The sequence below is a fragment of the Atractosteus spatula genome, chromosome 7, assembly GCF_055471065.1.
Source record: "Atractosteus spatula isolate fAtrSpa1 chromosome 7, fAtrSpa1.hap1, whole genome shotgun sequence".
In the NCBI taxonomy this organism is placed as follows: Eukaryota; Metazoa; Chordata; class Actinopteri; order Semionotiformes; family Lepisosteidae; genus Atractosteus; species Atractosteus spatula.
This window is the reverse complement of record NC_142712.1, coordinates 2,685,119-2,809,509: the sequence shown is the minus strand read 5'-3', so window position 1 is coordinate 2,809,509 and position 124,391 is coordinate 2,685,119. Positions and strand designations below refer to the sequence as shown.

The following is a 124,391-nucleotide window of genomic DNA, read 5'->3' as shown; positions in this document are numbered from 1 at the left end:
TTAGGTGCAATTTTAAAACATCTTCCACGTCTTAAAAAGGTTCCTCTGAGCCAGTTCCTGAGTTCTAAAATTTCTCAATATAACCAGTTTGTAGAAAGATAAAACAGAGCAACTGTTTGAAATATTATCATTCTCACCTGTGGCTGTCAATGATGGATTGATCACTAAAAGATTTTTTATGAAAAATAAAGAAAGCAAATTTTGCAAAATGTTTCTTTGTTTTGCAAATGAAGAAGTTCACATTCTGCGTACTGAAGTTATTTAAAACATAATTTATTCAGGGTATTTTTTAAACCAAGGAGAAAAGTACAGAAAGACATCTAAACAATGAAGCAGATCAATAACATGCATCAATGGTCACCAGTGATTAAGGACCCAGCTGAAAGTACTACAGTGTGAAAGCCTGACAGAATGTTCCGTTTTGGAAAATGTCATCGTACCTAAATTAAGCAAGAATACAGTTAATCCTGGTCTTTTACAAAAAGAAAAAAAAATTCAAATGAAGAAAATAAGAACAAAAATACATAATAAATCATTATTGAGTTTTAAATGCATTTGTTAAAGATGATATAAAAGAAGGTACAGGATTTTGGACTGTTGCAGTTTATTACGATTTTGGAAGGACATCGCTGATATACTGTACTTCTCAGTTTTTATATTATCTCCATGCATTTAAAATAATGTCATTATTTGAAATTATGCTGAATCAGTATATTTCACAGTAATGAGTCAATCACTCCTCCATGTCAGCTGTGTGTCACACTTGACACTTTAACAGAGGTTTGTGCTATTTGTGTTCTTTTAATTAGTTTGAGTATCTGCTCTCTTATCTCTTTTGTTCTGATCCCATAAATTATTGGATTAAAACAGCTGGGAAAAAGTAGATACATTGTACTTATTAGTACACGGACATTGGGAGAGATAGAATTTTTAATCCTGTATGCAAAAAAAGATGTCATAGCACAGAAGTAAGACACACACATGACTATTATGTGGGTAATACAGGTATGAATTGCTTTTCGGGAAGATTTTCCTGATGCTGTTTTAAAGACCAAAATGAAAATTTTGACATAAGAGACAACCATAATCACACAGTCAAGTGTTGTTACACAGAAAATTGTGGTCAACCCCACAATACTATTTACAGCCGTGCTTCCACAGGCCAAACTTACCAGGGCCATGTGTTCACAGAAACAATGATCAATGACATTGGAGGAACAGTAAGAGGGATTACCAGCGAGGATGACAATAACCAGAATGAAAATACCATTTCTGAGAACAGATGCAACAACAAATTTAGCAGAAGAAGAAGGGTTCATGTAGTCATTATAGCGCAGTGGAATGCATATGGCAGCATACCGATCCAGAGCCATCCAGAGGAGAATGGATGATTGAAATGTGCCAAAGAAATGAATGAAAAACATTTGCACCAAACACCCTACTAGAGAAATACCATTCCAGTTAAATAAGAAGCTCAGCAGCATTTTAGGGACAAAAAATACTGGCAGACTCAGGTCTACAAATGCCATGGCTCCTATTAAAACACACATTGGAGAGTGTAAACTCCTTTGTGTTTTGATGACAAATATAAGGAATGAGTTAGCAGCAGTAGACAACATGAACATCAGAAAGAAAGGGAAGAATAGAAGCCATCGCTGTTCTTCAAGTCCGTAAAATCCTATTAAAAGAAATTCAGTGTGGGAAACATTTCCACTTTCGTGTTTCTGCATTTCAATCTCACTGCTGATAATTTCAAATTACCGTTACCTGTAAATGAGAGAACTGCTTTTAATTAATTCTGTTAAGTGTTTCATTTAGTTGAACATGAGCTTCAAAGGGCAGGTGTTAGAGAAAAAATCATGCAACTTTAAAACATGTTTAAACCTCTATAATTATGGCACACTACCACAATATAGCAGTATTGAACAGAATCTATTAAAATATATTCATAAACACAATATAAAGTGTAATAAATGTCATACTACAACAATAATTGTACTAAATTATTAAAGAGAATGTATTAAAGTCTATATTGTACATAAACACAATATAAAGTGTAATAAAACCTTCATGCACGTACTGTATATTCAGACACAAATGAATAGTTTATGTACTGTATACTGTACATATCCCTTTCAATTGAAAGAAAATGTCAAGAAGACATAATTGTAGTTATATTTGTTTCATTTTTTGGGATTATTTATTGTAATCTGAAAACATAATCTAAGGCTGGTACATTTTAAAAATAAAAGTTAAAGAAAAAATCATTACTGTACAACAATTATATTTAAGACCCTTTACATTGCATTTTACAATCACATTTGATTTTCAGCGGTATTGGGAAATAAATATAATCAGCAGCATTAGCAATGACAACTTACAGTTTCAAAAGAAACACTTTCTCCTCTGTCTGGCATCACACATTGATCCAGCTTGCACTGCTCTTAAACCCTTTTGCCATATTCCCCTGATGAGGTTGTAGCTTGTTGTTAGTTGTATTTCCTAGTAATAGTACAGTATATGAGGCTCCATTTCTTAAGGCTCGGGGACAGATGACACAAACCCAGGGCTCCACTCTCAAAATATGCACCAGTTATTCCTACAGGGATTTTATCAGACTTTTCAATGAATATAACATCTCAGCTATACACAGCAGCAATAGTAGTGTAATATGATGAAACCTATTGACACAGAACTCTAATCCATCCATGAGCAATCCACCAAGAAACTATTTATAATAAATGTCTGTTCCATTACTGTAAATGGTCAGCAGCTTAAAACAGGTAAAAGCACAGGTAAAACCACCTACACGATCATTCTAATTTTAAGAGCAAAGTATTATTTTTCATATTGGGACCCCATAAAATAGTTCTAAGATTGTTTATTAAATCTAAAGTTCTTCCTATCAAAGGGGACAAATACATAGAAAGAATCTACACTTGTAATTGAACTGCGGAAGTACCATGTGGGTTGTATCGTTGTGCATGGACCTTGGTTTTCATGCTACCTGCAGTCATGTAAATGAATCAATAGGTAATCTTTACATAAATCTAAAGCAGGTAAAAATATGGACCTTCTCTGGATTTCAGGGTTCCTGAATTAGACTCACATGACAAAAGTCAAATAGGATAAAAAATAGGTCTGGACATTACATTTTCAGCGGACGTCTGCACACAATTTGTTAAGGAATGCAGGAAACGCGATGAGGCTCACGTGCAGAACTATGTTTATTTTTGCTTAGGTTTTGATATTTGTGTTTTTTTGTCCATTTTGAACCATTTTAGGGTACAATATTCATCAGGTATGAGACAGTACTAGCCGCTGGAATGTATAATGAAAATATGAGGTCAGGCCTCTGATCTGCTCTGCTCTGCTTATCCAAAGCAAATACTGGGCACATTCACATTACATACAGAACAGCAGTGTAATAGTAGTGCAGGTCTGGACAGGAGGTGAGCTCTGTTTCAGACTTTGCTTGGCCCGGAAGAAAAAGCCCAGTGTGCTTAATTGAAACACCGAAAAATAAAGATCTTGTTAAAGGTTACCACATCTGAGAAATATAAATTGTTTATTTAGCTCCATCAGAATTTTTCACATGCACTTGTATCAACCCTGTATGATCTTACAAATGATTTATACTCAGAATGCACAGTATTTCTTCCAAAAGCATTCCCCGTAACTCAGTGCATTGTGTTATGTAATTCACTGGCCAAAGACAATCGATAAGTGGCACTTATTGTGCGTTTCTCTCCTGTGTTTCAATACTCTTAATATGGAATATTTATATGGAATTTTCCAAGTAAAGGAAATTTGGATAGGTGAAAATAAGAACTGAAGTATAACATAATTTATACCTAATGTACCATTCATACCTTATATGTATGATTTTACATATCATAGTATTTAAATATTCAATTTCATATAAATCAAATATTAAATATCCAAATATTTGCATGCTACAGTGTCTTAAGATGTGCACAACACAATCTGCAGCATTATTCTGCGTTCATTCTGAATGGCTAATTCTGTACTTCAAATTTTCCAAAACAAAGTAGCTCACTGATGTTTAAATTAAAAACAGAATATTCTGGTATTAAATCAATTAAAATCCAAGCAATTTCACGCATCCTTGAAAAACGTATAAAAATTATTGAAAGTCAATAAAAATGTGTAGATGCTATGGCTATAAAAAGCCTTTAGGCACTGCTAAAGAGCCTTTTTCTGTTGTTAGAAATTGAAAAAAACACTGTAGGTGTAAAAAACTGGAAAAAAATGACCACTGATAAGAATCTGATTGCTTACCACCCGCTGTGTCAATGACTGACAGCTGGATTACAGCTAGAATGCAGTCTGAGGCTCCCAGAGGAAGTCCCATCCCCTAAGGACTATGAATGGCTGAAAATACAATGATTGGCAGTGTTTTCCACCAATCAGACCAGCCTTTTCAAGGAGATCAGTTTCAAAATTCAGTTGCAACAGCCAATAGCTCTCCGTTTTCTTCAAATCTGGCTACGAGGAAGGCTCGCGTCTTGCGGATGCCCCGAACAAGGAAAAAAACTTTTTCAGTATTTTTTTTTGTTTTTGCGGTCATGTTTTGCTGGGTTATTGATTACTTAGCATGTAACTCCGGTTGTCTATTTCCGATTGATATATGTTTTTTGTAAAGATGTTTTGGGTTTTGTTAGTGAGATACTATGAAATGTGATGTTTGTCTTAAGTAAATATTGACTTATGGCATCAAGTGCTCGGCCCCTCGGGCGGTTCCTGGGGTACAGCTAGGGGTTATAAGTGTGACTGTATAGCACTCGCATTGTTAAAGTCTATTGAATGTCTGTTTCCATTTTTATGCCAATAGATTCTAAACTGGAGCCTCTGGCTTCAGCTCCCTACTTTGTAGGATATTTTTGCCATATTGTCAAATGCCATTACAATGCATTTCTATCCAACCATAAAGTATATGCATATCCATTAATTTTGTATTTTTTCTCCTATACACGCTTCAATGATTTCTGGAGCCTCTTCCAGGTTACTTTTAAATGCAGTGACAATAAGTTCTCCGATTGGTTTTACCGATTTATAATCTTTATAATTTATGAACATTGCAGTTTAGAGAAAAACTCAACATTGTACTCGGGCCTAGCAATGTAAAAAAACGAACGTTTCAGGTGACGACTGGCCATTGCAGAGCCTTGAATACACAGCCTTCCAGTTATGAGTCCTGAGCCCTAACCCTCAGCTGTTCCAGCACTAAGGTTTTGTTTGTTGAAATAATTTCCCGCATACCGTTCATGAACCCATAAGCGTCATGCACATTACAATTCGCAGGATGGCAGGCCTGTCTTTGTGAAGAGTTGGTACATATTTTAACACTGTAATTATATAACGAATATTGTACAAATCGTGTCCTCCGCACCCTGTGTTTGTGTATTGAATAAAAAGAGTAATAATAAGTAATAATAATAAGAGTGGCTTATTCAATGGTGTGTAAAATAAAATAGACCTATATAAAATAAAAATATACATAGATTTTTTTAGTTTAAAACATTTTTTTCTTAAGATTATAATATTTTTAATCTTTTAAATGCTAAGATAAATACTACATATAAATTGATCATGTAAGTTTTTTTCTTGTGAAGAATTCTTTTATTACTATATTAAAATCATTATCAATTTATAAAACAGACTACATTCTCACAATTTCCAGATACTGTACATTATGTGACTCCCTGACAGAGGATAGTAAGATTTAAATAGACAATATTTGCTGTGCATTTTTTTTCAGAGAATTACAGTGGGACACTGAAAACATGAGGTGAAGTGTTTTGTTATAGAATAACTATATAACTATAGAATAGCTATATACTGTGACGTTACTGAAGTGCACAAGTCCAAGCTAACTTGACTTGGAAAAACAGGAAGCAATATAAATTACATGACGCCCGCACTTTATTTAAAAGGTATTTTAATAACATTCTTCGTGCATTACCAAATAATATGCCAACACTTTATATTTTATTATAATGGGGAATCATAACATTGCAAATGTGTTAATGTGACTTTTATAAACCTTATTGAAACTTTTCTTGCGTTTAAATATTTTATAAGGAAAAATGTTGTACCTTTTACTATAGGTGTGCATGTTAATGGGTGCAAATTCCCCATCAACAAGCTTCAGGATTTTAGTTTATTTTAATTATAATGTAATTTGAGGTTAGAAAATAGTATTAACTTTGTAGGATGTTTCAAGTGTTGGCACACCCCTTGTTTGAACACTCATGCTTTTTATGAGACTGTAGCTGTGCATTATTAGAGTTGTCTGGATAAATAGACATTCAGTATGATAGCAAGTTATTAAATCAGCTAAAGATTAAAATGAGTTTGAGTGACTAAATTCTGATTAAGCGGGAAGTATTTCTGACACCGAGGACTGAGGGGATACAAACACTTATCCATAAAGAAACTTTAGTCAAGGCATGCACAGCAATTAAGAGCTCAGTTGAGTTGGAAACCAGGAAACCAGGACAACAGTGTTCCTATAAGAACAGAACTGAAGAATCTTGCTTCTCACTTAAACCTTTTTAACTGTTTACCTAAGTTGTTTGCTTCCATCTAGTGGACATAGAAGTTAATCGTGCATTTCTGTGACCGTAGTTGAAGAGGCACTCCCTGTGATCCACAAGCATAAAACTTCAATATCTAAAATATGAAATTTCAGCTTTGCTGCACTTCATGCTTAGTTTTGCACTTTATTACATGTTGTTTTTGTAATTGTGTACAATATTTTAAACATTTTACATACTCCATTGATATGTGGTATTTTAAAATATCTATATTTTAAAGAAATCGCAGTTACTGTATATTTCTGTAAAGGAGAAATGTTAGGAGTTTTGCTTTATGTAAAAATACAATTAAAATAAATATAAAATTAATATATCAGAAAGATTCACGCTACAGCAAATCATTGTCAAGTGTATTTTCTGAGTAATACTTTAAAACAGATTATAAGTCTACTTAGATCATAAATACAATTTTACTATTTGTTTATAACGCATTGTAGTATACTTCCTCATTGATGTGTTTTTGCATTGTGTAATGTTTATAAACTATAAATTATTATAAGATTTGGTTTTTAATATATTACATATATAACAGGTTTCAGTTAATACCTAATAAAGACATTTACAATTTTTAGTCAAAAATCCCTCATATAAATAAATTGAACATTTTAAGCTAATTTTTTATGATGCTTTTATGATGCTTATTACATTTAAATGTCTACTTCTAGTTATGCTATCAGGTGCCATGTGCATTAAACCATATCTTTCTGGAGTTCAGTGTTCTACCTCATTACAGCACGAGATGGCGCTAAAACCTTATAAATGGGGAACAGACAATTCAAAGGCGAAAAGATCACTTTATTAGCCATATACAATTTCTTGCATTAGGAATTCATCTTTTTTTGCATACCACAGCTTGCTCTCCATGAGACATACAGACAGGGAGAGGAGCTTGGGATCAGAGCATAGGGTCAGCCATTGGACAGCACCCCTGAAGGGGCTGGGGTTCAGGGCCTTGCCCAACAGAGTTGGATTCCTCTGCTAGCTGTGGGATTTGAGCCAGCAACCTTCCAGCCACAGGCACAGCTCCTTATCCACAGAGCCACTGCTCTGCCCTGGAGCATCAATATTTTCCAACTGTCCACATGTTTGTTTCGTTCTCATCATGCAGTGTTGCAACAAAACTTAACAATTGTTCTGAATGGAAAAGGTTGATATTTTTTTTTAGAAAAAGAAAAGATAACATGCATCACAGGATTGTTGCAAAACACATTTTTCTTACATGTTTGTTTTCATGGTTTTACTGTATATAATGGATAAAACTTACTGGATGTGGTCTTTCAATAATTTTGATTTGTAAACTGAAAGCAGTACAGTAGATTCTAATTTCCAGGAGCCAAATCAATTAGCATATGTACCCCTTAAGAAATATGAAACATCTCAGTGGGAATTTTATGTTCTTTGATGACACTAAATAAACTGCTGTTTTGTTTGCTTGTGTCTACCAGTAGGTCATTCTGAGTGACACTGAACATTGACTGTCTTGATATGCAGATTTTCAATTTATATAATAAAAATAGCTTATCTGACATTTTGATACTATTAAATTCAAAATAAATTGCATAATCTATATTTTTTTACAGTTCAAAAGCAATTGCTATAATAGCGAGACTCCAATTGTTTCTTTAAGATATCAAAGTGGCCTAAGAGTTTGTGAATGTGTTGATTTATTCAAATGTATTTTTAGAATTTCTGAGCAAAGTCTTGCAACTGTGTGAAGTAGGGGATCAATTAGCAGTTCCTAACTGCACAAATACATTTGTCTTAACCTGGTGGAAGGAGTAACTGGGAATTCAGCAGGGAAACACAGTTACGTGTCCTCCTTCCATAACAGCAAGAAATGCTCTGTACTTGTTGAAATCTGGACAAATGTCACTTCAGTGTCCTCTAACAATTCGTCTCAGTGCAATGAAGAGAAAGATGACTGATGCTCAACTAGGCCTCATGACAAATTAAATTCTGACAATTCCTAAAGTATTGCAACATTTATATTTCTGGAGTTACTGTTACTGCTGTTTTTAGTTTGTTGTTGTATTAGAAAGTCCCAAACGTACTCCTTCTCTTAGTAACCTTCTAAAAGCCTCATACAGTATATGTTCGATGCCTCTCCAAGGACGAACAGAAAAAGAGTCAGCATACAGGGAATGTTATTATTCCCAAAGATATAAAATGTCTATATATTTAACAGCACTTCTGATACCAGTGCCCAAAGCACAGCAATGGTGAAGGTAAGGATCACGTTGAACAGAGGTATCTTTACCGGCTCCATAGGCTACTATGCACTAATTCTTTTTAGATCATCTTTAATGTGTAATGTAAGACTTGTAAACTGTAGTAAGCTATTCACTGTTTTATTGCAATCTAGTACATATATCCTTTAAACATGTTTCTTTAAAGTACTTTAAAATTCAATAGTAAGAATAAAAAATCTTATTAAAATGTATTTGGGTCTATTTTTCTTAACAGGTGTCTCAGTTTAAGGGGAAAATGATAATGCACAATTCTTCCATCCCTTACTACAGCGTGTCTGTGATTTTTACTTCCTATGGCTCGCTCAGCTCCCTCCACCATCTCTATTTCACTCTTGTGCTCGTGGTGTATCTTATCACTCTCGTTGCAAATATTTTCCTGATGGTGGTTATCTACATGGAGCCAAGCCTGCACAAGCCCATGTATATATTTTTGTTTAACCTGGCTCTGAACGGACTGTATGGAAGCTCTGCTTTTTATCCTCAACTCCTGGACAATCTTCTCTCTGAAGTTCAGGGAAGCTCCTATGTAGGCTGTCTAGTCCAGGTCTTCTGCATGAGCAGTTACGCGACCTGTGCGTACGCAATCCTGACTGTCATGGCCTACGACCGCTACGTCTCCATCTGTAAACCACTGCTGTACTATAGAATAATCACGCATGAAAAAGTGAAGAGACTTCTAATGTTTTCTTATTTCTTTCCTGTGTTGGGCACATCTATTAATACAGTGTTGACAGCCAGACTCCCATTGTGTGAGCTGAAAATACACAGGCTGTTTTGTGACAACTGGGCAGTTGTCAAGAACTCTTGCATCAATACCAACTTGAATAATGTCTTCGGACTCCTTCTGATAGTTATTTTTGTCATCCTCCCAATGTTCTTTGTTATTTTTACATACTCTAAAATACTGATGATAACTCTGAAGACTTCAAAGGAAGCACAAAGGAAAGCCCTGAGCACGTGTGCCCCCCATTTAATCACTTTCATCAACTTCTCCATTGCTGTTCTGTTTGCTTTAATATATAATCGCTTTGACGTGCAGCAGGTACCAGCTGGTGTCAATATCATGATATCAGTGCATTTTGTTGTGATACCTCCTCTGTTGCACCCCATTATATACGGGATCAGGACTCAGGAAATCAGGAAATGTATTCGAAAGCTGCTTGGTAAACAGGCAAGTATAACTCAATCCGGGGCTCACTTTAAGAAAGCGTCCTCAATCACTGTACCAATGTGCTAATGAAATCTGACTTTCTAAAGTTTGGCAGGAATTCAATTCACTGAGGAATATAAAAGTGTAAAAAAAAATAATACACTAGTGAAAATGACACAAGTGTACAATAATCAACTCTTAAGTTGTGTAAGTATTTGAGGTTTGCTTTTTAATTGAAACAAAGAAAATCCAAAGGACAGTACAGGAGTTTGTTAATGTTCTCAGGTTTGGCTTGTAGAACATCTGCAATGTTTAGTGTATGATTTTGAACCATCTTGTGAAAACAGCTTTAATGATATGAAATTCCACCTGTTTTAGTATTAAGTGGCCCGTTTGTGATGGGGGGGGGGGTGTGCTGCTGACTTACAGCTCTTGGATCCTTTCTGGCAAGGGGTGCCTTCTTTGTGGAGATGTTCTGTCTGTGCTCTCATAGTTTTTCTCCGGGTACTTTGTTTTCCTCCTACCTCCCATCCTATCCAGGTTAGTTACTTTACATATGTCACTAAATTGCCCATTTTCTAAGTGTTGTGCCCTGTGATGGACTGATCTCCAGTTCAAGATGTAATTCTGCTGTGTTGCTTTCCAGAAATAGGCTTACTGATGCACGATTGAAGGATGAATGTTTTAGTATTTATTAAATGCTTAAAGAGGAAAAAAAATAATTTTCAGTCAACAGCAAGAAAAGAAATATCCTCAACTAACATAAAATAATTATACTGTATTAGTAATGTAGACATTAAACACACAGTATCTTGCTTTATTGAAATGTGAGAACCAGTAGTATGAAAGGGTAAGTGAGAGAAGGGTGTAAATGGCTTTAAAAAAGAAACTTCCTCTCCTGTGATCATTTTACAGACATCCTGGTCTAAGCAGTATCTTGTGTAACACATTTCGTGCTCACAGCAAGCAGCCTGTATGATCTATCTGTTGTCATGAAGGACATTAAACCCTACAATGCAATTTTCTGGATCTGCTCTCATTTCTATTTGATTTATTGGGTTATTTGTAAGAGTTATGTTAATTCTTTTTTAACTTGCCTTGTTTTTCATACTATAAGGCAGGCCAGTCAACCAAAACGTGTAGTGTTCTTCATGACTTTCAAGTAAAAAATGAAACAAATGTATAAATGTTTTCCACTTACTGTATAAACCTTTTTTTCTTAAAGTGGCCACTATGATCATTTTGACATAAACTATGAAACTGTGTTTTTAAGAAATTAAGCTACCATTCTGCCCTGTACTTCCTCCAGGGTATTTGTTGTTTACAGAAAAATGAAACAAAACCATTACAATAGTTAGACTACACTTAAAAGGGCAGACAAGTCCTTTTACCAAAAATACAATTTATGTGAATTGTAACTGATAAAGTCATTCACTCATTCCAGTAACAGAGTAAACAAGGAATTCAGCTCTTCAACATTCCAGTCCAGACATTAGATTAATTACAGATAAATACAATTCATTCTTTATTTTTGTCAGGTCTAATACCATACCAGATCTAATACTGTACCATGTTATGTTTAAAACATAGTTATATTTTTAAATTATCTTTGTTTATGAGACTGCAGTATTTTATTTATTTGTTCTTCTATTAGTAATACAGTACAAATGTATATTATGATAAATGGAGTTTATAACAAAAGTTCTGGAGGGGTGACAACCATGCTTTCAGTAATTAGCAATCGCTCCTGTCATCCTTCCTCCACCAAACGCTATAAATACCAACGTGATTTCCTGCTCTCCCTTGCCTGCGACTTTTGCATCCCACCTCAACCCCAGCTCCACCTCTGCAGCTACCCCTTGGTTGCCCTGCGTGGGGGTCCTGGCCTCCTTGTCCTCTGGCCAGGAGGTCAGCCCTCAGCCAAGCGGGTTAAACCAATATCCGCTCCATAATACTCCATACTCCATACATTTTGTGCTTTGTAGATCAATGCAAAGAAATGTAAATATATTAAGCTAGGACCATTTGTTGCAAAATACTTAACAATTAAGTAAACACTTAGCATAGAAATGCATGAGACTATAATTGATCATTTATTTCAGCAATATGGTTATTTAATTTTTTTTTAAAACACACATTTACAGCAAAGCTGTAAAATGTAATATAGTCTTTTTTTAAGAGGAACTTGACACATTTATTGCAGAGTAGATAAATTGTTGCTCTATATAAACAACAAAAACCTACAGTATGTAAATTTCACTTTGTGAAAATAAGTGAATATAAGTTACTTTTTTGATGTGTTCCAAAACATGCTATATAAAATAAAGGTTATGGAAGATGGCAATGTTGATCATTGTTTATCATGAGATTTTTAATTTTCCAAACAAAAACTATGATCGTAAAATGTAAAAATACATCATATAAACAGAAGGAAACGTATGTACTGTACCATTTTGTATGTGGCAAAAACAGTTCTTTAATACCTCTGCCTTATGTTTTGTTTTTCATATTTTTATGGCCCTCTCATTTTATTCCTTTGGAAGTGGCAAGAACCCTCACCTGGATTTTAACAATACCTCCTGCTCACCTTTGTGCTGACATCTGGTCTCTGCCGTTTTAATGACAATCTGCTGCACCTGGCACTGTTTTTTGTCTCTGCACCCAGTAAGCACTGAACGTGAATGACTAGCTTCTAGATTTAAGCAAAACTGGATTTTGTTTCATGCTTTATTTTTTAAAGCACAGCAGGCTCAGGCTTCTAGATTAAAGTCGGCTCCGGCTCCAGGGACTCGGCACTCTGTTCTGTTCTCTAAATCTAAAACCCTCCATCACAAACAGGGTTTAGATGGGAACTCTTAAATGACGCAGTAATCACATAATTACTGGCCTCAATCAGGTCTCAGTCAGTTTGCATGAGCTGGGGTGGGGAATGATATGGTTTCCTTAGCTTAACAAAAGCAGACAGCAGATGCTGCTGCAATACCATAATTATTGCCCCCAAACCCTGATGAAAACAATCTATAGTCTGTGTTGAGGCATCACTATTCAAAATACTGCATAATGTTTAATGTAGTGGATATATGACCTAGAACTGCACCTGAAACCTGAAAAACTGCAATTGGCAGTATTTTATTCCTTTGCAAAATCGTTTTATCTCTCATTGTATTTACATTAATTGGAGACATTTATATAACATAGTTAACACGATCTGATTTTAGTCAGATTTAGCCCATAGTCATTCATGCAGCAAAGTAATGTGGCGTAGGTAAATGCAGTTCTTGTCACAAACAAAACTGCACCATTTAGATTGACAAGATAATTTTTTACTTAAATAAAAATCTTTTTTATTACTTTTTATACAAGCAGTTCTAAAATAAATTGTTCCTGTTTAATGGGAACAAATGACTGTCTTTCAACCTGCACTAAAGCAGATACTGTATCTTCTTGAAACTAATACAGGTTGAAAATCCTTTATCCGAAATTCCAAAATCCGAAAAACTCCAAAATCCGAAAGTTTTTTGAATGCTGACATGACACGCCACAAATGGAAAATTCTACAAAGTGCGGGATGGTTCCACCACGTACTGTTGTTGTGCGCCACTATGAGTTTTCATTTTATTTACCTGTAATCATATTCAACTGTAACCTTTTAATCAAAACATGACATCGTACTTTAGGTCGTAGGTGGAGACTGATATCTTACCTTTTCAAAGTAAAACCCTCTTTTTGTAGTGTGTAGTGTCAACACATCATAATGAATCTTAACTAGTTTAGTAACAAGACCTATAATTACACTTAGAATTAAGTGATAGTAAAGATTTTTAATAATCTTTCTGTTGCATTGATAAGGCAGTATGGGCCTCTCTAAATGTAGAAGAATGTGCTTATGGGCTCCTTTGATTAGTGACATCATAAAACTGCATCAAAGTTGAACATATAAGGATTACAGTATAGTGCAGATGGACACTATCAAATTGGTAGTCCGTTTTCTTCCCAAAACCACAGGTCCATGGTCACTGTTCATCACCCAAACGAAAATCCACCCATAGGTGATCAGTGAGGAGGGTACCAGAACCAAAGCTGATAGCATCTTGGCCAATCACCAACTTGTGATGCCATACCTTAAAATGAGAACCCAGCTCAACTTACTGGCTCCTTAGCTCTCACCAACTAAACTGGCTATCCAATTTTTCAACCCACATAACTGCAAGCAGTCCCAGTCAGCACTTATTCTCCAATATGCCAGGCTGAGAAAGAGAGTCAGTAAAGTGTACAATTCTTCTTCTGCAAAAGAAGAAATATTGTGCTCCTGAACCCGCTATTATTTTCACCAATTCAACAAAATAAGATAGTTGAATTCATTTGTCAGCATCCTGGATATCTGAGCCTATTCAGAACCAAGCTATAGCTTGGAAAAGGGCTGCCTGAAGCCCACGCAAGCTGCTGAGGCCCAAAATAAGCCAAAGTCCTGACCTTCTTCCTCTCTGTCTACATCCAGAAAAGAACTCTCCCAGCATAGAGCGAGAGGCTGCCAAGTCGGACCATCCAGCTCTGTCTTCTCACAGGGAAGTTTAAGTTATTAAGGACTTTTGGCAAACATCCAATTTAATTATATGAGACAAAGTAGACCGTAACACATGTTATCACTGATGTATTTTAACTCTGTAGTTACTAACTCTTCTCTTTGTAATCCCAGAGTGAATGATCAGCATTTTGTATCACAATAAATTGTTTCATGTATTCCATTACGTTTGTTGTTTGTAATGCATGTTCTGGTGTTATTTCAATAAATCGTGCATTGTATATTCAGAATCCATATATGCAAGACTATAAATTACCTGTACATTATCACATTACCTTTGCTTACTGCCCTGTCTTTCTCACACCTGAAGAAGTGTTTTCTTTCTTCTCTTTTCAGCATGGAATAAGCCTATTACTTGTTCCTGTAAATTATTATGTTTGACTGGTTCCTAAAATTTGTCGAGTACTCTTTTAATTAACCATATAAAATAATAAAAAACATAAAATGAATTAGTAGAATATCTTCTCTTTGTTTTTAGAGTTCAAAATAAAAAATAACAGCCAAGGAAAATAAATACAAATTAAAAAAAAACATTTCTAGTAGTGAAAAATCTGTGTAAAATCTTTTTCTACTTGTCTTTTTTCTCAGTACCTTTAAATTGCTGAAATTCAAGTATAAAGCCAGAGATCTGTGAAACCCAATCTGTTGCCCAGATTTTAACACTCCCCTATGATTTGGTACCTGCATTCTGTCAGACTTCACCTGTTACTGTCTGTTCATTGCAAGTCCTAACTGTATACTTTAGGAAAAAAATAAAAACCTTATGGTTTTACATTAAGTGAAAAGAATGTAGATGCAGATAATGCACCCTTCTTCTAGTGAAGTTCATCATCTCTTGCATTAGCAGTGGTATAAAACTTTAAAAGGAAAGTGAAAAATTCAAACTTGATCTGTGAGCTGAGTGTACTACAGAAGGTAATGCAAACCCAAGAAAAGCCCTACACTAGTAGTGTCCTCATGAGGAAAGCACAATTTTAACATTTTAAATACTGTACCAAACCATGGCACAAAGTATGTTATATGAAAGGCATAATACAATGTATTTTAAGCTTTTTTTCTCCCTTCAGTGCAAAAATAACATAAATAAAAAGTAAAATTAGTAAATAAAATAGAAAAATAAAAAGAACAGCTTTACATATTGTATGTCATGAGCCTACTGATAAACCGTAAATACCTCCAAATTTAGCAGCTAAAAATGGCAAAACTAATAATGAAATATTTGAGACCAAATTTAATGTAAATTGTTAAAGACATTGCCAGCAGTTCCGGTGTATTTCCCCCAGCTCTCTTCCCTACGCACACTAATTAAGCTGCAGTGAAAATGATGAAGGAAAAGCCTTTAACCAGGGAGCAGTGGCCACGTGAGGAGAAAGATATAAAGCTCCGTCCCTAGCCCTCTCTTTACACAGCAGCTAATCAAGGCCTAACAAACGTCACGACAGAGAAGGTAATGGCAGGACATTATCTGCATCAGAAGAGACAATGCTTTTTTTTTTATCAAACACAATACAAGGCTGAAGTTCTAATTTTTTTATCATGCCTTTGTATCTTAGGTGTATGTGTGCTTGTCTTGCTTGTTTTTTCTGCATTTGTGGAACTGAGTTTTAAATGTGCTTTATTTCACAGGTGCTCTCGCTCTGACGTTATGATCAACTCTTCTTCGTCCACCTATGGGACTCTCTTTTTTACATTATACAGCTCTCTTGACAGCCTGCGGTACATGTATTTACTTTTTCCCTTGCTGTTGTACTTTGTGACAGTGTTTGCAAATGTTTTTCTTATGCTAGTGATCTACTTGGAGCCAGGTCTGCACAAGCCCATGTACATTTTTATATTTAACTTGGCATTAAATGGACTGTATGGGAGCTCTGCTTTTTATTTGAAACTAATGGACAACTTACTCTCAGGCGGTCAGGAGAGTTCCTATATATACTGCCTTGTTCAGGTGTTTTGTGTAACCACTTATGGTGCATTTACATTCACAATTCTTGCAGTTATGGCATACGACAGGCATGTCTCCATTTGTCAACCTTTACAATACTACAGCATCATGACTCCCGCAAAAGTAAAGGGCCTTTTGACTGGGGCTTATTTGCTTCCTGTTTCAGGTATGTTGATCCACATTACATTAACAGGAAGGCTTCCCTTATGCAGATTTACCATCCATAAACTTTTCTGTGACAACTGGGCAGTTGTCAAGCTGTCCTGTGTAAATACGAATGCCAACAATGTCTTTGGTTTGTTTCTGACTGTGGTTTTTGCAGCTTTCCCCTTTGTTGTTGTTCTTCACTCTTATGTCCAGATACTGCTTGTGTGTTTCAAAGCTACAAAGGAAGCGCAGAGGAAAGCTTTGAGCACATGCGCGCCTCACTTGATCACTTTCATCAATTTCACCTTGGCTTCTCTTTTCTCTGTCATTTATAATCGTTTTGATTATCAGCTGCCAACCAGCATTAATGTTTTCATGTCAGTGCATTTTATTGTAATTCCTCCTCTTTTACACCCAATAATATATGGAATTAGAACACAAGATATTTGGAAAAGCATTCTAAAAATCTTCAGAAAAACAGCTGTAGATGATAAACCAAGGGTGCCAATTAACAAAATGTCCTTAGCAGCTGTGATGAAAAATTAAAGAGATTCAGGTCTCTATGGACATTTCAAAGTGCCATTAATTACTGAACGTTGAACTGTGTCTCCTTTTGGAGCTTGCTGACTCAGGGGAGACAATGCTAGTGAGTGACGACATTCTCATCCGACGTGGAAAACTACAAGTTGAAAGTATCAACAGCCTACATTTTCAGCACATGATCCTGCATGGACCCTGCTGGTCACATTGAGCTGATGAACTCTTTGCTGGCCATATCCTGTAGCTCAACCAAGGAAAGATAATTCTGCAGTGACACTCAGTATAACTCCACGCTCAGGTGCTTGCCCCATTGTTCTAAGAAATGTTTACCAAATGAGCCATTTGGGAGATTAGAGGTGATACTTAACCTAGACAGCATGTCCTTGAACTATAGAAGGAAAGTGTAGGAGAACAACAAGTGCCCCAGGGCAAAATCAAACCTAAAGAGGTAGGTTGGCAACACTCAACTTTACCACTTTTATTTCGGTAATTTAGATTTCTAGAAACAAAAGCATCAAACACATTTAGTTGGAAAGCACTGAAGCCAATAAATATGTTTTGTGACAACATGGTACTTGCTCTTTATTGCCTTCCTTACAAATATCATGATTTTATATTCTATTCCAGAATTCAGGAATAAAAGTAAGCTTTGGAATGGAGGCATACTGTAGCACAGCTGTTGGCTTTGCCAATAAAGTGTTTAAATAGACTATGTTTAGACTCCTTGTACTTAACAGGTAGTATCAAAATTTAAATAATTAGATGAATGATATTTCCACTCCCACACGATTTATTTTTATGGGGTTAATATTCGAATGAGAGCCATGGAGAAATGTGTACAGCTGTATCACTTTTAAGGAACTTATACGATTGTTTATCTTTTTATTAAAGAATATTGTACCTATATTAAAGGGTATTGTCCCTCATCAATTCCTTCTTATCTGATTATAGATTGCTAATTTTAACAGATCAGCAAATTCCATTACAGCACACTTTACCAGACTATCAATGTTCTTGCTTACATTAAGCTTTGCTACATGGTAACTGTAAAAATAAAGTCATAGAATAAAATCATCAAAAGAACAAGTGTGCAGTCTTTTTTGTTGTTGTATATCACTAGGAAATCAATCCATTGTGATTCAGCGTCTAGGTTTGTGAATTTCTTGTGATGTTAAAAAAAATCTACAAAAGGCCACACAGACAGGAGAGATCCTATTTAATTAACCAAATTACCAAACATTCAATTGATCAATTTTTCCAATTGGGTATTTTTGTTATTTGCATTAGTACCAATAATAAAAGTAATGAAAATTATGACAATAACGTTATTAACTTTAATAATCTACTATCTCCACTTCAGCTCACACCCTCTGCAGCCCCTCACTTGAATTATATTTATTAGGTAGTTAATTTGGAATATATTTGTGATTCTTTTTTCAAGATTACCCTTACTGTTCAACTTCACTCTTCTTCTAATTAAACCCAAATGTACTCTGTAAATGAAATGTTCTCAGAGGGGGTTTTAGAATAGAATCAGACTACAAAACTGTGTCTATACACTGAGGTACAGTACATATAAAACCATGCTCTCTGGCAGTCATTACTCACATCATCCTTAGCAAGGAGATCACAGTCACGGTAATGTAGTAGCAGTAAAATACATTTTTTTAATTCAGATTTTAACTTAAATTTTTTTTTATAGTTTTACCTCCACAATATTGGAATTATTTCAGTGAATATCTTAAGTTTAAACATGTATAAAATGTGGTTGACTGTAAAGCCTATATTGGAAAACAGAAAGTTTTTCAAAATTTCTCTTTTTGTCTACATTTTCTCTCTATGAATGGTGTTTATCTGTCTCAGATTTCTTTTTTTTTTGACAGATTGATTTGGCACAATGAGCAACTCCTCTTCATCCTATTATGGTACTTTAATTTTTACTTCATATGGTTCTTTAGGCAACCTAAGGTACCTGTACATTACTTTTGCTTTATTAACATACCTTCTAACAGTGTTTGCTAATGTTTTTCTCATGCTAGTGATCTACCTGGAATCAAGCCTCCACAAGCCCATGTATATTTTTTTATTTAACCTGGCTCTGAATGGACTGTACGGAAGCTCTGCTTTCTATCCTAAGCTAATGGACAATCTACTCTCGGATGTTCAAGGAAGCTCCTATGTTGGCTGTCTAGTCCAGGTGTTTTGCATCAGTACCTATGGCACTTGTGCATATGCAATTCTAACTGTGATGGCATACGACCGCTACATCTCTATTTGTAAACCTTTGCAGTACTACAACATTATGACTCCTGCAAAAGTAAGGAAACTTTTGGCCTTCTCCTACTTCTTTCCCATTTCTGGCATGTCCGTACATGTGTGGTTGACTTCAAGGCTTCCCCTGTGCAGATTTACCATCCATAAACTGTTTTGTCACAACTTAGCAGTTGTGAACCTGTCCTGTGCAGACACGAGACTGAACAATGCATTTGGCCTGTTGCTCACGACAGGTTTAGTAGTCCTGCCTTTCATTCTTGTGGTGCTCTCCTATCAAAGGATACTTATAGTAAGTGTGAAAGCTTCAAAGGAAGCACAAAGGAAAGCCTGGAGCACGTGTGCCCCCCATCTAATCACTTTTGTCAATTTCTCCATGGCAACTCTTTTCTCTGTTATCTACAATCGATTGGAACTTTACGTGCCGACATATGTAAATCTAATGATGTCATTACATATTGTGGTAATTCCTCCCCTGTTACATCCTGTAATATATGGGTTACGAACACAAGAAATTAGGAAATCTATTTTAAAAATGCTAAGTACAAGAAGACTTTTCACTGTTTCATCTGTTTCATGTCATGTAACTTCCTAGGTATACTGGGTTGATACAATATACATTTGTAGAGACATATAGTATAATTTAATGCTATATAGTAATGTTGAAATCGGGACTATTCACTTTGTGAATTCTTTGACAGAAAAGAGTGTGTTGTAACAAAAAGCATTTTTTTATTCTGAAATATTTATACAACTAGAGGCTTTTTAACTGAGGAAGTGTCCGGCCACTGAAGTGAATGTATGAAATCAAATTCCAATGCCAGTCCGCTCCCTCTATTTCAACAATTCATCTCCCAGCCCAAATACGCCTCATTTAAAACCAAGCAGTGAAGTCTCCTGCTTGTCATCGAAGCAGTAAGGACAGGAAGATACTGAGCTTTTCCAGTCCAGTTATAAAGCTCTAACTGGTCCGTGTCTAATGAATTATACATGACAGAAAATACATTATACCCAGTAGAGAAGACAGGATCCTGTAGCAGGCAAAGAAAATCTATTGCATCACTGAGAAAGCAAGTAAAACTATTCACTCATTTTGCATGTATTACACATACTTAAGAAGAACAAGTAATAGGTTTATTCCCTGCTGAAAAGAAAAGAGAAAAAAAACAACGTTTCGGCCTTCTTCAGGTGTGGAGGTTTTTTTTTTTTTACCTCTGAGGACTGATCCAAGCACAAGTACTGTGTGGCTTGGGAGTTAAAGAAGGGTATAATGATCTTTCTTAGGTTAGTTTTAAAAATTTGAATAGTTTAAAAGTTTTTTTTGTAGCAACGAATCGGAAATGCATAAAAGCGTAATGCTACCAATGTGTTGTTTAATTTTAATTTATTTCTATTAACATTTTTAGTTTGATGTCATACATGCATCCAGGAAAAACAGTTTTGTTGTTCTACAAAAAACTGCATAGCTGGGTTTTACAAAATGTTTTCTGAGGGAGTCTGAAAATTGCTTTCATTGCTTTGTGCCACTGCTACTCTGTCAGTGTCACTGACCCTGATGTTTAGAAGCTTTTAGAGGCCTCTCAAAACCTGTTTACTGTAGGTACTGTAAAGAAATCAGCCTTGAGTTTCACACTTTTATTGTAAATGTTACCAAATAAATTTCCACTTTTAAGAAAAAACTCATGTTTGTGCATTATTGTCATTCATCAACAGTATTAATTCCTGACAGGACGTTTTTATAAAATGAACTTTCAGGCTTAATTCAGATCTTAAAAATCCTTTAAGTAGAATTGTTTCCTAATTGAATCCTAACTGAATTTAAAGCACATTAAAAGTTCCAATGCAAAACAGTGATATGTAAACATATTCCAGTTCCTGTTGAAATTATATAATCAGTTTGTTCTTTATTTTATAATTTTTCAATTAGCACTTTATTTTACATTCATTTTAATTAATGTTCTGGTTCAAGTTTATTGTCATTTTACTCATACACAGGTATATGGTATAACAAAATGCTATTTAGCTAGCTCTCAGATGGTAAGTAGTACAAAAAAAATACAATTGTATAGGAAAGAATGACAGAGACAACAGGTAATGTTTAAAAAATAAACATTAAACCCCGTCTTTAATTGAAAATGAATACAAATTGTTGCAATTGCACATCATACAAGATTGCTTACAAAAACAAATGTTAGAAAACGGAACATCCCATAAGAGATTTATATCATCTCCATCGAGGCTGTCAGAAGCTGAACTCCTACTTGCTGACAGTGTGCTGGACAGCACACATGCAAGGATTCAAATCATGTGGACTCAGAAGAAACTATCAGCTTTTACTGCACAGTGAGAGAGAAAATTGAAATTTTCTTTAATGAAGAGTTAATGCTCTGTTTTAATTCTTCCTGTTACTATTTAAAACCATCTGCCAATATTTATTTAAAGTAATCTCCAGATTTAATGTTTTGTAAATTACACAGAACAATTAGTACTTTATATCATTTTTATTTCCAGCAGTCTCTCAAAAAATGGTTGCAGTAGGTTCAGAAACACTGTCAAAACTGTATCATAAGTCCATACAAAAACTCCTTCTGCAAAGTGAAGCAGTGCAGTAAAAAGAGTCGTTGTGTGTTCACGTGCCAAGTTATAAACTTGAGCCCTGTGAAGTTTGAAAGGCATTCAGATCTGAGCTTAAAAATGTAACATTATCAAGTCACATATGACATGAAAACATTGGTTCATCCTAATTTAACTGAACCAGAGATTTAAGTAATAACTTATTAATTTCTCATGGTTCTTGTTTTGTAGCTGCCAAATTATTCACAAGTAACCTTTTGAATATGTAAAACTAAATATAAAATAATTTGGGAGCTAAAAACAAATACATGGGGGATTAATCATAATTTAGGATTTAGAAATGCTTTTGAAACATCAGCTATGAATTTCAATAAAGAATTAGAATAATATGTCATGATGACATGCTACAGTACATACTGTACTTTCAAATAAAACGTTTCATCACTAATTCGTGTGGCTTCTCCCATTTACTTCTCACAATCTTGAATATTAACTAAAAACCTGGTTTATATTATTTTATTCAAAACAAAAAAAGGTCCAAATCATGACATAACATAATTTCATAGAATCTGTAATAGAATCTGTAAGGATTTTCTCTCTAACTTCACTTACTGTAGCTAACCAAAGATGATGAAAAACTGCTCTGAAGTGCATGATGCCTTTCTTAAATAAAACCATATGTTGGGTACTTGAAAACCAGGGCTTCAGAAGGCCTGCTAAAGGCTTTGAATTTTTTCACAGAGGAACATGACTCTCAAAGCCCAAGTGAATGTTTCAATCCCAGCTCTGTTAAAACCCCCGCAGTGCCTGAAGTTTGCAGATAGTCCTTATTGAAGAAATGCCAAAGGTGTTTATACAGAGTGTGAAAGACACACTACTTTTTGCTCATTTTTCACAGTTCTTTCAATAGCATAATTTTTTCTACTGGAATGAATTTTTAGGATTCTCTTTCTTATCTCCTGCATTTTAATCCCATATATAATTGGATTGAAAAGAGGGGGCAACAGAAGAACATCTATTGACATGACAACACACACTATATTAGGGATATTGCTCAAGTCAAACTGCTTATGAACAAATTCGAAGCAGGTGGCGATGCAATAGTTCATGAAAGTCAGTAAATGAGGGGTGCAAGTTTCTAGAGCTTTAAAGCGAGCTTCCTTTGAAGCTTTCAGACACACTGTCAGGATCCTGATGTAGGAGTAGAAAATCACTAGAAATGGAGGAGCGACAAATACTGTTGAAACAAACAGACCAAATCCATTATTAAAAGAACTGTCCACACATGAAAGCTTGATGACTGAAACATTGTCACAGTACACTTTCTCTATCAGAGATCCACATAGTGGTAACTGAACAATTAAAGCAAAATCTATGCAAAAAATACAAACGGGGTACAAATATACAATCAATAAAAGCTGAGTGACTTTAGATGGGGTCATAATGCTGTTATACCTCAATGGATGGCATATGGACACATATCGGTCATACGCCATCAGGGCCAAAATTGAATATTCAAAGCCAATGTATGTGTGAATGACAAACAACTGAATAAAACAGCCAATCCTAGATATAGATGGGGCTTCTGATAAGAGATTGGTCATGCATTCTGGATAAAATGCAGAGCTACCATATAGTCCATTTAAAGACAAGCAACAAATAAATATGTACATGGGCTCATGGAGTTTCCTTTCTCTGGTAATTACTGTTATAAGAAGCACATTTACAAAGACGATGGAAAGATAAGCTAATAGGGTGGCTGTAAGGTACACATACATATTAGTGCCAGTGGCCTCATAATCGGCAAAAAAGAATATGGTCTCGGGGGTTGAGTTTGACATTGTAACGGTCTTCCAGTTGTCCAGAATGTACCTATAAACAATTAGGGTAGAATTGTATAGTGAAAGCGCAGTTATAAAATTATTAAGAGAACAACAATATTAAGGTTAGGTATAAGAAAACATTTTCATAAATGTCAAACTATTTTACAAAACAACGTGTCCCAAACAGTTCCTCAATTAGTAGGGTAATTTCCAAGCATTATGTTCTTACTACCTCTATGTTACTACCTAACATATCTAGATCATTTATTTATGTTGAATATCTGTCATTCATAAATGTTGTATATCTTTGACAGTTCAACACTATGTATTCATATTTTTTGTAAACATCAGTGGTTCAAAAATACATACTGTAAATGCTGGACTCACCTTTAGAACTGAGGCCCACGGAAATCCTGCTCTGATAACTACACTGTAGCTCCTTCTTCTGTATTTTATACTGTTTTCTCGTGCTGGGGGAATAATGCATGGTTTCTATTCTGAGGATGTCCTAGAGGAAATTAGTTAATTAGTGTTCAGATTAAGGCATTGGGTTTATGTTATTGATGAAAACCAAGACTATTAAAAGATAAAACTTAAATTGCTGAGTCAGTACTAGGAAATGAAAAATAGTCTGTTTTGTGCCTCCATACATCATCATTAAAATAAAACATTTACAAAGGGTCCATTCAGGAATATTGTATACTAAATTTTAGACAAGATGTGGAGAATAAATATTGAAAGCTTGAAATATCATGAATAATCAAAATAATTTTTGCTTTTGCACTTCACCAACACCAAACCAGATTTTAGCTGAAGCCCATCTTCTCCCTCTCATTGCATTAAATTATTACTCTGCTTCCCACTTCCCATTCTTCTCTGCCTTGATCCCTTCCTCTCCTGCTCTTAGCACATCTATTCCCCAGGGCTCTCTAGCCACTTCAGCCTCAGGTGCATTAACACAACTTGTCTTCACGGTGAAACCTCCCCAGCTTCTGCCCAGGCAAGTACACTGCACTACTCCTGCACTCTCTTCAACAATGAAACGCATGATGTGTGCCTGTCTAAAAGTTACTGTTGTTTTGTGCGAGCAATGGAATATTGTTTCTTGCTAATAGTCATGTAAGTCACATTGAGCAAAACAAAACACGGAAAGCTTCAGCACATACTGTATGACTGACAAAGTATATTAAAATAATGAGGACACTGAAACACAAGAAATTACTTTTATTCACATTAAAAGAAAATTCTCAGGTTACAATGAGACCTTTAAAGAGCTTTTACACCAATTTGTCTGCTCTCTTACAACCTCAAAAGTCAGAGAGAATTTAAATAACAAAGAACCTGACAGGATAATATTCACATATCCTTTTAAGAATATTTATGGTATAATTAAACACATTTTCTCTAGACTATGAACCCGACAGCTGACATAAACACATACAGTATACTTAAATGGTAAACAAAAAGATAATTATTTCTTGTGAAATATATAATAAAATACATGAATGTAAATTGGGTCCGGTGGCTCCTGCTAGTTTCCAACTAATTTTCAGACTGTAAATTATAACTTACACTATTAATGTGTCCTGTAAAACCAAAATTATTCCTGGTTTTAAGAGGACTCCCTTAACTTCATTAAACCTTTCAATCCTTTAGAATTAATGTGATCATAGCATATTTTCAATCTTGTGGATAGTGTAAAACAGGACATTATTTCTTATTAAGAACATTAATATGAACACACTGTCTCATATTTTTGTAGGGTTTAGTCAATAAGAGCTTAAGTGCCATCTCTATCACTCACAATACTCCTGAATGAGGATAGTTTGCAAAAGACAGATGACCAACTCATTTATGTATCTTTCCTGTTTTTGATAGGTTGCAGAACTGCTTTGGTTGAAGACAGGTTGGTTATTTTGTGATAAGGTTTTGTAACTCCAACAACAGTCTTAATTCGAATGCAGAAGAACATTTTTATTATCCTCTTTCTTATTTCCCGCAGTTTAATCCCGTATATGATTGGATTGAAAAGAGGGGGTGACACAAAACAATTTATTGATATGATAATATGTAGAACATTGGAAAAAATTCTCAGGTCAAAACGCTGATGAATAACTTCAAAGCAGGTGGCGATACAGTAGTTCATGAAGTTCAGTAAATGAGGGGCGCACGTTTCAAAAGCGTTAGATCAAGCTTCCTTTGAAGCCTTCAGACACAATGTCAGGATCTTGATGTAAGAGTATGAAACCACAAGTATTGAAGGGACCACAGATACTACTGTAACAAACATGCTGAAGATGCTATTAACAGAAACATCAACACATGAAAGTCTGACAATGGACCAGCTGTCACAGTACACTTTATCAATAATAAATCCACATAGAGGTAAACAAATAGTTAAAGAAACATTTACAAAGTTAAAGAAACATTTACAATAAAAATACAAATAGGATACATATACACAAATATTAAAAGCTGAGTCACTTTTGTTGGGGGTCATAATGTTGTTATAGTTCAATGGATGACATATGGACACATATCGGTCGTAAGCCATCGCACCCAGAATTGAATTTTCAAATCCTCCATACTGTATGTGTGGATGGAAAATATCTGTACAGTATATTGCAAGCAATCATAGATATAGATGGGGCGTCTGACAAGAGGCTGTCCATAAATTTCGGATAAAAAGCTGTGCAACCGTAAAGTCCATTTAGAGCCAAAGTACAAATAAATATATACATGGGCTCATGGAGCTTTCTTTCCCTGACAATCACTGTTATAAGAACTACATTTGCAAAGACAATTAAAAGAAAACCTAACAGGGTGACTACAAAATACAAATACCTAATATTCCCATTGACATCATATGCTGTTAAAACAAATGTTGTCACATTGGATGGGTTTTGCATTGTATTTTTAGTTTGGTTGTTCAGACGACTCCTAGAAAATAAATGCAAACATAAATAAGAGATATGAAAATGATCATTTTTCGCAGTTACTGGCATTATACGTGGCTATTTTTTAAAGTATAATAAATCTTAAAATGGTGCATTACTGTACAGTATGTTCCTTTATTCGACTTGACATTTTCATAAAAATATTGTTTTTACATATTATACTTTATTAATGTAATGTGATTTTGACATGAAAGTTAAGCTCTTAAAATGAAGAAGATGGTTATATAAAAAAAAATTCTGAATTGAAGTCCATACAGTGCTACAATATGAAAATGGTAAGAAGAGACAATCTCTGACTCTCAAATGATTTTTAGGGAGATAAAATAAAGCAGCCTGAAATGCTGGAGTTCCATTTTACACAAAAAATATGTTTTCATTCATCAAGATCTTCAGAGGTGAATAATGACTGATGAGTTTCTTAATTAAAAATGTTTTATAGAAATCAACATTATTGTGAATGAAAAACTACAGTAAAAACTATATTGTAATAGATAATTATTTGGCTTATATAATTCAGCACAAAGCTACAGTAATTCCTGTGAAAAAGTAAATATAAAAAAAGTTAAATAAAAAGCTAAAACAAATTAGAGATGGCTGGCCATCTGGAGCATTGGATAGGGCTCACCTTCTGAAGCTTCTTATTTCATTAAAAAATACCAATTTCTCTCCAATGTTTCCTATGATGCCAACAAAGCTGTACACTATGGATGAACTGACAGAAATGTAGAGCCTGTAACTGAATTTTCTACCATCACAAAAAAGTATATGAAGAACTATACCTAATAAATAATCTATGTCAAGAATTTCCATATTACAAATAAATACATTAGAGATGTCTGGATAAGGCTGTTTATTAATTTGCATTGACAGGATACTTACATTACAGACTAAAACACTGCATTCTGATCTTCTAACTTATAAATTCAAAACCACAAAAGCTATTATTCTTCAATATAAGGAATTATGAACCTTTTGTAAGGTCATAAAATATGTAAAATATAATACATGTAATAAAATTACAAACTCATAGCAATCATGAATATCAACTATACCTGTGACTGTAATTGCCTTAGTTACAATACATTCCTTGAAAATCCTTCTCATGCACAGTAGAGTGTTGTGGACCAGCTACCATAACACCTACTGTAGCACCTTCCTTTTGCCTTAAAATCAGTTCTTATGCTTGGGAAAAACCTGAGCATCTATTTTTAGGATTTCCTTGAGGAAATGAACTGGTAGTTAAGTGGTGTTTATCAAGAACCACTATCGTTTTTTTTGTAAAACAAAATACAACCTAAATAAACCTTCGGGATCATTCATGTTATACTGTTGTTATACTATAACAGCTACTGTACCAGTGATGATGGTTTATCATGATTTCAAAAGTGTTGTGTAAATGGAACATTATTTAAAACTGTCTAAAAGCAAGCATACCCCGTTTTTATTCAACTCAAATTTAGAATTTTGTTCTAAAATATTTGTAACTGCTACTAAGCTGCATATTAGGACATTCTTCAGGCAGGTCTAAATTCTGTAAAAGTAGTGATGAATAGTAAGGTGAATAGTAAGGTGGGATTGAGCTGCACATTCAACCAATTTTCAACAGCATTCAGATTTCTAGATTGTGCTCCTTAATCAGCCATGTGCTTCTTGTCTGTGGTACCATCGTGTTAGTAGCTCCTAATATTTTGTCTGATGAGAATTTCCAAGAATATTTGAATTAGTCCTATAGAAAAAGTAAGTACAACCTCTGCTGGCTTATTTTTCTTAAATAAAGGCAAAGCAAATTTTGTGTGTGTTATTTGTCAAATGAGGTCAAGGATTAGGTGATATTCAAATATGTCTAATTTTTTTTCTAAGATTACTTTTTCACCACACCAGCTCACACTAAAATAGAAGAGAAGTACAACTTCAAACATTCTGCAGCTGAGCTGAACATAATTAGTTTTATTTTAATGCTCATTTTTCATTTCTCACCTTGGCAGCAAGGTTGCCGTAAAGATGATGTGAAACCCTAAGCAATGATTGTTTCAGCAAAGCCTAGCTTTTGAGGCTCTTTATATTTATTTGTGTTTTAATTACTTTTCTTATTGCTTTAGTCCTGATTCCATAAATTATAGGATTTAAAAATGGAGGGCATATTAAAAAGTAAACTGAAAGTAGAATCTGTACAGTATTGGGAATATAACTTATATCAAATCTGTTTTGAATCAGTTCAAAAAAACCACCCAGTGCAAAATTCACCAGTATTATAAGGTGAGATGTACATGTATTCAGAGCTTTAGCCTGAGATTTAGAAAATGTCAGACAAATCTTAAGGATTCTTACATATGAATAAACAATAAGAATTATTTGTGGAAATGTAGTATAAATAATGGAAATTATACCATAGATGTTAAAAGCAGATGTATCTTCACAGGCTAGTTTGACTACTGAGTAGTTGACACAATAGACCTTTTCAATGGTTCTTCCACACAACGGCATTCTGATTGTTAGCAAGATTGTCACAGTGAAAGTGCAGAAAGCAAACAACCAGGTGAAGACAATGAGCTGATACACTCTCGAAGGAGACATGATGTTATGGTACCGCAGTGGATGGCAGATGGACACATATCTGTCATAAGCCATCATGGCTAGACATGTGAATTCACAACAGCCATAGGTGTGAAGAATGAAAATCTGTGCAAAACAAAAGACTCGAGAAATGTCATGTGTCCTTGATAAGAAATTAGCGCAGAGAGCGGGGAACAATCCAGTGCTTCCATATAGTCCATTTGCTGCTAAACTGCACAAGAAAAGGTACATGGGCTCCCGAAGACTCTTGTCTCTATAGATTAATGTTATGAGAGCTACATTTAGGACAATTATAATTAGGTACAACAGCAACGAAATCACAAAATACAAATATTTAATCCTTCCTATCTCACCATATGCAGTAAAAGTAAATGAAGTAATCTGAGATGAGTTGTCCATACTCTCCTCTTCAGACCAGTACCTTAGAACAACAAAGCAGACCATTAACATTTTGATGATTTTGATGTCATGATGATGGTGCAGATGTTACTAACTCTGCTGACTTGTTACTTGCATTTCCACATAGATCTGAATAACATTTCACTCTATGCATTTAATTTAAATCATGAAATCTGGGAAGTGCTCTATAATACTCTTCTCTTCTGACCAGTACTCTGTAACAGTAAAGCAGATTGTTAACTTTTCTCTATACCATTTTGATAAGGTGCAGGCAATACTTACTCTATTGACCTCTTGGATTTCCACATAGAATACATCATCATGAAAAAGCACACATTTGCCACATATGATCTTGGCACACCAACGCTTCTTATTTTTCATGAAACTTATAGTCGAAACAGATGCGTGTGTGCTGGCTATCGTATTAAACCTTTTTTTTTCTTCATAATTTTACCATTTTTACAGAAGTATAAAAAGAAAAATATGAATGAATGAAAAACTATACCCTAATGAAATATGTGTATATATATATCTTAGAAAGGAAATATAAGGCTGTATAATGTATATTACAAATCAAAGTTATATTAGTTACATTAGTTCCTCTGAAAAAGTGAAAAGTGAAAAGAAATATACCTTAACAACTGTGCAAAGAGACATAAAATGCTGACCCAAATTAGACAAATTACATTGTCAGTCTGTTACTTTATTTGGAGCTCACATTTGAAAAGCTTCTTAAATTTCATTTAAAAAGCCAGTTTCACTCAATATCTCTTGTGATGCCAAAAAAAAAACTATATACTGAAGCTTGGAAGATTAAATGAAAAATTTAAATGTGATGTCTGTAATCTTTTAAAGTCACAAAAATGATAATGGAAATAAAAACAAACACAAATACTGAATAAACAAATAAACTTTTCTGAGGAATTATGATTGGTTATTGATTTGCATGGACAGGATACTTACTGTAAATAATAAGCTAAAATACTCCATTCAAATCTTCTAAGTTCAAAACCACAAAAGCTGTTATTCTTGTATATGAGAAACAATAAAGATCTTTAAGGTGATATGTAATATGTAATAATACATTTACATTCTAAGTAATCAATATTTAAAATACAGAAAACATTGATATAATTACGTGTTCATAGCAATCATCAATAGCAAAAATACCTTGAAAAGTCTTCTCATGAAGAGAGTGGCGTATGAAGGGTCTGTTACAATAACAGCAAGCGTCTTCCCCCTGCTTTATAGTCTGTTCTTATGCTTGGGGAAAAATCTATATTTAGGATTTCCTTGAGGAAATTAACTGGTAGTTAATTTGTGTTTAAGAACCAGTAGCTATGTTTTTTACAAAACAAAATGTCACTGGAAACTAATCCGTAGGGATCATTAATGAACTTGATTGCTTTTGCTATTGTAATGTGGGTAATAAACACACAGAAGAGTGGTAATGGAAGTGCTATTTTATTAGTCAGAATGGTACAGCTTCACTATCCTTATAAAGACTGTTCTCACCAGCCAATAAGAAGAAAGCTACTGTAAGACACAGTGAAGATGTGGAGTCCTGACTATCCCTGGCCAAGCAAGTCAGGGTGGACACCTGAAACCACAGACCAGGATGGGGAAACATGGGACAGCCACACACCTACTTTCTTTCCTAACACAATAACTTTTATTTCACAAAAAACATTTCACAATAAGTACACGCTCTGACAAATGATCAAACTCACTTCAAATACAAACTTTCTAAATCAGGTGATTGTCCATTCAATCAGGTGATTGTTCAGGTCCCTTGCTTGGGCTGAATTCAAGGCTCCTCCCCCATTTGCTGAGCTGTACTCCTCTTCCAGTTATTTCTGGAGCTGTGCAGCTTCCTTCGTTTCCTTGACCGCCCTCCGTCTGCAGTAGGACAGCGCCAGGGTTCCGGTCATCTCCTTCGCTGCTTCCCACCATTCCACTACCCAACTCTAGCCGCAGTTCATTTCATCCCAGCTCTCGAAGTTTTTCCTGAATAGTGCCTTGAAGCAGTCTTCCTCCAGCGTCTCCCGGTTCAGCTTCCAGTACCCACGGACACAGTCGTGGTCGGAATAGCACACAGGGGACAGAGCTGCGGACTCCAGGGAGCAGGTCATGCGCTCGAAGATGTAGTCCAGGCGACTGCACGCTCCCCTGGAGTTTTTCCAAGTTCTCCAAATTGTCCCCGCGTCGCTTGGCTAAAACCACTGAAGCCGTACACCAGGGAGGATTTCTTGAGCCACGACTCCAGCTCTGCCAAACTTAATAATTTAAGAACTTAATAACTTAATAAAAGTTTAATAATTGTAAACCTGCATTTTTTTGTTAAAGGGATGAAGGTATTTTCAAAATACTTAAATATTTTTATTCAGGACAAAATATATTTATTGATTAATAAATGTTTGAAAAATATATGAGTCACGAGTCATTGTGGAAATAAAACAAGGATAATAAAATAAGATCTCACATTATTATTTTACTTTTCTTTTAAAATACAATAACAATAAACAGAACAATTACAATAAACAACTTCAATAGCTTTTCTAAACATGTACTGTAGTTGCTGACTTGAACACATGAATGAATTTCCTCAATTCTCAAATCTCAAAGTGATTTAAAACGAAAAAAAACATCTTATTTATAGAAATTGTATATACAGAAATGTTTTTCCACACGATGGAAATTTTGTCTTTCACTGGAAGAAAGGTGAATTTCAATATTACCTAACTGATCAAAATACAAATATTGTAAATGGTATTGCTTCCCTGTATTTTAGATATGCGTCTTTGATTATAAGGGACAGGGAAGATGAGTCATCAAACCAAGGCAATTTCAACACAGATTTTTAAAGTTGTATTTTTCTGCTTTCTTCCTCCTTAAGATAGATTGCATTCTAGAATAATTCCAATAAAATTTTGATTTTGTCATCACTGATTGTTTAAATCCTGATATTCTTGTATTTTAATGTCCAGTCGAGGACAGTCTGACCTATCCACAGGGAATTCCACATTTATACTGGACTTCCCCATAGGCACTGCATGCAGTATTTATTTTTGGCCTTTTATTTACAGTATGTACTTAATTAATTAAACTTTCTCCTGTTTTCCATAATCATAAACTTCATTTTCTCCAAATTGAAGAAATAGAGGCACTCACATTCTAGCAAGAAGATATTCACTCATTCTGGGGCTTGCAATCTCTTACGGTACTGTATAGCTACTGTACATTGTGCAGTGTGTGCATAGGAAAATTCAAAAGACTATTGTGACAAAGCATTAAACCATGAAAATCAAAATATCTAAGCATGGATATCAATGAATAATGCTAAAGTTAGAAAATCAAATATTTGGTAAAAATATCTGATCATAGACCCTCATGGCTTAACTTTTTCTTATCTTAGGAACACTTCTAACTCACAGTACATTCTGTCCTGTCAAAGACCACAGTGATCATTAAAGAATTTGTACATTCTTCAATGCAAACATCTCTGCTTATTTGTTCATTTCTGAAAGAAAACCCGACCTACTGAAAAAAGAACATGCTGAAAAATCCAGTATGTTTTAAATTCTGTTTAGTTTTAGTTTTTAGTTTCAAGATTTTGCTCTGGACTTTTAAGGCAATGAAGACAACCTCTTCCATTTACATTTGAGACCAAAAAATAACAGTCTGTCTGTTTCTTTCACAAATGTGACCATAGAACACTTTTAGATATTGGTACATTATCATTGCTAGTTATAATTAAAGTTAATTATTACTATTACAAAATATGTAGCTATTTGTATTACATTCTATTGTATTTTATACAACTTTTCAAATTAAAAATCCATTCATGTAGAGATTAATCAGAATGATGAAGTGGCTAAATCATTCAACATCAAGGCAAGGGCAAGCTATCTGAATTGAACTGTTTAATTTTTGGACTAATATTTCTGATAAGTTCCTTACTATAAGATAGATTTTAAAAAAAGCAACCTTGGAATCACACATCTGCTACAAAATGAATTAATTTTTAATGGAGAATGTTGAACTATATCTTCTCCTTTTAAGATTCCAAAGATTAAAGTTCATATTTAAGTCACATTTGCTCTTTAGCTGTAGTACTCTTTAAGAACATTTAAAAATGAAAAGATAACTTACTCATTAAAATTATCTTCCTGCTTTAGGAAGAGATAAAGGATACCTACTAAGTAATTTATCTAGTAGGTGACAGACTCATTATTTTCAGCCCACTGTCTTGAAATCCTACAACAGAGTTAATTTTAATGCTGTGGAACATTTTTATTATCCTCTTTCTTACCTCCTGCAGTTTAATCCCATATATGATGGGATTTAAAAGAGGTGGAAGCAAGAGGAAATCAATGGAAACAACAACACGTACAACATTAGGAATCTTACTCACGTCAAAACGCTGATAAACCAATTCAAAGCAGGTTATAAGGCTGTAGTTCATGAAGGTCAACAGATGAGGGGTACAGGTCTGCAGAGCTTTAGCTTGAGCCTCTTTTGAAGCTTTCTTGCACACTAGAAGGATTCTGAGGTAAGAGTATGAAACCAGAAGAAATGATGACCCAACAAAAACTGTTGTGGCAAACAAACCATAGCCACTGTTCACAGACACATCCACACACGAATGTCTGACAACTGACCAGTTGTCACAATAAACCTTTTGTATGACTGACCCACACAGTGGGAGCCTAATAGTTAAAGATATAAGTACAGAGAAAATGCAAAGAGACCACATATATATAAACACTAAAAGTTGAGTCACCTTTGATGGAGTCATGATGCTGTTATATCTCAGTGGGTGACATATAGACACATATCGGTCATACGCCATCAGGGCCAAAATTAAATATTCAAAGCCTACATAGAAGTGAATGCAAAATATTTGAATGTAACAAGCAATCCTAGATATGGATGGGGTGTCTGACAGAATGTTAGCCATGCATTTAGGATAAAACGCACAGCTACCATATAGCCCATTCAGAGACAAGCTACAAATAAATATATACATGGGTTCATGGAGTTTCCTTTCCCTGATGATTACTGTTATCAGAATGACATTTGCAAAGAGTATTGAAAGAAAGGCCAATAGAGTAGCTGTGAAATACAAATATCTAATACTCCCGCTGTTGTCATATGCCGTCAGGAAGAATATTGTCACGTAGGAAGTGTTTTGCATTGTAATTGTCCTCTGCTTCTTCATAAGGTACCTAAAAACAGAAATGTGTGAAAACAGAGACCCCATCTAGGAATCAATTTTTTCTTACAAATCAATCATCTCACCATTTTCAGCTTTATCAATTCCCTTATCGTTTTAATAAAATGTATACTTTGAGCTATTTTGAATTATACAAAATTATATCTTTTTTATTATTTCATTCATGTCATTAGCCTTGCATTATTATTAAAGAAAAAAGAGATTATTAAATACCCTACAATTATTATTAGATTATCAAATTCCCTACAATTTCTAGTAAACCATAAGTTTTGGGCCCTAACCAATATACTGTACACATTTTATAATAATAGTGGTAAAAGTAGTTACAGTATAATAATTTATCTAATATGTATAACAAGTCTTTATCGTTTAACATAGTGAGTCACATTTAACATTATTAATCACATACCTTAAAAATCTTCTCATGAGCTGGGGCTCACAGTGGACCTGCAGTGTTAACAAGCAGCACCTTCTTCCCTGTTTTATACTGGATTCTCCTGCTTGGGGAACATCTTCTGCTGTTGTTTTCCTTGTGGAAATCACTTAATTGCTGAAGACCTTACGTCTTTGTCCTTATCTTGTTAATGAAAACAGAAAGACAAAACAAAATAACTCAGTGTAACAGTGAGAAGTGTAAACTGGACAGAGAATACACCATAGAGATCTTCTGTGCACTTCAATTCCTTTGATATTGAGCTCATTTGTAAAGATTAAAAAGTCATGTGCAGGTATGTCCTTAGTGGTTTTATTGATAAAATAATATTACACTTATGAAACATCATCAAACAACATCAATTATACTGTTTAACCAGAATTGAAGTTAGTGAAGTACTGGATATTAGTTCTATGATTTTGTTACCTTACAACTCTTCTTCAGGACAGGGGCACTTTCTCTGCATGGACTTTTATGTTCTTCCCGTGTTCCTGTGTGTTTTACCAGGTGCTCCAGTTTTCACCCATATTCCAAAAATCATGCCAATAATTTTTGATTGGCTACTTCATACTGTTGCTTGTTCTCTGGCATTGTGATAGTCAGAATTTCCCAACAGACTCTGGGCTGCTGCAACTTTCACCGGGAATAGAGGCTTTCTGATAGTGAAAGCATGGTGTATACTTTTGACTTGTTCGGGGCATACATGTTGACCTAGAGCTGAAAACCGTCACATTCAAAACAACAGGGTTGCTATTTAGATCTGTCTACACTAGGTTTTATTCAAACAAGCTAAGTGCCTGTATGTCTTCAAAAACCTGACCTGTTGCCATAATAAAGTTATAAGACGTTTTGAGGATATTACAGGTACGCTGAATTAGAAAAGCTAACAGAGCAAGGAACAAGCAAGTGCTTCCATTAGGCTGATTTGTTGCTTAACACATTTCCATTTTCTCAAGGTTTAGTTTAATAAATAGTTCAAGATAATTACAAAATAGTTCAATACAACAGAAGTAAAATGACAAAATAGAACTATTTAATCCATGTGGATTTCTTATTGGTGGATTTACATTAATTTGTGAACAAGTTGACATGGCCACTAACTGCATTTTTTTGCAATTCATATTTTGCAGATATTTGACAATTTATTTGTCAAACATGTACAGTAATTGCCAGTAGATCCTGTATAGATCAATTCTATATTTCAGACATCCAATGTAATCAAGGAAGCGTCGGGAATTCTCTGTTGCGTCAAAGCTTATTCAAATACAGGAATTAAGTTTGCTGCTCCCTTGCCAGTCCCTCTCTCCTTCATCTCAGTGGTGCTTGATACAGAGAGGCCATTCCATTTGTTTCACAATTAAGGTGTTTTTCTAGCTGATAGAGTGTCTTGATAAGGAACAACTCCCAAAGCTGAGACACATCAGCCACCCTAATGAATAGTCATCTCTGGCGCCTTACTGTCTGAGATTCCAAGGGAGAGTCTTATTCAAAGTTGTTTACAACTCTAAGGTCAGAGGGCATTGTTACTCATCATCAGCCAATCAGGAACTGGTAGGGCAGGTTAACCCCACATGGGTCTCGAATGACCATGAAACTTTCAACCAATGAACAGCCGTAGTTCCTCCAGGTAAAACAGGCAACACAGAGCGCCTCCTCGCGCCTCCTGGACATTCTCAACTCAGCTCCTCCTGGACATCCTCAGACTCAGCTCGGACAATCACATAACGGCCAGTGTGTCCAAGTGTCCTTTGTTCTAAGGGTCGAGAACGGAGGTTGCCAGCGTGTAACCAAAGGATCCACCCGAGGTTAGCCCAGCAGCAAGCCTCGTGAACCCACCGCGAAAGCTCACCTGATCAACAAGTGAACTACAGTCGGAACTGTGGACAGCTGAATCTAAGTATTCAGAACTAGCGCTACATCAGGAACGAACCGGTCTTCTTCCTGTCTAAACAATGTGACCTGCTTGGACCCGCAGTCACTTTTCTCCTGGGCACAACTCTGCTAGTAAGCCAGAACTAACTAGCCAGTCTTCAGAGAGCCCACTGCTAGAGCATTGCAGCAGGAATCTCTCCCACTTCTCGCAAGCCGCAACAGCACTGCCTGGCACCGAGCCAGAGAGCGCCGATTGGACACAGCAACAAGCCTGCTACTGCTTCTTTGTGTCCGCAGGAGATCTGAATCCACACAGATTGGATGGGTATTCAACATTCTGCATTACAGCTCGAGAATTCAATTGTTACCTCAACCTGAGTTGATATCAATTTAATTCCTATGAGTGATGTACAGTACTTGCTTTTGAGTATCTACTGTAGAAGTTGTAACCAAGTTCATTTACGAAGCGGTCTAAATTAATTATATACTGAATATATGTCCCTCTTGGTTTGTAACTTGGTTTGTGATTGAGTATATACCTTTTGTACTCTGCTAACCCTCACTATAAGATCTGTTATGTTTATATGCACATTTTATGCATTAATAAATGTATTCTCGTGTAATAGTATCAGTCTGTGTGCGTTGTTTGAGTTATCCTGCAAGGTTGATTCTATTAGCCATCAAAGAATCATTTTGTGACTTACTGCTACAATTAATAATTGTCCCAGTTAAGCACAAAACCCCTACATTTATTGGTGCCCCATGAGAGGATGCCTACATCTCCATCTCATTTCCAGAGTCAAAATAGTTTAAAAATAGCTATATTTCTGTCTGTGCTAAAAGAAGAGGTGCAGGATATGAAAAATCAAGGGATCATGTTGACATACTTCTGAATTTTATCCAAAGCTGTTAGTCTCTGTTTTGCTGGACATATTACGTGCAGTCATTGTAAAGGGTTCTATTGAGGATTTTAATATTGCTGCTGAATCCCCATTACTGGAAAAACATAAGGGTTCCTCTCTTTGTATGAGCTACCATCCAATTTCACTAATTTATACAAATGCCAAACTATTAGCTTTGATTATTTCATGCTAAGTGAAGTTTGTACATAGGTCCGCGTTAGTTCTCCATAATCAGAAGTGTTTTATGGGTTGTCTGGCTTGTGATAATGTTTATCAATGAAGACTCAACTACTGATATAGTCTCCCCATGTAGCCTTATGTCATTAATAAGAAGACTTTTGATCCTTGTCTGGATTTTTTATGTTATGGATTATAAACAGTATGTGTGGAATTAGGTTTCTTTACTCTAATTAAAATATGTTTCTTAGAATTCAGATTATACTGCAAATTCTATTGTCTTCTATAAACTCTCACAATCTGCACTATGTCTTCTCTTGGATAAATTAAGGAAATGCCTTAATCTAAACTTTTAATTTTTTATTATATCGGCATAACGTACAAGACATTGTGTATGTTGTAACACAAATAAGTTCTGGATCCCGAGATGAAGTTAAACAGATTAGTTTTATTGCATGCAAGGAACAATAAAACTGAAGTATTGTTCAAAGTGCCGGTACAAAACTTCCAGTATATATAGTCCTTATCTGCTGCTTCTGATGCAGCTCATTATAATGGTAATGGGGGGAGGTCACGGTGTTCGGACAGTTCACAGACTTTGGCCAAATGGTCAGTGTTGGGTTTCCTTCCTTGAGAAGGGGGGCATCTGGAATCCTTATCAGTTATCCCCCTTTCCTGCCATAACTCTAAGCCTGGAATGTCTGGTGTCACAAGAAGTCCAGTCCTTGTGCAGAAAGGAATCAGTAAACCCCTTCTACACATCATACATCTTTATTCATGTAGAATAGTTTAAAAATCAGTTAATACACAATAAATATGTTCTTTCTCTGGTAGATGAGCCTCTTGTACAGTATGTAGCAGTTTAATTGTAGCTTGTACAGTAAGTGGCACAGCTGCTTGGCTGTCATTACAGAGGAAACAATCAGAGGACTAGGGGAAGCTTATGTTCTTGTTTTGCTAACTCTAGCTCTTGTGTCACATTAAAAAAAAGCTGGTGTGTTCTCTCCTTGCACTGTTTTTATTTCTGCCTTTCCCTTTGTACCTAAAAGAATTAGGTGTCAAATGACATTAATACCCTGTAATTTAATATCTTCACAACCGGACATTTGTTATAGTTAATAGTTATCGGTAGTTTACGAAAGTCAGTGAATGAGGGGCGCTGGTTTGTAGAGCTTTAGATCGAGTTTCCTTTGAAGCCTTCAGACTCACTGCCAGGGTCCTGATGTAAGAGTAGGAAACAACATGTAATAATTCAATGATGCAACCATAAGACAGAAATCTAAGTAGTACAGTAGTTGCTATGATTGGACAGTAGTATAGGCTTGATTCCAGATGTAATTATTTCATTGTATTAATCAAATCAAATCAAAGTTTATTTATCAAATGCACAACAATACGGCGTGCAGCAGTAGTTGCTAGCAATTAAATGTCTTTTCTGCGAGCTCACAAAAATCAAAAGAAACACAAAAATCACAAGAACACAAAAATCACAAAATTAAGGTTTCATTACAAAATTAATGTTACAGACATTGTAAATGTATTTTAAATTTTGCTTCTTTGGTTATTGAACCAATATGCTTGGGGAATATTTGAAGTTTTATCTTGGATATTGTATGAGTTGTAATCAGAGGTTAAACGTGGACATTGAATCATAAATAACACTTAAACAAAAGGATGGTCAATGATCATGTTATTAAAAAGTTAACGTTCATTACTTGTCAAAAAAGAGATCCAAACATGCATCGTCACGAAATCATTAAAAATTTCCCTTCAGGACAAAAACACTTACCACCGACAGAAAATAACCACTAGAAACTTAATCCATTTGTATTAAATCATAATTTACTGCACATAACACACAAATGCAGGCATACAGGCTGTGCAAAAAAATTCCTGTCCACAGCATGTTCACTGTGCCATATCACTATATTTTTCAGCATGGCAAATTTAGCTTTTCATTGGCCAAGATGATGTGTTGTGGTGTGTTAGATGTTAGTGAAATGGTGGCTTCATTTTAATCTGTTTAAAGGAGGTCATTGAGCTTGACCTCCATTTTGGAGGCAGGGGTGGATATTTATACTACTTGATAAGAAGAGCAGGATTTCCTATAAAAAGTCATAATGACATTTACTATTTACTAAGTCATTTACTTAGTATCAGACTAACTCATTATTTTCTGTTCCCTTTCCATAACTCCTGCAAGAGAGTTAATTTTAATGCTGTGGAACATTTTTATTATCCTCTTTCTTACCTCCTGCAGTTTGATCCCATATATAATGGGATTTAGAAGAGGTGGAAGCAAGAGGAAATCAATGGAAATAATAACATGTACAACATTAGGAATATTACTCAAGTCAAAACGCTGATAAACAAATTCAAAGCAGGTTATAAGGCTGTAGTTCATGAAGGTCAACAGATGAGGGGTACAGGTCTGCAGAGCTTTAGCTTGAGCCTCTTTTGAAGCTTTCTTGCACACTAGAAGGATTCTGAGGTAAGAGTATGAAACCAGAAGAAATGATGACCCAGCAAAAACTGTTGTAACAAACAAACCATAGCCACTGTTCACAGACACATCCACACACGAATGTCTGACAACTGACCAGTTGTCACAATAAACCTTGTGTATGACTGACCCACACAGTGGGAGCCTAATAGTTAAAGATATAAGTACAGAGAAAATGCAAAGGGACCACATATATATAAACACTAAAAGCTGAGTCACCTTTGATGGAGTCATGATGCTGTTATATCTCAGTGGGTGACATATAGACACATATCGGTCATACGCCATCAGGGCCAAAATTAAATATTCGAAGCCTACATAGAAGTGAATGCAAAATATTTGAATGTAACAAGCAATCCTAGATATGGATGGGGTGTCTGACAGAATGTTAGCCATGCATTTAGGATAAAACGCACAACTACCGTATAGCCCATTCAGAGACAAGCTACAAATAAACATATACATGGGTTCATGGAGTTTCCTTTCCCTGATGATTACTGTTATCAGAATGACATTTGCAAAGAGTATTGAAAGAAAGGCCAATAGAGTAGCTGTGAAATACAAATATCTAATACTCCCACTGTTGTCAAATGCCGTCAGGAAGAACATTGTCACATAGGAAGTGTTTTGCATTGTAATTGTCCTCTGCTTCTTCATAAGGTACCTAGAAACAGAAAAGTGTGAAAACAGAGACCCCATCTTGGTATCAATATTTTCTTACAAATCAATCATCTCACCATTTTCAGCTTTATCAATTCCCTTATCGTTTTGATAAAATGTATACTTTGAGCTATTTTCAAGCATGCAAAAATCATATCTGTTTATTATGTTATGCATGTCATTAGCCTTGCATTATTATTGAAGAGAAAAAAGATTATTAAATTCCCTACAATTATTATTAGATTATCAAATTCCCTACAATTTCTAGTAAACCATAAGTTTTGGGCCATATCAGATTATTCAGTAGAATGTCATTTTTTACATTAAATGTCTAGACACACTTGATAAATCACCATTACATTTTATTCATCTATAAAGACCGATTAAACTATACACCTTGAACAACAGATTTTATATATACATACAGTATAAGTATTAATTATGCTGCTTTCTAGGCAATAGGTTAGACATATGAAGTATTTATTTAAGTACACCAAAATATTCCTTATTATTATTAACTAAGAAAGATTAAGACAATATGATTAATAACTATAAGACTGAAATGTGTTGCACATATGAAGTTTGTACTTAAGTAAACCAATATACTGTACACATTTTATTATAATAATAGTGGCAGAAGTAGTTAAATTATTTATCTAATATGTTTAACAAGTCTTTATCGTTTAACATAGCAAGTCACATTTAACATTATTAATCACATACCTTAAAAATCTTCTCATGAGCTGTGGCTCACAGTGGGCCTGCAGAAGCAGCACCTTCTTCCCTGTTTTATACTGGATTCTCCTGCTTGGGGAATATTTGAACATCTTCTGCGCTGTTGTTTTCCTTGTGGAAATCACTTAATTGCTGAAGACCTTACGTCTTTGTCCTTATCTTGTTAATGAAAACAGAAAGACAAAATAAAATAACTCAGTGTAACAGTGAGAAGTGTAAACTGGACAGAGAATGCACCATAGGGATCTTCTGTGCACTGTGCATTGTGATATTGAGCTCATTTGTAAAGATTAAAACGTCTCATGCATGTATGTCCTTAGTGGTTTTAGTGATAAAATAATATTACACTTATGAAACATCATCAAACCACATCAATTATACTATTTAACCAGAATTGAACTTAGTAAAGTACTGGATATTAGTTCTATGATTTTGCTACCTTACAACTCTTCTTCAGGACAGGGGCACTTTCTCTGCATGGACTTTTATGTTCTTTCAGTGTTCCTGTGTGTTTTACCAGGTGCTCCAGTTTTCACCCATATTCCAAAAATCATGCCAATAATATTTGATTGGCTACTTCATACTGTTGCTTGTTCTCTGGCATTGTGATAGTCAGAATTTCCCAACAGACTCTGGGCTGCTGCAACTTTCACCGGGAATAGAGGCTTTCTGATAGTGAAAGCATGGTGTATACTTGTGACCTGTTCAGGGCATACATGTTGACCTAGAGCTGGAAACCGTAACATTCAAAACAACAGGGTTGCTATTTATCTCTGTCTACACTAGGTTTTATTCAATCAAGCTAAGTGCCTGTATGTCTTCAAAAACCTGACCTGTTGCCATAATAAAGTTATAAGAAGTTTTGAGGATATTACAGGTACGGTGAATTAGAAAAGCTAACAGAGCAAGGAACAAGCAAGTGCTTCCATTGGGCTGATTTGTTCCTTAACACATTTCCATTTTCTCAAGGTTTAGTTTAATAAATAGTTCAAGATAATTACAAAATAGTTCAATACAACAGAAGTAAAATGACAAAATAGAACAATTTAATCCATGTGGATTTCTTATTGATGGATTTACATTAACTTGTGAACAAGTTGACATGGCCACTAACTGCATTTTTTTGCAATTCATATTTTGCAGATATATGACAATTCATTTGTCAAACATGTAATTGCCAGTAGATCCTGTGCAGATCAATTCTATAGTTCAGACATCCAATGTAATCAAGGAAGTGTTGGGAATTTTCCATCTCATTTCCAGAGTCAAAATAGTTTAAAAATAGCTATATTTCTGTCTGTGCTAAAAGAAGAGGTGCAGGATATGAAAAATCAAGGGATCATGTTGACATACTTCTGAATTTTATCCAAAGCTGTTAGTCTCTGTTTTGCTGGACATATTACATGCAGTCATTGTAAAGGGTTCTATTTAGGATTTTAATATTGCTGCTGAATCCCCATTACTGGAAAAACATAAGGGTTCCTCTCTTTGTATGAGCTACTATCCAATTTCACTAATTTATACAAATGCCAAACTATTAGCTTTGATTATTTCATGCTAAGTGAAGTTTGTACATAGGTCCGCGTTAGTTCTCCATAATCAGAAGTGTTTTATGGGTTGTCTGGCTTGTGATAATGTTTACCAATGAAGGCTCAACTACTGATATCGTCTCCCCATGTAACCTTATGTCATTAATAAGAAGACTTTTGATCCTTGTCTGGATTTTTTATGTTATGGATTATATATGTGTGAAATTAGGTTTCTGTACTATAATTTAAATTTGTGTTTCTTAGAACTCAGATTACACTGCAAATTGTATTGTCTTCTATAAACTCTCACAATCTGCAGTATGTCTTCTCTTGGATAAGGCTTAGAGGAAATTCCTTAATCTAAACTTTTAACTTTTTGTTATGCTGGCATAATGTACAGTACAAGACATTGTGTCTGTTGTAACAGAAAAATAAGTTCTGGATCCCGAGATGAAGTTAAACAGATTAGTTTTATTGCATGCAAGGAACAATAAAACCAAAGTATTGTTCAAAGTGCCGGTACAAAACTTCCAGTTTATATAGCCCTTTTCTGCTGCTTCTGATGTAGCTCATTATTATGGTAATGGGGGAAGGTCACGGTGTTCGGACAGTTCACAGACTTTGGCCAAATGGTCAGTGTTGGGTTTCCTTCCTTGAGAAGGGGGGCATCTGGAATCCTTATCAGTTATCCCCCTTTCCTGCCATAACTCTAAGCCTGGAATGTCTGGTGTCACAAGAAGTCCACTCCTTGTGCAGAAAGGAATCAGTTAACCCCTTCTTCATATCATATATCTTTATTCATGTAGAATAGTGTAAAATTCAGTTAATACACAATAAATATGTTCCTTCTCTGGTAGATGAGCCTCTTGTATGTAGCAGTTTAATTGTAGCTTATACAGTAAGTGGCACAGCTCCTTGGCTGTCATTACAGAGGAAACAATCAGAGGACTAGCGGAAGCTTACAGTATGTTCTTGTTTTGCTAACTAGCTCTTGTGCTGCATTAGAAATAAAGCTGCTGTGTTCGCTCTTTGCACTGTTTTTATTGCTGCCTTTCCCTTCGTACCTAAAAGAATTAGGCATCAAATGACATTAATACCCTGTAATTTAATATCTTCACAACCAGACATTTACTATAGTAAATAGTTATCGATAATTCATGAAAGTCAGTGAATGAGAGGCGCTGGTTTGTAAAGCTTTAGATCGAGTTTCCTTTGAGGCCTTCAGACTCACTGCCAGGGTCCTGATGTAAGAGTAGGAAACGACATGTAATAATTCAATGATGCAGCCATTATGCAATCATAACCATTTCTTATGATTGGACAGTAGTATAGGCTTGATTCCAGATGTAATTATTTCATTGTATTAATCAAATCAAATCAAAGTTTATTTATCAAATGCACAACAATACAGCGTGAAGCAGTAGTTGCAGGCAATGAAATGTCTTTTCTGCGAGCTCACAAAAATCAAAAGAATCACAAAAATCACAAGAACCCAAAAATCACAAAAATCACAAAATAAGATTTCATCACAAAATTAATGTTACATACATTGTAAAGACATTGTAAATGTATTTTACAATTTGCTTCTTTGGTTATTGAACCAATATGCTTGGGGAATATTTGACGATTTATCTTGGATATTGTATGAGTTTTAATCAGAGGTTAAACGTGAACATTGAATCATAAATAACACTTAAACAAAACGATGGTTAATGATCATGTTTTAAATACAGTTAAGAATAAAAAGTTAACGTTCCAAGCATCCAAGCATGCATCGTCACAAAATCATTAAAAATTTCCCTTCAGGACAAAAACACTTACCACTGATAGAAAATAACCACTAGAAACTTAATCCATTTGTATTAAATCATAATTTACTGCACATAACATACAAATGCAGGCATACAGGCTGTGCAAAAAAATTCCTGTCCACAGCATGTTCACTGTGCCATATCACTGTATTTTTCAGCATGGCAAATTTAGCTTTTCATTGGCCAAGATGATGTGTTGTGGTGTGTTAGATGTTAGTGAAATGGTGGCTTCATTTTAATCTGTTTAAAGGAGGTCATTGAGCTTGACCTCCATTTTGGAGGCAGGGGTGGATATTTATACTACTTGATAAGAAGAGCAGAATTTCCTGTATAAAGTCATAATGACATTTACTATTTACTAAGTCATTTACTTAGTATCAGACAAACTCATTATTTTCTGTTCCCTTTCCATAACTACTGCAAGAGAGTTAATTTTAATGCTGAAGAACATTTTTATTATCCTCTTTCTTACCTCCTGCAGTTTGATCCCATATATGATGGGATTTAGAAGAGGTGGAAGCAAGAGGAAATCAATGGAAATAATAACACGTACAACATGAGGAATATTACTCAAGTCAAAACGCTGGTGAACAAATTCAAAGGAGGTTATAAGGCTGTAGTTCAGGAAGGTCAACAGATGAGGGGTACAGGTCTGCAGAGCTTTAGCTTGAGCCTCTTTTGAAGCTTTCTTGCACACTAGAAGGATTCTGAGGTAAGAGTATGAAACCAGAAGAAATGATGACCCAGTAAAAACTGTTGTAACAAACAAACCATAGTCACTGTTCACAGACACATCCACACACGAATGTCTGACAACTGACCAGTTGTCACAATAAACCTTGTGTATGACTGACCCACACAGTGGGAGCCTAATAGTTAAAGATATAAGTACAGAGAAAATGCAAAGAGACCACATATATATAAACACTAAAAGTTGAGTCACCTTTGATGGAGTCATGATGCTGTTATATCTCAGTGGGTGACATATAGACACATATCGGTCATACGCCATCAGGGCCAAAATTAAATATTCGAAGCCTACATAGAAGTGAATGCAAAATATTTGAATGTAACAAGCAATCCTAGATATGGATGGTGTGTCTGACAGAATGTTAGCCATGCATTTAGGATAAAAAGCACAGCTACCGTATAGCCCATTCAGAGACAAGCTACAAATAAATATATACATGGGTTCATGGAGTTTCCTTTCCCTGATGATTACTGTTATCAGAATGACATTTGCAAAGAGTATTGAAAGAAAGGCCAATAGAGTAGCTGTGAAATACAAATATCTAATAATCCCACTGTTGTCATATGCTGTCAGGAAGAATACTGTCACATAGGAAGTGTTTTGCATTGTAATTGTCCTCTGCTTCTTCATAAGGTACCTAGAAACAGAAAAGTGTGAAAACAGAGACCCCATCTTGGTATCAATTTTTTCTTACAAATCAATCATCTCACCATTTTCAGCTTTAGCAATTCCCTTTTTGTTTTGATAAAATGTATACTTTGAGCTATTTTCAAGCATACAAAAATCATATCTTTTTTATTATTTTATGCATGTCATTAGCCTTGCGTTATTATTAAAGAGAAAAAAAGATTATTAAATTCCCAATAACTATTATTAGATTTTAAATTAGATTATCAAATTCCCTACAATTTCTAGTAAACCATAAGCTTCGGGCCATATCAGATTCTTCAGTTGAATGTCATTCTATTTTTTATATTAAATGTCTAGACACACTGGATAAATCACACCATTAACTTTTATTCATCTATACAGTCCGTTTAAACTATGCACCTTGAACAACAGATTTTATGTATACATACAGTACTAGTATTAATTATGCTGCTTTCTAGGCAATGGGTTAGACATACTGTATGAAGTATTTATTTATGTACACCAAAATATTCCTTATTATTATTAACTAAGAAAGATTAAGACAATATGATTAATAACTATAAGACTGAAATGTGTTGCACATATGAAGTTTGTACTTAAAGAAACCAATATACTGTACACATTTTATAATAATAATAGTGGCAGAAGTAGTTAAATAATTTATCTAATATGTTTAACAAGTCTTTATCGTTTAACATAGCAAGTCACATTTAACATTATTAATCACATACCTTAAAAATCTTCTCATGAGCTGGGGCTCACAGTGGACCTGCAGTGTTAACAAGCAGCACCTTCTTCCCTGTTTTATACTGGATTCTCCTGCTTGGGGAATATTTGAACATCTTCTGCGCTGTTGTTTTCCTTGTGGAAATCACTTAATTGCTGAAGACCTTACGTCTTTGTCCTTATCTTGTTAATGAAAACAGAAAGACAAAACAAAACAACTCAGTGTAACAGTGAGAAGTGTAAACTGGATAGAGAATACACCATAGGGATCTTCTGTGCACTGTGCATTGTGATATTGAGCTCATTTGTAAAGATTAAAACGTCTCACGCATGTATGTCCTTAGTAGTTTTAGTGATAAAATAATATTACACTTATGAAACATCATCAAACCACATCAATTATACTATTTAACCAGAATTGAACTTAGTAAAGTACTGGGTATTAGTTCTATGATTTTGCTACCTTACAACTCTTCTTCAGGACAGGGGCACTTTCTCTGCATGGACTTTTATGTTCTTTCAGTGTTCCTGTGTGTTTTACCAGGTGCTCCAGTTTTCACCCATATTCCAAAAATCATGCCAATAATATTTGATTGGCTACTTCATACTGTTGCTTGTTCTCTGGCATTGTGATAGTCAGAATTTCCCAACAGACTCTGGGCTGCTGCAACTTTCACCGGGAATAGAGGCTTTCTGATAGTGAAAGCATGGTGTATACTTGTGACCTGTTCAGGGCATACATGTTGACCTAGAGCTGGAAACCGTAACATTCAAAACAACAGGGTTGCTATTTATCTCTGTCTACACTAGGTTTTATTCAATCAAGCTAAGTGCCTGTATGTCTTCAAAAACCTGACCTGTTGCCATAATAAAGTTATAAGACGTTTTGAGGATATTACAGGTACGGTGAATTAGAAAAGCTAACAGAGCAAGGAACAAGCAAGTGCTTCCATTGGGCTGATTTGTTCCTTAACACATTTCCATTTTCTCAAGGTTTAGTTTAATAAATAGTTCAAGATAATTACAAAATAGTTCAATACAACAGAAGGAAAATGACAAAATAGAACTATTTAATCCATGTGGATTTCTTATTGATGGATTTACATTAACTTGTGAACAAGTTGACATGGCCACTAACTGCATTTTTTCGCAATTCATATTTTGCAGATATATGACAATTCATTTGTCAAACATGTAATTGCCAGTAGATCCTGTGCAGATCAATTCTATAGTTCAGACATCCAATGTATTCAAGGAAGTGTCGGGAATTCTCCATCTCATTTCCAGAGTCAAAATAGTTAAAAATAGCTGTATTTCTGTCTGAGCTAAAAGAAGAGGTGCAGGATATGAAAAATCAAGGGATCATGTTAATATCCTTCTGAATTTTATCCAAAGCTGTTAGTCTCTGTTTTGCTGGATATATTACATGCAGTCATTGTAAAGGGTTCTATTGAAGATTTTAATATTGCTGCTGAATCCCCATTACTGCAAGAACATAAGGGTTCCTCTCTTTGAATGAGCTACCATCCAATTTCACTAATTTATACAAATACCAAACTATTAGCTTTGATTATTTCATGCTAAGTGAAGTTTGTACATATGTGCACGTTAGTTCTCCATCATCAGAAGGGTTTTATGGGTTGTCTGGCTTGTGATAATGTTTACCAATGAAGGCTCAACTACTGATATAGTCTCCCCATGTAACCTTATGTCATTAATAAGAAGACTTTTGATCCTTGTCTGGATTTTTTATGTTATGGATTGTATATGTGTAGAATTAGGTTTCTGTACTCTAAAATCTGTTTCTTAGATTTCAGATTACACTGCAAATTCTATTGTCTTCTATAAACTCTCACAGTCTGCACTATGTCTTCTCTTCAGTAAGGCTTAGAGGAAATTCCTTAATCTAAACTTTTAACTTTTTATTATTGTGGCATAATGTACAAGAAATTATGGAGAATAGTGTAAAATTCAGTTAATACACAATAAATATGTTCCTTCTCTGGTAGATGAGCCTCTTGTATGTAGCAGTTTAATTGTAGCTTATACAGTAAGTGGCACAGCTGCTTGGCTGTCATTACAGAGGAAACAATCAGAGGACTAGGGGAAGCTTATGTTCTTGTTTTGCTAACTCTAGCTCTTGTGTTGCATTAGAAATAAAGCTGCTGTGTTCTCTCTTTGCACTGTTTTTATTGCTGCCTTTCCCTTTGTACCTAAAAGAATTAGGTGTCAAATGACATTAATACCCTGTAATTTAATATCTTCACAACCGGACATTTGTTATAGTTAATAGTTATCGGTAGTTTACGAAAGTCAGTGAATGAGGGGCGCTGGTTTGTAGAGCTTTAGATCGAGTTTCCTTTGAAGCCTTCAGACTCACTGCCAGGGTCCTGATGTAAGAGTAGGAAACGACATGTAATAATTCAGTGATGCAACCATAAGACAGCAATGTAAGTAGTGCAGTAGTTGCTATGATTGGACAGTAGTATACTGTAGGCTTGATTCCAGATGTAAATATTACATTGTATTAAATGTCTTTTACAATTTGCTTCTTTGGTTATTGTTTTATCTTGGATATTATATGAGTTGTAATCAGAGGTTAAATGTGCACATTGAATCATGAATAACACTTAAACAAAAGGATGGTCAATGATCATGTTTTAAATACAGTTAACATTAAAAAGTTAACGTTCATTACTTGTCAAAAAAGAGATCCAAACGTGCATAGCCACAAAATCATTAAAAATTGCCTTTCAGGACAAAAACACTTACCATTGATAGAAAATAACCACTAGGAACATAGTCCATTCGTGTTAAATCATAATTTACTGCTCATAACATACAAATGCAGCCATTCAGGGTGTGCGTAAAAATTCCTGTCCACAGCATGTTCACTGTGCCATATCACTGTATTTTTCAGCATGGCAAATTTACCTTTTCATTGGCCAAGATGATGTGTTGTGGTGTGTTAGATGTTAGTGAAATGGTGGCTTCATTTAATCTGTTAAAAGGAGGTCATTGACCTTGACCTCCATTTTGGAGGAGAGGGTGGATATTTATACTACTTTATAAGATGAGCAGAATTTCCTATAAAAAGTCATAATGACATTTACTATTTACTAAGTCATTTACTTAGTATAAGACAGACTCATTATTTTCTGCTCCCTTTCCATAACTCCTGCAAGAGAGTTAATTTTAATGCTGAAGAGCATTTTTATTATCCTCTTTCTTACCTCCTGCAGTTTGATCCCATATATGATGGGATTCAAAAGAGGTGGAAGCAAGAGGAAATCAATGGAAATAATAACACGTATGACATGAGGAATATTACTCAAGTCAAACCGCTGATAAACAAATTCAAAGCAGGTAGCAAGGCTGTAGTTCATGAAGGTCAACAGATGAGGGGTACAGGTCTGCAGAGCTTTAGCTTGAGCCTCTTTTGAAGCTTTCTTGCACACTAGAAGGATTCTGACATACGAGTATAAAACTAGAAGGAATGATGGACCAACAACAACTGTTGTGACAAACAAACCATAGCCACTGTTCACAGACACATCCACACACGAATGTCTGACAACAGACCAGTTGTCACAATAAACCTTGTGTATGACCGACCCACACAGTGGGAGCCTAATAGTTAAAGATATAAGAGTAGAAAAAATGCAAAGGGACCACATACAAACAAACACAAAAATTTGTGTCACCTTTGGTGGAGTCATGATGCTGTTATATCTCAGTGGATGACATATGGACAGATAGCGGTCATACGCCATTATGGACAAAATTAAATACTCAAATCCTGCATAGGAATGAACACAAAATATTTGAATATAACAAGCAATCCGAGATATGGATGGAGTGTCTGACAGAAGGTTAGCCAAACATTTAGGATAAAAAGCACAGCCACCATATAGTCCATTCACGGCTAGGCTACAAATAAATATATACATGGGTTCATGGAGTTTCCTTTCCCTGACAATTACTGTTATTAGAAGTACATTTCCAAAGAGTATCAAAAGAAAAGCTAATAGAGTAGCTGAGAAATACAAATATCTAATATTTCCATTGTTGTCATATGCTGTAAATAAGAATATTGTAACATAGGATGTGTTTTGCATTGTAATTGCCGTCTGTCCGATTCTTCACAACACACCTAGAAATAACAAATATAAAAGTGTAAGAGCAAAGATTTCTCTTAGTAGCAATTACTTCTATCAAACCAATAGCCTTATTATTTTCTCCTTGTAATTTTTTAACACATATGTGCTTTAAGCCAATTTAAAGTAGGTGCATACACATTTTTTATATTTTTGTACTTAGATTTATCTGGTTACCGTTTATTATTCTTAAAGAGACAAGAAATCATTCTGTACAATTGTTAGGTTTTTCTGGTAATTTACAGTATATGCCTATGTGACCGTCGCTGTTCTGCGCGGGCTCGTTTCCTCACCACTCCACCCAGCGCAACAGAGAACCAGCCAGCTGAGCTAAAGGAGACCTCCCTCAGGCCAGGCGGCTGAGTTCCCTGCCATGTGCATTAAGGGCACTGCAACCAGCTCCACTACACCTGGAATTTCTAGCAATGATAATAGAGAGCAGGTTTTATACATCAGCATCAAACTGTGAGTTTATAAAAACTTTTTTTTATAAACTTTTTTTAGAGAACAGAGATTTGTAATATTTAGTTCATAAAAACGAAAATGTCAACAACCTGTAGGTCCTAAAAAGACCACAGCTAGTCACACTTCACTTAACTGAATAAATTAATTTAGTAAATGAATAAAAACACACTTAAATTCATACAAATGTATGAATTAAAAGTGATAAATGCTGGTGTATAGCGCCCCCCTGCTTGATCAGCCATTGAATATGTTTTCAGCTAATTGTATGTTTTCACTAGTATTACTGTTGAACTTTAATATAGTAGTACTAGTGTTACTTTAATGTATGGTACTTGATCGAATAGAATTTCTTGTCAGTCATTTTATGCTGTGCACCCAGAACAGCAATTAATATCCTTGCTTTTATTATCAATAAGGAGCAATTTATGTAAAATATTAATAAAAACATTACATACACTGTAGGTGCAATTAATCATTACAATTGTATTGTATGTACACTAAATCCATATAACATATCCATAAAATGCTATTATATTCTAACACTATTTGTATCTTGCTCACTTACCGTAAAAAAATCTTCTCATGAGCTGTTGCTTACAGTGGACATGCTGTAAAAACAAGCAGCACCTTCTTCCCTGTTTTATACTGTGCTCTCATGCTTGGGGAATATTAGAACATTCTTCTCTAATGATATCCTAGTGGATATTAATTGCTAATGACCTTAAGACTTTGTTCTTTTCTTATTAATGGAAACAAAAACACATAACAAAGTAACATAGTGTGACACTGAGAAGTGTAAACTGGACAGAGAATACACCATAGGGATCTTCTGTGCACATTAATTCCTTTAGGATTGTGCACCTTTGTAAAGTATGAAAATCCTGTGCAGGCATGGCTTTAACAGTTTTAAATCAAACAAATGCTCAGGTGTAGCAATACTATTTATTCATAAGTGAATAGTAATGAGAATTTAGTAATGAGTAACTGAAATTAAAATGTGTCTTATTAATCCTGTATTTTTGCTTAACTCAAGATAAAGGGGCCGAGTAATTGTATTTACCAAGGACCAAATCATCCTGAAAAATCATTAAGTCAACCTGTTAGTAGAGAGTATAATTAAAATATAAATGCCAGTACAATATAAAAAGGCTCCACATTTGTAAGGAGCTTGAGAGAAACGAATACATTTTAACGGGTTAAGATAAAGCAACTTCTCTGTGAGCGGTTTCCTCCTTTTTCAGGTTGAACTACAGACATCTTTTACATAAATTGAGCACTGATGTGATCAATCTCAGTTTCTAGAAAAGTTACGGATCTCTTATAGTTGTAATAATATATTTTACTCAATTGTGTCCATTTTTCTCTGTCATTGTAATGGTCAGGATTCAAATCCACATTAGTGGCTTTCTGAAAAAATCATGTGTAGATTATTAATAGGTTTATTCCATGCTGAAAAAAAGAAGAAAGAAAACACAACGTTTCAGCCATGGAGCCTTCTCCAGGTGTGTGAGAAGGCTCCACGGCCAAAACGTTGTGTTTTCTTTCTTCTTTTTTTCAGCATGGAATAAACCTATTACTTGTTTCTTTGCAGCCTATGCATGCTGACGCAGCTACCCACCTGAACATGTGTAGATAATGACTTGTTCAGGTCATACATATAGCATTGACTTAAGAGCTAAAAATCTTCATGTTCACAACAGCGGGGTGATCTGGTACATCTACATTTTCTTTGAACATGCCACATGCCTGTATGTCCTGTTGTCATAATAACATTTTGTGTGCAGAATAAGAAATTATCTAACATAGCAGGGAAAAATCCAATGTTTCCACATGTCTGATTTGCAGAGTTAATTTAAACTAATTATAGAATAATTACAGTGAAATACAACATGAATAAAATCATAAAATAATAATCCATGCAACGAGATTGTATGACAATAAAGCATTGAACTATTTGACCCACCTGGATTTCTTATTCATAGATCTATACTGTATGAAGTTGTGAAGCTGATCAAGCCACAAACTGAGTTTCTTCAATAATGGAAGTTTTGTAGAAATTGTCATTAATTTGGGAAATGTGGAATTTCCAATAGATCATGTGAAGATAATCTACATATTTTGCATTTATTGATGGTAAAACACTACAATTCAGACAATGTGATCAAGGATGTGTGGGGGATTTCTCTATTTCATTTGTAGAGACAAAAGAAGTTAAAAATAGCTATACTGTAGGTCTGTCTGAGCTAAAAGTGGTTCAAGATATGAAAACTCACAGGAATGGTAAATTTTCTGGCATTGTTGGCATTCCTATTGAATTTTAATTGAATATATTTGCTTCTGTTCTGCTAGACATAGTACATGCAGTCATTGAAGAAGGTTCTTAAAGAGTCAGAAGAAGTTTAATATTAATGCTGAATCCCTATCATTGCACATACTGTACACAGTATAAGAGTTCCTCTCTTTGTGTGAGTTATCTATTTCACTAATTTACTCAAATGCCGAGCTATAAGTTTTGATTATATCATGTTGAGTGAAGCTTTGTATTGTATGTCTGCATTAGTTTTTCATAATAAGATGGGCCTTATGGGTAATCTGGCCTGTGATAATGTTTACCACATCCTTGACAAATTCAACTATGGATATTGTCTCTCCCTATACCATCATGCCATTATTAAGAAGACTTTTGATCCTTGAAAGGTTTTCATGTTCTTGATTATATATGTGTTGAATTAGGTTACTTAACTATAGTGCTGGGCGATAATTCGATAACGTTAATTATCGCGATATAATTTTCCTCGATATAATTTTAATAAAAGTTCGATACATGTTCGATATATATGTTTATGCTTTGCACATGATATGCGCATGTGAACAAAATACTGCGCAAGTGTGTGTGCGTGTTGCAGACCGGGCAGCTAACGTGGTGTTGTTTACCCACACGGTGGCAGCTGACAGGATTGTAGTTAGAGTGGAGAAATGAGTGACACTGAAGCAAATGTAGTGCTGCCAATGACCAGCTCGAAGGACGATGACATCGTCGACAGAAAAGGTCATTCAACTTCGGTAATTTGGAGATATTTTGGCTTTTTACGATCAGACATAAAACAGAGAACTTTAAACTTTGCAGTCTGTCTCAGCCATCTTCTATGTGTATTTTATCACACTGCAGTATTTAATTTTTCTATTAAGATATTTATTTTGTAAATTTTACTCATGCATATTTTGACATAAAAAAGACTTGAATACTCTCTACCTCAGATTTGTTTAATGTTTCTGCTGTTTGGCAAGTGTTTGTTGTGTTCTTAAAATAAAGAGTTGTTTAATTTACCAATTAACTGTCTGGTTTCTTCAACTTTCACTCAGGAGAAAAAATCTGCCTTTAAACTTGAAAGAAATAATGATTTGACATTTATCGTGATAATTATCGATATCGACTGATGTGAAAATTTTTATCGTGATAATGTTTTTGGTCTTATCGCCCGGCCCTACTTAACTATGGTTAAAATCGGTGTTTCTTAGAATTCAGATTACAAATACAAATTCTACCGCCCTCTACAAAATCTTACAACATATTATCTAAAAATTCAGGACTGGACAATTTAGGTTGACATTTAAATTTTCTAAATGATATTGGAAAGCAATAGAAAAGGCAACAATCTTATGAAAGATTAAATGTTGTTTAAAGTGTAATTTAAAGTCAAGTCAAATCATCTTATATTAAAGGGGTATATATACAAGATATGTATATATTGATAGTGCTGCTCTAGCTGCTGTCAAAAGAGTATTAGTCATACTGTATACAGTACATTCTCAAAGGCTCTAAATCAATACCCTACACTGAAATATAAAATATATATATTTTGTATTTAATTTGACCTTTTAGTTTTGAATAGATAAGACTATGATGGGACATGATTTAACTATTCCAAAACTCCAAAAGGCATTGGCAATGAAATACAAACCAAAGGTGCAAGCAGAAACTACAGAAATAGGCACATCTTACACGAAGGTTAAACTACAAGCAGGTTATTCAGTTATTGTTTTCTTATAACATTGAATTAATCTCTACTGCATGTCACTCACCTGCCAAACTCTAGTTAAATAGTAAATTAATTTAATAGATTACACTACACTTGGATAGTTGGAGTATAGGGTAACAATATTTAATAGAAATTTTTAAACTTTTGAAAATTACAGTTTTATGTCTGAGAAAAAAAGACAACAAGGACACTGTGACATAAACAACTTCTTAAGTTGAAAAGACTTGAACATATGGACGCTTTTTCACAGTTTGCTTGAAAATCAAGTTATTACATTAAAAATGAATATTTATGTCCAGTTTACACCTTGAGTTCTTTCTTCTCTTTCATGCTTTTTAGATAGAGTGAGCTCTAATTATTCTAAGTTTGTGTATGGAAAAGGAAGAAACCACATTTAATATTTTCAGTTTCCACCAAAATTTAATCTCTTCTTTTTTTTTCTTTCAGATTTCTTTTTGGTCTTTAATTTTGAATTTCCAAATATTTGTTACAGTATACCTACCTGGTTTGAAATAAACTGTAGTGTGTTTTTCAACTCTAATGCAATGCAACTTGAATAACCAGACCACACACAAGGGGCAATGACGAAAAGGAAGGAGATTGCTCTGATCCACCAATCTTTGAGCCACTGATCTTTCAATACCTCTTATGTTTCTGACTTCATGGCAACTTTTACTGCTACTGCAGCCACACTCTTCAGTTCTGTGACTCTGGTTTATTTTCTTCCTTCGCTACCAAACTGGACAGCAAGCCTGCTGAAGCCCAGGAGGTTGCAGGAGTTGCCGTGTTGCCTGATAATCCAACCATGTTCATGGTAGCCAGGTTTATGTCATGTTGATTTAGCATCTTAAGAGGCCCTCACTATAATGTGTGAATTTATTAAAACATGACATTTAGTAAACATACGTGTGGCATTCTCATTCTCACGTCTTCCAACATAATAAAATCCTTAAGGACAATGCTTCCTTTTCATCTCGACATAAATAGAAGGATGGCCCTGAATAAAAGGTTATTGTACAATGGCCTCAACCTACTGTACAAAAACAATTTGTCTAAGGATGGTGACTGATGAAGTTCACGAGTCGGTGTGCTCAATAAAAAACATGGGAATCATAGTCTGCATGTCCAGCGTATCAGCAAAATTTGTTTCTTACCTTGGGAATGCTGCTCGATTACATTGTGTCCAGTCAGTGCCCACAGTGGAGGGATGTACACATGCTTTGTTTCATTCAGACTTCATTACTACTATTCCTTACTTGTTGGGTTGTCTAACACATGCCCAAAAATTCCAGTATGTTCTAACCTCACCTGCTAGAGCTCAGCTAGGGTCTGGTTCTAGAAACATAAAATCCCTGTCCACAAATCATTGCACTGCCTTCCTATTACATTTTGTGATTTCTTCAGCTATAGTTTTGACTTTTAACACTATTTGAGGGTAAGTATTAAAGCTCTACCTCTAATGTTGCTGACTTCATTTTAAAGGTTTCTGGTTACTTTTCTTCTTTTACTACTGTGCTGCTCTGCTCTGTTTTCTCAATGTGTAATACAACACTTACATATTTACAAATACATGTTTTTTTAATTAGACTTATTTTTGCAGAGATTGATTAAAATGTAATGTAGAATGTAAAATGTGATGTCTGCATCAGCTTCCAAGTGCAAAATATTTAAGTTTGGCCAGTTTACTGCAAAATTAACTTCAATAACATTTTTTAAATAGTATTTTTCATTACAATATTTAAAAGTGATTTTGTAATTTACAGATAATAACTTGTCTGTAAATAAAACTGCAGGGTTACAACTCTGGATAATGAATTAGTATCCATATCTAGTATCTCCCATTTGCTAGTTTATTAATTGATTTTAACTGATGGTTCTTTTAATACTTAAAACTTTTACATTTTTAAAGTTGTAAAGCAATTAATTAAATAATTAAAAACCCTAAACATATATCACTGAGGATAAAGTTTATATTTCAGTCACCATACTTGTTTAAGCTGTTTATACTACTAAAATTTGACTCATTACAATATTCACACTACTTTAGAGAAAGAGCACTATTTCAGAAACTAAGACATAATGACATTTGCTAAGTCATTTATCTAGTATAAGACAGACTCATTATTTTCTGTTCCCTTTCCATAACTCCTGCAAGAGAGTTAATTTTAATGTTGTGGAACATTTTTATTATCCTCTTTCTTACCTCCTGCAGTTTGATCCCATATATGATGGGATTCAAAAGAGGTGGAAGCAAGAGGAAATCAATGGAAATAATAACACGTATGACATGAGGAATATTACTCAAGTCAAACCGCTGGTGAACAAATTCAAAGCAGGTAGCAAGGCTGTAGTTCAGGAAGGTCAACAGATGAGGGGTACAGGTCTGCAGAGCTTTAGCTTGAGCCTCTTTTGAAGCTTTCTTGCACACTAGAAGGATTCTGACATACGAGTATAAAACTAGAAGGAATGAAGGACACAAAAAAACTGTTGTGGCAAACAAACCATAGCCACTGTTCACAGACACATCCACACACGAATGTCTGACAACTGACCAGTTGTCACAATAAACCTTGTGTATGACTGACCCACACAGTGGGAGCCTAATAGTTAAAGATATAAGTACAGAGAAAATGCAAAGGGACCACATATATATAAACACTAAAAGCTGAGTCACCTTTGAAGGAGTCATGATGCTGTTATATCTCAGTGGATGACATATAGACACATATCGGTCATACCCCATTATGGACAAAATTAAATACTCAAATCCTGCATAGGAATGAACACAAAATATTTGAATGTAACAAGCAATCCGAGATATGGATGGAGTGTCTGACAGAAGGTTAGCCAAACATTTAGGATAAAAAGCACAGCTGCCATATAGTCCATTCACGGCTAGGCTACAAATAAATATATACATGGGTTCATGGAGTTTTCTTTCCTTGACAATTACTGTTATTAGAAGTACATTTCCAAAGAGTATGAAAAGAAAGGCCAACAGAGTAGCAGAAAAATAGAAATATCTAATATTTCCATTGTTGTCATATGCTGTTAGTAAGAATATTGTTACATAGGATGTGTTTTGCATTGTAATTTTCCTCTGTTTCTTCTCAAGGCACCTAGAAACAGCAAACATAAAAGTATAAGAGCAGAGACTCCATCTTAGTTGCAATTATTTCTATCAAAGCAATAGTCTTATTCTCCTCATCATTAGTGGCATATAAATTCTATAACACAAGCCGGAATAGGTGTATGAGACCATGTGTCTTTTTAATTTTTACTTGTGTCATTTCATTTGCATTTATTACAAAAAATCATTCATTACATTAATTGGAGAACAACAATCCATATAAGCAGTTTAGAGATTATTGCATAAAAAAAAATATCAGCAACCTCTCGATCTCAAGGACCAAATGTCAAAATTAAATGGGTAAAAGACACATGTGTTCTAAGACTTTACAAATGTATGATTTAAAGGTGACAAATGATGGTGCTGCTGTATAGTGGCCCCCTCTATATAACTGTACAGCCTTTGAATGTGCTTTCAGCTAATTGTGTGTTTTCACTAGTACTACTTTTAAACTTTAATATACACATTTGTTAGCCCTTAGATCAAATAGAAGTTTTCACCAAAGTCATATTAAGCTTAGCACTAAGAGCAACAATTAATATTCTTGCTTTAATGTAGTGTATTAATAAGAGCAAAATGTGGATGCAATTGATCCTTATTTGTTTTCTAAATATGTACACTAAACCAATATAACATGTCAATAAAATGGTTTTATTTTCTAACACTATTAGTGTCTTAGTCACTTACCTTAAAAAACCTTCTCATGAGCTGTTGCTTACAGTGGACAGCAGCACCTTCTTCCTTGTTTTATACTGTGCTCTCATGCTTGGGAAATATTAGAACATTCTTCTCTAATGATATCCTAGTGGATGTTAATTGCTAATGACCTTAAGACTGTGTTCTTTTCTTATTAATGAAAACAAAAACACATGACAAAGTAACTTTGTGTAAACTGTGTAAACTGGACAGAGAATACACCATAGGGATCTTCTGTGCACATTAATTCCTTTAGGATTGTGCACCTTTGTAAAGTATGAAAATCCTGTGCAGGCATGGCTTTAACGGTTTTAAATCAAACAAATGCTCAGGTGTAGGAATACTATTTATTCATAAGTGAATGGTAATGAGAATTTAGTAATGAGTAACTGAAATTAAAATGTGTCTTATTAATCCTGTATTTTTGCTTAACTCAAGGTAAAGGGGCCGAGTAATTGTATTTACCAAGGACCAAATCATCCTGAAAAATCATTAAGTCAACCTGTTAGTGGAGAGTATAATTAAAATACAAATGCCAGTACAATATAAAAAGGCTCCACATTTGTAAGGGGCTTGAGAGAAACTAATACATTTTAACAGGTTAAGATAAAGCAACTTCTCTGTGAGCGGTTCCCTCCTTTTTCAGGTTGAGCTTCAGAAATCTTTTAAATAAATTGAGCACTGATGTGATCAATCTTAGTTTCTAGAAAAGTTACGGATCTCTTATAGTTGTAATAATATATTTTACTCAATTGTGTCCATTTTTCTCTGTCATTGTAATGGTCAGGATTTAAATCCACGCTAGTGGCTTTTAAAAAAAAATAATGTGTAGATAATGACTTGTTCAAGTCATATGTACAGCATTGACTTAAGAGCTAAAAATTTCCTTGTTCATAACAATGGGGTGATCAGGTACATCTGCATTTTCTTTGAACAAGCCACATGCCTGTATGTCCATCAATGCCCTGACCTGTTGTTATAATAACATTTTGTGTGCAGAATAAGAAATTATCTAACATAGCAGGGAAAAAAATTCCACATGTCTGATTTGCAGAGTTAATTTAAACTAATTATAGAATAATTACAGTGAAATACAACATGAATAAAATCATAAAATAAAAATCCATGCAACAAGATTGTATGACAATAAAGCATTGAACTATTTGACCCACCTGGATTTCTTATTCATAGATCTATACTGTATGAAGTTGTGAAGCTGATCAAGCCACAAACTGAGTTTCTTCAATAATGGAAGTTTTGTAGAAATTGTCATTAATTTGGGAAATGTGGAATTTCCAACAGACCATGTGAAGATAATCTCCATATTTCGCATTTATTGATGGTAAAACGCTACAATTCAGACAATGTGATCAAGGATGTGTGGGGGATTTCTCCATTTCATTTGTAGAGACAAAAGAAGTTAAAAATAGCTATACTGTAGGTCTGTCTGAGCTAAACGTGGTTCAAGATATGAAAACTCAAGGGAATGGTAAATTGTCTGGCATTGTTGGCATTCCTACTGAATTGTAATTGAATCTATTTGCTTCTGTTCTGCTAGACATATTGTCACGATCGTTACTCATCCTCTTAAGGGCGCTCCAGCCCTTCCTCGTTCTGTCCTATTCCCCACACCTGTTCCTTATTCCAGCCCCTCTTTAGTTCCACCTTTAAAGCCAGACGCGGCAGCACCCCGGGCTCCCACGATGCGGAAATCAATGAGAAGCCTCGGGCAAACGCCTGCGTCTGGCTTTAAAGGTCATGGTTTTAGTTTCCTGTTCCTGATTCCCTGCCCCGCCGGTCCCGACACGGTTCTGGTTTTAACCTCGGATGGATCCCCTGGTCTTGGACTAAACCTCCCGTCTTGGATTCCCCCTCTGGATTTACCCTTGGATTGTTCGCCCTGGATTCACTCCCCCTGGACACCTGCACTCCTCGGACACGCCCCCTGTCTCCTGACCCTTCTCCTGCATGACTATTTTCCCAATTGTATCCTCACATTCCGGATCGTGTCGTCCGCATAGGGCCCGGAAAGAACTGCTCCTGACACATATTACATGCAGTCATTGAAGAGGGTTCTGAAAGAGTTAGTGGAGAATATGGTTAAAATGTAAATACCAGTACAATATAATAAACTTCCCGTTTTAAGGAGCTTGAGAGTAAAGAATAATGCTTAGAAGATGAAAATAAAGTGACCTCTCTGTGAGTGGGTTCCTTCTATTTCAAGTCAGGACAACTCTTTCACATAATTTGAGACCAATGTTGAGTTTTTAAAAGAGAATGCTGCGAGAATGTTTATTTCCTTTTTGTGCTATCGAACAGGCTAAAACATATTTCTCGCTTGTATTGTAATGCAATGCTTTGTAATGCCTCACCATACTGAGTGTGTGATTATTACCTTTTCCTATTTGCTTGCAAGGCAAGCTGGTGTGCATGAAAATTTTGTGTCATTCATTTCCTTTATTTAAATATGTTCTTTACAATACCCTCCAGATTTATTAATATCCCCAATAAAATCAAAACTAAATCAAAACAAATATTGTATAGCATAAATTTGTTGATTAAAAAATGTCTCACCAAAAAATAGCAAAGTTACAATGCAATCATACTAGCATTGCACAGAGCAAAGTAATATTTGTCAAACATATTTTCCAATTTTAAAAAAAGATCATATGTACAGTATTTACAGCACTGGTTATTCCCTTAAATTAAATTCAATGGAAGAAAAATGGAAGTCTCTAGAACTCTACAAAAGCCTCTAAAGGCTTTTACATCTGCAATTTCCCTCACGGGATCAATAAAGTATCTATCTATCTAAAGCAATTTAATCTGAGGTACAAAAGGAGCTAGTAAAACATTTAATAGTAGTATGCATTATCATGTTTAAGGAAAGACAGCTCTTTAAAGGTTGCAGGCAAATGGCCATCAACCTCCAAAGGCTGAGGTGGGTGTAATAGAATCCACAGACAATTAAATGTAACACTTTCTACCATAGGATCATTTACCAAGGAATTTAAGGCTACTGGTGTACGGTATTAGTAACTTGGTATTGTGTGATAAGTAGTTAGGGGGGCCACTGTGAATCCAAAGGTAACAGATGGAGATTTACACACTGACATCTACAGAATAAACACCGTCAAAGTCAAAGTCACACAAAAGAATGTGGGATCCGTACGTAGCTGCACTGCAAAGACGAAGCCTCTTCTGTGGGCAAACCTCAAAAATCAGTGACTCAAACTTGCCAGACGTCATCACTTGAAATGCCCTTTGAGTGACAATGTCATATGGTCAGATGAAATGACAATTAAGGTTTTTATGCATGCCAGTATGTTCAGTAAACAAAAGAAGAATCTCACATTGAGGAAAAACTCACCATGAGAGCCCAAGTCGAAATATGGTGGGGGGGGGCTATTATGTTGTTTTGCTTTGAAACCTTTAAGAACCCTTTTCGAAACAAGGGAAAGTGTGAACTTCAGCACACACCACAACATTTTGACCAGCTGCCGGTTTCTTTCTGTGGAATAAAATCAAACAAATTGACAAAGGCCAACTGCAAACAAATGAAAAGGATATCGATTCGCCACCTGTATCTCAACACCTCCGTCCCATTGAACATTTATGATACTAACTCAAGATGTCAGTTTGCTAATGGAAACCAAAGGGTCTTAAGAAATTCAAGTAAATCTGAATGGCGGAATGGTAATAAATATCTCTTCTGAAGTGGCAGAACCTAGAGCACAGTACAGGATTAGTCCTGTCAGTGCAATCCCTGCCGGAGGAAGACTTACAAAATAATGACTACTGTGGAGTGAATGCAGACCTTGTGTTTTATGTATTTAATTATTTATGACAAATATAACATGGCTCTGTGTAACACTGTTAAAAAATATTGTATAAGATTTTTATATTGATTTAATCATTTAAATTATCGTTATTTGATCTGTAAATCTATTTGGTGGTAATTGTTTGTATTTTCTTACAGATATTAAATAAATTAAAAGATAATGTGGATGTTTGACTTGTTCAGAAGATAGTGTAAGGTTTACATTGCTTAATTTGAAGTGTCAATTTTTAATTTCTGAGTGAATGGTTTGCATAGATTGTGTCAAAATAAACAAAGCTATACTGTACAATACCTTTATATCTTTAATGCCGTGTTCTGATGTCATGAGTCTGAATCCATAGACTGATTTAAATTGTCCTTATTCAGTTGTTTCTCTTTTTAACTCTGTATTACTGTACATGAGGTACTTCATGGTTTCATAAACGTCTTTGATCTTAAAGAAGATCTCAATAAATCATTATGTTAATTAATAAGTGATACATTAATATATAATTTAATTATATATATAAACCACTCTATGATATTTTAGAAATTTCACTCCATGTGTGAAATCCAGAGAGCCAAGATGTCAGCATTGTACCATGGCAAACTGCTTTATTTTTACTTCACATGATGAAGACACGTAATTGTCACTTTGCGTCTCAAAGATGCATCAACTGAGTCACATGTAGATTTTTTTCCAAAGAACATTTTCTTAATCCTTTTTCTTATCTCCTGTAATTTCATTCCATAGATGATGGGATTCAAAAGAGGAGGAAGTAAAATGCAATCCATTGACATCATAATTCGTACTACATGGGGCATATTATGAAGCTCAAAACGATATTGGAGAATTTCAAAAAATGTGGCGATGCCATAGTTTGTGAAGCTCACTAAATGAGGGGTGCAGGTCTGTAGAGCTTTAGCACGAGCTTCCTTTGAAGATTTCAGGCACACTGCCAGGATTCTGACATAAGAGTACAAAACAACAAGAAACGGTACACAAATAAGAAAACATGTAACAAGGAGACCAATGATATTATTAACAGACACATCTGAGCATGATAGTCTGACAACTGACCAGTTATCACAGTACACTTTTTCTATTATAAACCCACAAAGGGGCAGCCGAATCGTTAGCATTAGATGTATAAGGAGAATACAAATAGGGTACATATATACAAACACTAAAAGCTTAGTCATTCTTAAGGGGGTCATGATGCTGTTATACATCAATGGATGACATATGGACACATATCGGTCGTACGCCATCAGAGCCAATATTGTATATTCAAATCCTCCATATGTATGAAGGCAATATACCTGAGTCAAGCAGCCAGATCTAGATATGGAGGGAGTTTCTGACAACAGGTTAGCCAAGCAATGCGGATAAAATGAAATGCTACCATACACCCCATTCAGGGTCAGGTTACAAATAAATATGTACATAGGTTCATGGAGTTTTCTTTCCCTTGTAATTACTGTTATAATAATTATATTTGCTAGGAGTATCAAAAGAAAGACAAATAAAGCAGCTGTAAAATACAAATATCTCAAATTCCCATTGGTGCCATATGCCGTTAGAAAGAATATCGTCACATAGGATGTGTTTTGCATTGTAGTTGTCCTTCCGATCCAATTGTTAAAAAAACCTAGAAACAAACATAAATGTGTGAAAGCAAAGACCCCATCTTAGTGGCTATTATTTCCAACACAACAATAGTTTAATTAAATTCTCCTTGTCATTTTGTGGACAAATATATTCCTAAAGCTAATCTGCAGCAGGTTTACAAAAGCATGCAACATTTTCTTGTCTAGTAGTAGTGGTAGTTGTAGTAGTAGTAGTAGTAGTAGTAGTAGTAGTAGTAGTACAATAGTAATATCTTCCTTACCTGGAGTTCTGGATTACCCTGATCCTGAAGAGTCATATTCCTGCAGGTTTTATACATTACAAATTTATACATTTAGAAATGATTAAAAATAAAAATATCAACATACTATAGGGGTTCAAGGGCCACGCTTCACTTGATTGAATAAAGTAATTTAGTAAATGTATTAACCTTTCATAATTCCTTGCAATGGTGTGAGTTGAGGGTGACCTGTTGTGTAGTGTCTTGCCTGGACCTTCCTTGACCACCCTTTGTGCAGTACATGCTACTGGACAGTTGTTGTCTTCATCATTACCACTATTTAACATACTACTAATTGCGTTTAACAAGTATACACAGTCGTTGAACAAATCTATTATATTTGATTTGGAACAAATCACAATACATCTTTACAGATTCCTTTAGCACATTCATTTTAACCTATGCGCCTAGACAACATATGTTACAAATACAGTATATGCATACATATTTTTATATGCCCTAGCATCTGATTATTATGCAAAATATTAGGAAGAAGAGTATACAGATGCACTTAACCATTATCATTTTCATTTCCCTGATACAGTATAGAAATCTAGTCCATATAATTAATCAATAAAATGATTTTATTTCCTAACGTTCTTAGTGTCTCTGTCACGTACCTTAAAAATTCTTCTCATGAGCTTTGGTCTTAAGTGGACCTGCTGTAATAACAAGCAGCACGTTCTTCTGTGTTTTATATTGTGTTCTTCTGCTTGGGGAATATTTGAATGTCCTGTGTTCTATAGTTTTCCTTGTGGAAATGACTTAATTGCTGATTACTTAAAGACATTGTCCTTATCTTATTAATGAAAACCATAGATAATGTAACTCTGTGTGAGAGTGCACCACAGGGACTTGTTAAAGTATGAAAGTCACGTGCCAGCATGGTCTTAGCAATTTGCAATCAGACAGACACAGCAAAAAAAAATCTCCACAGATTGGTATAGAAGGTACAATAAGTTCAGGATGAGATTCTGAAGTACAGGACTTATGGCCTTTCACATTTTAAACAGAATGAGTGTGTATAAATGAGGCCGATTATTTTACTTAGAATTAAGGGTTATTAAAGATTTGTAATAATCTGTGTGTTCCTTGACCAAGCAACCTGTTGTCTGTCACAGGAATGTAGCTAAGGAGGCACCTGAGAGGTATTGAGGTGCCAAACCATGCAGAGCCTTGTACTGTATGTGAGCATGAGGATTTTAAAGTCCACACGGAATTTGACAGGAAGCCAGTGCAAGGATTCCAGGATAGGAGTAATGTGAACATTTGCACTAGTCCTGGTCAGGATGCTAGCTGCCGAATTTTGTACATACTGCAGTTTGTTCAATGTCGATTTAGATACCCCAGTGAGTAGAGCATTACAGTAGTCAATTTGGGAAAACACAAATGTGTTGATCAGCTTTTCAGTTAGTGATAACATAGGGCGTAGTCTAGCGATATTTCTGAGGTGAAAAAAAAAGATGTTTTGACAATATGCTGCACATGTTGGTTGAATGTTAAGCCAGAATTGAATATCACCCCAAGGTTTTTCAATTTAGACTGAAGCTGAAGTACAGAACCATCTACAGATAGGGTTACAGGATTGGCTTTACAAAGTTGATGGGGTGTGCCAATAAGCATGACTTCAGTCTTGTCAAAGTTAAGATGAAGGAAATTTTGAGTCATCCAAGTTTTTATGTCAGAGTTCCAATTAGATAGAATAGAGACAGCCTCATCAGTGTCAGGTTAGGATGTATATTTGAGGATCATTAACATAGAAATGATAGCTGAGGCAATGTGATCTTAAAAGCTGACCGAGTGGAAACATGTACTGTAAATACTGAAGAGCAAGGGGCCCAGTATTGAGCCCTGAGGAACACCAGACTTAACAAAACCAATTTCAGACCTATACCCAGTAGGAGAGACAAAGTGACAGCGATCAGTGAGGTAAGACTTGAACCATTTGAGAGCAGTGTCAGAAATTCCAAACACAGTCTCAAGACGAGAAAGTATGTTGTCATGCTCAACAGTGCCAAAAGCAGCACTTAGATCAAGAAGGATGAGAATAGAAAGAGAACCAGAAACAGAAGCTATAAGAAGATCGTTAATGACTTTGACCAGGGCAGTTTCTGTGCTGTGAAGTTGACAGAAGCCAGATTGGAGGGGTTCGAAAAGGTTATTTGCCATGAGGTGGTTATGTAACTGAAATGTGACAGCACGTTCTAGAATTTTTGCAAGAAAGGGTAAGTTGGAGATGGGGTGAAAATTGTTTAGATTGTTGAGAGCCATGTTAGGCTTTTTTGGCACGGGGGTAATGTCAACATTTTTGAGGACCGTTGCTACAATGCCAGTGCTCAAGGATTCATTCATAATATTGAGGACAATGGAACAGAGAGAAGAGAAACAGGACTGAAATAAAGTGGTGGGAATGGGATCTAAAATAGATGTAGTGGGTTTCATATGTGTTACTAGTTTATTGAGGGATGCTGAGTCAAGAATTGAGAAGGGAACCCTGTTTAAATTTTGATATACAAGTGTGGTTCGACCGTTGCATTTATAATTGTTTGTACCGTTTTGTTCTTACTTTTGAATATTGTGGTGCCCTTTGCAAAAAACATTTGCAAAATATGCAGTTTTGTTTGTAAAAATATTAGTACTTTTCACAAAATTTAATTCAATATTAGTTCTTTTTAGTACATTAATAGGTTATGATTTTTACAGAGTAAGAAGTGGATGTAGGCATTGGTGGTCTACCGCTTCTGTGACTTGGTATACGTGGTCCACGGACCATAGAACTTTGAGAAACACTGCTCTAGAGGGTCAGAGGAAGAGAAACAAGATAATAATAATAATTGCTTACACTTATATAGCGCTTTTCTGGACACTCCACTCAAAGCGCTTTACAGGTTATGGGGATCCCCTCCACCACCACCAATATGCAGCATCCACCTGGATGAAGATAAACAGGATAGAACAGAATTTGCAAACCTTGGTTTATCAATTGATCACGAGTTGCGGACATTTACAGAGCGTGAGGGAGAAGTGTTAGAAACAGGTAATTCCAGATTGAGGAGAATAGCTAAGTGGTCATAGAGGCCTAGATCAAGGGAAGATGCAGTGGGAGACAAAGGAGTGTTTGCAATGATTAAATCTAGGGTGTATCCTTTGTTACATGTAGGGGTACAAACAAACTGAGTAAGATCAAAATATCCCAGTAGAGAAAGGTAGTCTTTAGCCAGACTGGATGGGCGTCTGTCAATGTGTATATTTAAGTCCACTAGAATAAGGATCCTTTTCTAAAAATGAGAGTAAATCAGCAAACTCACCTAAAAAGGCTTCACTGCGTTTGGGTTGTCTATAAACAGTGGCAATAATAGTAGATTGGGGGATAGAGACATTTAAAACAAGGCACTCAAAAGAAGAGGGAGGAGGTATAGTAATGGGACTTAAGTTGTTAAAAAGGTTGTAAATAACAATGAGAGACACGGAAGTTCAAACAAACCATACCCAGGAGGGACTAGCTGGTTAAACAGCAAAAAAAATCCAGAGTAAGGCAGTAGCAGGTGATGAAAGTCTTTAGTTAAGCAATTTCAGCAGGAACTAGTCGGCAGTAGTCACATTGCAAGTGGAAGTCGCATTTGTAAATTGCAACGTGGAGTGGATAAAAATAAATAATTAGTGTTGCAGAGCAGAAAAAGAAAAAAAAATATGGATAAAAATCGAAAAACTGGTGATAGGAGCTGCAGCCAAACGTGCCAGCGTTCCCTCCGAGCCGGAACTGGGAAAAAAATTGATTTTGGTCAAAAATTGTCAAACAAATGAAAAAGATATCGATTCGCCACCTCAATCTCAACACCTCCATCTCATTGAACATTTATGATACTAACTCAAGATGTCAGTTTGCTAATGGAAACAAAGGGTCTTAACAAATTAGTAAATCTGAATGGTGGAATGGTAATAAATATCTCTTCTGAAGTGGCAGAAACTAGAGCACAGTACAGGATTAGTCCTGTCAGTGGAATCCCTGCTGGAGGAAGACTTACAAAATAATGACTACAGTGGAGTGAATGCAGACCTTGTGTTTTATGTATTTATGTATTTAGTTATTTACAAATAAGTAACATAGTTATTTATGACAAATTGCTCTTCAGCTTTTACATGTTTCCACTTGGTCAGCTTTTAAGATCACATGGCCTCATGTCTGAACTATTATCGCCTTACTCCCAGCCTCGCAACCTTCGCTCTTATAATTCTGGTCTCCTAACTGTCCCCCAGGCCCGTCTACACTGTACAGGTGACAGGGCCTTCTCTTGTTATGCCCAGAAGCTCTGGAGCTCTCTGCCCAAGGATATCAGAAAGTCACCTTCTCTAAACTCCTTCAAATCCAGACTCAAAACCTTCTTCTTTAGACAAGCCTTTAATTAACTGGTTCCATTCCTCACCCCTCTGCTTTTCCTAGTACCACCATCCACAGTCTCCTGTGTATTGTAGTTTATATATTGTAATTGTGTTTTATCTTGTGTATTGTTTTTATTTATTGTTGTTCTCATTCTGTAAAGTGCTTAGAGAAGCCACCTTTAAAGGCGCTATATAAAATAAAGTTTATTATTATTGTTATAAATATAACATGTCTCTGTGTAATGCTGTTAAGAATATTGTATAAAGTTTTTACATTGATTAAATCAAGAACCGTTATTTGATCTGTAAATCTATTTTTGTGGTAATTGTTTGTATTTTCTAACAGATATTAATTAAAGGATAATGTGGATGTTTGACTTGTTCAGAACATAATGTAAGGTTTACATTGCTTAATTTGAAGTGGCAATTTTTAAAATTTCTGAGTGAAGGGTTTGTGTACAGTGTGTCAAAATTTTTTAAAAAGCTATACCATACAACACCTTTATATCTTTAAAAATCCATACACCTTTTTAGTCTTTAATGCCCCTACCTGATGTCATGGGCCTGAATCCTTAGACTGATATAAATTGTCCTTATTCAATTGTTTCTCTTTTTAACTCTGTATTACTGTACATGAGGTACTTAAAGAAGATCTCAATAAACCATTATGTGAATGAATAAGTGATATATTAATAAATAATTTAATGCTATATATATATATAAACCATTATATGATATTTTAGAAATTTCACTCCATGTGTGAAATCCAGAGAGCCAAGATGTCAGCATTGTACCATGGCAAACTGCTTTATTTTTACTTCACATGCGGAAGACACGTAATTGTCACTTTGCGTCTCAAAGATGCATCAACTGAGTCACATGTAGATTTTTTTCCAAAGAACATTTTCTTAATCCTTTTTCTTATTTCCTGCAATTTAATTCCATAGATGATGGGATTCAAAAGAGGAGGAAGTAAAACAAAATCTATTGACATCATAATTCGTACTACATGGGGCATATTGTGAAGCTCAAAACGATATTGGAGAACCTCAAAAAACGTGGCGATGCTGTAGTTTGTGAAGCTCAGTAAATGAGGGGTGCAGGTCTGTAGAGCTTTAGCACGAGCTTCCTTTGAAGATTTCAGGCACACTGCCAGGATTCTGACATAAGAGTACAAAACAACAAGAAACGGTACACATATAAGAAGACTTATGACAAGCAAACCGAAGGCACTATTAACAGAGACATCCGAGCATGATAACCTGACAACTGACCAGTTATCACAGTACACTTTTTCTATTATAAACCCACAGAGAGGCAACCGAATAGTTAGAGTTAGATGTATAAGCATAATAACAATAGGGTACATATATACAAACACTAAAAGCTTTGTTATCTTTAATGGGGTCATAATGTTGTTATACCTCAATGGATGACATATGGAGAGAAATCGGTCATACGCCATCAGACCCAAAATTGAATATTCAAAAGATCCGTATGTGTGCAGGAAAAATATTTGAGTCAAGCAGCCATCTCTAGACACGGAGGGGTTTTCTGACAACAGGTTAGACAAGCAATGTGGATAAAATGAAATGCTACCGTACACCCCATTCAGGGTCAGGTTACAAATAAACATGTACATAGGTTCATGGAGTTTTCTTTCCCTTGTAATTACTGTTATAATAATTATATTTGCAAGGAGTATCAAAAGAAAGACAAATAAAGCAGCTGTAAAATACAAATATCTCAAATTCCCATTGGTGCCATATGCCGTTAGAAAGAATATCGTCACATAGGATATGTTTTGCATTGTAGTTGTCCTTCCGATTCCAATTGTTAAAAAAACCTAGAAACAAACATAAATGTGTGAAAGCAAAGACCCCATCTTAGTGGCTATTATTTCCAACACAACAATAGTTTAATTAAATTCTCCTTGTCATTTTGTGGACAAATATATTCCTAAAGCTAATCTGCAGCAGGTTTACAAAAGCATGCAACATTTTCTTGTCTAGTAGTAGTGGTAGTTGTAATAGTAAAGTAGTAGTAGTAGTAGTACAATAGTAGTATCTTCCTTACCTGGAGTTCTGGATTACCCTGATCCCAAAGAGTCATATTCCTGCAGGTTTTATACATTACAAATTTATACATTTAGAAATGATTAAAAATAAAAATATCAACATACTATAGGGGTTCAAGGGCCACGCTTCACTTAATTGACTAAAGTAATTTAGTAAATGTATTAACCTTTCATAATTCTTTGCAATGGTGTGAGTTGAGGGTGACCTGTTGTGTAGTGTCTTGCCTGGACCTTCCTTGACCACCCTTTGTGCAGTACATGCTACTGGACAGTTGTTGTCTTCATCATTACCACTATTTAACATACTACTAATTGCGTTTAACAAATATACACAGTCGTTGAACAAATCTATTACATTTGATTTGGAAAAAATCACAATACATCTTTACAGATTCCTTTAGCACATTCATTTTAACCTATGCGCCTAGACAACATATGTTACACATACAGTATATGCATACATATTTTTATATGCCCTAACATCTGATTATTATGCAAAATATTAGGAAGAAGAGTATACAGATGCACTTAACCATTATCATTTTCATTTCCCTGATACAGTATAGAAATCTAGTCCATATAATTAATCAATAAAATGATTTTATTTCCTAACGTTCTTAGTGTCTCTGTCACGTACCTTAAAAATCCTTCTCATGAGCTTTGGTCCTAAGTGGACCTGCTGTAATAACAAGCAGCACGTTCTTCTGTGTTTTATATTGTGTTCTTCTGCTTGGGGAATATTTGAATGTCCTGTGTTCTATAGTTTTCCTTGTGGAAATGACTTAATTGCTGATTACTTAAAGACATTGTCCTTATCTTATTAATGAAAACCATAGATAATGTAACTCTGTGTGAGAGTGCACCACAGGGACTTGTTAAAGTATGAAAGTCACATGCCAGCATGGTCTTAGCAATTTGCAATCAGACAATTAGACACAGCCAAAAAAAAATGTCCACAGATTGGTATAGAAGGTACAATAAGTTCAGGATGGGATTCTGAATTACAGGACTTCAGGCCTTTCACATTTTAAACAGAATGAGTGTGTATGACTGAGGCCAATTATTTTACTTAGAATTAAGGGTTATTAAAGATTTGTAATAATCTGTGTGTTCCTTGACCAAGCACCCTGTTGTCTGTCACAGGAATGTAGCTAAGGAGGCCCCCCTTTGTGATCTCAGCCACAGGATAACCTAGTGGTCTTTGCATGTGGGCAAGTGAGGTAGATAAACTTATGTTTTGGATAGAGATCTTTCCCAGGGTAGTGGAGATCCAGAGTCAATACTAGCATTTAAGATGGATTTAAGGCGTCTACTGCTGCCACCTGGATGTCTAGCAGATATCCATAGACACCTGGACATTATCTTAAAAGTCACAGACCATAGTCAACCATCCAACAAGATGACCAAATAATCAGGAACCTGCTAGGTGTGGGAAACTACTGCACCTGTTGACTTCTTGACCAAACACTAATCCTTTTTTCTCCATTTAAAAAGCAGTACGTATCACCTCTATCTTTGCCTCTCTCCACTGAAGCAACTTGGCTGACTGACAAGAGAACCACGTGCCTGCCACATTTGTTGTCTAAACTTTTTCCTGAAACATCGAGTTAGAGAGTGAGCTCATATGTGAAGATAGAATTCTGACCGAGGTCTAGCCTGCAGCAGGACCTTGCGACCAGCTAGCTACTTGATCAATGGAGCAACACGGGTGGACTTTCGTCACCACACCTGAATAGAGAATTATTCAGCAGTAACTGCTACACAGAGTTTCTCCCCTTTTGTGTGACTTGCACAGACTAAGTCACCAGTAAAACTATCCTTCTGCATGGGAGTTACAAATGCACATTTGTGGATAAGTATAATTAAATATCCATCAATTGTTATTTTAAGACATGTTGATATGAATTATATTAATCTATCATCTGTTTTTACTTGTCACATTGTTTGTGTGAATAAAGGCGTTCCAAATCCTTTTTTATTCTGAGATGGTCTATTTAAAATGGGCCAGGATATATTTCCTTCACAGCAAGTATTAGATGCTGTAGATTTACCATGTCAGCCACATGAATCAAATACATGAAAAAAGACTACAATTCCCGACGTACCACACACAAAGTGATATCCACAGATAACAAAACAGTACCGTACATTAAATAAATCAACTGTTTATACAGTAAATACAGTATGATAGTATGTTATTAAGGCCACTACAGTATGTGTTAAATTCACAACAAGCTATAATAATAAGCTATTTTTTAAATATCTACTGTAGCTGAGTAATTTTTTTGTGAAACAGCTCTACTTTTTTATTTAATATTCATTAAACATTTAACGCACGGTGATATAAAAATGTAATAATAATGTCAATATGGTATACAAATTAAATTTTATTATTAGAGAAGCATGATTCCCAAGGGGCTCAGCAGATGCCAGAAATTGAACTCAGGCATTTTGCATGGCAATGCCCAGAATTCTTCCACTGAACCATCAATGCCACACAGTGCCAAGATTACAGCATACATTCAGGTAATTACAGTATATAAGGTCATGGCCATAAGTCCTTCAAAACTATGTTTTGTTTATTTGCTTTTAAATAAAATATGTTTTAAAGCCACTATGAATAATATATATGCATAAAACATTACAGGTCTGTAAATCTATTTGATGTTACTGTTTTTTACGTTATTTCATTAGTGATATGACAAAAAATATTGGGCACTGTTTGCATTACAACTTTTTAACAAGTTTTTCCCACTGAATATGAGCAGAAATTTTAAGTTGATGAGAAATGGGTTTACATACATTGTGTCAAAATAGAATAACCTATACACCTTTTCGTCCTTAGAGCCCTGATCTGTTGTCAGACAACTCAGCCCTTAGACTAATAAGTAACAAGTAATAGGTTTATTCCATGCTGAAAAGAGAAGAGAGAAAACACAACATTTCGGCTGTGAAGCCTTCTTCAGGTATGAAGAAGACTAAAATGCAGTCTTGCAGCAATTAGTTGCTGCTTTTTCTAAACTAGTGTTGCTGTACATAAGGAGTATTTTTAGATAGATAAGACTTTATTGATCCCGAAGGGAAATTGATGGTCTTGATTGATTGATTTTGGTTGAATTGATTTTGGTCTGAAAAGCTTGTTTCCTCTTACATAAGTCATCAATCAGTGATGGGTCTATTATAGTGAAAGACACTGAAACGTTGTGTCTCTTTTCTTTTTAGCATTGAATAAATCTTTACCTGTTCCTATATTATTCCAGCATTGAGGAGTTTGTTAATTCACAATTGAAAATAGAAAATCTGCTTTTGAAATGTAACATGTAGACTTTGTTCGTCTGAAAATTCAGAGAAATGTAAACATACATTATGCATAATTCAATTTTTCATTTGAGTAACACATGGTTACAAAAAAACATGACAATGAATGAGTGTCAGTACTGATTTCTATATCTCACTCCATGTGCAAAATCGGAATGGCTAAGTTGTTCGATTACCAACTGTTGTTTGAATTTGTTTTATTTTACATGTGGAAGACAAGTTATTGTCACCTGGTGTCTCAAAACACTTAAACAAAAGTAGTTTTTCTTCCAAAGAACATTTTCATTGTCCTTTTTCTTATCTCCTGCAATTTAATTCCATAGATGATGGGATTTAAAAGAGGAGGAAGTAAAATGCAATCCATTGACAACAAAATCCGTACTACTTGGGGCATATTGCTAAGGTCAAAACGTAAATGAAGAACTTCAAAAAATGTGGCGATGCTGTAATTTGTGAAACTCAGTAAATGAGGGCTGCAGGTCTGTAGAGCTTTAGCACGAGCTTCCTTTGAAGATTTCATGCACACTGCCAGGATTCTGCCATAAGAGTAAATGATCACAGTCAATGGAACACCCATCAGAATACTTGTAACAAAGAGACCAAATATATTATTAACAGACACATCTGAGCATGACAGCCTCACAACTGACCAGTTATCACAGTATACATTATCTATTATAAACCCACAGAGAGGTAAACGAATAGTTAGAATTAGATGTATAAACATAATACAAGCTGGGTACATATATACAAAGAATAACAGCTGAGTAACTTTTAATGGGGTCATAATGCTGTTATACATCAATGGATAGCATATGGACACATATCGGTCATATGCCATCAGAGCCAAAATTGAATATTCAAATCCTCCATATGTGTGAAGGCAATATACCTGAATCAAGCAGCCAGATCTAGATATGGAGGGAGTTTCTGACAGAAGGTTGGATAAACAATGAGGATAAAATGCTGTGCTACCGTACACCCCATTCAGGGTCAGGTTACAAATAAATATGTACATAGGTTCATGGAGTTTTCTTTCCCTTGTAATTACTGTTATAATAATAACATTTCCAAAGAGTATGAAAAGAAAAACAAATAAAGTACCTGTGAAATACAAATATCTTATATTACCATTAGTATCATATGCGGTTAGATATAAAATTGTCACGTAGGATGAGTTTTGCATTGTAATTGTCCTTCCAATCCGATTGTTCAAAAGACACCTAGAAATAAGAAACATAAATATGTGAGATCATACACTACATCTTAGAAGCTAAAGTCCTGTTTGTAACACAACAACTAAGGTCATGGCATCCCGGATCCCAGAGAGTCAGATTCCTGCAGGTGTTATACAGTACTTTACCCTGAAATTTAGTCATAGAATTTTATCATTATCATTTATCATTTACAATTTTATCACATGTTTGTACTAGGAGAGAAATTGAGATTTGTGATGTATAATTTAGAGATTATTAAAAATTAAAATATCAAAATCCCATAGATCTCAAGGACCACTCCTATTCACTGTTCACTTAATTAAATAAGCATGTGTTCAATGTATTTACAAATGCATGAGACAGGGTGACATACTGTATATGAGCTGCGGTATAGTGGCTTCCCAAGACCTACCTTTGACTACCTTTGTACAGTATATGCTTCATCATTACTACTATTTAACATAGCACTATTTAACTTTAAAACAAAACTTTACGTGTGATATGGAAAAAAAGATTCCAAATCTTTAACAGATTGCATTTTCACGCATTGATATTAATCTATGCACCCAGACAAACAGCTACTCTGTTATAAATATGAAGCTTTTACGGTATGCAATATATTAAAAACAACATTATTTGGATATATTTAATCATTTTCATTATTCATTTATCAATAAGATGATTTTATTTCCTAACCTTATTATTATTTCTATTCCTTATTATTATCTCCACTAATAAGGTATCTCGGTTACATACCTTAAAAATCTTCTCATGAGCTGTGGCTCACAGTGGATCTGCTGCAATAACAAGTTGCACCTTCTTCTCAGTTTTATACTCTGGTGTCCTGGGAGGGGAATATTTGAACACTTTCTACTGTAATGTAGTGGGTATTACACAATTGCTGCTTGCTTTAAGCCTTTGTCTGTATCTTATTAATGAAAACAAAGACAAAGTGACTCATTGTGACAGTGAGAAGTATAAACAAGACAGAAAATACACCATAGGGATCTTTTATTTCCTTTGACATTGAGCTCATTGGTAATGTATCAACTTAATGGCCAGGCATGGCCTTAGCAGTTTACAATCAAGCAATTAGACACAGTAAGAAAATGCCCAATGACAGATGTAGATGTTTTGCAGTACATTCAGAAGGGAATTCTGAAGTGCAGGACTTCAAACAGTTTAAAGTAGAATGAATAAAAGAGCTGTGATACAGGAATACTCTTTTTCCTTCCCATGCTATATGAATCTCTTTTTATACATTGTACTATCAAGAAGTCGGTGATTTTATGGGCCCTGCCCATCAATGCCTTTGATATTAAGCTCAATGTCAAAGGGAGAAAGGCATGTGCAGCTACAGCATAAGCAGTCTGCAGTCGATGATACAGACACAGCAAACAAAGGCCATAGGTCATTTTAGAAGATGCAGTAGTTTCAGGAGGAGATCCCAAAATGCAGGATTTCCATCCTTTCACATTTTAAAAGCAGAATGAATAAATGTGCTGGGCTCACATGTTAGTTGGCTGTTAGATCTATGAAATGAAGGTGATGGGGAGGTGTGGCAGTGCTGCTGCTACACAACTCTTTTTTGGGACTGGGGGTTCTCTGTTTGGGCTTTTGCGTCCTTGCAGTGTTCAAGTGTTTTTTTCCTTCAGATCGTTCGGTTTTCCCTGTGTGTTTTGAGAGACTAAAGGATCTAAAGAACAGACTTTTTTTTATAAAAACATTATTCTGACAAGAAGGCAGTGGTGCAGTGCAGCATATAAGTAAATTGGAAAAAACATAATATTCATATTATTAAATGATGTTTTTAAATGGCAATACTATTACAACATATTTAGTGAGATATCTCAGGTAATCTGAAGAAATGCAGAAGATGCAACTCAATTTTCTTTGCTATAAAAGATACAATTACCTACAAAATGTCATCATCTGCAATATGCCTTCTGATATCAGGGGCTCCTCAATATATCCTTTTGTGGTTTGGACTTTCCACTATATGAATTCATTACAGATGTCAGGGAGGAACAATGCCTGATTAGGTCACCTTTAAAAAGGCTGTAATTCAAAGCTTCACTGCAAGAAAAAGGCCACACTTAGTCAGTTCCATAATGCCTCAAATGTCACCAGAAGTAAGGGAGAGGGCCATTGGCATGCTACAGGCAGGCATGTCATGTGCCAACGTTGCCAGACAATATGGAGTTCTTACATTGCGCCAAACATGTCTATAGACAAGTACTGGCATCATTACATTATTAGACGGCTTTCGAGCGTGTTAAATGGACTTACTGTCCTGGAGAAAATTATTTTTTACACCATATTTTACCCCATATTCATATTTTACACCAATATCCTCTAGCTGCCATTTAAGCAAACTCTGAGTTGCCTTCATTAGTTTTTCAGAGATGAGGGACAAGGCAGGGGTAGCTCCTTTCTCCACTGTTGTTTGCATTGGCAGTTGAGCCACTGACCATTGCAATTGGTTCTCATCCATTAATACTGGGAGTAGAAGTGGGGGCTTTAGCTCACGCCATTTCCTTGTATGCGGACGACACCATGCTGTACCTTACAAATCCCTCAGAAATCTCTTAGAAACCTTTCTGAATTACTACAGCAGCATGAAGAGATACCAGGTTACAGCGTGAATAGAACAAATGATGGAAACAAAATGCAATTACGCCACTTAATATGGCTGTGAAGATTATGCCTCGAATGAACATAGAAACTTATTTAGGGAGTGAATTGATACTGACTAGTATAAGAGTTACTTAAATGGCATCAATTGCTCTTAATAATGGTACATTGTAAAAGTGATGATGATGATGATGTTATCCGGTCAGTCAGATCCGACTCTCGGCGATTCTATAGGCCATCTCTCGCCACGCTTTCCGGTCTTGGACTTTCTCTTTCAGCTGTTCTATGCCTAAGCCAGTGTCCGTTTTGATGGCGTCGAGCCACCGCGTTCTTTGGCGGCCTCGTCTTCTTGTTCCACTGACCATTCCAAGCATCATTGCTTTCTCCAATGAATCTGATCTTTACACTGTAAAAGTAGTATATTGCAAAATGTGGTGTAATATATTATAATGCATAATGTGGTTGAGAGAAATCACCTTATATTTTCAACAGGAAAAAAGTACCTTGACAAAAAAAATCTAATGTATTGAGAAAGTATGAGGAAAATCTGTTACATTTGTGTCAACCTCTACTCCCATGACTAATATGAATAGTTTAGTTAAACACATGTTGGTTTTCTTGACTATGCTATTTTATGCTAAGTTTACAAGCTCAAATATATTTTAAATCATTCTATCTCAACATTTGGTCTTGTTTTATATTTTACATATGCTTGTTTATAATTGTTGTGTACTGTACATGTAATACGTGTTATTCAATAAAGTAATAAAGACAATGTTAAAAAATAAAAACAATGCATGTAAATGGGGAAAGGGGTAATGTAATCCAGTTCTGCTCCCAAACAGACAGATGAAGTCCCAAATAAATACAACAACACATTTTTATTGATGGAAAATGTTTAAGCTACATGTTTGATAATGTCAATGTTTCAATTTCATATAAAATATGATGGGAAACTTATATACATTTGGTTAAGTGGACCAAATAGCCTCCATTTATTTGTAACCTTTCTTACATTCCAGCAGCAGATTTCACACTGGGGGTGTGTGAAAAAATATCAAGTCCATTTTTCAAAGAAAGTAATGTTATGAAAAATATTCTTACCTTTTGTGTAGGCCTCTCACCTCTAATTTTTTTTTATCTTGTCGATTTATCTTGTTCAGATAATATGAAATGTTTTATAATGTAAACATCAATGTCCAATATTCTTGACTCTTGAATTTTCTTTTGGCAGCTATTTACTATACACTAGCTCTGAGCAATTTTGTGACACCTAAATATGCTGTAAACTCTTCTCCTGATCTGGTTTAATTTTAAACCATAAATGATGGGATTGAAAAGAGGAGGGATGATTAGAAATTCTAGTGACATAACGTTACGAAGAGACTGGGGCATGTCACTTGTCCCATATCTACTGTACAGTCCATCAAAGAGCAGGGCAATGATGAAGTTGGTAAAGGTTAATAGGTGTGGCAGGCAAGTGTTCATAAATTTAATTTGGTTCTTCTGAGATCTTCTACAGGCAACAATTATCTGTACATAGGAATAAAAGACATAAATCACAGGTGCAAAAAACATTGGAATCTGAATATATCCATACACAAGACTATATGTAGATGGTATGCAGGACAGTTTCACCACTGACCAATTTTCACAGTAAAGTTTTTCAATGCGATATCCACATAAAGGTAGCCTGACAGTCAACAAAATGGATAATATCATTGAAAAAGAAGGATAAATCCAAGCAAAAGGAATTAATTTACCAATTAGAAGAGGAGTCATAACTGAATTATACTGTAAAGGCCTACATATTGCTACATAACGGTCATAAGCCATTACAGTTAAGTTAGCTATTTCACATAAACGAGAGGAGTAGATCACAAAGACTTGAATCAAGCATCCACTGTATGAGATCACATGAGAGTCCGAGAGAAAGTCAGCCAACAGTTTTGGATAGAAACCAGCAGTTCCATACAGTCCATTAACACATAAATTGCAAACAAAGATATACAATGGTTGATGTAGAGATTTCTCCAGAAGGATGGTCACAATAAGTGTCAAATTAACAAAAGTGATAGAAAGATAGACCAACAAAGTGAAAGAAAAAAATATATATTTATTTGTTCTTGTAGTGTTCAGTCCTGAGAGACTTAATATTGAAGAATAAGATTGGTTGTCCATTAATGGTGTTTGAAGTTTCTTTCTGATTAAGTCTAGAAATAAAGAAGAACATATAAAATACCGCAAATTTCTTATTGAATTTTATTCAAAAGCAACATTAATATTAAATGTAAACATTATATAAAATAAACGTTATAAAATTTTGCTATTGTAGTATGTGTAATGTGATAGTTTTCATTAAATTAATTTGTGTTTATTTACCCAGTACACCTTATTTAGTGTGAAAGTGCTTTTCAGATTATTTTTATATTTCTGTGTGCCCCAAACACAGTAGTTTTTATACATGCCATACAGTACATATTACTTCGGGATTTATCAAGAACACTTCATCTAACATAAAATCTACATAAAGGTAAAGGTGCTCTAACAGTTATTTCTTGTATGACACAGTTATTGAGTTCATTTATTACCATGGCACTGGAGCATGTCTGGTTTTCATACAACACGTTTCCCAAATACATTAAGAAAAATATTTCTCACACTGGAATTACATGTCAAATCTGACATGCTTGTGAGCAAAATGAACCATCAAAAGTGATATTTAAAAAAATCCACAACTTCTTTAATATGACTATTTTCTCATTGTTTTGAATCATAGTGTCTATAGTGAAAAGCTAGATACAACAAATTTCATATAAAATAACATTAAAAAGAATAAAGGATTGCTGTATTGATTCAGTTCAGAGCTATTAATGTGTCTTACTGTAATATACAGTAAATGCAATACTTTCTGTAAGCACTCGTTTTACCTGATTATAGGCAGTGACTACAGTGACTCCTGTCTCGATCACCCTTTCATTTCCTGTCAGCTGTCAGGACGGCACAGCATCTCAGCCTTATCTTCTGCTTTTAAAGTGAGGCTTATTGTTCATGATCTTAGAAACATCCCAAAAGATTTCAGGCTCATGCTCTGTTATAATGATGTGAGATAAGAATAATTCTTAAATCATTCCTGATCACCAATAGCAACTGGGCAACAGCAGTGGGATCTGTTGTGAAGCTGTTGTGATACCTGCCTGAAGTAATAATAGAAAAGAGAAAAAACTAATAATAGAAAAGAGAAGGACTAAATAAATCAAGAAAACAAGAGACAATAAATATGTGTCTAAGATATTAACTTATTCATACCAAAGTAATGAAAACCATTTTATGAATGTACATAATACTTGTACATGATTGATGAATAAATGGATAAATACTACCTTGAATCATTAAAGTATTCAAATTTTTTGTCTTTCACATACACCGTATTTCTCATGTCTTAAAAGAATGATAGTGTAGTCGGATATCCTCCTGAGTTCAGCAGTCTGTGGTAAAAGAGTTTTAGTGAACTACCTTTTTTTTCTGGTGACTGGATTTATGGTGTTCTTCAGTCTATTAAGAGTTGAAGGTGATCAGGCCTCTTCTTCTGAATCACTTCTCTTATTTCTCAGACTTGGTCAAACGTATTCGATTGAAATTCTCTATAGACTGACTCTCTCTTCAAAACAATCTTTATACATGAAAAACATGAGACACACTTGGCAGGTTTGACTGAATTCCACATGCAATAGCTCTGGTTTGCATTCTCACCTGGACCTCATAGACCTGAATCTGAACCTGAACCCTTCCTTCTGTCTGTAGAGCTTGTCTGGGATCCTATTCTTCAGATGGTTTTTATTCCATCTTGTGGCCAAAATGTGGGTTCTTTACCTCAGTGGTGACTTTAAAGCTTTCTGGGATCCTAGAGACTGAAATATATTATAGATATATAAGGAACTATAGTTTCTTATTCTATTTTTTATTAATAAAAGTGAGCTGAGTGAGTTTATTGCTTTTAGAGAAACCAGCTTTGTAAACTGTTGGCTACATTTTGGAAGACAAAGGGTAGTGAGAGAGGCCCCGGGCTATCTTTGTAGTTAAATTTAAACTAATGTGGTTACAGAATGAGGACTTTCAGGTAGCAATAACCTCTCCATTGACAGAATGACTTCAACTGACCATCTACATGAAAATGACCAGCCTGCACTGTTCAGTGCTAACAGTTCTTTTATACAGGATGTGGTTCCTTGACAGATAAAATTCTCCATTAGAAAATATCCAAGACATGGGAAGACTGGTAAAGTTAGAAGACTTTATTGACAGATGAACATTTGCGATTGACAGACCTGATATACGACACTGAGCACGGAGAACTGATGCGTGTTACGCAGACTGTAGCTTTGTTTTAGCCAACGTGTGTGTTGGTGCAAACGTCATGAGCACTAAGGAACACATTCTGTTCTGGAAATACCCCAAAATGCCTTTGCCCATGTTTTCTTTTAATATTGTTATATACACTGTAACAGTTTGAGCTTCCCGTATCAGCTGGTTCAATGGTCCATAGAAAGTGCAAAGATGGTCATAATAATTGTAGGTGACGTGTGGTAATGTGACAATTTCTCCCAAAGGGCTTACATAAATATATAAAATCTTATAACTTCTCAGTAAGGATGATGTTTACTATGGAAAAAAGAAACACAACGTTTATACCAGAAATACAGCTTGTGCAGTGAGTCATTGCAACTTGCCAATCACATGAAAGCTCGTTAGGTGCACTTTTACCCAACGAGGTCCAGGTGGAACAATGCTCATCACGGCGAGGCCATCCCAGGAAGTAACCATTATCATTATAATAAACCACTGTGAGAGAGTTTGTTTCCTTCAAAATACACTGGAAAACAGAATCTGTCCAGACTCTGAGACTCATTATTAAGGTACATCCTGTTATTTAATTGAAGGAGTTCCAATTTATTACTTTATTCCTTTATTACTGATGCATTGCTTAGAGTACAGTAGGTGTTATGATGTGATCCTGTCTGTAAAAACAGGCTGGGTCTGGTGAAGGCAAGCAGACAGGCGAGAGCTGGGTACAGTGTGTGCCAGGCTGACTGATATAACAGCAGATGACCTGGCTATGCAGACAGAAGGCTGACAGAATACTGTAGGTACAACACAGCTGAGCAGATCAGAACAGGGGAGCTGCGCCATGCAAGCCTGCAGATCAGAACAGGGGAGCTGCGCAGTGCAGGCCTGCAGATCAGAACAGGGGAGCTGCACAGTGCAGGCCCGCAGATCAGAACAGGGGAGCTGTGCAGTGCAGACCCGCAGAACAGAACAGATGAGCTGCGCAGCGCAGGCCCGCAGAGCAGAACAGGTGTGCTGTGCAGCGCAGGCCCTCAGAGCAGAACAGGGGAGTTGCGCAGTGCAGACCTGCAGAGCAGAACAGGGGTGCTGTGGAGCGTAGGCCCACAGAGCAGAACAGGGGAGCTGCGCAGTGCAGACCCGCAGAACAGAACAGGGGAGCTGCGCCGTGCAGGCCCACAGAGCAGAACAGGGGAGCTGCTCAGTGCAGGCCCGCAGAGCAGAACAGACGAGCTGCGCAGTGCAGGCTCGCAGAACAGAACAGGGGAGCTGCGCAGTGCAGGCTCGCAGAGCAGAACAGGGGAGCTGTGCAGCGCAGGCCCGCAGAGCAGAACAGGGAAGCTGTGCAGTGCAGGCCTGCAGAACAGAACATGGAGCTGCACAGCCAAGCATATTAGGTAGGTGACACCATCCACGGTACATGTAGCAAGTTCTGGCTCTGAATCAGAATCAAGATTTCAGATGGGCTCAGGGCAAGTACAGGACGTGAAGTACTGGCAGGCTGGCTCATGCCAGGAGCACTTCCACACACCGGTAGGAAGCTCCGCGACACAGAGTCTGGACAGGGTAGGGCTTACGTACTGTACCTGGTGCCAATGAGGTGATTGCCCTTCAAGAAGTGGGGACAAGACGGCTTCCCCGATCGTGTTCTATTGTCATTGGGAGGTATTTGACTTCTCATGTGTACGCGGCTGGTTGCTATGGGGGCTATGTGTTCTGGCTCCCTGGGCGTAACAGTAAGGACTTAGATTCCCAATTTGTTAACATCTGACAGGGATTTAATCACAGCTATGATTCTTTTATTTAATAAGACAGAGGTTCCCTATTTGCCTTTTAAGGTGTTTCTTGTGTTTAGATTACAGGGGTAGAATTAAGTTTTTTTTAAATGTCTGTATAAATCAGGGCTACGGACTCACAAACTGGGAAATATCAATATACCTTATTGTTGTGATTGTTGAGTGTTGCATTTGTGTGTTATTTCAATTGATACATATTTTTCTCTCTTGTTAAGCTTGTTGCCTGGTCAGTCCATATTTGCATATTAAGTGGAGAATAAAAATACATATATAATGTGTAACACTGAGTGTTGAATGAAATTAGGAGAGAGATTATCATTAATCTTTACACAGTCAATTGCTTACATAGCAAGCTGGTGCCACAACCTGGTTTTTATATGTATTTAATTAATTCATTTTACAGTTACGGTTCCTAAATAATTTAAAAATAACCTTTCTCATGAAATAATATCTTACAGATCAAAGCCTCAGAAAAGTGTTAACTAAATTATTTTCCCTAGCCTGAACCTTAGACTGATCTGCATTTTAATATTTTTATTTTTGTGACTCTGTAGTTTTGTATATGAGGTAGTTTGTGGTCTATGGTCTGGTAAGCTTGTTTGCTCTTATATGACATATGATTATCTTGCACTCTGTTATAGTGAAAGAAACCAACACATGTACTTATGTCATATCCCATGATTGTGTCATTTACATGATTGTAAATCCCTTAATCTACATATGTGTAAAAACCCCACAGTTGAAAACTGACCCACAGTATATCATGCACGTCAGATACTTAATTGAGAAGTGAACATATACTAAATGTGCTTCTCTTAGTCATTTTACTAATGAATTTCAGAAGAAAAAAGACTCTTCCTTTGTTATGATATGCATATTTAAAAGCCCACCCCACCAAAAATGGCAAATTTCACTAAAAAAAAACATTACATACAGTATTGAGCACAACTACATGATATGGATTATTTATTGATTTGTATGTTATACAAAACTGATTTCTGTAGTCTTGAAGTACAGTAACATGTAGGCAAGGCCACATCCTGATAGATATGAGGGTCAGGAAGATAAGAATGAGAAAAAAAAGTTTATTAAAACTAGAATAGAAAAACATAGATATAGACAAGACAAGGCATTTCAAAGATATTCTGTTTGAAACAAAGAACAGATAAAAAATCTCAAGAAACTGTTTAACTAGATGAACTACTGTAATTGTGAAAATAAAAAGAGAAAGAAAAATATATACAATGAAATATATAAAGTGTTGTCATATTTAATTTCAGCAAAAGAGGACAGTACATTAAGAGAAAGGGTCAGAACAGATTTCCCCAGCTCAAAGTAAGACAACATATGAAGTCTGAATAACTAAGAAATGAATAACTAATAACTAATATGACCTAGAGAGTTATGGTTACATTTTTCTGTACTAAAGTGGTTTTCTGCTTCTTGCCCACAGATGCTCCAACAGAATTTATGTGTTTTCCAAAGAACATTTTCATGGTCCTTCGTCTTATCTCCTGCAATTTAACTCCATAGACGATTGGATTTAAAAGAGGAGGCAACAGAACAAAATTTATTGACATCATAGTACGAACCACATGGGGCATATTACTGAGGTCAAAACGATGTTGAAGAATTTCAAAAAATGTGGCGATGCTGTAGTTTGTGAAGCTCAGTAAATGAGGGGTGCAGGTCTGTAGAGCTTTAGCACGAGCTTCCTTTGTAGATTTTAAACACACTGCCAGGATTCTGATATAGGAGCAGATGATGACAGCGAATGGAAGACACATAACAGTAACTGTGACGACGTAACCAAAGGAACTGTTTACAGACACATCTGAGCATGACAGCCTGACAACTGACCAGTTATCACAGTACACTTTTTCTAATATAAACCCACAGAGAGGCAACCGAATTGTTAGAATTAGATGTATCAAATTAATACAAATGGGGTATGTATATACAAACACTAAAAGCTGAATCATTTTACATGGGGTCATAATGCTGCTGTACATCAGTGGATGACATATGGATACATATCGATCATAGCCCATCAGGGCCAAAACTGAATATTCAAATGATCCATATGTGAATATAAAAAATATCTGAGTCAAGCAGCCAGTTCTAGATATGGAGGGGGTTTCTGACAAGAGGTTGGCTAAGATATTGGGATAAAATGCTGTACTACCATATACCCCATTCAGGGATAAGTTACAAATAAATATGTACATGGGTTCATGGAGTTTTCTTTCTCTAGCAATTGTTGTTATAAGAACTGTATTTACAAAGACAATCAAAAGATATATCAGTAGAGTGACCATGAAGTATAAATACTTAATGTTGCCTTTAGCTACATAGGAATTAAAAAGGAATACTGTCACAGGGGTTGAATTCTGCATAGTAAGTATCTTCTTGGTTTTCTGAAGTCACCTAGGAAACCAATTGTGAAAGTTTTCTGAATATACTGTTTTTTTGTTTTTATACCATTAGAAGTTTTAATTAAAATTATAGTAAATGTACTATAATAAAACATTCTACTCCTTTCACTGTAAAATTTTTTATGTCAACCTATTAAAGTGTTTTCTTCACTTCACATACGTACTTTTTTTAAAACAAAAACTTTTTATAGAGAATGTCTGATTGACAAAAAGTCATGTCATTGTAATGTGTTTTAATAGGACATTTAAAGCTGACATACTTCAAATTCACATACCGTACAGTATATTTTAATATCTCCTTGCACTGAGACATAAAAACTGAATACCTTCTTAGTTTACGTCCTGCTCTGTCCTCATTAGGAGAATTCCCTGTCTAAAGGAGAAGAACTGTTAACATGGGAACAATAAACACAACGTTAAATAAAGTTTAACTAATTATTGGTGAGAGAATTTCCCCAGTGACAACCTGGAGCTGAACAGAGATTTAAAACTCCGCGTGTTTATTGTTCGCCTAGACCATTACAATGCAAACAATGTAAAAAGTACACAGAACATATCCTGTAAATACCTGCAGTGTTCCTTATTACACTTTAGTTCAAACACAATTCAGCCTTTACAAGTCTTTACAAGAGTAAAGGATTGGTTAGGAAACAGTACATTTAATCCTAAACTTTTTTTAAATGACATACTGATAACAATTTTAGACTTTACTTCCTACAGTACAGTATGTTAACAGATTTAATCTAATCTAATTCACCAAGATTGCTGCTGTCATACAGTACATACCTGAAAATCCTTGTCATGAACATTAACTTACAATAGGATGGGTCTGTGCTAAAGACAATACCACCTTTTATACTCTATCTTCATCTGTAGGGACTGGATGGGTTTGTTCTGCTGTAACAACTCCCATGTGTGAGAGGTAACTGGAGTTTTTTAGTCTCCAGTAACACTTTGAGATACAAGGGTTACAAGCTCAAGTATACAGTAGCTTAGGCTCTCTTTTTCAGCCTTGTAAAATTATTTGGGATACAAACACCATGGTACAGATAATAAAGTATAGCTAAACTTGTGTACGGTATGTTGAATTATACACAGCTTCTGTGTCATTTTTCTGTGTTAGACAAATGATTAAACAACAATGACATTGAAACAAATGTGATGCACTTCAACAAACGCTGCAATGTAATAGTTTGTGAAACTAGGTACTATAAATGAGGGGCATAGGTTTATAAAGCTTCAGCTCAAAACTTCTTTGAAGCTTTCAGTCACATTGCAAGAATTGCAAGAGATAATGATCACAATGAAGAGAAGACATAGTAAAAACTGAAAAGGAGTTGTTGAGGAAGATGTAAAAGAATGTTTCTGCACATATTATAGTCACAAGGTCTATTATTTCACTTAGAATTAAGTGTTAATAAAGATTTCTAATAATCCTTCTGTGCCTGGACCAAGCAGTGTGGTGCCTTTCTCTAAATGCACAGGCATATAGTTAAAGAGGCCTGATCTCAGCCACAAGATGACATAGTGTTCTTTGCATTTGGTAAAGTAAGGGAGGTGAGTTTGTCTTTTGAATAATGGTCTTCCCAATGACAGTGACAATCTAAACTCCCTTGATGGATGTCATTGCTGGTGCTTCGGTGTCCATCAGAGAGCCATAGGAACATCTGGACCTGATCTTAGGTCCTGATCTCAAAGCCACAGGGCATGATCATTTACCCAAAGTGAGATCCACCAATAGGTGATCTGTAGGTCGGGTATCAGAACCAAACCTGATGGTCCCTCAGCTAGTGATGTTTCCCCATATAACCTGTAACCCAGTACATCTTTGACAGTTAACCACCGACTTGAAATCTCTCTCTGAACTGACAAACGGACTTTTTCAAACCTCTGACAGCAAGAAGTCCAAGTCCGGAGGTTTCTCCAAGACCTCAGTCTGAGAGAGTGTTAGTAAAGTACAGAATTCTGTTGAAGATAATCTTCCTGAAACAAAAGAAATCTTGTGTTCACAAACCCACTGATATTTTCACCCAATCAATGAAATTAGACAATTGGACATCCAGAATATCTACTGTAAGTATTTTGAACAAAAGCTATAGCTGGAAAAAAATGAGTCCCCCCTTTGTCTAACTTGTCAGGCCTCAAGAAGATAAACTGTACAGACTGTTTTTAAAGACCAAAGTCAGCAAGAAGCTACTGTGGCAGAGCCACCTGAGCCCAGCACAAGAAAAAGTTCTTTCTCTCCTGTGTCTGCCCTGACAAACCCACCCAGCTTTTTACAAACTCAAATTTTAAACTCATCTAGGAGGTGAGTATTATTTCGTTAATCACATCATTCTCAAGAGAACTATTATTACAAATGTATTTTTGATGTTTAGTTCACGATAGTAAATGCATAATTATATGTGTATAAGAATATAAATGTGATTTGGTTATATCAGACTGATAAAACCTACAAGTTAGACTGTAACGCATAATAGTGAAAGCATATTTTTAACTCTGAAGTTATTAACTCTGAATCTTTGTAATCCCTAAGTGAATAATTAATCATTCCATGTTCACAGCAGATAGTATCATAGATATATATTCTATTAAATCTGTTGCTTGTTATGCATGGTTTGGTTACATCAATAAATTGTTTATCATGTTTTTTTAATTTGTGTGCAAGACTGTAAATTATTATGTTTCATAAGTTCCTTAAAGTTGTGAAGTACCTTCACGATTTAAATGTAATCTTGTTTGCTCTTTTAGAACAAATAATTCACTAAATAGTGAAAGAAACCAAAACATGCACTATATACTGTAAACCATGATTGTGACATTTGTAAATCTCCTGAAGCTTAATATGTGTAAAAATTCCTCTTTTTACTCCTGACCCAAAATATATCATCAATGTCAGATACTTACAGTAGTTGAGAAGTGACATACAGAAAGAAAGACCCTTCAGTTGTTATGATATGCATATTAAAAAATCCTGCCCCCCCCCCAAAAAAAAACTGCAAATTTCATTAAATAAACACACAACACAGTGGGCATAAAAAACATAATAGGGATCATTTATTGATTTGTATGTTGACTTCTGTAGTCTTGAAGTCACTTGTAGGCAAGAACTCTAACGCATCTTGACAGATGTCAGGGGCAGGAAAAAAAAACAAGAAGGACAGTTTATGAAAACTAGAATGGAAAATAATACTAATAATAATACTAAACTAGATTAGAGAATGGAGGACAGAATTTCAAAGATATTGTGTTTAAAACAAGAACTGATTTATAAAAGTCTAGAAGCATTTGAGCTAAATAAATGAATACATTAATTGTGAAAATATGAATAGAAAAACATATTTAGTTCCAGAAAAAGGATACAATGAATTACAAAAATGTGCCAGAATAGATTTCCCAAATTCAGTGTAAGATATTATAAGAAATCTAAAGAACCAAGGTTTCAACTGCACCAACTGGACAGTTATGGATTTTTTTCTGAAATTTCTTATGAAGCGTTTTTACATCATGCTTGAAAGAAAAATGTTTTTCTGCTTCTTGCCCTCAGATCCTCCAATAGAATTTGTTTTTCTTCCACAGAAGATTTTCATGGTCCTTATTCTTATCTCCTGCAATTTAACTCCATAAATGATAGGATTTAAAAGAGGAGGCAGCAGAAAAGGGTTTATTGACATCATAGCGCGAACCAAATGGGGCATATTACCGAGGTCAAAACGATGTTGAAGAATTTCAAAAAACGAGGCTAAGCTGTAGTTTGTGAAGCTCAGTAAATGAGGGGTGCAGGTCTGTAGAGCTTTAGCACGAGCTTCCTTTGAAAATTTCAGACACACTGCCAGGATTCTGACATATGAGTAGATGATCACGGCGAATGGAAGACACATAACAATAACTGTGACAAAGAGTCCAAAGGCACTGTTAACAGACACATTTGAACATGCCAGCCTGACAACTGACCAGTTATCACAGTAGACTTTGTCTATTATAAACCCACAGAGAGGCAACTGAACCGTTAGAACAACATGTATCAACATAATACAAGCTGGGTACATATATACAGACACTAAAAGCTGAGTCACTTTTAATGGGGTCATAATGCTGTTATACATCAATGGATGACATATGGACACATATCGATCATAGCCCATCAGGGCCAAAATTGAATACTCAAATGATCCATATGTATGTGTGCAAAATATTTGAATCATGCACCCAGCTCTAGATATGGAGGGTGTTTCTGACAAGAGGTTAGCCAAGATGTTGGGATAAAATGCTGTGCTGCCATACAGCCCATTCAGGGACAAGTTACAAATAAATATGTACATGGGTTTGTGAAGCTTTCTTTCTCTAATAATTGTTGTTATAAGAACCGTATTAACAAAGACAATAAAAAAATAAGTCAATAGGGTAACTGTGAAATACAAATACTTAATGTTTCCTTTAGCTTCATAAGCGGTGAAAAGGAATACTGTCACAGGGGTTATATTTTGCATAGTAAGTGTCTTCTCAGTGTTCTGAAAGCACCTAAGAAACAAATTGTGAAATATCTATGAATATATTGTTTAACAGCATTTTAACTTTGGATGTTATCTTCAAAAGTACTGTTAACATACTATCATCTCTGTTCAATCACAGTTCTCCCTAAAACTGTTGTATTCATAGTATTTCAATACCTCCATCCATCCATTTTCACAATCAGATGAAGGGCCATTTTTCCCGGAAGCCAAATATCCTACCTGTGTACTTTTGCACAGTGGGAGGAAACTGGAGCACCAGGTGGAAACACATGCAAACACATGAAGGACATACAACTCAACACAGACAGCACATCAGATCTGGAATTGAGCTCAAGGTCCCATCCTGTGTTACTGTGCTTCAATACCAACATCGTTCTGTGTCATTTTCACTGCTACTACTGTATCACTTTCAAATTAGCAAAAAATAATGTGATTTGAATGTATTTTAATTAAAAGCTGTATTCGGTACTGTATATTTTAACATTTCCTAGTACTGTGATAAAAAATCAATACATTCTTAGTTTGTTTTGCTCTGTCTTCATTAGGAGAATTTCCTGTCTAAATGAGAAGAACTGTTAACATGGAAGAAAAAAAAACTTTCATTACTAACCATTGTTGGTGAAAGAATTTACCCAATGATGACCCAAAGCTGAATTGAACAGAGAATTAAAACACCTGGTGTTTATTATTCTCCTAGTACATTACAGCATGGAGTATTTAAAACTACACAAAACATATACTGTAATTAGTTACTGTATAGTGTCACAAATTCTTCTTTGTTTCTAACAAAAATAAGCATTTAACTGTTATGTTAAAGAATTAAGGACTTGTTTGGAAACACTGAGCTTAATCTGATTTTTTTAATAATGATATACTAAAAACAATTCTAGACTTTACATTACTATATTGTCCTATTTAATATATAATCTTATTTTTCAATAGTATCAATGTTGATTGCTGCAATCATACATACCTTCTTACCATGAGCAGTGATTTAGGATGGGTCCGTGCTAAAGAAGATACCACTTTCTACTGAGTTTTATACTCTATCCTCCTCTGTAGGGAATGGATGGACTTTTTCTCTCTAACAACTCCCGTGTGTGAATATGATAACTGTAGTTTGAAACAAAGAAAAATCTGCTCTAGGGTACATTGGGAGTCTCAGGGGCTTGGCATACAACAGCCTTGTAAAATGATATGTCACAGGAACACCATGGCATAGTAAATAAAAAATACATGCTGTATTTTAATATACAAAGCCCTTATGTCATTTCTCTCAATGAGACAATTGTTGAAGATCCAATGACACTGAAACACAGATCTTCCATAACATACAGTACCACACATGTACCTCTGCAAAATATAAAGCTGATTTTAAATAATTTAACATTAAGATTTTTGACATATTAGAATATATACAGTAATAATGAAAGATACTCAGTGACATGTTCTTAATATAACATTGATATTGTATATTGTATGCAGTAAAAGATATTGTAAGAGATTCTGTCCTTTAGGGGAAACACTATACTGAATTCCAGATTCATTCCTCATAATGATACCATGGATTTGCATAGTCTGGTCTTCTTAAATTTGATTATTGTAGCAATTTCTTATTTCTCCCCCTGATTTGCTTTGGAGTGGGACTGCTGGTGTATAATGGCTGCTGTGTTGCCCAGGTGTATGCTGCACTTCAGTTGTGGAGAAGTGGATAGGTCCCCTCCTATGTCGAAATCGCTTTGACATCCTTTGGAAAGAATGGTGTAGCAAACACTGTAGAAACAGAAAATTAAATTTAAAATGATTTAGCTAAAATTCTTTATTTGGGCAAACAGCTGGCATATACGGAAAAGCATTGCTGCCACCAAGAACAAAAAAAAGATACGAGATACAGTAGCAATGCTTACATCAGTGTACAGTATGTACAACCTGTTATATTGTGCACTGAATGCATGTAGAAGCTACCGCGAACTTGGCTGGCACTTTTGGTATAATGATTGTGTCAATGTCCAGCGCTGCAGAATTTGTACAGATTTACTTCCGACTGGGGTTTAGTCTTAATGAAATCTTGCACTTTTTAGCAAATATGAAAAGAATCATTACAAGCATGAGGACCAGTTTGTGGGATTCAGAGATCAAAACAATGATGGTTCGGTTATGAACAGTTATACGTGCAATCACTTCCACTGCTTAAAACTGTAAGTCCGCACGTATTGATATACAGTAGGTATTAAAGGAATAAGTTAAAGGTTTATTCCATGCTGAAAAGAGAAGAAAATAAACATGTTTATTTAAATGTTTTAAAATTATAATTAACATTAAATGTTTTGGCTGTGAGGTCTTGTGTTTCTTTTTTTCTTTTTTTTGTTCTTTTCAGCATGGAATAAACCTTTAACTTGTTCCTTTGCAGCCTACACATGTTGCTTGCTACTTGATATAGGTATTATATGACAATTGTGCTATCCCATGATCACATAAAGTACGCGAGAATTATTATAATAATTCCTTATCTGGTAATTATGAGATAAGGGCGAGGGTTTTTCTTTTCCTTGTTGGCAATAATGTGCTTCCGTAGGCATATTTACAGTACGTACAGTATCTGACAGTATATGCAGTCATATTTAATAGCACAGGATTTCAGTCAAACGATATTAGGTTAAAATTGTATAATGCGCTAGTGAGTCCTCATGAAATAATTGAGAAAATCCCTTGGAATTCTAGTGCAATGAATAATAGCAAATTAATGACAAGGGAGGGTACTTTGAGAAGTGATACCTGGAATTGTGCCCCTGGACAAAACCACTATACAGTATTCCTATTAAGGCCTGTTCCTATCCGGAAAATGTGAAATTGTTTTGGGACAATGTTTTTAATTGGTGGAGCGAACCCTCGGAGCTCCATTATATATTGAACAATGTGTCGATTCCTTTCCCCTAAAAGTTTTGTTATTTGTTTTAAGTAAACAGCTTAGAAATATAGAACATAAATGTAGAAAACAGATGAGTTGAAGAGAATCCTAAAGACTAGCCATTTCGGGTTTTACGCAGTCTTGCAAATATTCAACTAGCTCCAGGAGTTCTTTTTAAGGCACATAAACCACACTTTTACTACAACACTGCAATATTTACAACCAATGTTTTTTTTTTGTTTTTTTTTTTGGTGTGTTTCTCAGTCATTTTATGTGAATTGTCTTTCAGCGCTTTTATTAATGTTTTATTTTTGAAACACTTCTGGGTCATTGTGTATCTCTCCGCAAGCAATTATAACATCAGTAATTTTGATCAATTGTAGCTTATAATGTATGTAATTTATTATCATTATTTAATCATATGGAATATGTTTTCAGTGCAATGGAAAATTAAACTTTCTATTAAATAAATGATCAATTTATGTTTTTCCCTAAATTCAGGAACTATTGGATCAGGAAATGTAGAGGTTAAGGAGGTTGTGTTATAGAACAAATAATCCTATTGTACTCTATAACAGTGAAATAAAGCAAAACATATACCTATACTACATCCCATTGAAAAGTAAAAAATATTGTACAGTATGTGCTTCTACTCGGTCACTGGACTGATGAACACCCTTCCTTTTTTTAATATCCACATTAAAAAAGCCTGTTTTTTTCATTAAAATACAACAGTATACATTGTGGATATACTACTGCACATGATAGGTATTGTTTATTGATATGTATGTTGTATGTAACTGATTTGTGTAGTGAAGGGCAGGGTGATGAGAAAAGGAAAGAAAGCCTGTGAAAACTATGTCATCTAGTTCATCTGTGTCCCATACTTAATTGAGAAGTGAACAGATACTCTACAGTATGTGCTTCCAGTCAATTTACTGATGAGCTGCACTAAATGAAAGCCTCTTCCAGGTTTATGATGGACACCCCAAAAACTGCAAATAAAACACTATATATGATTGTGACATTTGTACATTCTGTGAAGCTACATATGTGTAAAAATAACACTTTTAACAACTGATGCAAAATATATTACCTGAGTCAGATACATAATTGAGAAGTGGAAACATACTCTATTTATTTCTACTCAAACATTTTACTGATGAACTGCACAAGAAGAAGCCAGCAGCCATATCACCCTGCAACTCACAACTGGCAACCCACTGGAGCAAAGCAGGTGTGAGCCTGGTCAATACCTGGATGGGAGACCTGGGAAAAAATAAGGTTGCTACTGTGGTCTGTGTGGTTTGACTGGGACACTATACTTTAAAAAAGCATAGTTTAGATGAGATGAGACTAAAAATTCCTGGGTGTTATCCCAGCATCCTAGCCAAATCTCCCATTTGCCTTTGCTGATCATGGCCTCCTAATAATTCCCATCTATAAATTGGCTTCATCGCTCTGTTCTCCTCCCCACTGATAGCTGGTGTGTGCTGAGTGTAATGTGCACACTATGGCTGCTGTCACATCATCCAGGTGGGGCTGCACATTGCTGGTGGAGAAGAGTCCCCATTACATATAACATGCTTTGAGAGGAGTGTCCAGAAAATCGCTATATAAATGTAAGGGGTTATTATTTTTAAGAAGCAAAACTCTTCAAGTATTATAATATGCATATTAAAGAAGACCACCCCAGAAAACTGCATTTTCATTAAAGAAAAAAATGCTACACAAGGGTAGGCCTTATTCATTAGCATGAATGAACTGATTTCTGTTGTCTTAAGGTCACATGTCATGTCGGAATCAGACACATCTTGTCAGATGTCAGTGGAAGGAAGATAAGAACAGGAAAGAAGATTTATGAGAATTAGAACTGGTAAGGATACATAGGCTAGACTAAAGAATGGAGGACAGCTTTTCAAAGATATTCTGTTCGAAAAAAATAATGGATTTAAACAAAAAATAGCACAGAAGCCATTCAACTTACTGAATAGATTAACTGTGAAAATCCAAAGAGAAACAAAACAATACACTGATAGTACTGAATTATTTAGTTCCAGCAAAAGAGAACAGTCAATTACATAAGAGATAAGAAGAGGTTTCCATAACTCATTGTACAACAACATACTGAGGTCTGAAGAACTAAGGTGTCTTCATTGTAATATGAGAAACTGGTGAATTACAGAACAGTATTTTTCACTGAAGTTTCTGCTGAAAGTGTTTTTACTTCATACTTGAAAGACACATGGTTTACTGCTTTACACCTGCAGGTACTCCAACAGAACTTGTATTTCTTCTAAAGAACATTTTCATGGTCCTTCATCTTATCTCCTGCAATTTAGCTCCGTAGATGATAGGATTTAAAAGTGGAGGCACCAGAAGAGGATCTATTGACATCATAGTACGAACCACATGGGGCATATTACTGAGGTCAAAACGATGTTGAAGAATTTCAAAAAATGCAGCAATGCTGTAGTTTGTGAAGCTCAGTAAATGAGGGGTGCAGGTCTGTAGAGCTTTAGCACGAGCTTCCTTTGTAGATCTCAGACACACTGCCAGGATTCTGACATAAGAGTAGATGATGACAGTTACCGGAAGACACATAACAGTAACTGTGACGACGTAACCAAAGGCACTGTTTACAGACACATCTGAGCATGACAGCCTGACAACTGACCAGTTATCACAGTACACTTTTTCTAATATAAACCCACAGAGAGGCAACCGAATTGTTAGAATTAGATGTATCAAATTAATACAAATGGGGTATGTATATACAAACACTAAAAGCTGAATCATTTTACATGGGGTCATAATGCTGCTGTACATCAGTGTACATCATATCGATCATAGTACATCATATCGATCATAGCCCATCAGGGCCAAAACTGAATATTCAAATGATCCATACGTGAATATAAAAAATATCTGAGTCAAGCAGCCAGTTCTAGATATGGAGGGGGTTTCTGACAAAAGGTTAGCTAAGATATTGGGATAAAATGCTGTGCTACCATATACCCCATTCAGGGACAAGTTACAAATAAATATGTACATGGGTTCATGGAGTTTTCTTTCTCTAACAATTGTTGATATAAGAACTGTGTTAACAAAGACAATCAAAAGATATATCAGTAGGGTGACCGTGAAATACAAATACTTAATGTTGCCTTTAGCTACATAAGAATTAAAAAGGAATACTGTCACAGGGGTTGAATTCTGCATAGTAAGTATCTTCTTGGTTTTCTGAAGTCACCTAGAAAACCAATTGTGAAAGTTTTCTGAATATACTGCTTTTTAGCATTTCAACATTAGAAGTTATATTAACAATCATAGTAAACATATTAGTTTAAAACTTTCTAAAACTGTAAAATATTTTATTTTTTTCATTGGGTTTCAATATTTTCTGAAAACCTTTTATAGAGAAAGTACTGTACCTGCTGTAGTTCTGTATTTCCAACATTGACATGTTTACATATTTTATCCATGTGCATACCACCGTGTCTCTGAATTATTTTAGAAATGTCTTTTTCACAGCTGCTACTGTACCACTTTCTAATTAACAAAAAGTCCGAAAAGATTCCTCTGCCAGCCGTGGGATACAAACCAGCAACCTTCCAGCCACAGGCGCAGATCCTGAGCCACAGAGCCACCACACCGCCCCTTTTTTTTTATAAGAAAAAAATATCTTCTTGCACTGTGACATAAAAACTGAATACCTTCTTAGTTTATGTCCTATATCTGTGCTCATTAAGAGAATTCACTGTCTAAATGAGTAGCGCTGTTAACATGGGAAAAGGAAACAATGTTGAAACGTTATAACTAATTATTAGTGAGATAATTTCCCTGGAGATGACCTTGAGTTGTGTTGAACAGACATTTAAAACTCCAGGTATTTATTATACTCCTCCAGTAGGCTCTTACAACAAGAAGTGTGTAAAAATATAGTACATATAAAAACAGAACATATCCTGTAAATACCATTATTCTACTTTATTTCAAACATAATTAAGCATTTACAAGTTATTTTAAAGGGTTAAGCACTGGTTAGGAAAAAGTAAAGTTTTAAAAGTGAAATACAACAAATAATAATTATAGACTTTACATTACTATACAACCTGATTGAATATTTAGTCTAATTTAAGAGTATCACCTCTGATTGCTGCTGTCAGTACATACCTTAAAATTCTTATCATGAGCAGTGATTCAGGATGGGTCTGTGCTAAAGAAGATACCACTTTCCACTGAGTTTTATACTCTATCATCATCTGTAGGGAATGGATGGATTTGTTCTGCTGTAACAACCCCCATGTGTGAAAGGTAACTGGAGTTTTCCAGTTCAGAGTAATACTTTGAGATACAAGGGTTATCTGCCATAGTATAGATTAGGCAGTCTCGGGAGCCTGGCATGCAGCTCCCTTGTAAAATGATATGTCACAGGAACACCATGGCAAATACGTAAATAAACAATACGTATTGTATTGTCACGCTCATTACACCTAGAGGGCGCTCTACGTTCCTTCTGTTCCTAGTTCCCTGTGATTATTCATGTCTTTCTGGTGTGTTTTGTTGTGTAGCCTATTTATTTCATGCTTCTGCTCTGCTACTCGCTCAGCATTGTTGTTCAGTTGCCCTGAGACCCGCCTAGCACTAGGTTACTCCTGTCCTTGGCCTGAGGGCATAGGTTTCTATACGGCTTCTCCTGAACAGCTGAGCCCAGGCTAACCCCCGTCTCGCCGCTACGCATAGGGTCTTTATCGCTCTCCTGCCATTCCACGGTTCGTCCTTTCGGACTTACGTGACAGTTATAATTTACACAGCCCTTATGTCATTTCTCCGTGTGGGACAAATAATCAAAGTAAAATGACAATGAAACTGATTTTTCTTAATTAAACTCATGTCCCTCTGCAACATAAGAAAGTTCATTTCGAATACTTCAAGATTAAACTTATTGTAGGTTCTTTTCAGAACAAGGACGAGTGGAGACGCAATTAACAAACAAGCATTAGCTTTATTCGTTTTAAACCACACAAAACCAAACACAGGATCTACACACACATGAGGAGACTGACGGAACACGTACACATATTTAGGGTGGTAATTACCTAAACACACACTACACTTTTACAGGACTACACAGGGCACTAGAATTACTAGGACATTATTTACACAGGTAGGGTCAGCCGCTGGTCATCGTGCTGACCCTCGTACTCTCCCCGGCTACCACTCCCAGTATGCCCGGCGGTACTACGAGCGCCTAGGGGCGCTTCCTCCTCACCACCAGGCGAGGGCGTTACACTGCCCCCACCTGAAGCGTCTGGCGTCTCGCCGACGTCGAACACCCCCCTCAGGCTGTACTCGTATTCGGCCAACTGCTGCGGAACCCTGCGTGAGCGGCCGCTGCGCCGCGGTGACGGCTGGCGACCCACGGACGCCCCACTATCGGCCGGCTCCAGCCCCGGCTGCTCCTCTAGAGCCTCCCCACACGGCTCCTCCTCCCGGGCCCGGTAGGGGGCCAGGCGGTCTCGGTGCAGGACCACCACTCTCCCCCCTGTTCGCAACCGGACACGGTAGCAGACCTCGCCCACCACCCCGAGTACCTCAGCGGGCCCCTACCACGACGGCGCCAGCTTAGGGCTGAGGCCTTTGTGGCGGCGCGGGTTGTACACCCAAACCGAGTCCCCGGGCTGGAAGGCAAGCCCCCTGCAGCGCAGGTCGTAGTACCGCTTCTGCCGGACCCCCGCCTGTGTCAGGTGGGTCCGTGCAAAGCTGTGCACCCGCTGCATCCGCTGCCGCAGGTCCCACTCGTAGTCCGGTCCAGCCGGCGGTGCCGACCCGTCTCCGGGCGGCGGGCCGAAGACCAGGTCCACCGGTGTTCGCATTTCCCGGCCCAGCATGAGCGAGGCCGGGGTGCACCCGGTGGATTCCTGGACCGCGGTCCTGTACGCCCAGAGCGCAAGGGGGAGGTGGCGGTCCCAGTACCGTTGGTGCCGGGACACCAGAGTGGCCAGCTGGGTGGCGAGCGTCCGATTAAACCGCTCCACCAACCCGTCGCTCTGGGGATGCAGCGGTGTGGTCCGCGTCTTAGTTATCCCCAGGCGCTGGCACACTCTGGCGAAGACCTGGGACTCGAAGTTACGCCCCTGGTCACTGTGTAACTCCTCCGGCACCCCCAGCCTGGCAAACATCCCCTCCAGCAGTGCATCGGCCACCGTGGGGGCACTCTGGTCCGGGAGGGCGTAGGCCTCCGGCCACTTCGTAAAATAATCCATGGCCACCAAGACGTAGCGGTTCCCGGCCTCAGTGCGCGGAAACGGGCCCAAAACGTCCACCCCCACCCGCTCCATAGGAGCCCCCACCTGGTGTTGTTGGAGGGGGGCCCGGGAGCGCTCGGGGGGACCCTTCTGCGCCACGCACACCGCACACGTTCGGCAGTACCGCTCCACGTCCCGGTGGCAAAGACCCCAATAAAAATGGCCTCGGAGACGCTGCAGGGTTTTTTTACCGCCGAAGTGCCCCACGCCCGGCTGGCCGTGCACCGCTCGGAGCACCGCCCCGCGGAGCGACCGAGGCACCACCAGCTGCCACCGTACCTCGCCACTGGAGGGTACCCGCCACCCCCGGCGCAGCACCCCGTCCTTTACCTCCAAGGCCTCCCACAGGGCGCAGAGGGCCTTGACGGACTTTGGGTGCGGGGCGAGCTCCTCTCGCGTAGGCCGCGCTCCTGCTGCCCTCCAGCGGAGCACCGGCCCCACGTCAGGATCAGCTGCCTGACGCTGCGCCAGGTCTGGCAGGCTCACCCCCAGCGGCCCCTCCCGGGCCGTGGCCGCGGTGCTCACCCCCGCCACTGGGCGGACAGCCTCCTCACGCTGCTCCCGCCGGGCGCAGTGGTGGCAGTCCGCGGCCTCGCAGGGGCGCCGCGAGAGAGCATCAGCATTGAGATGGCGAGACCCCGCACGGTGCACGACAGTGAAGTCGTACTCCTGCAGGATCTCTATCCATCGCGCCATCTGCCCCTCCGGCTCCTTAAAGTGGAGCAGCCAGGTGAGGGACGCATGGTCGGTCCTCAGCCGGAACCGGGTCCCGAACAGGTACGGCCTGAAGTGGTGGACCGCCACCATCACCGCTAGCAGCTCGCGACGGGTCACGCAGTAGTTCCGCTCAGGCCTAGTCAAAGCCCGACTATAGTATGCCACTACGCGCTCCCCATCCGGCCCCTCCTGCGCCAACACCGCGCCCACCCCCGAGTCACTCGCGTCGGTATCGAGAACATACGGCAACCGCGGGTCGGGGTAGGCCAGCACGGGGGCCCCCACCAGAGCTTCACGCAACCGGCCGAAGGCAGTCTCACAGCCCGAGTCCCAGTCAAAACGGCGGCCCTTGTCGGTGAGGCGGTGCAGCGGGGCAGCGATGCTGGCAAAGTCCCGGACGAACCTCCGGTAGTATGAGGCCAACCCCAGAAAGCTGCGCAGCTCCGCGACGGTGCGTGGAGTCGGCCAGCCCCTCACTGCGGCGACCTTACCTGGGTCCGTAGCCACCCCTCGCGGTCCAACAACATGTCCCAGGAAGTTCACCTCCCGCCGCAGGAGCTCGCACTTGCGGGGGTTGAGCCTCAGGCCAGCACGGCGGATGCAGGCCAGCACCGCCTGGAGGTTTGTCAAGGCCTGGTCGAAGCCCCGGGCATGAACCAGCAGATCGTCCAGGTACAGCACACACTGGTTCCGCGGGACAGATGCCAGCACCCTCTCCATCAGCCTCTCGAACGTCGCCGGGGCATTGCACAGGCCAAAAGGCATGACAGTAAACTGCCAGAGGCCCTGGCCGATGGAAAAGGCCGTCTTCGGGCGAGCATCGGGAGCAAGCGGTACCTGCCAGTAGCCGCAGCGGAGGTCCAGGGAGCTGAACCAGGTCGACCCGGTGATGTAGTCCAGGGCGTCATCTATCCTCGGCAGGGGGTAGGAATCTTTCCGGGTGACCTCGTTCAGCTTGCGATAGTTGACGCAGAACCTCCACGAGCCGTCTTTTTTTTTTACCAGTACGGCTGGCGCCGACCACGGGCTCGCGGAGGGCTCAATCACCCCCGCTGCGGCCATCTCCCAGATCTTTTCCTCGGCGGCGGTCCGCTTGGCATGAATCATGCATCCCGGTGGGATGCGGATGGGCCGAGCGTCGCCGGTGTTGATCTCGTGTTGGACCAGGGCAGTGCGGGTGCAGTCCTCATCTCTCGCCGCAAAGAGGTCTTCGTTCTGGGCGAGTAGCTCCTGGAGCCGCTGCCGCTGGTCCTGATCGAGGCCCTCGCAGCTCCGCTGGTAGAGGTCCTCCACGGCGCACCTCGCTTCCACGCAACGCTCGGCCCCCGCTGCCGCCGCCTGACTCGGGAGCAGGATCCGGCACGCTCGCTCCCCGGCTCACAGGCCTGGTCTGCCCCGGCGACTGCCGCCGCCGCCGCCGCCGCCGCCACTGCCTCTTCTTCTCCCGGCTCCGGCAAGCCCGCGTCCCTCGGCCTTCGCCGGGCCTGCCCTCCACCAGGTGAAGTCGCTCCCCCTGCCACACCAACTCCTGCCGGCTCAAGTCCAAACTGGCCCCCACTCGCTGCAGTACGTCCAGCCCCAGAATGCAGTCCTCTTTGATGGGTGCGAGGTAGCAGGGGTGGCGCACCGTCGCTGCACCTAGACGGAAGGCAAGCACCTGTTTCCCCCGGACTGCAGCGAGCTGTCCCGTCACGGTCCTTAGCTGCAGGCTGGAGGCCTCCCATCCTGGGGGGTTGGTGCCCTCGGTGTCGGGGCCGGAGTAGGGTTACCGATGAACCGGTGTCGAGTAGGGCCAGGCAGGGTTGGTCCTCGATTTTGCAGTGGAGGTACAGGCCCCGGCTACAGCCGACTCGTCCCACGGTGGCGTGAGGGGCGCCGGTCTTAACAGCGCTCTCCGGAGCGGGGGTTGAGGTGTTCGAGGGGCGGCCTTCCCCACGCTGAGCTGCCCCGTTCCCGTTTCCCGACGCCGATCGAGGAGTGCGAGGTTCGGGTGCCCGGCAGAACCGGGCTCGGTGTCCCCTCTTCCCGCAGCGGTTGCAAATCAGCGTGCGGGGCTGTTCCGCTGCCCGGGCTGGCTCCTCTTCCCCCTCGCTGGATCCCTCCGTCGCCGTCTCGGTCAGCCGGCAGGGTGCACTGCGTCTGCTGGCGCTTCCAGTCACCCCGAACACCGCCTCAGCCCGTGTAGCAAGGGCCAAGGCCTGCTCCAGCGATGTTGGCGCGGCCAGCTGCACGTGGCGCCGCAGCTCCTCGGGTGAGAGGGCCTTGAGAAAGGCCTGGAGAGCCATCTCCCGCTGCGCCTCCCGGGGGAAAGTTGGGTATCCACGGCGGGCGAGGAACGCGACATCAGCGGCAACCGGGCCCAGTCGCTCTCCTGGTTGGCGCCGCCGCAGGGCCAGCCTCTCTCGCATCAAGTCCGGCGCCTCCTCCACACCGAAGCGCAGCTGGAGAGCCGTTGCCAGCGCCGAGTATTCGCCTCTGTCCCCCTCCGGGACGTCCAGGAGCGCCTGGCAGGCCGCTCCTTCCAGCGCCGCCGCCAGGTGGCCGACCATCTCCGCCTGGCTCCAGCCATTCGTCCGGGCCACGAGCCGGAACTGCGCCTCGTAGATTTCCCACGGCGCTTCCCCATTGTAGCGACCTGGTCTCACCCGCGCCGATGGGTGTGGGAATCGCGGATCGGCTCCGGCAGGGAGAGTATCCTCTATCTGGGGTGCTCGCTGACCAGGAGTAGTGGCTGGTCGCCCCAATTCTACCGGCGGGACCACTATTGAATAGCCCTGGTAAGGGCTGTGGCCACCTGTCGCACCCAGGAGTTGCTCAGGCTCCCTATGTGCGCTGCCGATGGGTTCTGCGTCTGTCAGCGTCAGCCGGCGCTTAACAGAGTCGGGTACTGTCTGCCACGAGTTGTCCATTCTGCCCGCTTCTGACACCAATGTAACGTTTGCAGGTTCTTTTCAGAACAAGGACGAGTGGAGACGCAATTAACAAACAAGCATTAGCTTTATTCGTTTTAAACCACACAAAACCAAACACAGGATCTACACACACATGAGGAGACTGACGGAACACGTACACATATTTAGGGTGGTAATTACCTAAACACACACTACACTTTTACAGGACTACACAGGGCACTAGAATTACTAGGACATTATTTACACAGGTAGGGTCAGCCGCTGGTCATCGTGCTGACCCTCGTACTCTCCCCGGCTACCACTCCCAGCATGCCCGGCGGTACTACGAGCGCCTAGGGGCGCTTCCTCCTCACCACCAGGCGAGGGCGTTACATTATATTTACTGTATTTGACATACTGTATGCTATTGTGAGTGGCACATTGGCACAGTGGTTAGCATTGTTGCCTTGCAGTGCTGAGTCGCTGTGTTCAAATCTGGATCTGGGGTGTTATCTGGAAGGAGTTTGTATGTTCTCCCCAGGTTCCTGTGGGTTTCCTCTGGGGGGGTTCGGCTTCCACCCACAGTCCAAAAACATACTGTTGGGTGAATTGGTTTCTGGGAAGACTGGTGCTGGTATGAGTGTGTGCATATCCATGTTTGTGTCTTGTGTGTCTGCCCAGAGGTGGACTGGCATCTCATCCAGGATGTATCTGTCAGAGTTTTCACGCACTCGCCACCACAGTCCAACGCACTCATCTGAGCTTCACCTTTTGCTTCTTGTTTGTCTCAGTACTTGTAACTACAGAGTCGGGGGTAGTTAATGGAGAAGGTGATGTCTAGAAATGGAAGATTAGTGGAAAAAATCTTAATATTTGTGACACATTTCCATTTCAATGGATTTTTACTCTTAATTCAGTTGCATTCCAGCAGAGATATTGCATGAGAGCTCATTGAATGGAAGACCTGCGGTCCCGGATACAACGATTGTCCACAGGAGAAGATGGCAGAAGCGCGCCGGGTCCCTTGTGCAGTTCAGGAGACACTGTTTTCAAGTGGCAGTGTCTGTTCTCTCCCATGTGCAGTCACTTAATAACCCACCATTAACAACTGACCCAAACATATCACCCTGGATACTTAATTAAGAAGTCAGCATACTGTATAATATATGTGTTTTTACTCAGTCATTGAACTGCAAAAGAAGAAACAGGATAATGATACACATGTTAAATTATCCTGCTTCCCGGAAACTGCAAATTTAATTTAAAAAACAATACACATTGTAAACAAACTACATGTAAGGGATCATTTATTGATGTTATTTAAAATGGATTTTTATAGTTTTGAAGTCGCATGCCAGCAAGGATTCTTTGATGTCACGGCCGAAAGACAAGAACATGAAAGAAAGTTTATGAAAACTAGAATGGGAAAAGATAGACATAAACTAGACAGCATTACAAAGATATTCTGCTTGAAACAACAGATTTAAATGAAAACAGTCTAGAAGACATTGAACTAAATGAATCAATAAGTTAATTGTAAAAATATGAAGATAAAAAAGGCAGTTTATTCATACCTGTACAATAATGGTATTACATTATACAATATTTAGTTCCACCAAAATAGAACAATAAATGACAAAAGGGACAGAACAGATTTCCCAGCTCATTTTTAAATATACAGTATACAAAGTCTGAAGAGCCAAGGTGTCATCACTGTACCACAACCAACTAGCAAGTTATGGACTCTAATTCTTTTTTTAAATTTTACAAAACTGTTTTTACTTCATACTTGAAATACAAACGGGTTTCTGCTTATTTCACATAGATTCTCCAATATAATTTGTTTTTCTTCTATAGAACATTTTCATGGTCCTTTGTCTTATCTCCTGTAATTTAACTCCATAGATGATAGGATTTAAAAGAGGAGGAAGTAGAACCGGATTTATTGACATCATAATACGAACCACATGGGGTATATTACTAAGTTCAAAACGATGTTGAAGAACTTCAAAAAACGTGGCAATGCTGTAGTTTGTGAAGCTCAGTAAATGAGGGGTACAGGTCTGTAGAGCTTTAGCACGAGCTTCCTTTGTAGATCTCAGACACACTGCCAGGATTCTGACATAAGAGTAGAAGATCACAGTGACTGGAACACCCATCAGAAGTCCCGTGACCAGGAGACCAAAAATATTATTAACAGACACATCTGAACATGCCAGCCTGACAACTGACCAGTTATCACAGTACACTTTTTCTATTATAAACCCACAGAGAGGCAACCGAACCGTTAGAACAAGATGTATCAACATAATAAAAATGGGGTACATATATACAAACACTATAAGCTGAGTCACTACTGATGGGGTCATAATGCAATTATACCTCAATGGATGACATATGGACACATATCGATCGTATGCCATCAGGGCCAAAATCGAATATTCAAATGATGCACATGTATGTATGAAAAATATCTGAGTCAAGCAGCCAGTTCTAGATATGGAGGGTGTTTCTGACAAGAGGTTAGCCAAGATAATAGGATAAAATGCTGTGCTACCATACACCCCATTCAGGGACAAGTTACAAATAAATATGTACATGGGTTCATGGAGTTTTCTTTCTTTAGAAATGGTTGTTATAAGAACTGTATTTACAAAGACAATCAAAATATAAGTCAACAAGGTTAACGTGAAATAAAAATACTTAATATTGCCTTTGGCTTCATAAGCAGTGAAAAGGAATACTGTCACAGGGGTTGAATTCTGCATGGTGTCTTCTTGATTTTCTGAAATCACATTGGAAACAAATTATTAAATATTTATGAGTTGTTTTATTATTATTTTTATAAGCAATTATCTTTAAAAAAACATAAAGAGTATAAAAGATTCCAGTACCTTCACTGTAGAGTTTTTATTCCATATGAGGGTTCCTTCACTAAAAAAAACTATTTCTTTCTTCCATTTAAAAGCATGCTTTCTGAAAAACAAACCACGAATGTAGTGTAGTTATGAGTGTTTACATTTTAAATCATTTTTAAGCAAAGAGCATACTTTGATATGCATTGCATACTGTATTGTATTTAACAAAACACAGTCAAAGGTTATTATCTCTCTGAAACAAGGTAGTGAAAAGAGATGGATAAATATATTTCAGATATTGGTTGTCAAGTCACAGTTTTAATATGCATGTACAGTAGACACTTGTTTCTTATAGCTAGAGTGTGAGGCATACAATAATGCTACTATTTTATTTACTAATAAGAGTTATTTTTTGTTACACACAACAAATACTCATTTTAACCTGTTTGAATCACTAAGAATGTTGATATGGTTTATACAGTAGACTGGTTTCCTTTGTTATGGTATGTTGTAGCACTGGACTCAGATTACAGAGGCATCAGTGAGAGTTGCATCACTACTCCATTTAGTGCTGCTCTCCCCTCAGGCATTGTTGGAACAGCTACTGTACTTATCAAATAACTCATAGCTCTAACAGGGAGGCATATTGGAGGAGCATGTGTTGAGTCCTCATTCTCTCCATGCAGTACAGCAGTTGTAGCCTTAAGCCATTTCTTGCAACAGCTGGGGCTTCCTATGTGGAGGGCTTGGAATTTGATTAAGCGAGTTATTCATTGTTTACTGGGAAAAACACTCTCTTCAATGATCATCTCTGAGAAGCAAGCCAAAGGAGCAGACAAAGACAAAGTTGTGAGAGAGGACTTCTCAGTGTTGTTATGCAGGTAATCGTGTTAAGGTGCTGAAGTTCCTTCTGTCGGAGTGCTTTCACATCCCTGTTCTGAGTACAGGCAGCTATGTCTCTAAATCAGTCTTGTTCATTTTCAGTGTTTATCACAGCTGATAATTCTAATTAGCAACATCATTTTAATGTAATAATTTAATTTAAATGATTGAAGCTAAAACATTCAAAAGCATGTAAATGTTTCATATATTCTAATATATTTTAGAACTATGACAATAAACATTTTCTTAGTTTAGGAGCTGTTCTCCTGGTTATGAGATTTTTTTACAGCTTTAATGAATAAGACCCTATAATAGAGAAATATACAAAATATGATATGAAGATGGGATACTAACTAATTCTGTAACAAAATTCCCAGTGATGCCCTAGAGATGTACTGAACAGAAATGTAAAACCCTTGGATTACTCTTGTAGTCCTCTTAATATTTTGTAACAAGAAGCCTGCTGAAATAATATAAATTACTGCATTGTTTTATATTGTGCTTTGTTTCAAACACAAAATTAAGGATTAGCTATCTTAAACATTTCATTTTAAGTTTTTTATGAAAAATATAATAATAATAATAATAATAAGCTATCTATTACCATATTAAATTATTTAATAACTATTTCATATTCAACACTATTCGACAACTGTTGTCATACATACCTCAGAACTCTCTTTGTCCGTGGCTCAGGGAGGGTCTGTAGTAATGGAGAATACACTGACTTCTGTGCTTTATGCTGTATCCTTGCCCTTAGGGAACTGATGGGTTTGTTCTAGTCTAATGATTCCCATGTGAATGTGTAAAGATGTTAATTGGAGTTTATTCCAACCATTTCAGGTGCAGGCATTCAAAATTAAAAAAAAAATGTTGCAGTTGCAAGTGGGCTGTGTCTTTGGACTGTTATATTAATATATACAATATACTGATAGTGAACATGCTCTAGAATTGACAGGATAGTATACTAAACTATTGTGATTCTATGGTAAAGTGTGCACAGTACAGTAAATGCACCTTAAAACCTTGATCTTTGTGGAGACATATCATGGTAATTTTATTAGATTATCTTTTTAATATACTCAAAGCTATACTGTTGGTGGTATTTCCGCACACTTGCCTTTTAATTCTATTGAAATATCACTTCTAATGGCTAATTCATGCAATAGGGTTTATACTGAGAAAAGCACTGTTAGTCTGCCTGCAGCTGAGCTGAGAATTCCACTTGGGGAAGAAAAAGTGGAAACAGTGGCTGATTGTATTGAAAGACATGCATATCATTGTATTTCATTGTATTTCTAAAATATTTAATATATATATATTTTATATATATTATATATAATATAAATATATGGGCCTGCCCATGAAGACAAGGCTAAGAGGATCGCCCTTGTCTCCATGAGGAATGAGTTAGGGGTGCTGAGCAGACAAGATCTTCTCTTGTATCGACAGGATAAAAATGGACAAGTAATAATAGGTTTATTCCAGGCTGAAAAGAGAAGAAAGAAAACACTACGTTTCAGCCGTGGAGCCTTCTTCAGGTGTGTGGCTTCAGGCTTCTTCACACCTGAAGAAGGCTCCACGGCCGAAATGTAGTGTTTTCTTTCTTCTCTTTTCAGCCTGGAATAAACCTATTGTTCCTTTGCAACCTACGCATGCTGACGCAGCTACCCATTGAGCTACTATAATAAAAATGGGGTACATATATACAAACACTATAAGCTGAGTCACTACTGATGGGGTCATAATGTACAGTAATTATACCTCAGTGGATGTCATATGGACACATATCGATCGTACGCCATTAGGACCAAAACTGAATATTCAAATGATCCATATGTGAATATAAAAAATATCTGAGTCAAGCAGCCAGTTCTAGATATGGAGGGGGTTTCTGACAAAAGGTTAGCTAAGATATTGGGATAAAATGCTGTGCTACCATATACCCCATTCAGGGACAAGTTACAAATAAATATGTACAGGGGTTCATGGAGTTTTCTTTCTCTAGAAATTGTTGTTATAAGAACTGTATTTACAAAGACAATCAAAATATAAGTCAACAAGGTTAACGTGAAATCCAAATACTTAATGTTGCCTTTGACAAGATCTTGTTGGGTAGGAGAGTGGACTAACCCTTATCTGAAGGTCTGTTTAGGATCACCTTTTATGGTATTAGAGACTGTCGGGAGATTATGGGAAACAGAGATCTAGATTTCATACATGGATTGAAACCAGCTCCATGTGAGCAGTTGTACGTACATACAAATAAATAATGTTGATTGACACAAATGCATTGCTACAATTTGAAAAAAAATATTTGTTATCATTTTTATTTAACATCCTGTTATACAATAATAATCATACATTAAATATACAATAAAACATGAAAGAATGACACTGTTCATAAAAATTTCAAGCGTTAAACCAAGTTCCTGGTCATGCCACTCTGGATTTGTACAATATGCCTCCTTGAAAGTGTCCCCAAAATTCACCTGGAAGAGCAGTTTCTTACTTTCCCTCCTGATCAGCTTTGTAATGAGGCTGTTGTGCATTACCAAGATGCATGCTGCACTACACTGTGGGTCAGTGGATGGGTTCCCTCCCATATTTAAAACATTGGGATAACATGGGATAAAAAATGTTATATAAATGTAAGTAAATAGTATAATTCCAAAGCCTATTTAGTCAATATCCTGTTTAGGTGGTGCAGTACTGAAAGCTGGACTCTTTGATTGAAACACAACAATGTAAAAAGCAGGCATCACTGTCATTGTGGCTGCCCTAGTACTTACCAATCAATAAGCACCTACAGTAACAAAACCTTTGCCAGTCAGCATTATTGCAATTTGAATATCTCCTTTCAGAGATTCAAGCTTTTTTCCAGTGTCTTGGCTTCAAGAACACAATAAGAATATAGTTATTTAGTAGGAGTGAGCTGTGCTTTAGTGTTGGATGTAGTGTGTTCCCTCTGTTTATAAAATACTTTAGAATCATTATAAAAGGATGATGTTATATGTAGACAAGGAATAAAAAGAATTATTAAGAAAGTTAACATCAAATGGACACAACACAGGTATGTAAGACAGGCCTAAGGTTTGCTGTTCAAACATTTCTCTAGCACAAACATGTAAAAAATCTGAAGGGTAAAAGTTTCCCCACTGTATTTTTGTATTTTTAAGTATTTGAAAGACTCGTGATTTTCTCTTTATTTCTCACAGAAACTTCAACTGAATTGTTTTTTCTTCTAAATAGAATTTTAATGGTTGCTTTTCTTATCTCTTGTAATTTAACTCCATAGATAATGGGGTTTAAAATAGGAGGGAAAAAAACACAATCTATAGATGCTAAAACTCTCAAAATATAGGGCACATTTATTAAATCAACACGGTGTTGAAGAACTTCAAAAAATGTGGCAATGCAGTAATTTGTGAAGCTCAGTAAATGAGGGGTGCAGGTCTGTAGAGCTTTAGCACGAGCTTCCTTTGTAGATCTCAGACACACTGCCAGGATTCTGACATAAGAGTAGATGATGACAGTTACCGGAAGACACATAACAGTAACTGTGACGACGTAACCAAAGGCACTGTTTACAGACACATCTGAGCATGACAGCCTGACAACTGACCAGTTATCACAGTACACTTTTTCTATTATAAACCCACAGAGAGGCAACCGAATGGTTAGAATTAAATGTATAAGTATAATACAAATGGGATACATATATACAAACATTAAAAGCTGAGTCACTTTTAATGGGGTTATAATGCTGTTGTATCTCAATGGAAGACATATAGACACATATCGGTCATACGCCATCAGAGCCAAAACTGAATATTCAAAGGATGCATAAGTGTGCATGAAAAATACCTGAGTTAAGCAGCCAGTTCTAGATATGGAGGGGGTTTCTGACAAGAGATTTGCTAAACAGTTAGGATAAAATGCTGTGCTTCCATATACCCCATTCAAGGTCAAGTTACAAATAAATATGTACATGGGCTCATGGAGCCTTTTCTCCCTCACAATTACTGTTATAATAACAGTATTTGAAATGATAATTAAAAGATAGCTGAATAGGGTTGCAGCAAAATACAAATACCTAATACTGCCATTAGCTTCATAACTATTAAAAAGAAACAGTCACTGGGGTTGAATTCTTCATTGTTGATGTATTCTGTAATTTCTTGTGGCACCTGGAAAACAATTTACAAAACATTTGTGTTTATATTGCTTTTTAACTATCCATATTAGCATGTACTGTATTTGTAATACAACTGTAAGTGAAAGAATATGATACATGCATTATTGTAAAATAATATATATGGTCAATAGGAGTTTATTTCTATAAAATGTCAAGGTAAATTGTTTTTTGACTATTACAGCACATTTAAATACCCACTTTACTTTTAAAGTATTTACAGGATACTTTGTGTTGTTAATATTTAACATATTGATCAATTGATATGCATGTCTTGCATATTTTAGTTTACCAAAAACAGCACAGTGTAATTGTCAGGATGCAACAAAAGGAGAAAGCAGACTGATAAATCAATTTGTTATATACTATTCAGTATGTCTTAATGTAACTGTTTTTTTCTTTTCTATTACAGTTCACTAGTGAGGCATATTTTTTTATCTGCGTAAAATACGCAATACACGGCACAACAATTTGAGTGGTTGCAAGATTCTTATTGTTGGTAGCTCAGCCAGTGAAAGAGCTCTCTCAAACTTCACAATGGGCTCTAGGGCCTATATAATCCTGTTTCAAGGTCATGTCACTACCAAAGTGTGACTGAGATTCTTCAAGCTGCAGGACCCAATGAGCAGAGCATTGTCATTGTGAAAAGGGGCAACTTTTAGATGTTCGTGAAACAATGACTTGTGAAACTTGTTAGGAACCCACTGGGATGAAATGACACCAGTGAGACAGGCATCACTCTTCCAAGCATCACCAATTCTTATATCAGGAACTGTGGGGTCAGCAACATGTCAAATACCATATGACTCTGACAGGGAAGCACATTGGAGGAAGTCACGTTGGTCTTCATTCTCTCCATGCATTAAAGGCATTTCAACCTATTTCCAATTTCACTGTGTAAACCTCTCAGGTTAGGAATGATCACCTCAGAGTAAGAAGTGAAAGAGCTTGAAAAAAAGGCAAAGTCCTGACTCTAATGTTATTTGGTCATATCATGGTGTTGGAGTTCTGCCTGCATGTCTTCATAGCCCTACTGCAGGCATCTGTGTCTCTGAATGAAGCAGTATGTTTTCATTCTGATCACATTTACTTCTGTATGGCTTTCTGATTAGCAAAACCACAGGTTGTTTTAAAATACTGTAATGCAAAGCTTGCAGAGAACATTTAATATTCTTAACCACAGCGATGAAGAAAAATAAAAGACAAACTTCCTTGCTTAGATCCAGCTCTGTTATGGTTATGCGGTTTCACTGCCTAAATCATAAGAGTCTTTAACAGAATAGGAAACATGACATCAATTTGCATTACTAATTATCACCCGGTGGAGCTGAATTGAATGGACATTAAAATTCTGACAAATTTGGATATTGATATTCTGAATTTTGCTAATATTCTGCAACATGAAGTATGCAAGATACAATAATTCCAAATTAAAGTATTCCAATTCATTTGGAAAGCCAAAAAATAACTTTAATAAGGAATTAATTATTTGTCATATAAGTAATTATACACATAGACAATAAATTACAATATGGCTGTTTTAACATCTTCTATAATTTACCAATAATACCATTACTGATTGCTGTTGTCATACATACCTGAAAATGTCAGTCATGCACAGTGACTCAGAATGGGCCTAAAGAAAATGCTACCTTCTTCTCTGTTTTATACTGTATCTTCATGCTTGGGGAATTAATGTTTTTTTTCTGAAATTTCTAATGAATCCCATGCGTGATGTTAATTAGAGTTTGATCTTACAATTCTAACGAACCCTATCTGTAGAGATAGGGTTGTGTCTTTGGGACCTGGTATGCCGATGTACATCCCTATCTGACTGGTAACATTAACCAGAAAATGTAATTTAATACCAGAATTTAGAGAATAGGGTATCAGAACACAGTGATGTAATAGTAAAACTTTAAAACCTTCAGTCAAATGACTGACATTAAATCATTTGTACTGTGCAACACAGGAATTAGAACTTGGAAGGTGATTATCAAAATATTTTCTTTGCTGTATTTGCATCTGCACCATACATGTTCATTTACTTCTAAACAGGCTGTCAATAATCTTAGAAGTGGTAAGTAATATGAGTTAAATGCTTATGTGACTTCTCACTTTCAATGAAAAAAAACCTGAAATAAATAATGAAAATGAAATAAAAATTCCAGATTGCATCAGCATTTACTGTAAATCAGACACTGTGGAAAACATGAATGAATATACAAGGACAATATTATCTTAACAAGTCTCATAATTAAATGTACCTGTTTGCAATAATAGTCATTCTCCAGCTTTTAAAATTGTTTCTGTGAGATTCCTTGGTCAGGTAGTGAAGTACGTGGAAAGACTGATCTCTTTTGACACAGGAGCTTTCAAAGCAAGTCAGGGTACAGTACCAATGTCCAAGACCATTAACATTTGTTAGAGCACGGTGAAATAGTAGTATAAGATGCCTGGAGACCACCTGAGCAGCCAGGCAAGGAGGAATCTGGCGAGGGACACCACCATGAGGCCAGCAGCATCTTAGAGTGGTACAGACTGCAGAGGCTGAAATGTGAGTAAAGGTCCATAGGCCACCAATGTCCCAGTCACTCCACAAAGGAGGCTTGTATGCAAATGAAAGAAACAACACCCACAATCTCATATGTTGTTTACAACCAGGTACCTAAGGAGAAAAGCAAACATAACTGAAGATATTGGGTGTAAATATAAAGAATCACAACATATCCAAATCCAAACTAGTGCACCACTAGTCAAATCATCCTTGCTATAAACTATGGGGGTGGCAGCATTCTGTTATAATGCTGTTATATAGCTGTGATAGGCTTGTCAAGACTGATGGGAACATGTAGCAAGATATTGACAAATCTTAGGAAAAAACCTGCTTTAGATGTAAACCTGGAACAAAAATGTATGTTTAAACGGGAGAATGTTAGCCTAAGATTAAGAAAGAGCACCTCCTTCAGTGGCCAAGTAAAAGTGTTGAATCTTTGGAAAGAATTTGAACTGTTGTTCATAAGTGATTTCCAAGCAAGCCAAAAAACCTTGAACAAATTCACAAGTAAATTGGGCAACTATTGCACCAATTAAGTGAGTAAATTTCTACCAAAGATATTCCACAAAATATTAAATTCAACAATCTGTGAATATCTGTGCAATCTACCTATTTCTATGCTTCCATATAATTTGCTTTTATTCTATAGAACATTTTCATGGTTCTTTGTCTTATTTCTTGTAATTTAACCCCATAAATGATAGGATTTAAAAGAGGAGGAAGTAGAACTGGATTTATTGACATCATAATACGAACCACATGGGGTATATTACTAAGTTCAAAACGATGTTGAAGAACTTCAAAAAATGTGGCAATGCTGTAGTTTGTGAAGCTCAGTAAATGAGGGGTACAGGTCTTTAGAGCTTTAGCACGAGCTTCCTTTGTAGATCTCAGACACACTGCCAGGATTCTGACATAAGAGTAGAAGATCACAGTGACTGGAACACCCATCAGAAGTCCCGTGACCAGGAGACCAAAAATATTATTAACAGACACATCTGAACATGCCAGCCTGACAACTGACCAGTTATCACAGTACACTTTTTCTATTATAAACCCACAGAGAGGCAACCGAACCGTTAGAACAAGATGTATCAACATAATAAAAATGGGGTACATATATACAAACACTATAAGCTGAGTGACTACTGATGGGGTCATAATACAATTATACCTCAATGGATGACATATAGACACATATCGATCGTATGCCATCAGGGCCAAAATCGAATATTCAAATGATCCATATGTATGTGTGCAAAATACCTGAGTCAAGCAGCCAGTTCTAGATATGGAGGGTGTTTCTGACAAGAGGTTAGCCAAGATAATAGGATAAAATGCTGTGCTACCATACACCCCATTCAGGGACAAGTTACAAATAAATATGTACATGGGTTCATGGAGTTTTCTTTCTCTAGCAATTGTTGTTATAAGAACTGTATTTACAAAGACAATCAAAATATAAGTCAACAAGGTTAACGTGAAATACAAATACTTAATATTGCCTTTGGCTTCATAAGCGGTGAAAAGGAATACTGTCACAGGAGTTAAATTCTGCATGGTGTCTTCTTGATTTTCTGAAAGTACATTGGAAACAAATTATTAAATATTTATGAGTTGTTTTATTATTATTTTTATAAGCAATTATCTTTAAAAAATCTCAAACACAGTATCTTAAAAGATTCCAATATCTTCACTGTAGAGTTTTTATTTCATATGAGAATTCCTTCACTAAAACTATTTCTTTCTTCCATTTAAAAGCATGCTTTCTGAAAAACAAACCACGAATGTAGTGTAGTTATGAGTGTTTACATTTTAAATCATTTTTAAGCAAAGAGCATACTTTGATAAGCATTGTATACTGTATTGTATTTAACAAAACACAGTCAAGTGTTATTATCTCTCTGAAACAAGGTAGTGAAAGGAGAGGGGTAAATATGTTTCAGATACTAGTTGTCAAGTCACAGTTTTAATATGCATGTACTGTACAGTAGACACTTGTTTCTTATAGCTAGAGTGTGAGGCATACAATAATGCTACTATTTTATTTACTAATAAGAGTTATTTTTTGTTACACACAACAAATACTCATTTTAACCTGTTTGAATCACTAAGAATGTTGATATGGTTTATACAGTAGACTGGTTTCCTTTGTTATGGTATGTTGTAGCACTGGACTCAGATTACAGAGGCATCAGTGAGAGTTGCATCACTACTCCATTTAGTGCTGCTCTCCCCTCAGGCATTGTTGGAACAGCTACTGTACTTATCAAATAACTCATAGCTCTAACAGGGAGGCATATTGGAGGAGCATGTGTTGAGTCCTCATTCTCTCCATGCAGTACAGCAGTTGTAGCCTTAAGCCATTTCTTGCAACAGCTGGGGTTTCCTATGTGGAGGGCTTTGATTAAGCGAGTTATTCATTGTTTACTGGGAAAAACACTCTCTTCAATGATCATCTCTGAGAAGCAAGCCAAAGGAGCAGACAAAGACAAAGTTGTGAGAGAGGACTTCTCAGTGTTGTTATGCAGGTAATCGTGTTATGGTGCTGAAGTTCCTTCTGTCGGAGTGCTTTCACAGCCCTGTTCTGAGTACAGGCAGCTATGTCTCTAAATCAGTCTTGTTCATTTCAGTGTTTATCACAGCTGATAATTCTAATTAGCAACATAATTTTAATGTAATAATTTAATTTAAATGATTTAAGCTAAAACATTCAAAAGCATGTAAATGTTTCATATATTCTAATATATTTTAGAACTATGACAATAAACATTTTCTTAGTTTAGGAGCTGTTCTCCTGGTTATGAGATTTTTTTACAGCTTTAATGAATAAGACCCTATAATAGAGAAATATACAAAATATGATATGAAGATGGGATACTAACTAATTCTGTAACAAAATTCCCAGTGATGCCCTAGAGATGTACTGAACAGAAATGTAAAACCCCTAGATTACTCTTCTAATCCTCTTAATATTTTGTAACAAGAAGCCTGCTGAAATAATATAAATTACTGCAATGTTTTATATTGTGCTTTGTTTCAAACACAAAATTAAGGATTAGCTATCTTAAACATTTCATTTTAAGTTTTTTTATGAGAAATATAATAATAATAATCATAAGCTATCTATTACCATATTAAATTATTTAATAACTATTTCATATTCAACACTATTCGACAACTGTTGTCATACATACCTCAGAACTCTCTTTGTCCGTGGCTCAGGGAGGGTCTGTAGTAATGGAGAATACACTGACTTCTGTGCTTTATGCTGTATCCTTGCCCTTAGGGAACTGATGGGTTTGTTCTAGTCTAATGATTCCCATGTGAATGTGTGAAGATGTTAATTGGAGTTTATTCCAACCATTTCAGGTGCAGGCATTCAAAATTAAAAAAAAAATGTTGCAGTTGCAAGTGGGCTGTGTCTTTGGACTGTTATATTAATATATACAATATACTGATAGTGAACATGCTCTAGAATTGACAGGATAGTATACTAAACTATTGTGATTCTATGGTAAAGTGTGCACAGCACAGTAAATGCACCTTAAAACCTTGATCTTTGTGGAGACATATCATGGTAATTTTATTAGATTATCTTTTTAATATACTCAAAGCTATACTGTTGGTGGTATTTCCGCACACTTGCCTTTTAATTCTATTGAAATATCACTTCTAATGGCTAATTCATGCAATGGGGTTTATACTGAGAAAAGCACTGTTAGTCTGCCAGCAGCTGAGCTGAGAATTCCACTTGGGGAAGAAAAAAGAGAGGAAACAGTGGATGATTGTATTGAAAGACACGCATATCATTGTATTTCATTGTGTTTCTAAAATGTATAAAAATCTATGCAACGTAAAGACTAAACATCATAAAAGTTTATTTGGAGTAACTCTCCTGGCTGAGGAAATGGCGGCCTGCCCATGAAGACAAGGCTGAGAGGATCGCCCTTGTCTCCATGAGGAATGAGTTAGGGGTGATGAGCAGACAAGATCTTCTCTTGTATCGACAGGATAAAAATGGACAAGTAATAATAGGTTTATTCCAGGCTGAAAAGAGAAGAAAGAAAACACTACATTTCGGCCGTGGAGCCTTCTTCAGGTGTGATGAAGCCTGAAGCCACACACCAGAAGAAGGCTCCACGGCTGAAACGTAGTGTTTTCTTTCTTCTCTTTTCAGCCTGGAATAAACCTATTATTACTTGTCCATTTTTATCCTGTCGATACAAGAGAAGATCTTGTCTGCTCATCACCCCTAACTCATTCCTCATGGAGACAAGGGCGATCCTCTTAGCCTTGTCTTCATGGGCAGGCCGCCATTTCCTCAGCCAGGAGAGTTACTCCAAGAGAGTTACTTTCAGCCTGGAATAAACCTATTGTTCCTTTGCAACCTACGCATGCTGACGCAGCTACCCACCTGAGCTACTATAATAAAAATGGGGTACATATATACAAACACTATAAGCTGAGTCACTACTGATGGGGTCATAATGTACAGTAATTATACCTCAGTGGATGTCATATGGACACATATCGATCGTACGCCATCAGGACCAAAACTGAATATTCAAATGATCCATATGTGAATATAAAAAATATCTGAGTCAAGCAGCCAGTTCTAGATATGGAGGGGGTTTCTGACAAAAGGTTAGCTAAGATATTGGGATAAAATGCTGTGCTACCATATACCCCATTCAGGGACAAGTTACAAATAAATATGTACAGGGGTTCATGGAGTTTTCTTTCTCTAGCAATTGTTGTTATAAGAACTGTATTTACAAAGACAATCAAAATATAAGTCAACAAGGTTAACGTGAAATCCAAATACTTAATGTTGCCTTTGACAAGATCTTGTTGGGTAGGAGAGTGGACTAACCCTGACCTGAAGGTCTGTTTAGGATCACCTTTTATGGTATTAGAGACTGTCGGGAGATTATGAGAAACAGAGATCTAGATTTCATACATGGATTGAAACCAGCTCCATGTGAGCAGTTGTATGTACATACAAATAAATAATGTTGATTGACACAAATGCATTGCTACAATTTGTAAAAAAATATTTGTTATCATTTTTATTTAACATCCTGTTATACAATAATAATCATACATTAAATATACAATAAAACATGAAAGAATGACACTGTTCATAAAAATTTCAAGCGTTAAACCAAGTTCCTGGTCATGCCACTCTGGATTTGTACAATATGCCTCCTTGAAAGTGTCCCCAAAATTCACCTGGAAGAGCAGTTTCTTACTTTCCCTCCTGATCAGCTTTGTAATGAGGCTGTTGTGCATTACCAAGATGCATGCTGCACTTCACTGTGCGTCAGTGGATGGGTTCCCTCCCATATTTAAAACACTGGGATAACATGGGATAAAAAATGTTATATAAATGTAAGTAAATAGTATAATTCCAAAGCCTATTTAGTCAATATCCTGTTTAGGTGGTGCAGTACTGAAAGCTGGACTCTTTGATTGAAACACAACAATGTAAAAAGCAGGCATCACTGTCATTGTGGCTGCCCTAGTACTTACCAATCAATAAGCACCTACAGTAACAAAACCTTTGCCAGTCAGCATTATTGCAATTTGAATATCTCCTTTCAGAGATTCAAGCTTTTTTCCAGTGTCTTGGTTTCAAGAACACAATAAGAATATAGTTATTTAGTAGGAGTGAGCTGTGCTTTAGTGTTGGATGTAGTGTGTTCCCTCTGTTTATAAAATACTTTAGGATCATTATAAAAGGATGATGTTATATGTAGACAAGGAATAAAAAGAATTATTAAGAAAGTTAACATCAAATGGACACAACACAGGTATGTAAGACAGGCCTAAGGTTTGCTCTTCAAACATTTCTCTAGCACAAACATGTAAAAAATCTGAAGGGTGAAAGTTTCCCCACTGTATTTTTGTATTTTTAAGTATTTGAAAGACTCGTGATTTTCTCTTTATTTCTCACAGAAACTTCAACTGAATTGTTTTTTCTTCTAAATAGAATTTTAATGGTTGCTTTTCTTATCTCTTGTAATTTAACTCCATAGATAATGGGGTTTAAAATAGGAGGGAAAAAAACACAATCTATAGATGCTAAAACTCTCAAAATATAGGGCACATTTGTTAAATCAACACGGTGTTGAAGAACTTCAAAAAATGTGGCAATGCAGTAGTTTGTGAAGCTCAGTAAATGAGGGGTGCAGGTCTGTAGAGCTTTAGCACGAGCTTCCTTTGTAGATTTCAGACACACTGCCAGGATTCTGACATAAGAGTAGATGATGACAGTTACCGGAAGACACATAACAATAACCGTCACAAGCAGACCGAAGGCACTATTAACAGACACATCTGAGCATGACAGCCTGACAACAGACCAGTTATCACAGTACACTTTTTCTATTATAAACCCACAGAGAGGCAACCGAATGGTTAGAATTAAATGTATAAGTATAATACAAATGGGATACATATATACAAACATTAAAAGCTGAGTCACTTTTAATGGGGTTATAATGCTGTTGTATCTCAATGGAAGACATATAGACACATATCGGTCATACGCCATCAGAGCCAAAACTGAATATTCAAAGGATGCATAAGTGTGCATGAAAAATACCTGAGTTAAGCAGCCAGTTCTAGATATGGAGGGGGTTTCTGACAAGAGATTTGCTAAACAGTTAGGATAAAATGCTGTGCTTCCATATACCCCATTCAAGGTCAAGTTACAAATAAATATGTACATGGGCTCATGGAGCCTTTTCTCCCTCACAATTACTGTTATAATAACAGTATTTGAAATGACAATTAAAAGATAGCTGAATAGGGTGGCAGCAAAATACAAATACCTAATACTGCCACTAGCTTCATAACTATTAAAAAGAAACATAGTCACTGGGGTTGAATTCTTCATTGTTGAAGTATTCTGTAATTTCTTGTGGCACCTGGAAAACAATTTACAAAACATTTGTGTTTATATTGCTTTTTAACTATCCATATTAGCATGTACTGTATTTGTAATACAACTGTAAGTGAAAGAATATGATACATGCATTATTGTAAAATAATATATATGCTCAATATAAGTTTATTTCTATAAAATGTCAAGGTAAATTGTTTTTTGACTATTACAGCACATTTAAATACCCACTTTACTTTTAAAGTATTTACAGGATACTTTGTGTTGTTAATATTTAACATATTGATCAATTGATATGCATGTCTTGCATATTTTAGTTTACCAAAAACAGCACAGTGTAATTGTCAGGATGCAACAAAAGGAGAAAGCAGACTGATAAATCAATTTGTTATATGCTATTCAGTATGTCTTAATGTAACAGTTTTTTTCTTTTCTATTACAGTTCACTAGTGAGGCATATTTTTTTATCTGCGTAAAATACGCAATACATGGCACAACAATTTGAATGGTTGCAAGATTCTTATTGTTGGTAGCTCAGCCAGTGAAAGAGCTCTCTCAAACTTCACAATGGGCTCTAGGGCCTATATAATCCTGTTTCAAGGTCATGTCACTACCAAAGTGTGACTGAGATTCTTCAAGCTGCAGGACCCAATGAGCAGAGCATTGTCATTGTGCAAAAGGGCAACTTTTAGATGTTCGTGAAACAATGACTTGTGAAACTTGTTAGGAACCCACTGGGATGAAATGACACCAGTGAGACAGGCATCACTCTTCCAAGCATCACCAATTCTTATATCAGGAACTGTGGGGTCAGCAACATGTCAAATACCATATGACTCCGACAGGGAAGCGCATTGGAGGAAGTCACGTTGGTCTTCATTCTCTCCATGCATTAAAGGCATTTCAACCTATTTCCAATTTTACTTTGTAAACCTCTCAGGTTAGGAATGATCACCTCAGAATAAGAAGTGAAAGAGCTTGAAAAAAAGGCAAAGTCCTGACTCTAATGTTATTTGGTCATATCATAGTGTTGGAGATCTGCCTGCATGTCTTCATAGCCCTACTGCAGGCATCTGTGTCTCTGAATGAAGCAGTATGTTTTCATTCTGATCACATTTACTTCTGTATGGCTTTCTGATTAGCAAAACCACAGGTTATTTTAAAATACTGTAATGCAAAGCTTGCAGAGAACATTTAATATTCTTTACCACAGTGATGAAGAAAAATAAAAGACAAACTTCCTTGCTTAGATCCAGCTCTGTTATGGTTATGCGGTTTCACTGCCTAAATCATAAGAGTCTTTAACAGAATAGGAAACATGACATCAATTTGCATTACTAATTATCACCCGGTGGAGCTGAATTGAATGGACATTAAAATTCTGACAAATTCGGACATTGATATTCTGAATTTTG

The 124,391-nt window shown here is 36.7% G+C and overlaps 19 protein-coding genes and 4 pseudogenes across 19 annotated transcripts; 3 read left to right on the top strand and 20 right to left on the bottom strand.

Annotated features, from left to right (window-relative positions):
- Positions 1-746: 746 nt before the first annotated feature.
- LOC148830169 (olfactory receptor 52K1-like) lies at positions 747-1,730 on the bottom strand. The gene has a single exon (XM_088922160.1). It carries the CDS (start codon positions 1,728-1,730, stop codon positions 747-749), a length of 984 nt encoding a protein of 327 aa, XP_088778286.1.
- A 7,374-nt stretch (positions 1,731-9,104) lies between these two features.
- Positions 9,105-10,106, top strand: LOC148830168 (olfactory receptor 52D1-like). Its single transcript, XM_088921844.1, has one exon. The coding sequence runs from the start codon at positions 9,105-9,107 to the stop codon at positions 10,104-10,106; it is 1,002 nt and encodes a 333-aa protein (XP_088777970.1).
- A 6,140-nt stretch (positions 10,107-16,246) lies between these two features.
- LOC148830167 (olfactory receptor 52L1-like) lies at positions 16,247-17,236 on the top strand. The gene has a single exon (XM_088921843.1). The coding sequence runs from the start codon at positions 16,247-16,249 to the stop codon at positions 17,234-17,236; it is 990 nt and encodes a 329-aa protein (XP_088777969.1).
- A 1,891-nt stretch (positions 17,237-19,127) lies between these two features.
- On the top strand, positions 19,128-20,096 carry LOC148830166 (olfactory receptor 1E16-like). The gene has a single exon (XM_088921836.1). The coding sequence runs from the start codon at positions 19,128-19,130 to the stop codon at positions 20,094-20,096; it is 969 nt and encodes a 322-aa protein (XP_088777962.1).
- A 2,830-nt stretch (positions 20,097-22,926) lies between these two features.
- On the bottom strand, positions 22,927-23,916 carry LOC148830165 (olfactory receptor 51E1-like). The gene has a single exon (XM_088921835.1). It carries the CDS (start codon positions 23,914-23,916, stop codon positions 22,927-22,929), a length of 990 nt encoding a protein of 329 aa, XP_088777961.1.
- Positions 23,917-25,750: 1,834 nt separating this feature from the next.
- Positions 25,751-26,807, bottom strand: LOC148830164 (olfactory receptor 51E1-like; annotated as a pseudogene).
- A 2,088-nt stretch (positions 26,808-28,895) lies between these two features.
- LOC148830163 (olfactory receptor 52Z1-like) lies at positions 28,896-29,828 on the bottom strand. Its single transcript, XM_088921825.1, has one exon. The coding sequence runs from the start codon at positions 29,826-29,828 to the stop codon at positions 28,896-28,898; it is 933 nt and encodes a 310-aa protein (XP_088777951.1).
- Positions 29,829-31,795: 1,967 nt separating this feature from the next.
- On the bottom strand, positions 31,796-35,025 carry LOC148830162 (olfactory receptor 51E1-like). The gene is made up of 2 exons (XM_088921818.1): positions 34,090-35,025; positions 31,796-32,041 (listed from the first exon to the last, which is right to left on the bottom strand). The coding sequence occupies exons 1-2, from the start codon at positions 35,023-35,025 to the stop codon at positions 31,796-31,798; spliced, it is 1,182 nt and encodes a 393-aa protein (XP_088777944.1).
- A 5,584-nt stretch (positions 35,026-40,609) lies between these two features.
- Positions 40,610-41,584, bottom strand: LOC148830161 (olfactory receptor 52D1-like). Its single transcript, XM_088921816.1, has one exon. It carries the CDS (start codon positions 41,582-41,584, stop codon positions 40,610-40,612), a length of 975 nt encoding a protein of 324 aa, XP_088777942.1.
- Positions 41,585-46,053: 4,469 nt separating this feature from the next.
- On the bottom strand, positions 46,054-47,043 carry LOC148830160 (olfactory receptor 52Z1-like). The gene has a single exon (XM_088921808.1). It carries the CDS (start codon positions 47,041-47,043, stop codon positions 46,054-46,056), a length of 990 nt encoding a protein of 329 aa, XP_088777934.1.
- A 3,899-nt stretch (positions 47,044-50,942) lies between these two features.
- LOC148830159 (olfactory receptor 51E1-like) lies at positions 50,943-51,932 on the bottom strand. Its single transcript, XM_088921803.1, has one exon. The coding sequence runs from the start codon at positions 51,930-51,932 to the stop codon at positions 50,943-50,945; it is 990 nt and encodes a 329-aa protein (XP_088777929.1).
- A 6,642-nt stretch (positions 51,933-58,574) lies between these two features.
- On the bottom strand, positions 58,575-59,564 carry LOC148830158 (olfactory receptor 51E1-like). The gene has a single exon (XM_088921800.1). It carries the CDS (start codon positions 59,562-59,564, stop codon positions 58,575-58,577), a length of 990 nt encoding a protein of 329 aa, XP_088777926.1.
- A 5,179-nt stretch (positions 59,565-64,743) lies between these two features.
- LOC148830157 (olfactory receptor 52E1-like) lies at positions 64,744-65,739 on the bottom strand. Its single transcript, XM_088921791.1, has one exon. It carries the CDS (start codon positions 65,737-65,739, stop codon positions 64,744-64,746), a length of 996 nt encoding a protein of 331 aa, XP_088777917.1.
- A 5,487-nt stretch (positions 65,740-71,226) lies between these two features.
- LOC148830156 (olfactory receptor 52E8-like) lies at positions 71,227-72,222 on the bottom strand. The gene has a single exon (XM_088921790.1). The coding sequence runs from the start codon at positions 72,220-72,222 to the stop codon at positions 71,227-71,229; it is 996 nt and encodes a 331-aa protein (XP_088777916.1).
- A 3,832-nt stretch (positions 72,223-76,054) lies between these two features.
- Positions 76,055-76,993, bottom strand: LOC148830155 (olfactory receptor 52D1-like). The gene has a single exon (XM_088921780.1). The coding sequence runs from the start codon at positions 76,991-76,993 to the stop codon at positions 76,055-76,057; it is 939 nt and encodes a 312-aa protein (XP_088777906.1).
- A 3,913-nt stretch (positions 76,994-80,906) lies between these two features.
- LOC148830154 (olfactory receptor 52E8-like) lies at positions 80,907-81,848 on the bottom strand. The gene has a single exon (XM_088921779.1). The coding sequence runs from the start codon at positions 81,837-81,839 to the stop codon at positions 80,907-80,909; it is 933 nt and encodes a 310-aa protein (XP_088777905.1). The 5' UTR covers positions 81,840-81,848.
- A 5,344-nt stretch (positions 81,849-87,192) lies between these two features.
- Positions 87,193-88,194, bottom strand: LOC148830153 (olfactory receptor 52E8-like). Its single transcript, XM_088920071.1, has one exon. It carries the CDS (start codon positions 88,192-88,194, stop codon positions 87,193-87,195), a length of 1,002 nt encoding a protein of 333 aa, XP_088776197.1.
- Positions 88,195-91,733: 3,539 nt separating this feature from the next.
- LOC148830152 (olfactory receptor 52E8-like) lies at positions 91,734-92,723 on the bottom strand. Its single transcript, XM_088921761.1, has one exon. It carries the CDS (start codon positions 92,721-92,723, stop codon positions 91,734-91,736), a length of 990 nt encoding a protein of 329 aa, XP_088777887.1.
- Positions 92,724-97,974: 5,251 nt separating this feature from the next.
- Positions 97,975-98,877, bottom strand: LOC148830151 (olfactory receptor 52E8-like; annotated as a pseudogene).
- Positions 98,878-107,352: 8,475 nt separating this feature from the next.
- Positions 107,353-108,342, bottom strand: LOC148830150 (olfactory receptor 52Z1-like; annotated as a pseudogene).
- Positions 108,343-112,488: 4,146 nt separating this feature from the next.
- LOC148830149 (olfactory receptor 52E8-like) lies at positions 112,489-113,473 on the bottom strand (annotated as a pseudogene).
- Positions 113,474-116,681: 3,208 nt separating this feature from the next.
- Positions 116,682-117,626, bottom strand: LOC148830148 (olfactory receptor 52D1-like). Its single transcript, XM_088921739.1, has one exon. The coding sequence runs from the start codon at positions 117,624-117,626 to the stop codon at positions 116,682-116,684; it is 945 nt and encodes a 314-aa protein (XP_088777865.1).
- Positions 117,627-121,983: 4,357 nt separating this feature from the next.
- On the bottom strand, positions 121,984-122,970 carry LOC148830147 (olfactory receptor 52E8-like). The gene has a single exon (XM_088921734.1). The coding sequence runs from the start codon at positions 122,968-122,970 to the stop codon at positions 121,984-121,986; it is 987 nt and encodes a 328-aa protein (XP_088777860.1).
- Between the last annotated feature and the right edge of the window lie 1,421 nt (positions 122,971-124,391).

Coding starts and splice junctions, on each gene's coding strand:
- LOC148830161 (XM_088921816.1), bottom strand. CDS start 41,584: ATGCAAAACACTTCCTATGTGACAATGTTCTTCCTGACGGCATTTGAC.
- LOC148830158 (XM_088921800.1), bottom strand. CDS start 59,564: ATGCAAAACACATCCTATGTAACAATATTCTTACTAACAGCATATGAC.
- LOC148830153 (XM_088920071.1), bottom strand. CDS start 88,194: ATGCAGAATTCAACCCCTGTGACAGTATTCCTTTTTAATTCCTATGTA.
- LOC148830160 (XM_088921808.1), bottom strand. CDS start 47,043: ATGCAAAACACTTCCTATGTGACAGTATTCTTCCTGACAGCATATGAC.
- LOC148830168 (XM_088921844.1), top strand. CDS start 9,105: ATGATAATGCACAATTCTTCCATCCCTTACTACAGCGTGTCTGTGATT.
- LOC148830148 (XM_088921739.1), bottom strand. CDS start 117,626: ATGCAGAATTTAACTCCTGTGACAGTATTCCTTTTCACCGCTTATGAA.
- LOC148830166 (XM_088921836.1), top strand. CDS start 19,128: ATGAGCAACTCCTCTTCATCCTATTATGGTACTTTAATTTTTACTTCA.
- LOC148830163 (XM_088921825.1), bottom strand. CDS start 29,828: ATGGACAACTCATCTCAGATTACTTCATTTACTTTTACTGCATATGGT.
- LOC148830156 (XM_088921790.1), bottom strand. CDS start 72,222: ATGCAAAACATATCCTATGTGACGATATTCTTTCTAACGGCATATGGC.
- LOC148830162 (XM_088921818.1), bottom strand. CDS start 35,025: ATGCAAAACACTTCCTACGTGACAATATTCTTCCTGACGGCATATGAC. Junction 32,042..34,089: donor GCATTAAAATTAACTCTGTT/GTAGGATTTCAA, acceptor CAGTGGTTTTAG/CCAAGCGACGCGGGGACAAT.
- LOC148830155 (XM_088921780.1), bottom strand. CDS start 76,993: ATGCAAAACTCATCCTACGTGACAATTTTATATCTAACCGCATATGAT.
- LOC148830159 (XM_088921803.1), bottom strand. CDS start 51,932: ATGCAAAACACATCCTATGTTACAATATTCTTATTTACAGCATATGAC.
- LOC148830152 (XM_088921761.1), bottom strand. CDS start 92,723: ATGCAAAATATAACCCCTGTGACAGTATTCCTTTTCACCGCTTATGAA.
- LOC148830165 (XM_088921835.1), bottom strand. CDS start 23,916: ATGTCAAACTCAACCCCCGAGACCATATTCTTTTTTGCCGATTATGAG.
- LOC148830169 (XM_088922160.1), bottom strand. CDS start 1,730: ATGCAGAAACACGAAAGTGGAAATGTTTCCCACACTGAATTTCTTTTA.
- LOC148830154 (XM_088921779.1), bottom strand. CDS start 81,839: ATGGACAACCAATCTTATTCTTCAATATTAAGTCTCTCAGGACTGAAC.
- LOC148830147 (XM_088921734.1), bottom strand. CDS start 122,970: ATGAAGAATTCAACCCCAGTGACTATGTTTCTTTTTAATAGTTATGAA.
- LOC148830167 (XM_088921843.1), top strand. CDS start 16,247: ATGATCAACTCTTCTTCGTCCACCTATGGGACTCTCTTTTTTACATTA.
- LOC148830157 (XM_088921791.1), bottom strand. CDS start 65,739: ATGCAAAACACATCCTATGTGACGATATTCTTTCTAACGGCATATGGC.